This window comes from Lissotriton helveticus, chromosome 9, assembly GCF_964261635.1.
Source record: "Lissotriton helveticus chromosome 9, aLisHel1.1, whole genome shotgun sequence".
Taxonomy (NCBI): domain Eukaryota; kingdom Metazoa; phylum Chordata; class Amphibia; order Caudata; family Salamandridae; genus Lissotriton; species Lissotriton helveticus.
Window position 1 is genome coordinate 155,667,259 of NC_136070.1, and position 144,179 is coordinate 155,811,437.

Below are 144,179 nucleotides of genomic sequence, written 5' to 3' on the forward strand. Positions count from 1 at the left end.
TCTTTCCATTGTAAACAATGAAATTAAGCCCGAGAGCCACGGTTGAAATGTAGGGGGTCGCTAATCAAGCCAGGCGGAAGCAATTCTCATCCGCAATACAGCTGTGGCCAAAAAGAGAAATTGATAAGCCGGATCTTGCAATACACTGCTGCTAACTTGAAGCAAGATCAAAGCAGGGGTTAGTGTAACCTTCAACCCGAGTGACAAATCTAGGAATTTAGTGATGGAATCTAGCAGATTTTCAAAGCGTGGGCAGGATGCGATTATATATGTACAAGGTGAGCAGCCGGTGCACCGCACCGCGGCAGGTAGTCCCTGCTGACCCGCCCCACTGTGCTATTCTTGCCGGCGTATGGTAAAGCGCAAAGACAGTCTTAAAGTGCTGCGCTTGGAGCACAGGACCATCTGACCTAATTCTACAGACTCACAAAACCTCTCTGATATGACACCCACCTGTTCCATCCATTTTTCCGCATGCTTAGCCAGATCATCTTGCTTTAATGCGACCAGTTCGGCATACAATAGCCTGGATAACGCCCTTCGTGCTGCCACTGATAATATCTATAGCTTTAATTCTGGTAAACCCGTTAACCCCCCTCCTTCTTACAAAAATAACTGGGCAACTGCGCAAAAAAATTACCTCTATCCAGTCCGAACTCAGACTGAAAATCCCCAAACTGGCAGAAGCCTTCGTTCTGTATTAGATCCCCAGCCGTCTGGACCCCCTTCTCTGACCAAACTGCCATAATCTCATCTGAAAAAAAATTCAGGAAGCGGAGGTTTTTTATAGAACTGGGTGTAGTGGTTAAGCCTCCCAGACCGCTCTTTTTTTTCATTGCCATCCAGATTTTAAAGGAGGCCGCGAGAGTCTTAAATGATGTCCTTTTATAATAACTGGGCTCCGTAAATTTCATAAAACAATTCTCAGCATGATCCCCCAGCAACAACTTATAATCATCGGGAAGCCATATTTCCCCTTCCATGTCCCCAGAAGGTGAACCAAATAATATGCTCATATATAGAAGCGCTGTAGCCCAATAATAAATTCTAAAATCAGGAACAGTAAACCCCATGAGGGCATTCCTACTTTTTCCATGCGCCCAGATAAATCGGTTTACTATACCCTCTAAAGTTACAAACCAATATTTCTCAAATTCCATCGGTATTGCCCTGAACAAATAAAGAACTAGTATTTTTTTTTCTTAAACTCCTTATTCTTGACTGCACAAAAGAAACATAGCGGTTTCATGATATCATATACATACATCAGTCGTGGTTTTTCCCTTTCTCCTCATCGAATGGCATTGGCAATGACTGTCTGTGCAATTTAGCAACGGATGTCAATATCTGTACAGAATCAGTTCAGTCCTCCGTGATATACTGTGTAGTACCCCGCCATACATGAGATCTACAATGCTCATCCAATGTCGTCGCGAATAACAGAGAAACATAACACCCCCCCCTCCCCAACAACTCCCTCCCTGGACCCTCCCCTCTCCTGGTCGCTGTAATCGCCTACAGAGGACTTCCTCCTATCATATGGTACAAACTATTATACTTTACTGCATGGGGATTATCATGCGCACTATCTCATACCTCTGTATCGCCAGCCCGTGCAGCTCCACTTGCAGCGTATTCATTGTGGTCTTTCTTCCTGCGATGGCAATAGATCCAACCCTTCTAGTTCCAACAACATTACCTCCCAGTACATTGCTATGGGATGCTTTCGTTGAGCTCTCTCCTCCTCCCTTCTGAGAGCTGCAACCTCCGCCCGGCCCCATTTCGCTAAGTCCAACTGCCACACCGTTGTTCTAGGGGGCCTAGGGTATTTCTATCGCATCGTCTATACCCTAACTGCCAAAAGAAGAGCCAGGTCTACAAATTTCAGCTTAGCCTTCATTGTTTTAGGTCATTTACGGGATCCCACTAAACAATATAGAGCCTCCTCAGGTACCGACATGTGTGTAATCGTGTGTAGTGTCCGGCATATCTCCGCCCAATATCCCCGTAGATGTGGGCAAGACCACAGCATGTGGATGAAGCCCGCCTCATCTTCTTTACTGCGCGGGCAACAGTGGGGGGAGTCCAGGAACATTCGGTGTATCTTCCTAGGAGTTAGATATGCCCTATGGAGCACCATGGCCTGTATACATTTAAATGTAGCATTACGTGATACCCATTTGGGATGCCCAAGTATAGTCTGCCAATCTTTATCAGTTAATACTGAATTTGTGTCCTGAACCCAGGTGGCCCTAAGTGTAGTAAGCAAAATGGCTGCATGTTCCCTGACCCTTGTGTATAACCAGCGCACCAAGTGTCCCCCCGTCCCCATATGATAAAGTAGATGAACCAATTTGTGTTGAAAGGTTTGAGTCGTTGCGGTGCCCAAGTGTTTCGAATATAATGAGTCACTATAGCATGTAACAAATATAATGTGGGAGGAGCATCCGTGGCCTGTATGAAGTAGTCGTGGTCTAGCAGGGCCTCATCCCCAAAAAAGGCACCTATCTCCTCTATTCCTGTCTCCGCCCAATGACGTAGTGTATGCCGTGTAAGCCTACCCTGTCGTGTCGGGATACCCAACAAGGGGATATTCTCCGCATACGGTATCACTGATGAGGTATATGACAAAACCTTCCTCCAGCATGGTAAGGCCGTACGCAGAAGTGGGTGACAGTCCTGAGGGAGCCGACTCCTCGGTAACAACAGGTTATGTAGTTCCCCCCGGTCCAGTCGGTCTATTGTAAAGTCAATCTCATGCAGGTTTCTTCCAGCGACCCAGTATGAAAGCCACTGGAGTTGGCTGGCGTAATAGTATCCACGGAAATCCGGGACTCCCAGGCCTCCCGCTCTGGTCCCTAATTGGAGCTTACGGAGACTGATGCGTCTCCGACCGGTACCCCAGATAAGACTAATCAAGATAGTGTTTAGCGTAGTAAAAATATGTTGAGGGATGAGCACTGACAAATGTACAAAAAAATACAATAGACGGGGAGCACAACCATCTTGGAGATTGCAATTCTACCCATGAGGGACAGGGGCAATGAGGTCCAGAATCCTACGCTACAACGGAGTTTATTAATAGCCCGTTTAATATTGCCATCTATTTGATCCTCTGGTGACCTGTATACCTGTATCCCTAGGTATATAAAGGTGGTCTGTGCCACTGGGATCGGGTGTACCCCAAAACGTATGGAAGGGGGGTGTAGTGCCTCCCTAAAATAGAAGCCAGTCGATTTTTCGGGTTGATGGACAAACCAGACACCACTTAAAACCGACAAAATATGTCGTAAAGGACAGTATGGTCCACTTCTAGATCCCGTAAATACAGTAAAATATCATCCGCATAGACGGATATCAAATGGTGTGTCTCCCTAATCGGGATGCCCATCCGATCCCTGTGAGAACGGAGGGCTATAGCCAGGGGTTCCAGGGCTACAACAAATAAAATCGGGGACAGGGGGCAACCATGTCGGGTGCCCCTGTACACTGGGTAATACGATGAAACATAGCGGCCTGTACGCGCCCTAGCCGTAGTCATGTATAGCAATCGGATCCATCTCAGCAAGGGGTCTGGGAAGCCAAAGCGTTTCAGGGCTTCGAACGTGAAGGTCCACGACAGGGAGTCAAATGCTTGCCTCGAGTCCAGCGCTATGCAACCCGCCCAAGTGAGTTCATGCGGCGTGGCTGTCATCAGCGCATGCAGCCTGCGCGTATTCAGGGATGTACTACGCCCCGGAAGGAATCCGCACTGATCCTGATGCTCAAGGGCAGTAAGGTGGGATTGTATGCGTAAGGCTATGGCCTTGCGGAGGATCTTATATTCTGTGGAGAGCATAAACAGGGGCCTATAATTCGCCATCTCCAGTGTGTCCCTGCCGGGCTTAGGTATTGATGTTACCAGGGCCTGCATTGTTGATTCTGGTAATCGCCTTCTTCAAACGCCGTCCTGTATATTTTTTCCAGGACTGGTACTACGGTATCTGCATAGGTCGAATAAAACTCCACGGGGAGCCCATCCCTTCCAGGCGTCTTATTTCGGTTAAGATTCTTGATCGCAGCACGTATCTCATGCTGTGTGATGGGGCCCTCTATCGCCTTCTGTGTGTCAGCCGTCAGGACCGGGAGGGTCACCTGTGCCGGGTCTTACAGGACAAGGGGAGCATATAATGCCCTCAGATGGTCATGGAATGTCAGATTAATCCGGATTGCGTGTGGACCAGGGTACCTGACGTGTCATATATCCGGGTGATAGTCGGCGGGACCGGTCTGTCCTGCACCAGACGGGCCAGCAGGGTGCCAGACCTATCCGCGTCAGTGTGCCCACGACGCAGGTATTCTCTATAATCGATAATCCGCAGTATTTCCAACCCCTCTGCGTGGTCAATATATCATGCCTGTAGTTCCACCTTTTTCCCAGGGTCCACCCTCGCCTCCCTTTCAAGCACCCTCAAACGATCTTCCACCTCACAGAGTTTTTTGTGCATCTCCTGTCTGGCTCCCACGAACTGACCTATTGCCACTTCCCGTACTGCAACCTCATGGCGTCCCATACCACCAAATTGGAGGAAGCAGAGTCCCAATTTTCTTCGAGATAATTTGTTAGAGTGTCGGACAGAGATGCCCAGAAGGGGCCATCCTCCAGGAGGAGTGGGTTAAGCCTCCAGGTGGGCACTGGAGTCAGCACTCTCCCCCAAAGAAGGGTATTCGTCAAGGGTCTGTGATCAGAGAAAGTTTTTGTCAAATACTCCGAGTTCCCTACCTTCGTAATTAGAGCACGGGAGCACATGAACCGGTCAATCCGGGTATGTAAATTATGCAAAGGGGAGTAAAAGGAGTACTCTTTATGTGCGGGATGCAGTTCTCGCCAGGTATCCGCCAGCCCCCAACCTTCTGCCCACGCCGTGAACACATCAGCTAGTTTTACTACTCCCGTCGCCTGAAGGGAGGTGGGTGTGATCTATCCAGGTCCAGGTCCAATACAGCGTTCCAGTCTCCCCCAAGTACCGAGGGGATTCAAGCCCAGTCCGAAAGTGCCAGACCCACTGTGTGTAGGAATTTATCCTGCTCAAAGTTCTGGGCGTAAATACTGCCTAGCACTATCAGTGTTCCGTCTAAGGTGCCTTTTACAAAAATGTATCGACCCTGGTCATCTACCTTCCTCTCTATTTCCACAAATTGTGTCCCATGACGAATCCAAATAGTCGCACCCCAGGAAAAGGCTGAATATGTCGTAGAATAAATAGTGCCCCTCCATTTCTTTCTCAGTTTCTGCGCTTCTGATGTCGTGAGGTGTGACTCTTGAAGGAATACATCCTGCGCATGATGTCTAAGGAGGAATGAGTGGATCCAGTACCGTTTCTGTAGCGCCCCCAGACCACGCACATTCCATGTAATGAATGTATATGACCCAACAGTCTCAGCCATGTTCGTCATCTATCAAGCCTAGGAGTGCCTGTAGTCCTGTAATATACCCCATGAAGCAAGCGACCAGGAGACCTCATACCCCAAAACCCACTTTAAAGATTGAACAAACGTGGCACAGCAGGGCAACAGTGCTGAGCCCAACATAAGAACAATAAACAAATAGGTCCAAAGTCTGGTGCATACGCCAATGGGGGTCGGCCAAGCACTAGTACAGTCATTTTGTTGATGGCACCGGGTGCCGCTGGCTCAACGGCAATCCATCCTGTGATCATTACTTGAGGATATACTCTCAATTGCTAACTGAGGTTGTCATTGCGGGAGGGGCGAGCGGTCCCCCCAGATCAGTGTTAATCAGGATAACTTCTTCTATATCTAGCCCCTGTGAGTAGAAGGGTCCTTAGGAGCCCCACATTGTATCTATGCAATAAAGTACATTTCCCCACCCCGGTATACATACACAGGCATAACAATATATCATATAGAACCAGCCAATTAGCACATCATAAAGGATACTATGAGTTACATCTTTATAGGTCCGTTCCAAGTTGAGCTGTCCACCACCTCAGTCGTCCATCAGCTCGTCCGCAGCTCGGGGAGTGACTGTAGGGAACAGGACCACACTGTGGTTGAGTCAGAGTGAAGGGTACTATCATCTGAGTCTGTTGCGATCTTCTCTGTGTCCTCCCGGAATGTGCCAACCATTGCCAGCGCTCCAAGTTGGTCCTCCTTCTGCTGCTCCCGCGACGGGCCTTGACGGCCCAACCTCCTCCTTGTTTCCGGGGATCTTCCATCTTCACGGCCTGAATCTCCTCTCGAGTCACTGGCAGCAGTCTCCTGGGTGGCATCCTGACTCCCATCTATACCCATCACCTCCAACCATTCTTCAACGTCCGAGGGGCTCTCGAAAAGTGTGTTTTCCTTCCGTGTTTGACCTTTAATCGGGCAGGGAAGAGAAGTGCGTATTTCAGCTTGGCCTTCTGAAGTTTTTTCTTCACCTCCAGGTACGAAGATCGCTGTTTCTGTACCACATTCGTATAATCTGGACACAGGGACATCCTTTGATTCTCGTACTGTATGAGGGACTTCTCTTGGGCCTTCTGCAGTAGGACATCCCTATCCCGGTAGTTCAGTATTCTCACTATCAAAGGGCGGGGAGGATGGCCCGGCCGGGGCCGACCAGTCGGTATTCTATGCGCTCTTTCACGCAAAAATGTGGTGACAGGCCTTCCGTCGTACCCTGGTCTCGGAACCATTGTTCCATAAAGTCCGCAGCACGTGTCCCCTCACAACGTTCCTGTAAACTTATGACGCGGATATTATTGCGGCAGTTACGACCTTCCGCATCCTCCACTCGGTCCATTAGGGAGGTGACCTGCTGCTGCAGTTGTTGGATGGAGGTGGAGTGGTCCGCCATCGTCGGCGTGAGGTCTGTAATGGCAAGGCCTTGGTCTTTCACCTTGTCCACCCGATTATTGTGATCTGCCTTCAGTAGAGATAAGTTTGTGGTTAGAGCCCCCAACTGTTGCTCCATCGCCAACCTAGACTCTCGTATTTCTTTCAGGATTAAATCCCGCTTGTCCACTTGCTGTTCCCTGGCATGGGCTGTCTCTGTGGTTCCCGGCAGGGCCCTTCCGTCTCCGGCCCCCACCGCGTTACGCGTCACCTCCGGGTCCCCTTGACCCTCCGTCACCCTCGCACCTTTTCGCACCATGGTGTCCCGGGGGTGGGTCAAACCGCTCCCAAATATGTGGCAGTATCTCGGTAACAGCACTACTGCAGGGGGTTGTTTTCCCTTAAAATGTTCCGCGGTTCGTGCCCCCGAATTACCTCCAATCTCAGGGCAACTGTCCCCCAATCCAGCGGGCCGCCATAGAATGGCCAATATACAATCCGGCTGACAAGGGGGGGAGTCCGGCAGCGTAGGTGTCTCCTAGTCCGGGACTCCGCCAACCACAGTACCAGGCCGTTGCCCTCTCACCTAGAACAGATCACCACTGGGCTCCACACCCCGAGATCAAGGGCAGACGTGTCAGGTGTTGCTCCGGGGAACAATGCTGCAGAGGCAGGAATCCAGAGCCACACAGTCGTATGCCAACGGCACGGCGGATGCCCGTCCCTGGCCCACGTCGCAATTTCAGGACTACCACAGCCTGTCCTCAGTAGATGCCCCACTATGGGGGGGGACCCTCACCCCAAGCCAACTCCGCCGGCTCACCTTCGTCTCCAATCTGTTTCCACTGCCCCCGGGCAAGCCCTCGGTGTGGTCGTCGCCTCCTCTCTCAAGGCGGGGGTCCCGGTCACGTTCACAGCCCGGGGAGGCTCTCGCCAGCGGCAATCAGTCCCGTGTCGTCAGCTCCCCAGTGCAGTTGTCCACGTATGTCGCAGTCCGGGGGGCCCCAGGGACCCCTGCGTGCCCCCCTCGTGCTATCTGCCTCCCGGCCTTCGTGATCAAACTCATGGCCCACAGCCGCCTCCGGGGATCGGGCAGGCACCGGCCAGGCTCCACCCGCGTGTACAGGGCCAGATGGAGTGAGCCAACCGACTGCGCCAGGCCCTACCCCCGCCACCTCCGCTCCTCTCAGCAAATCAGGGCCCCCACGGAGGGGACGCCCTCTCAACAAGCCCTCGGCCAAGGGGAGCACTGATGCGAGTTCTCTCAGGGGCACCTCCCGCCACTTCCAGTTCGACGCGCCCCGACTGCCTCAGGTGCCGCACATACTTTATCTCCCGGCCACCCAGGCCGAGCGCCACGCCAGGCCCAGATCTTCTCCAGCCGTCCTTCCCACCCTCGCCAAACTCATCGAAGGGGCACAGGATCGCCCCAGGTCTCCGGCGGTGTTTCCCGTCCCTCCTCGCCGTGCTGGGCTCCTGCAGCTCCTTCAAGACATGATCAAGCCCCCAGGTGGACCCGGAGCTCTAGCAGCAGCCAACCGTCATCATGGCTGGCTAGCCACGCCCCCCGTAAAGAACTAGTAGTTGAGGCAAGATGGCCGCTGACTGACCTTAGTGAGGGCAAGTGTAACTTCAACGGGAGTATCCCCTCTCAGCACACTTGCTAAGGAGGCTGCAGACCCCGTGATTGCTGTGGTAGAGTCCGAGACTAGCAGTAGTAACTGTAACGGCAATGGCAGCACTATCTTGGTAGGCATTAATATACGCTCCAATATGGCAGGTGCTCAACCAGTACACAGACAGTTACAGGCACAGGTACAGGCTGATGCTCAGCATGTTACTCTGGAGATTGGTGTGGGGGTAATGCCAGCAGTGCATCTGGGGGCCAGAATAACCATGTTATAACACCATCATGGTCAAGTGCCCCCCTTATCCCAAGAAGGGGATAAGTTCTTCTCTCTAAACAATGATTCTGATTCATCGGAGTTCAGTGAACTTGAGACATCACAGGAGAGTCATCCGCCATGCAGAAAACACAACGCAGCCATTCCTTTAACTCAAAGTGATGGGCCAAGGCTAAAGCCAGATCTTCAGATTCAACCACTTGTAAACTCGAATGGGATTACTCCGCAACAACTCTGACCACGAGCACGGTTGGTGGATCTGATCTGTGAAATGTAGTACAAAGTGGTACTGGTGGTTCTAACAATTCAGAAACTCTGGCTCCCTCTCCACCTTTGGAGTTATTGTATGCTACCCTTAAGCAGATGCAGGGGGAGATGAGACAGGAGAGCAAAAGATCGCTACAGGCCACCAAAAAATTGCAAGGGTTGATCCGTAGGAGGAATATCGTTTGTACGAATTTGTCAGAATGAGTCACGGAAGTGGAAGAAAGAACCGCTGCTGTGGAGGTTGAGGTTGACAAATAACAGGCATTCAAGGCAACGCAGGAAAAGCAGTTGTTAGATGTATGTTGGAAGCTTGATGAATTTGAAAACCAGCAACGTTGCAATAATCTGCGGTTATTTGGTCTGGAAGAAAATGTGGAAGGGGAGAACATTATGGCCTTTGTCATCACATTGCTGAAGGGCGCCTTTCCCGATTTCGCCTACTGGAATTGGGAGATGGAAATACAGCGAGCTCATCGATTCTCAATGTTCAGGAGAGCTCAAGCTAAAAGCCAAGGTTAGCGACCGAGATCTATTTTGATTTTTGTTGGCAATTTTTTATTAAGGCAGGCTATAATAGATCGGGCCAGACCTGATTCTAAGCTGTCTTACGAGGGACATACCATCTTCCCTCGGCCTGACTTTTGCCACAGGACGGTCGAGTGGAGGTGGAGACTTCGGCAGATGATAACTCCATTTCAGAGGGTGGGCTGTGAAGCTTTCCTGTTATTTCCCGCACGGCTAAAGGTTATCTGCAATGGGAGGGTCAGAATGTTTTTTCTGAAGTCAACGCACAGGAATATCTCACCGAGCTAAAGGAAACTCGTGGGCAAAGGGGTATAGGCCATATTGCACATAAGGGTGCAATTTTTTATGTTGACATTTTCTTTGAGATACATATGAAGCATAAAGTTGCCTGTTGGTTGTTTGCTGGTTGTTTTCAAGGGTTTGCACTCATTTGGTTAGATTGATATTTTGGATGAGTCCATATAGGTTATTTGGTGTGGGGGGACCTTCTGGGGGTGGGGGGGCGTTGGCGCTGCCTGAGATGTAAGATCAGCTGCCATAGTAGGTCATGCTTGACCTATCTGCCTGTAAGGGGTGTAGGGGGGTGGGAGTGGAGGTCTGGGGGGGTCTGAGGGTAGGGTTGGGCACGAGATCAGCACAATACAAGTTAGCTCAATATGTGAGGGGAGGGTACGAGATGAGCATTCGGAGGCAAAACATGTGTAGAATGAGCATTGTTAGAGTTAGATTAAGCACTGATGTAGTAAAAGATGGTAGGATGATGCGTGTTTCTGGTAAGAATCGGGGGAATATAACACAATGAGTTTACGAATAGCTACAATTAACATCTGTGGGTTAAATGATCAAAATAAGAGGCAAAGGGCTGCAATTTTGTTTAAATCTTTACGTATAGATATTCTATGTGTTCAAGAGATGCATATAGAAGGTATCAGAGGCCGTATCTTGGAACAGCTAGGTTATGAGCTTATGGTGAATACAACACAGGGCTCCCAGACAAGAGGTGTAGCTATTCTTACCCGTAGGAGTGACGTAAAGAGCATAAGAAAGTCCGCTCAGCAATGGGGCCAGTGGGCGATGGTTGAATGCTCAGTGGGAGGTAAAAAGTGCACATTATGTTCTGTATATGGATCAACATGTGATGACCCTGATATGCTTGAATTTTTGTATTCTGATCTTGCAACGTGGCGTACTCCGGTGATCGTTTGTGGGGATTTTAATATTAATGGGCTGGGGGTGCATTGGGGCATCCCAGGAGGTAGATATCCAGGGAGGAAAAGAAGGGTCTTTGTAGCTTTAACAAATTGAGGAGCATATTAGCAAGGGCAGTGTTGCCGTTTAGCTGCACTTTTTGGCGATATTTCTATCTCCCTATCAGCAAGCTGTCGCTAACAGCAGTTAGCGACAGCTTGCAGGCTATAGCGACCGGTTTGGGGCCCCCTTTGCATGTCAGCGATATTTATCGCTAATGACATGCAAAGTGGGTGTACCCAAACTGGTAGTGACTGAAAGCACTCGCTAACACAGCTACCACCTATTAGCAACGCAGGCGAAGCGTTAAAAAAAGTCACGCTAAGCGCGATTATCGCTAGAAATTACCACCTGCTTGAAACCTGACTTACCTGTATTCCCCAATGTGAGGTGGAAAATCAGGCTAAGTCCACCAGGGCGTTAATGCGTGAATATCGCTTGATTTCCAGTGATATTAAGGCATTTTGCCGCTATATCTGGATATTTTATCGCAGTGGAGATAAACGTTGCTAATAGCATGTTTTCTCTGCTAAAATATCCAGCGATAGGCAGCGATAAAAATAATCTCGCTAAGCGCGTTTTGCGATACATTTCGCAAGTTCTTGCTAATATGCCCCCAAATTAATAATAACGGTTCAATGGACGCATGGGCATATATGAAACCTACAGACCCCAGCAGCACTTTTTTCTCTGCACCACATAAGGCTATTTCCAGACTACATTATTTCTTTATATCTCATCAGTTTATTTCTAATTCTAGGATTGACAAGTATCCTCGGATACTCTCGGATCATAATCCATTAGTTCTTACAGTTATCCTCTCTGGGGGACCAAGCAAAGTTGGGGTAGGACTTTTGAACGGAGGCTTTTACATGATCCCGATTATGTGTCTCAAGGAATCCTGGAATGTAGGGATAGTCTGGGATGTTTTCAAAGTGGGGGTCAGAGGGGAAGCCACTAGCTATGGCTTGCACCGTCAAAAGAAGGAGGCACAGCATGAGGAGGTGGTCAGAGATAAGCTAATTAAGCTAGAAGAGGCGCTTGCCTCGGCTGTTAATATGGGTAGGCCAACGGAAGATATAATGCTTCAGCTGGCCATAAACAAGGCTGAAGCTGGAGAATGTATAGCCTTCAAAGCTGCATAAACTCATTTGGCAAAAAGAGAGCACTGTCAGGAGTACAGCGAGCGGGTGGGGTATACTATGGCTGTGAGATTAAGACAAAAAGCCGCTGTAGGAGAGATATCGGAAATTTTTGATGCTAATAGGAGTGTAATAGCTGACTCCCCAGGGATTTGAGAGATGTTCTGGCAATTCTATCATGGCAATAAAAGAGTATTTAGATAGGATACCCTTGCAGCAGGTTCATTTATCAGACAAGGCGGCACTCGAGATGGTTTTAACACAAGAAGAAATAATGAGTGCTCTGCAAGGCTGCCGGCCCTGATCAGATCCCTTTAGAGTTCTTTAAAACTTTTTTGGATACAATAAGACCTGATTTGATTGAGGTTATTCAGCAAGCTCAAGGAGGGGGACAAGCACCAGAGTCTTGGGCCGGGGCGGATAAAGTGGTCTTCTCAAAAAAGGATAAACCACTGAGGGAGTCAGGCTCTTACCGGCCTATAACGCTGTTAAACAGCGATGTTAACATTTTTTCAAAGTCTATGGCCACAAGGCTAAATAACTTCATGAGGAAAACAATCCACCCCTGCCAACATGGGTTTATAATCAGCCAGGGAACAACGCAGCATGTGCGCCAAGTAATAACACTTTTCGATGCAACAGAGATCTCAGGAGACCCTATGTCCGCTTTGCTATTGGATGCTGAGAAAGCATTTGATAGGGTCTCCTGGGATTTCCTGTGGGTAACAATGAAATGGTTTGGTCTGGGGGAGGATTTTATCAAAGCCATTCAGGTACTATATAAGGCGCCCACAGCTCGTTTAAGGTTAAATGGTGGCTATACATCTCCTTTTATTTTTCAGCGGGGGACATGGCAGGGGTGTTTATGTTGACCTCTGCTATTTGCCTTATACATTGACCATCTAATATGTTTATTCAAGGTTAACAATGGAATTCTCACCATCGTCTGTCAGGGCTTGGAATCCAAAGTTTTGGCCTACGCGGACGATGTTGCTATTGTTACGGCAAATCCTTCTTCTGCACTGACGGTGGTGGAGTCAGTAGCACAAGATTTTGGAAGATTTTCAGGGTACGTTCTAAATAGAGCTAAAACCCAAGTTATAAAGAACAGGCATGCTATTATTGTTGATCCTCGAGTCACAGAATCAGCAGTGTATTTGGAAATAACGATTATGCCAGATTTGGGGAACATCGAGCCAGTAATCAGGAAGGCGAGATCTGATTTTGATAGAATCAATAACTTACATCTATCATTAGTGGGCCGCTGTAATGTGGTGAAGATGATGTTTTTACCCAAAATTCTGTATTGCCTGATTCTGATGTCATCAAGACCGCTGACCTCCTAGTCAGGGAAATTGCTCACCCCTCGCACAGCTCTGTCAGTGCGTCTCATCCAGCAGCAACTTCTGGTTTTCAGGTAAGGTGTTTGAGGCCCTCCTGGTGGTCCAGTGAGAGAGCCTTGCTTTTCTGCTGGCCCGTTCTTCCAGCCTTTCTGTTTGTATTCCTGCTTTTGTCTGTCTGTGCATTGTCTGTCTGCGCCTTGTTGACTGTTTGTACAGTTTGTACCTTTCTGTGTTTTTGTGCCTTTTTGTCTGGTTTCACAATTTTGCCTTATTTGCTGTTTTGCTGCCATTCCTTGTGCTGCTGCACCCGTGCCCCCTCCCCCACATGTTCCCGCTCTCCCTCCCTGACCCCTATTTAATGGCTGCCGATGTGCGGTGGTGCAATGGATGCATGCAGCGGGCATGCCGCCTGCGTGCATAGGCAAGCCCATTTGCACCCATCCACAACCCGACTGTGACCAGCACCAGGAACCCTGGTCCTCCCACCCCCCACCGCTACGACCCAGCAACCATCCATGCACTCAACCCTGGACACAACAACAACTGCCAGCTCTCACAGAACCTAAGGCCCATTCTCCTGCCAACACTGCGTCCGCCACCACACTGAACACCAGCACACCCAAACCCCTGGACTGCATCCTTCTCAATGTACACTCCCTGCACAGACATGCAGTAGAAACCTGGGACCTCCTCAACACCTTATCACCTGACGTCGCCTTTCTAACAGAGACCTGGACCAACGCCAACTCTGCACCGACATCTACAAACTACGTACTGCTCGGAGACCTGAATTTCCACCTAGATAACCTCATCGATCCCATCTCCATCACCCTCCTAGACAACCCCGTCAACATTGGGTAGAGGCAACTCGTCACCATGCCTACCCACAAGGGTGAAAACGCCCTCAACCCCATCTTTGCCGGAGGAATCAACATTCGCTTCATCCACACCACACAACCACACTGGACGGACAACCACTGTGTTCACTTCTCCTTCTCAAAACCCACAGCACACAAGCCAACATCTCGCCCCTGTGCAGAAAACTCGAGCAAGATCACCGAAGAGCACCTCACCTCAGCTGCTCCCCACAATGACCGTCCATCACCACCCCCTTTTGTACCGCTTTGGCTGCCATAAGTGTGGCAGGGTATGCTCAGACATGAGTCCCTTGCTCACTTTGCCACTGGATTCAAGCAATTTGATTGATTATATCAATCAAATTGTATCTTTGTCCTTTGAGGAATGTAAGGTATTAGATGCCTGGAAAATCGCCCAAGTAATCCCCCTGAAAAAAAAGGCCAATATTCACATCTCCCAACTCCAGAATCTCCGCCCCATATCCCTCCTCCCTTTTTGTGCCAAGATTGTGGAGAAAGTAGTGAATATGCAGCTCATGAGTTATCTGAAAGATCACTCGCTCTTACATCCCACTCAATCAGGATTCAGAGCCGGATACTCCACTGAGTCAGCCCTACTTTTCTCTACGGAGAGTCTTAGGCGCATAGTGGATGAGGGCGAGACAGCAGCGTTGGTATTATTAGATCTAAGTGCAGCTTTTGACACCGTGCTGCACTCAACGCTGCTGTCTCGGCTAGCTGGAATGGGAGTAAAGGGGTCAGCCCTTGCGTGGCTGGAGTCTTTTCTGGCCAACAGAAACTTTCAGTTGCACTGCCCCCCCTTTAAGTCCTCTCTTAGAAATGCGAGCCACGGGGTCCCTCAGGGCTCAAGTTTGAGCCCCACCCTGTTCAATATCTATATGGTGCCCCTGGCTCGCATAGTAGAGACTTATGGGGTGGGCATTGTCAGCTATGCTGATGACACCCAACTGATGTTCAAACTTACGCCCGACCACAGAGAGGATGCCACCAATTTCTCCAACTGCCTCTCTGTGGCAGCTTGGATGAACAATATTTGCCTTCGCCTTAATGGCGATAAAACCGAGCTGCTGGTGGTGGGTAAATCCTCCTCCGCATGGTCCCACATGTGGTGGCCAGCGGAACTGGACAGTTTACCTTGCCCTGTGGCTTCGGTGCGGAACTTGGGCATAACGTTGGATTCTAACTTGTCATATAAACCCCATGTGAACAAATTTACAGCAAGATGTTTCAGCATATTGAGGGTCCTTCGGAAGGTACTTGATCTTCTTCCCATAGACTCAAGAAATACCATCGTCCATGCCCTAGTCACCCCCCATTTGGACTATGGGAACGCCTTATTATTGGGTCTGAGCAAGAAGAGCACCCACCAGCTCCAATGTGCTCAGAACGCCGCTGCGCGCCTTGTGCTCAAGTTACCTGGAAGAGCCTCAGGGAGACTGGCCTTGACCAGACTCCATTGGCTCCCCATCAAGGAGCGTATTAAATTTAAGGCCCTGTGCTTTGCCCACCGCATAGCCCATGGAACTGGCCCAGGTTATCTGCATAGTTTACTTACTATACATCGCCCTACCCGGAATCTTAGATCTTCTGGTACGATGATGTTCAAAATCCCTAAGATAACTAGAGCCAAGATGGGTGGCTCCTCGTTCAGATACCTGGCTGCCAGGGGCTGGAATGAACTTCCCATCGAGATACGGATGGAACCTTCTGAAATAGTATTCCGAGGAAAATTGAAAACCTTCCTCTTTCCTCGCATCTGATCCCCCACTCTTCCTCTTGCCCCTGTCAGTTTTCTCCTGTGCTCATTCCTCCAGGCACCTTTGCGGTTTTCAGCGCGGGGACACTCTGTTCTTGAGTAACCAGGCGCTTTATAAATGGCTTCTATTCTATTCTATCTATTCTATTAAGCCGGGCTGAAGACGGCTGTAATGCCAGAAACCGGTCCTCTGAAGCTTGTTTCCGGTCCAGGGGAAGGCATGGCTTGGCAGTTCGGGCTGGACTGTTCCCATGAGGCACAGGGTCAGACTGATTTGCATATAGCCATGTCTGAACTGGGGTGGCAGAGTGGGCTAAAGAACGGTGATGGATCAAACCCAGATCTTTTGACTGGGTGTGAGTGTTTGATTGGTTCAGATGCTCCATCCATCACCCCCCCTTTTGTACCGCATTGTGTTACGTGGCATCTGGGAGGCATTTGGTGGGTGGTGCCTTGGCATTCCCAAGCATCCACTGTTGTTTTTTGGGCAAAGCCGTAGCTACAACGACTTTTAGATATGGATTTCTGCCAAAATCTGACACCTTTGTGAGGCTGGCCTTATATGGAGAAATAATGTATTTCCAAATTGCATGTTTGCTGCGTTTAACTGCACGCATATACAGTGGAAAAAGCCTCAAATGCAGGTTTTATGCCAAAAGGGGCCACTTCCTGCAACAAAATTATCCTGACCACAACGCAGACACATTTGCACTATGGCGCAAGGGTGCCAGTGTAGTTGTTTGACAGCGTACAATACAGTAGTGCATTGAGAGAGCAGAACTGTGCCATTTCTTGGAAATTTTTGGGCAATTCTGTGTCCCCTAGTTCACGCAGCGCAACAACTTTGCTTGCTGCCTTTTCCAATGTGTCCCATGAACATGAAGTATGTTGAGATATTGCGTATATATCAAGTAGAAGTAATACTTAATTTTGTTATTGTTTTTTTTTTGTGTGCTCGGAGAAGTTCATTAGAGGACTTAATGTGATCACAGTATCGATAAGATAAGTGCTGTTTAGCTTTTACACTTTGTCACACACCTTACAAAGGCACATATTCACCCACTGTTGTAGCCCCACATTTCTATCTTCTACTTAGGAAACAGAGTTCCAGGAGGAAGGTTTTGGCATGTTTTAAACAGTCTATTTATTACGTCCATCTCTTTCTGGATGTTGATTTTCTTGTAGAAATTGTGCTCTAAACCAATTTGCAGGCCAAATAGTTTCTGTGGGAGCATAGAGGTACTGTTGGTCCACATTCTAGAGCACACTGGTGGATGCCCACTTCACTTGGGAATTTGATACTTTCAGGGAGGTGGGAGCACACCAGACACGCCCCAACGAAATTACCTTTTGCATGATGCTTCATGTAGTTCATTATTTCTCGTGGAGTAGTGTGGCTCACTGGTTAGAGGCGGCAGGCCTGAGAGCAGAAGTCAGCCTGGGACCAGGGTTCAATTCCCGACGCGGCAGGGTCGTGGACCTTGGTCAGCGGACTCGATAATTCTCGCTTCGGTGCTTACTCTAATTAGGGGTTCCACTCGGCAACTCTGGGCATTAGCTTGCCTAATCTCCACAACGGCCCCACCAATTCCGGGGATGCCTGGCTCCACCTTGGGGACTCCCAGCAAGGGACCATCCCACAGGGAAAGCCAGGACGGGTTCCCCAGAGTTATACAGCGCCGGGACGCCCCGTTGCTGGGGCAGCTGTGCGCTTTACAAGTATACTACATTTACATTTACATTTCAGTTCAAAAGTGTTCATAGCCACTGTTAGGGGGATGGGAGCGCACCAGACACGCCCCAACGTAATTACCATCATGCAAAAGGTAATTTCGTTGGGGCGTGTCTGGTGCGCTCCCACCTCCCTGAAAGTATCAAATTCCTGTGAGCTGACGAGCTCGGGAGCCTGCACCTTCATGCTGTGAGTGGAACTGGTCCTGAGAGATAAGGCAGCATGCCCTGCAACCTATGAACTTTGCTTTTTTTTCCCTACTGAAGATTGAGGAATTATGAAACACGTGTCTAGGGATACGAATTGAAACTAATAATACAGCACTGGCTATGAACACTTTTGAACTGAACTGAGCGAGAAATAATGAACTACATGAACCATCATGCAAAAGGTAATTTCGTTGGGGCGTGTCTGGTGCGCTCCCACCTCCCTGAAAGTATCAAATTCCTGTGAGCTGACGAGCTCGGGAGCCTGCGCCTTCATGCTGTGAGTGGAACTGGTCCTGAGAGATGAGGCAGCATGCCCTGCAACCTATGAACTTTGCTTTTTTCCCTACTGACGATTGAGGAATCTTGAAACACGTGTCTAGGGATACGAATTGAAACTAATAATACAGCACTGGCGATGAACACTTTGAATTGAGCGAGAAATAATGAACTACATGAACCATCATGCAAGAGGTAATTACGTTGGGGCGTGTCTGGTGCGCTCCCACCCCCCTAACAGTATAACATTTTTGTGAGCTGACGAGCTCGGGAGCCTGCGCCTTCATGCTGTGAGTGGAACTGGTCCTGAGAGATGAGGCAGCACGCCCTGCAACCTATGAACTTTGCTTTTTTCCCTACTGACGATTGAGGAATCATGAAACACGTGTCTAGGGATACGAATTGAAACTAATAATACAGCACTGGCTATGAACACTTTGAATTGAGCGAGAAATAATGAACTACATGAACCATCATGCAAGAGGTAATTACGTTGGGGCGTGTCTGGTGCGCTCCCACCCCCCTAACAGTATAACATTTTTGTGAGCTGACGAGCTCGGGAGCCTGCGCCTTCATGCTGTGAGTGGAACTGGTCCTGAGAGATGAGGCAGCACGCCCTGCAACCTAAGAACTTTGCTTTTTTCCCTACTGATGATTGAGGAATCATGAAACACGTGTCTAGGGATACGAATTGAAACTAATAATACAGCACTGGCTATGAACACTTTGAATTGAGCGAGAAATAATGAACTACATGAACCATCATGCAAGAGGTAATTACGTTGGGGCGTGTCTGGTGCGCTCCCACCCCCCTAACAGTACTTCACTTGGGGAGTTGAAGAAATTTCTTGGCCTTAAGCTCAAAGTACGTATAATGCGCAAACCAAGCTTACAGACTTATTGGTCTACTCACATGGCTTGGATAACACCCGGTTTCACAAAGGTCATGAGCAGAGATTGTTTTTTGCTACTGCAGCATATGCTGCATTTCAATGATAATTTTGCTGTATTGCCCTGGGATCATTGATATCATGACAGATTGTTCAAAATTCAACCTGTAGTGTAGCATTTGTCTGCCAGGTTTCCACCAATATGTACCTCTGGCAGAAATATAGCTATTGAGCACTTGATCCTGTAAAAGGGACGGTTGCTGTTCAAGGGCAGTACATAGAGACCAAACAAGCTTGCGATGGCATAAAGATGTGCATGTTATGTAATAGCTCTATTGGTTATGCATACAACATGAGAGTGTATAGAGGACATGACTTCACTCTGAATCCTGTAGATTGCCTTTACACACTAGGTATCATTGTAAACATATTTATAGGAACTTGTCCAACCACTCCTTCAAATACGCTATAACCTTTATGTTGACAACTTCTATATGGGAATAGAGCTGTTCAGCATGCTCCACAGAGCTGGCAATGTGGCATTTGGTACAGTTCAATGTCGCTGCAAAGGATTCCCACACAAGCTATTTTGTAAGAACCTCCAAAAAACCCAGAGCACAGCATTGCATTCCAACTGCGTGCTTACAGTCAAATTCTCAGTTGGTCGGGATGTGTATGTACTCACTACAATCCATGATTAGAGCACTTCCACTGTCATACTTTGGGGTCAGTTGGCCAAAGCTCACAAGAACATTTGTATACCTGATTACAACAAGTACATGGGCAGAATGGATATGAATGACCAGGTTCTTCAGCCATATAATGCAAGTCGTAAAACTTGTATATGGTATAAGAAGCTGATTCACCACCTGATCCAGCTGGCAACATACAATGTGTATATTGTTTACCATCATACTACCACAGGAAGACTGATGTCTTTCTTTGACTTTCAGCTGACTGTCATTGAAAGTCTTACTGTTGCAAAAGAAGAAGCCTCCACTTCATCTGCTGGGGAGGACATGGCAAGGCTGCAAAATCCAAACTTTTACTAGCCACAGTTCTGCAACAGTGAGACAGACTCGACAATGTCATCTTTGCGGAATTTGTGACAAGGAAGAATCAAACCCAGGCCAATGGGAGTTCTCGCCAGGGGACTCCTATCGACCTTTGTTTGAGCCATTCCTGCCGCAGGCACTAATCCCATCCTTTCAAGCTGGGCAGTGTTTTTATTAGGCCTGGGTGGTGAACTTCTCTTTGTTCACTGAGTTTGCAGAGTTTTCTGCACTCCACACTCCGCTGAGTTTGCGGAGTGCAGAAGACTCTGCTTCACGAAATGCAGCAGAGTTATTACCCTGCTCGCGATCGTGAACGGCAAGTTTGTGAGCGCGAGCTGCCGCTCAGGTAAAATTTCTATCCAAGCAGCAGGAATACAGGTACAAACTGCAGTTCGCACTGCACTCCGCCACTCGCGGAACTTCATGAAGTTCTGCGTAGTAAAACTCCGCCACCTACACCCAGGCCTAGTTTTTATCAGGGCAAGAGCGGTAATGATGGGTGATGTAGGAGAGTAGGGTCTGCTTCCTATGGTTACCCCCACTTTTTGCTGTGTTTCACTGGTTTTTTGACTTTAGTATGGCTGTGGCCCTGCTAATCAGGAACACAGCCTAGCTGTTTTCTCTATAAATTGATACCATGTACTTTAGGTACATACCAGATTGGTTACTGGGTCACCCTTATGAGTCCCTGTATATGGTACATTAGGTACCCAGGGCATAGGGACCCCAGAGGTCTACCAGGGGCTGAAGCATGTATTGTGCCACCCCTGGTTAGCCTTCCAAAATGACACCACAGGTCTGCACTTGCAGCCTGGGTAAGGTGGTGTAAGCACCCCTTACTTAGATATAGTATATCTATATCTACCCTTATATAAAGACACATAGTAACCTATAAGTCACTCCTATGGCAGGCCTTGAGAATCCTGAAGGCAGAGTTCTTGGTTTTGTGTGAGAGGGTGCCCTAGCATGAGCTGAGCCCCACTTCAGCTTTTGGAAATATCTCCTTATAGCTGTTCTATGATTTAGCCATACCATATACTCTTAAGTGCATTATGAACCTCGTGGTTACATGCTAACTTTGGTTTGGCTTTATCAAAACATGTCATGCAAGGTTTCAAACAATTTTGAATACTACCCCCCTCCAATTCTGGCGGCGGGGTAGCATTCCACCCTTCTAGGGGGAAAAGACATGTACAGACTGGTATACCTGGTTAAAGTTAAACAGAGCCCTGGCATCACAAAATGGATGCTGCTGCCACAGACACAAGTCTGACCGCCTGATGCTGGATGAAACTCCAGCAAGGGAGGCCTGGACAATAGGTTTCCTGTCCAGGGAGGTGCTGGAACCTACCCAGAAAGGCTTTAGTGTATTGGGGCAGGGTGGGTTGCATTCGGGGAAATCTTTTCAGACACTTCCTGGGGCACACAAGGTGCTCCATGCATTTCCCAGTTCAAACCGGTTGCTGGTGCGAAACTGGTCAAAAGGGAAGGGGTGTAACCCCCCCCCCTCCCCAGGTCCACCCACAGGTGGGACTTTAGAGTTAGCCCAACCCCTAAACTTAGTATAAGTATAGGAACCCAGTCCCTAGGACTTTAGATTACCCTGGATGAAAACTCTGAAGAAGAAATCCTGGACCTACGACATTTCCTTTTGACTGGAAGACTGGAGAATCTCCCTTGGTGTCAAGGAGTGGCCCCCCTGTTCAAACAGCACCAAAGAAGCATCTTTGCCGGTCTGCATTTTCGAGGCCCCCACCAGATCCCAAAGAATCTGTGACACAGGACATAGACTTTCAGACATCTGTGAAGCTGACACAAGTTCCCAGCAGGGCTGAGACCTGTAGCTGACACGAGAGACGTGGGACCGGAACTCCAGGACATCCTGAATTTTTGCAACTGCACCTACTTCCTGAAGTTTCCTGAAGTTGTGCATTGGAGTATTTGAGGCCCCTGCCCCGAGCACCTTTTGCACTGAAGTACAGAGGCCAGCACTCCACGAGTGACCCGTGAGTCTCCTTTCTTCACCGCAGCTTGCGGCTCCTTAATGGTTCCTAGTCCATTGTCTAGTGGGCCCCCACGAAGGACAATTCTTTGTTTAACAAGCTTTCCCGGTTGCTCCAGACAAGCTCTGACTCCCCTCCAAAGGGTGAGTCCCTCAGACCTTGCTGGTCTGCACTGCAGCCAATCCTGTCATCTTGCGTGAGTTGCTGTTGCCAAGACTTGTTGGGTCCAATCCGGATTTCTGACACTGCAGCACTCGACATCCTTTGTGGGACAGTTCGAATCCAGCTCCTGGTCATCGTTGATGCCTCCTAGTCCTCGTGGCTGAAGAGTCAAGCTTCACCTACTTCACCTGAAAACACCCAACATTGGATGGCATCTTCCTGTCGCCATCCTGGTCACTGGCAAGTGACCCAGACTCTGTCCCCTCTGTTTTCAGGTTCTTCACAGCTCTGATCCACACTTGGATCCACCCGGACACTTTTCCTCAGGTCGCCTGCAGCACTTCTTCGCAGCTCTCCATTGGAATCAACGACGAAACCCGACACCAAAAGACACCTGTGCACCAGGCCTCCGTGGGTGAGGTAACATGAGTACTCCGGTGCTCCCGTGGGTCTTGACTCGCGAAGTGTGTAAGTCTAAAAGGGTTCCATTGTAGTTCTCCTCTAAGTGTCCTTAATCTTTAAAATTGTAACTTGTTCGTTCTCCATAGCAAGTCAATGGTGATCTGCGGCTGTGTTTAGACACTGCACGCGTCCCCCGTGGGCCTCCTGCGTCCCTACCTTGGGTGGTTCCTGGTTGCCCCAGCGGTTCTACAGGCCCTAGGCCTGCTTTCTAACCCTCACGTGGTTCTTATACCACTATTTTAGTATATGGTTTGTGAGGCCCCCAGGGCATAACGTATACTGTGCAACTTATCGTATGCTAATTAAGTTCCTTGTATTGTACTTTTACCTTTGACCTCATAAAGAGTCCAGAGGGGTTGTGTTTAGAATGAAAACATATAAATTTGATATATACCTTGTGTGGTGTACTTTCATTTTGTCATTCAAGAGATTATAGGCTGGTAAAACAACTTGCTTAACTCGCCTCTAAGTCTTAGCCTGAAGGCTGCTCTCCACAGCTGCCACTAGGAAAGCTTCCTATAAGGTTGACTTCAAACCTACCATCAATAAGGGTCGTTTGGACTGGTGAACGGTGCGCACTAGAATAGTGGACATCATATGCCAGAGCAACTTCTCACAGGTGGTAGAAATCTTGTAGATTCTTGCTGATTTTGGAAGACTCTATCACAGAAATGTACAACAAATGTGAAGTTTTAGGCAAAGTTTTAGGTTTGCAGAGCAATGTATTTAAGGAAATGTTGTATGATCCATGCAAGGTACACCACGCTGGAATACTCTGGGCATCTACCTTTCAAAAAAGTCTGTGGTTAGTAAGTTTCGATGGTGGCAGCCTAGCCCGCCCCTGCCCCAAAGACTGAATCTACTCCTATCTCTGATTTCTCTATCTAGTGTTTTAGTGCCATTTGGGTCTGGTCACTTGGCCCCCATCAAGTGGGGTACTGTTGTTAGTAGGATACGTTTGGGAATGTTGGGTTGTGGGAAATCTGTGGATCCCCACAGATTCTAGATCTTTCCCACACAGAAATGTGAGGGAAATGTTTGATTTAGCCAAAGTTTGGGGTTTGAAATGGCTTCTGGGTAAGAAAACCTCATGAGACACACAAACCCCAAAATCCACATTTAGCCCTATTGCAAAAGCAAGGTTGGGTTTCTGTGAAAAAATCTGAAGCATCCATATTGCATTTTCTGCCCTTTATATCACAAGCTCTAGACTCCCACACACAATTGAGGTACCATTTTTATCAGGCAATGTGGTTGAGTACTGAGTGATAGTAAATGTATAGATTCCCACAGAGTCAGGAACTTTTTTGCACAGAAATGTGAGGAAATTGTGTGTTTTAAGCCCAAGTTTCAGGTTTGAAAGGGCTTTTTGGTAAGAAAACCTCCTGAGGTCCATGCAAGTCACACCTCTTTGGACTCCACAGGTTTCAAAAGTGCGCAGGTTTCATAGGTTTCCCTTCGTTGCAGTGTAGGCAAGGTCAAAAAATCTGCACCTATCCCCCATTGCAAGAACTGGGTTAGTTTCAGTGGAAAAATATGATGTGTCCATGTTGGGAGTTACACCCTTTCCTATTGCAGGCGCTAGGTCCATCCATACAAGTGAGGTACCAGTTTTATTGCAAGATCTGGGGAAACACTTGGTGGTAGGAAATGTGTAGATCCCTGCTGATTCTTGAACTTTCAGTCACAGAAATATAAGGGAAATGTGTGTTTTAGACACAGTTTGAGGTGTACAACACTTCTGGGTAACAAAACGTAGTCAGTCACACAAGTCATGTCACCCAGTACACCCTCATTTGTCTAGTTTTCAGAAATGTCTGGGTATGGCAGGGTGTCCTGTGTGGCGTCTGAGCTAGGGCCCAAACTCTGAAGCTACCGACGTCGTGAAAAGGCATGGATTCTACTGGGTAAAATATGATGTCTCCAGGTCATATTTTGGGGTGTATTGTGTTGCAAGAGCTAGACCCAACCACACAGGTGGGGTACCATTTTTATTGAAGAGGTGTGAAAACCCAGAATAGTAGAACATTTACTGTTAGCAATAGGATTCCTCTGCATTTGTGTCTTCCAAATATAAGCCAGTGTGAAAACATTTTGCAAAATGCCCTCTAAATCACTTGCTAGTAGGGGTACCCATAGCTTCAGGGATGTACACGCAATCACTGCTCCTAAACTGATTATCTGGTGTATATTTCAGAAATACATAGGTTTCCTTCATACCCATTCTTCACTCTTTTTATTGTACCAAATGAATTGCTGTATTCTCAGTACACAATAAAAACCTGCTGTAAGGTGCTGCTCAGTTGTTGCCTCTGGGTACCTTGGGTGTTAGAAAACCTGCAAACCCTATATATCCTGATGACCAGAAGAGTCTAGCGGATGTAGCAGTATACTGCTCCGGTAAACCGACCATCGTGTCAAGAAGTTGCAGAAATCACTGTCACAAATAACTGCCTCTTCCTTAATTTCAATATTTTTTCCATTAAACAATTAGTTTGTTTCCGAAAACCTTGAGAGATCTATACAAATGTATCCTGCTTGAATTCAGAATACTGTCTACTTTTTGGAAATGTATAGCTATCCAGGGGCACAAATTGGTTTCACACCTGCTTCCATTAGTAGTAGTTTGACAGGACAAAAGTTATGAAAAATGGGCTACTTCTTAGAAAAATGCCACAACTGTGGTAAAAATGTTTATTTTTTATTTTATTAAGCTCTGCTTGTTTCTGTAAGCTGGGAAAAGCCATTATTAGGAGAAAAAACAGACACATTTTGCAGCATTATATTTTCCGTTTCCCATAAAACCTCAATTGTGCTATATCCTTATCTCAGCCACACTGTATGTAGTAACGCCCACAGTATTAATTCTCTCTTGGATCCAACCCCAGAAGCACTTTTAGTTCTGAAACAGTTAAGGATGCTTTCTCAAATAGCTGTTCATTCTTTGCAACACATTCATCCACAAGGTGTAGCCGCCACATCTGCTGCGGTCTGTGAGGAGGGGAAAGTTGTGCCGTAGGAGCCAAGAATCGCTGGAGAACTACATACACCATCTGCCCCTGCTGTGAGGCCCATGCGCTTAAAAGCACGATACTGTCCCGCAGGACGGAATGCACGAGGGGAGTGGCCTGGGCAAAGCCTGGGCCGTCCGTGCCCGTCTGAGCCTGGATGAGGCTGCCCCCCCCCTAACTCCTATGTTCCGGTGGCTAGCTACACGAGACCTTTGGAGAATAGGAAGACATAGCAACCTGAGCCTGGAGAAATTATAAGTACCCTCGACTCATTTCATGTGAGGGCAGCGAATTTCCTATCACAGGAAATTGAACTTATTAAAACGTCGGCTTTTCCTTGAAGAGGTAGACGGCGGTCAACTTATTACTACTGAAAGTCCCCCATTAAGGGGAGGCACAGTTTTGCTATGGCCAGGGTTATGGGCACCGAGGGACTCCCCCACCAGACTGATTAACACCCAGTGTGGACAACAAGGGGGTCTTTCCATTTCCAACACGGAACCCAGAGTAGAAAGAAAACAGGTTGGGTCAAGGCAGCAAAATGCCCCTAAAATTAAAAAGATGCCCGGAGCATAGTGCCAATATCGGCCCAACCCCAGACCTTTCTTCATACAACACACCACTCCACCAATAACCGACACAACACAAGTATGATGGAGAAAGTTGTTGCAGTTTTATTAGCATATACATTATGCCACCATGTTGGGTTATCTTACGGGTCTCGCGACCCGCCCACCTGATGAGCCATAACCCCCCGGGGTGTTAACCGCGGGGGCGTTGTCATTTTCGGGGGAATGTCTAACCCCTCCCCTCGGCGGACCTCTATTCCGCCCCTTGCTCAAGCCCCTCCCCCTCGGGGGCAGAGTGTTGTGGCAACCCCCGGTTGCTCAGGTCTACAACCGCCCGAAGGACTAACGGGGCGCCGTCGGTCCTCCAGGATCCATCACAGCGTGTATCTCCCTCGGGAATAATTCTGCTCTCGCACCCACCGGTGCTCCTGTAGAGGGTACCCCTCTGTACCTTTCTGCATTGGATCGCCCTGTAACTCCGCCTGCAACACAAAGACAGTAATATTAATAGCAAAACAACCCCCCCCACTTACTGCCCGAAAGCAGGGTAAGCGGATGGGAGGGAAAACAGCAACGGGCAGCACCTACTCAGGGTCCAGGCAGGGGAGGGCGAGGGTCAGCGCGATCAGCGGCCGACGAACAAAGAGGGCGCTTGACCCTCGCCCCCTGGACTATATAGTCACTCCCTCCTCCCCCAGACACAGGAAGTGACATCACGGGGGGACCTCCAATCCCCCCAACCACTAGACCGCTCAGGGTCCGTGCCATCCTATGGCACTAAGGGTGGCCGCCCTCGTAGGTGGCCACCTTTGGTGTCCCGGGGCAACCAATCATAGTGCCAATATCGGCCCAACCCCAGACCTTTCTTCATACAACACACCACTCCACCAATAACTGACAAAACACAAGTTTGATGGAGAAAGTTGTTGCAGTTTTATTAGCATATACATTATGCCACCATGTTGGGTTATCTTACGGGTCGATCCAGAGCAGGCCGCCTCTCGCGACCCGCCCACCTGATGAGCCATAACCCCCCGGGGTGTTAACCGCGGGGCGTTGTCAGTTTCGGGGGAAGGTCTAACCTCTCCCCTCGGCGGACCTCTATTCCGCCCCTTGCTCAAGCCCCTCCCCCTCGGGGGGCAGAGCATTGTGGCAACCCCCGGTTGCTCAGGTCTACAACCGCCCGAAGGACTAACGGGGTGCCGTCGGTCCTCCAGGATCCATCACAGCGTGGATCTCCCTGGGGGATAATTCTGATCTCGCACCCACTGGTGCTCCTGTAGAGGGTACCCCTCTGTACTTTTCTGCATTGGATCGCCCTGTAACTCCGCCATGGCTCTGGGTGTGGCCGCCGCCGCCCCAGAGTCCCCCCACCTACTAGCTTCCTATTAGTACTACCTGCTGCTCCTAGTGCTTTTCGCTATATCAACCAAAGATTGTCATATCAACTTAGGGTAAAAGAACCCCGTCTACATCAAAGCACACAGTGCATATGGCAAGTAGCAACCCATGCCTGATGAAACAAGTTCTCCTATGCTTCAGGCTATTCCCAAGTGTCGGGCGACACTATCCGCCTCTCCTTGGCGCCAAGGACCTATTGCACTACAATTGCAGTCACCGGCCTCCCTCGGCTCAGGCAAGGACAAGTCTGCTCTCTTCCTCAGCACCGCCAAGCTGGCACGCAACCAAACTTCCTTCTCACTTCTGCCGCCCTCCGGACAGGGAACTGTGACAGTGATGTCCATGAACTTCACAACTAACTGCCAACTGTGCTTTGCAGGTGTCCATCTAGTGCGCCATCCCCCAGCTTGTTCCTATTGTGTACCGCTGGCTGACCAGCAACCAACAAGCCCTATCAGGTAAACAACACCACTGCCACAGGCATGGTGTCCCCTGTCTAGCATGTGGCCTTACCCCCTTACTTAGACCTACTGGGGACATATTCACCATCAAGGTCACGCCAGGCGGTACACTCCCCTGACGCCGACCCTACTGTAGGCTAACAAACTCCTCGCATGTTTATCCTCACTGGAAAGACACTTAACTTTCAAACCCATGGGAACCTAGTTGTAAGACCATCACCTCTCAACTATGCCTGCCAACTGCATTCTGGTGTCGGCTTAAAACACAGTGTAGAGGATCTCCTCATGTTTGACACTTGTACAAGACGTCCCCCTGTGCCTGGCCTTCGATGGATCCTATGAAGCTTGTGACCAGCCGCCTATACAACTGTATATACAAGTTGTGCAACTAAGTGAACTAATACTTTCTCGCTCTTACTTCCTGGCATGTGCACACTGCCAAAGGAATCCCTACTTTAGTACCTGAAAAACAACTAAGTAGGTACTATCTAGGTGAAAGCTTACCCGAGCACCTAGGCACGGGCCCTCCACTGCGTGTCAACCCCTGTTGTAGATATATAGCTATAAAAATTTGCCTGCCCACTACCGGACCCTTCACGTAAAACAAGCCAAACCAATCGCTTACATGGCCAACTAAGTGCCAACATCCAAAGTGGAGGCAGAGCTGAGAGGTCTTAGTGGGATCAGTCTGGAGGAGGTATGTGAGTGGCTAATGCAGGCCCAAAATTCTGTGCAACCTGATAATGCATTCCCATAATGCCCATGGGCCAGAGTAAAGGAAACTGGTGATGCTGTGGTACAACTGTGTGATTGTCTCAGCGTGGGCCAGGATGCAGCAGTATGTGAGGCTTATGCCGGCCAACTGATCTGCAGGGCTATCCTGCTTGTTCAGGTGATGTGCTGACTATTGCCTGGTATATGGCCGCTATGCCAATTGCCTCCCTGTAAATTACAAAACGAGCACTACACTTACAACCGTCGATGTTGCTTAGTTGCCCAAAATGAAGAAGCCACAGTTAAAGCTTTCTTGCATAGCCAACCACAAACTAGCCACCCCCTTCAGAGCTACATGCGTAAAACTGCTTGTGTGACAGTTCCATATTACAATGCACGATGAATGACATTGAAGGACTAAGAAAGACACTTCTTGCTAGTGCACATCTTTGAAGATGAGGGAGACCCAATGTCAGAATTACACCCATCAGACCCGCAAGCATTCTAGGCAGACCAAGGATATCAGGCTGCTTCTGTCAGACATTCCATAGCTTGGAGTGTGCATGTGTGAGACAGTAACCTATGCATGAAACCTTGGGAGTGAAAGTGCCTGGTCTTGAATGAGACTGCGTAGCTCAAATGGAACAGAGTATCACAAAATTACCCAGTCAGTGAGGACTGCCTGGCCCCGTGAGACCGGAGATTTTAAGAGAAGTCCTCCATTTACTCCACAATGAGGACCCGCCCAGTTGTCTACCATTCTACCCATGAGGTGACTTGTCCAGTCACCTAGGAGCCGTGGCCCGACCGGAAAATGAAACTTTGTTGCTGTTTGGTCATAGCCTAATGTTGTTAAACAATAACTGTGGGTATCGGGGAAGAACACAAAATTCCACCATTCTGAACTGATCAGCCTGTGCCAAGGGAGTAGTCCCAACATGAGTTTTTTCAACGTACTACAGGTATCAGAGCCCCCACCCGTCCGTCAGTGGATGGGGCTTCAAATGTTCAAACTGCTAATGAATTATTAGAGAACAAACGGCACAGCAATCCATTAATGCACGTGAGATGCATTATATGCTCAAATCAACCTGTTGTTGAGCTGAAAACACATTTCCCATTTTCTTTCGCGTTAAATGCATGAATAGCCCCTGATCTGCCGCTGCATCCAGCGCGAACACCCCAATTATTGCACCGTGAGACACATTGTCCAGACTCAAGTAAGAGAGAACATCCAATTCTGCACAGGGCTGCCTAATAAGTCCCAGCTCCCAGTTACTATCCATGTATTACTTCCATGAGTGAAACCAGCACGCGTCCCACACCCCGTATAGTAATGACAACTGGGAAGAGCATGGGAATCCCAGACCCTAACACACTGCCTCCAGTGTGCTATGATCCTTATACCTGTTGATAATTCAGGTGGCCCCCCATGTGGGTGGGGCGGCTCTCGTGTGCGGTTCCTGCATTAGAGACAGAAAACATTGATTAAAATGTCCGCCCCCCGATCCACGATCTACATTCTCTGCAATGAGACATGGCCCGCAATGCCCCCACAAGCTACCCAGGCCAGTAGGTGTTACGCGCACTAATAGTCAGCATTACCTGCACCCCTCCACAATTAAAGTTGTCCTTTCTTAATAATTGAAGGATGTCCATTCATAAACGGAACACTTCCCTCCTTGGCTCTGAAGGTGTCTACCCAAGTGTTCTGATGCCTAGAGAGGCTGCCCATTCTTGCAGTAATATCCCTCTAACTGAGTAGATCCTCTGTTTTCTGAGTAGATCCTCTGATCCTCTATCCACGTGGCTATGTACTGGGAACACCTATGGGAGTATCGGTTCTGTCCCCCTTGAGAAGCGTTCTGACCCCCATCGGGCAAAGTCTGTGCTCCAACGCCAAGCGCATCGAACTGCAGAGACCTGCAACAAGCTTCCTATCACCTCATTCTATGTTTAACGGAGTGAATAAATCTATTCTCGCTCCCCAAGAGTTCGGCTTCAAGTTGTTAAGAGTTCATGCACTAAATCCTCATGCAAGGATCAATTCCCCCGGTAGGCTCGCAATGTTCTTGTTAAACTTTGATTCATAGATAGCATGGTTACCCTCGCACCAGCATATACTGCCAGGAAATATGGATGAAGACACTATTTCCGAAACACCCAGAATACGCTCATAATGACCAATGATGCTAATAGACATCAGTATTAACGATGTAAGTCATGGATATGCTATATACACACCACCTAGACAGTGTTTGTGTGGACCTTACATGGCATGCAGAACATTGACTTTATGTAAATTGCAACTAGGCATGCACCACCATCAATTTATTACTTTGTACACATTCCAAACCACAACACTGGTCGCTTCGAAGGCTGCCATGAAGTGATCCACAACGTCCTCCTCTGACCGATACCTGCATGGATATAACAAAGACATCCAAGCCCGCAGGACGGGCTCGAGAACCCCCATGGTGTTGAGTTACCTTCGGCATGTAATCGTATAATTGATACGACACTTCCCCATAAGCAAGAATCCTAAGGCATGCCTAATGCCTATTCATTTCATATCACCCACTAAAAACCGGTCAAGCATTTCATGTTCTCCTCAAAGCAATACTAATCCCTATGAGCAACAATGACCACTGGAATAATATAAACATTGGGTACAGCGACAGAATGTTGCCCGGTGTAAAGAGCTCTCCCTGGTGGCAATAAACGCTATGTAAAGAAATTACACTTCAATAGAGGCTCCTGCCGTCTTACAGGTGTAGTGGCAGACGCACGTAGAAAAGAGTACTATTGCCCTCTCATGTCGCTAATAAAGAATGCTTAAAATTGTATATTGTCAGTCCCCAAAGTGGTTTCTCTATGCATAGTGCAGCTATAATCTATAGCGGATAAAATTACATGCGTATGAGGTGGGGGAGGTCCCATGTCAACCTGATCTATTTGGTTGATAACTGCAGCTAAAAGTTACACTTGCTGACATACCAGCCGCTGGATTAGGAGCTCCCTGGGTATGTGTTGACCTTGGTTTGAGAAAAAACATAAAGAAAGACTGGGGAAGCAAAAGGGGGATTCAAGATGCTGAGTGTAGTAGGCCGCACTGATCACTGTAGAAATAGCTTGCATGCGTAAATATGGTATGTGTAGTATCACTCCACAGGAGCACATATGTTTACGCCAACTCCACCTTTTTAGATGAGCTACCTAAATTAATCCTGACCTAATACGACTACCTGACCCCTGCCTAACCACTCGCCCCATGGGAATGACGTATGTTAAACTCATCCATAGACTAACTCGACCCTGGGAAGCACACATAGATTACCTGACCAATATAAACAGTGTTGTACCATAATCGCTATCCATAAATAAGTATTGCTACTTGAAGTTGTATCAATACTATTGCCATTCTTTAACCTATTTGTTGTTTAATGTTAAGAGTACTTTCATCATCATGGCTAGACCAAAATTGTCCGGGCACTGAACAATATAAACAGTTACGTTTCAGGATAGAACTGTTAAAGGAATAAACAAACAAAATTGGCATGCCATAAAGTTGAAGCGACACAAGCAGAACTGTCACAGGAATAGAACAACAAAATTAACAGGCCCTAGGGTTGAAGTAACACAGGCCGAAGGCACACAATCTCAAGCACAGCAAGCACAGATTCTACCAGCAAACGTAAGAATAAATATGACAAAATTTCCAGTGGCAAACGCACCTCCTGGCAAACAATCAAGCTGCAACTGTGTCCAATATAGCCGGCTCACCGAATCAGTGGGACAATCAAATCACCCATCACACCTGTACGCATACTTCCCTGGCCGGCACTGGCTCCTATGCTGGCTTCAATCACCGACGTGTTAATGCTCACTCATTCGCGCTGAGCTAAGCAGCTCCCAATCATGTTTACCACAGACCCCCCAGTGTTCTTATTCTGCCGCACCCGCCTTCATGACCTCAGAAAATTCTCTTAACTTCATTCTGCAACTGTTTTGGTTATTGCCGGCCCCTGACCACAGTGATTCCGTTCACGATGTGTGCCCCAACGCTCCTTTGTTGTTAAGGAGAGTGTGCTATCCTAGCGAATGCAGACCTTCTCATGCAACTGTCCTGCAGAAAGACAAAAGAAAAGCGTCAAATCCCCCCTTACCCCCCCACATGGAGTGTGTGCTATCCTAACGAGTGCCGACCTTATCGTACAGCTGTCCTGCAGTAAGACAAAAGAAAATCGTTAAACTCCCCCTTCCCCCCGCATAGCACCGGTGATTAACACCCAAACAAGCAGCCAGATGCTCACCCAATTTTATAAAATTACATAAACATGCACATTAACGACTGCAAGAAAATTGTTCACGTTACAAAATAATCTCGTGTAGACAAAGCTGTTCCTAAAATTGCATGGCGGCTACGTGGCACTTCACGTCGTAAAAGAATGCTCCTGCTGAGCCCAGCCGAACACCCAGACTCGCATCAGGGCTGGAGAGTCGCGCCGCCACGAGGGAGCCGTGAGGAGGAGGGGGAGGGGGTGAGGGGATGAGCACAAGCAAAAACGCGCATGCGCGAGCAGAAATTCGGGCCTCCGGCTAAATTAGTCTTGAAGTGTCCAGCGTGGGCCCCAACCACGAGGACAGCCGGACCAGCGAGGCCGCCGGGCATACAGCGGGCCCAAGACCGGGGAAAAAAAAAAACTCACACAAGGCCCAAAGAAGACGCCGCCCCCCCCTCCCGGCACGGGGGCCAGGGAGGGAGCAGGGTACCCGATGCCCGCCCACCACCACGTCTGGCCAACCCTCCGGCAGCCCCAAGGAGGCGGTCGGAGGCCCCTGCCCTGCGCGTGCACCCTACGAAGACGGTGAGCGAAAGCCGCCCGTTCGCCAAACGCTCAAGCCCCCAGGACCCGCGACAATCATGAGCGTCGCGCAGATGGAGTGGCCCCCAAGCCCCAAAATCAGGCCCCCACCTCCCAAACTCACATAGCGCCCACACCGCGCGGACGCGCCTCACCCCCTCCCCCACCCAAGAAGGCAGAGCACCGGCCCCCGGTAGGGACACACAAGGCAGGAAGGAGACATACGGGCAAGGGAAGACGCAGCTGGGCAAACGGGAGAGAGGAAGGCACCGGGAGGCAGGGCTAAGGAAACCGCTTACGGGACTCGTGTCACGAACCCCCCCCCCGCCCAAGCACCGACGGACACTTCTAGGCCGCGCGAAGACACGCGCCTGACACGACCCCCACTGCCCCCCCAATCAGCGCCCAATGCCACACACCCCGCCGCACTCACCGCAAGACCCAGACAGGAAAACCCGACGCGAGACCAGACGAGCCCGATAAACAGCAACGGGAAGCACCCACTCAGGGTCCAGGCAGGGGAGGGCGAGGGTCAGCGCGATCAGCGGCCGACGAACAAAGAGGGCGCTTGACCCTCGCCCCCTGGACTATATAGTCACTCCCCCCTCCCCCAGACACAGGAAGTGACATCACGGGGGGACCTTCAATCCCCCTAACCACTAGACCGCTCAGGGTCAGTGCCATCCTACGGCACTAAGGGTGGCCGCCCTCGTAGGTGGCCACCTTTGGTGTCCCGGGGCAGCCAATCAGAGATCCTGATCCAGACAACCCCAATTGTAAACATGGATTAACTATGCCATAAACTTGGATTTGTACTGTCTTTTCATTTACAACCCGTTCTAACCCGGTTAAAGTCAATAGACCAGAATTTAATTTACTTGGTTCAACAAAATGGGGTAACACAGAATACTTTGCCTTTCAATGTACCTAATTGTCTAAACCCACATTCTAGATCACTTGTTCCAACTTTAACAGATGGTAGCAAGGCCGGGGGAGGAAACCATGGACTCCAAACATCCAGTTCCACACAAAGGGGCCTTATAGTTCACAACAAACTAGATGGGGTAGAGGGGAGGATCCAATTTACTCAGACTTGTACACCTATACTACGCCCATAATCCCAGTCCATTTGTCTCCCACCTTAGATGTAACCTCTAACCTGGAATCATTAGTGATATGTGCCCCCTTCTGCTAAGTCCCCTATAATTGATTTCAGCTATTGAAAGGGGGACTAAGCCCAGGAATGTGGTGGGTAGAGAAAACTACCCCTCATGTAGGGGACGTGCGAAACAAGTGGGACAGATACTGGATTTGCCAACCGCAGCCTGTCCATAGGTTCTCATTTTGGTTAGCGTCCCAGAGGTAAGGCAGCGACAGACAGAATCTACTGAGAAACGTATGGGGAAAGCCCTGCACCAGTTGTCCATGTTTGCAAGGGTGGATTACTATCTAAGTGGTCATATTCTCATGGCAAGAAGAATCCTGGGGTAGGGTAAACTCCCAAAAATATAGCTGGGGACTGCATTGTGGTAAATTTTGACAGCCCTGGTTTAGAGGGGATTTGTTACGGCAGCTCCCTGTTGCTTCCTCCTTAGGTTCCCATATATTTGCACTCCTCTTAGGTTTCTTTAACAAATCATGTGATGTTCAGAAGCCATTTTAGAGAGAATTAGTAGTTCTGCTCCCCTACATTCCCTTAGTATCGCCCATATGAGAAGTGTCGAGTTCACAGCCAGAAAGAGGTTTCCCCTATTGGAGAGTCTAGAGGAGTGTGGTTGACTAGATATTAGTGGTAGCAAGCCTGTAGAGCCAGGGGGGTTTAGGGAATCTCTGGCAGGGAAGAAGGTTGAGAAAACGGGGCAGATTTGATTAAGTTAGTATCCTGGAACATAGCAGGCTATAGACGGAAAACTGACAATCAGGATTGGATAAGTGAGTTAACTAAATAAGACTCCTATGCTTCCAGGAAACTTGGGAGTTGGGTCCCATTTCCCTGGACGGTTTCCACTACTACCTATCCCCTGCGTTACCATCAAGGGCTGGCAGAGCAAAAGGTGGGATTCTGACACTGATAGCTAACACCACCAAGCTCAGAATTCTCAAGTTCTTCAATGACTCCCACTACTTTCCTTATTTGGTAGGTGAGGGGCAAAGAGACTGGGATATGATAATCATAAATTATTATAATAATTGCTTCAAGGGCAATATGCCACAGGTGGCGGTGTCACTGGAGCATTCCCATCACCCAAAGCCCCTAAAATGAGTTTGGGTGGTAGAGTTGAATGCCTGACGCTGGCAAAAATCAGTTTGCTGGATAATGGATCGTGAAGGTGACATAATTACCCATTTTGACCATAGTGATTATGGGAACATGTTAAATAGGATGATGATTAGATGGAACTTGGAGGTAATTTACGGGATACTTCCCCTTACAGGTTCCATGGATGGGATTTATGGGATCGCAGATAAAGGGTCAGTAATAGATTATATGAGACTCTTTTAATGCCAGGCTGTCTAAAATGCAGGTGACCTTTTGGGGGTTTAGTGATCACGCTTCACTTGCATGTGATCTGAAATGAGAAGGAAACATCAAAAAGAAGATGGGGAAAGCCCCTAAGCTGGAACTACCCAGAAAAAAACAGCTTTTTTAATAAAATGGGATTAAGTGGTTAAAGTAAATCTTCCAATGGTACTCACACAGAAACAGGCAGCTATAACATCTGTTTAGATCCTAGTGCTATACCAAGACAGGCAACTGTAGCCTTCTTGAAGGCATTATCAGAAATCAGAGATCATTTGACACGCTCATACTCAAATAATAAGCCCCAGCCAGAAAGATGGTCTGACACAACATGCAATAAGGCATTGTAAAACATGCATAAGGGGCCTATGCATGGTTCCCAGAGAAATCTCCGTGGTACGGAGCCTACCGGTTAAATACAAGGAGGAGAGAGAGCTCAGGATAAGTAAACTAAGGTAGGAAGCCTGAGCAGTGTTGAGGCGAGCCACTGAGAATTTTGGAAGGTTGTAAAGGCCTTTTAACATTTTTAAATATATTTATTTAAAATATATATATTAAATATAAAATAAAAAATAAAAATATATATTTTTTGCAAGAAGCTATAAACCCCTTGCTAGATGTTCATACAAAGGAAGCGGGTTGGGTGCCATATTTTCAAAGCATTTTTCAAAAGTCTCTAGAGGCCGCTGCCGGTATTGAAAGTTATGCCCTAGAGAAATATAAGCCCCACCTAGAAGTTGAGGTGACAGAGAAAGTGAGCATTAGCTCAGTTTAGCACCCTGATGCACCTGGTCCATATGGAGTTCCTATCGACCTCTTTTTTAAGCTGCAGGATTTATGGGGCTCTCTATTGACAAATATTTTTCATTCTATCTTAAAGACGGGCCCACCTAAAATGTGGAAGCAATCAATAATCATACCTATATATAACAAGCATTGGCATAGCCAATAGGTCTCGCCTTTGGAACCTTATACTGTTTAGCCTGAGCTATTGCCTCTGCCAATGTTCTTAAGCTATGTTGTAGAGCAGTGCTGTCTACTCATTACAGTACATTGTGCATTGTTCACCCATGTGTTGTATTTAAGGAGAAAAGTGAAAAGTTTTCACTTTTAACACTGTCAATGTAAATACTAAGACCACTACAAAACAACATGTAATTATTGGGAAAAATGAAGTTGCACTACCGACTTACATTTCATTTTCGATCTTAGCAGGTCTGGAGTGTGTTTTCCCTGAGTCGGTGCAAGACTTTGCACGTCACCATGCCTGGGTAAAGTAAATGTGGTTATCAGCATTGTTAGCAAGTCAGTGACGAGAAGGGTGCCAGCTTTCAAGACCAATGCAGGCTCTCCTTTGACATGTACTGGAAAGCACCTTTCTTCTCTCTACACTGCCATAAACACATATATACAAATGGCTGTGTGGGCTGGGTTGAGAAGTAGTGACACTGTGCACCCCTCTTGCCGCTTTCCTAATCTCCCCCCCCTCACACTCCCCCCCAGCTCCCTTCCTCCCAGGCTCCCACCCACCCATGGAATAATGATTCGGAAGCATGGCTCAATCAATACTGGGCAGGTCAAACTATATTTTAAAAAGAGCATTGCACGAGTGCATTTAGCACATACAATGTAGAATCTTTGCTTTATATCATCAAGTTTTCGCACGTATTGTTCCCTATTTAATCACAAAACAAGTTAAGGTGGCACAATTCTACTCCCGTGCTTCATGGAAATCATGGGCCTCATTTATGAAAAGTGCCGCATCGCTGCGTGAAAACAGCGATGCGTCACTTTTCACTGCGCACTCCTTGCGACACCAATGATGCGTCATATTTACAGTATGACGCATCATGTCGCAAGGAGTTACAGATACATCAGTATTTCTGACGTATCTGTAAGCACAAAAGTGACGCAACTCCAGCAATGCGCCCTTTCACATGGGGCAAGCCCCATGTGAAAGGGCTTGCGTCAGTCTTACGCCTGCTGTGAGGCAGGCATAAGATTTTGAAGCAACGGAGTCCTAAAAGTGACGCAGTGAAATCTCATAGATTTCACTGCGTCACTTCTACGACCCTTCCTTGCGTCAATACGCCCCCCTTGCATACATTATACCTGGCGCAGGTATAATGTTGCGCAGGGGTTTACAAAGTGACGCATCTACCTAGATGCGTCACTTTGTAAATATGGTGCAACAAGGCACATTATTTACGCTGCTGGTGCGTCACAAAAAGTGACGCACCGGCGGCGTAAAAGTGACGCACGGCCTCATAAATGAGGCCCCATATTTATTGATGACTTGTTTTTCACTGAAGTGTCAGAAATTCATCTGCTGCCTGCTCGGGGGAGTCGCGTGTTAATCCTGCCTGGCAGTTAAATGCCTGCTACCCCCTGAAATGCGGCCCAATGGAATGGCAGAAAACCTGATAACATGGCCGGCAATCCGGGGTTTGCCGGATTACAGTCACTGAGCAAAAGCTCACATTCCCACTTGGAAACCCTCTGGACAGACTGACAACTCCTTCCTTGGAGCTGATATCAAAGTGCAGGGTTACAATCTGGTTTGGAAAAGCATGGGTAAAGGGAGTAAAAATTACTTTTTTTACGCACTAACCTCACTAATCCGCGCCAAAGAGCATAAAGACAGTCAGTCCAGTTCCCCCCTACCACTGAAGAGTGATAATGGAGACGAGGGGACAGTCCCGAGGAAGCAGGCAGCTCACTTCACTGGAGAAAAAAAACAGACGTTGCAGCCAAAAACCCTGACGCTTATGCCCAGCAGAAGAGAGGCTCCCGACTGTGGACCTGGGAAACTGAGTTCGAGTCTCCGCATCGGTAAAAATGGGCCTTAAAAAAGCATTACATGTAAATACCTAACGAAAGTCCCTAAAAGATAAAAATAGAATGCAAATACACGAGGATCCTCATTAAAACGATGGCGAAAGGAAATAAAATGAAGAATGCTCAACAATTCCTTTTTGATTTCAAAGTATTTTATTCATTTTATAAGCAGATACATTAGCATTTCTGTTACAAGGTTACCCAAATGTAGTTTTTAGAGCAGTGATTACAGGTACTTTGAAATATATGTTTAGCTAAACCCCTCTAGCTTAACTTGCTGGGAAATTAGGCAAAGGATGATAGAAAGAAAAAAACAGAAAAGAAAGGGGTGAAAAGAGGATACAAGAGAGGTTTTGTAGCAGTGAGACTATTTGGATTTATAGCCTAACTGAACACAAGCTCACAAGCCGAGGGAAAGCAAAAAAATACAAGCAATAAAACTGGAAAAAGGTTTGAAAAATATGCATTGTCCACCTAAAAATAAGTGTTTGGGGGCGATCAGAATTGATTTGCTCAATTAATGAAACATGCAATTCTGGGACCCGTAGACAGCATTGCCACAGTCCAAAATGACCTGGACACAGATTGTCAGGCCCGTGCCCTTGAACATTCCCACTTTCACTGGGTTTTGTCTCCAATGGCGCGATAGCTCAGCTGGTTCGGCGACACTTTTTGAAACGTGCAGACTAAATACGGGTCAGTCACACGTTCACTTTAGGAAAAATCTATTCAGCCTTTTAAATCTAATGCTTGTGTTCATTTGGGGATCATGTAATCCACGGTTCAATACATGAACAAGGGCGGCCGAGGCGGCCGCACTCCCGGGACCTCACACAGTGCTGCTTTTTCAGGGTGAACAGTGGTGTCTGCTGTCTCTGAAAAGTGAATTAAAAGTTAGAAGAAAAAGGCCACGTGTGCATGCATGGTGACTGACATGTGCAGTCCTACTGTAGTGCAGCAGCAAACAATAATTGCCTTCCAGCCCCCCTTCCTCGGCAAGGATGAGGAAGATGGGGAAATGAGCAGCGTCTTTGAGGGAGGAGCCGCAGTGTGGAGAGTAGTGAAAGTTGAAGGCACATTAAAACAAGCGCGACAGAGGCGGCCAGCGGCGCTCCGAAATAAAGTAAACAAGGCACATTAAAACAAGGGCAGCTGAGGCGGCCCGCGCTCAATAGTAGACAAGCACTCGAAAAACAAGCCACATTAAAACAAGCGCGACCGAGGTGGCCTGTGCTCAAAATGACAAAGAAAGAGTGCTTCCAGACTTATAAAGGAGAGCGTGTAACTCCGCGAGTACACAATCCAGTCATGGTCGGCGGGGCCAAAAGTGGACAGGTGGTAACAAGGAGGGACTAAGAAGCCTCCTTTTCAATCGTAAGCCAGCGTTTAGCATGGAGGATGACGCAAGCAAATGAAAAAGATAGGCGGGGGGTTCAAGGCCGCTTCTGAAAGCTTCTGAAACCGTATTGATTCCAAGAAGCCCTAGCAGAGAGAGTAGTCCATGCATGCTGCAACACCAGGCGAGACCTAAAAAGGGGACAAAGGCAAACCCGAAAAACTGTAGACCAATCTCAGTGATTGACATCACAGGACATATGATCGGACGTTTACCACTCAATAGATTGGGGGAATGGGTAGAGGAACGAAAGCCCTCAACCAAAGTGCAGCATGGCTTTAGAAAAGGCAAAGGCCTCAATTTGACTATGGTGGTTGCCAAATATACTATGGCCAAGAAAGGCCGACTTTTCATGGACTAAATAAATCTTGGTTTAATCCATCATTCTTTTGCTCACCACACCACCCCAGTTTGGACCCACCCATATGCAAATCAGTCATGACTCTGTTCCTTGTGGGAACAGTCCAGCCGGAACTGCCAAGCCAAGTCCTCCCTGGACCAGAAACAAGCATCCTAGGACCGGTTACAAAGGCATCCATACAAATACCACCCCTTAAATGGATCAGAAATCATCATCTGCACTGACAGCACCCACAGCAGCAACATGTAATATTGGAAACAATACAGTTCAGAAAGAGAAACACAGATAGCATGCTTTCTACAGATATACATCCCATAAATTGAACATTACCCTAGTCCAGACCAGAAAGAAACATGTTATCCTCCACTTCCAAAAGCAAATAACATCACTTTTCTTTGCACAGTCTCTTGCCACACTCTAGTGCTTCCTGGCTATCCCTCTGCTTCATTACTTCCCTCACCGCCCATAAACACCCTCAGTTGTCATGGTCACGTATCTTGTAAAAGTTTACCCTTTTTGTGCAGTGCTCCATTGCTTTTTAGTGATGTCAGGGGTTTATGAAAGATAAATATGACATTATTGAAACTATAGCTAAAGGATGGCCACAGGTGGGGGACAGAACAATGTAAAGAAAGACTCCACCCAGAGGGTTGTATGACCCCAAGAAAAACACAGTGTATACTAGAGGAATGAAAGTAAGTAATCAGTCTGCAGTGCTCATTATATTGACTACTGCCAGAGCAGATTTAAAGAAGGGGAAGAGACAGAAGGTGGGAAACAGCCCTTTCTGTTGCTTGGGGATTTTTGGTTATAAATGAAAATCCTTTCCTTGCTTCTAACATCAAATGGTGAGTATAAGAACCCCTTAGGCTACTATGCCCAACTGTGGGGCTTGAAGCCGTTTATTCCTACTATCCTGGGATCCAACTTACCACGGATTCTGACCAACACTGCCTGGTACCCAATCTGCCCTTGACCCTCAGGGTAGGCATGGTCCAAGCAGTCCAAGGGTCCCTTGGGGGAGCGGTAGATAGAGAATAGTGATTACAGGCTCACAACTCAAGGTACATGCAGGAGCAGCAATAAATTATTGTTGAGGCAAATACTCATTTTTATGAAAAAAGAGAAGTATTTTATTTTTTAATGCTATCCACAATTTGACATTGACAAAGAATTACAAAGTCCTCACCAAGGGTCGGGGCTTTAGTGTATCTTTGGTGGATCCCTATCCCACTCCCTCCTTGTGTTAGCAATCAGGGTTATTCCACTTCCACTACTGATAACATCAGGGTGTGCTCCACTGGTAGTCTGAGTCTCAGTAGTCTACTATGATGATAACTTAAAGTCAATAGTGTTCCAGTGCTGCCTCACTAATTATCAACAGGTTCCACCGGGGTCTCCAGGCCCGAAACAAGACTTACCTGCACCAGCAGGTGTAAAACATTTGGAGTTCTTGAACCCAGTCCACGGGTGCTCATAGAGCCTGCATCTGAGGTCAGATGAGTTGGCACACGCAGCTCTGGTACCAACACTAAGTGAGTGCAGAGTTTCTCTCTCACGGTTGTGCTGCCAAAGCAACCATAGGCTATCTGTGGCTTCTCCTGTGGGATTAGTGGATGGTTATTGTCCATATTGGTGGTGCCTATGGCCATCTGGTGTAGGACCCCTCACCTGGGTGATGATGTGCAGGTGCTCCCATGGTGCTCTCACTTTTCTGGTGGAGGCAGAACAAGTCATAGTCCTTGGTGCTCCTGGCTATACTTTCTGGAAAACAGTCACCGCAACCCACAGTCCATGTGCTCTGGCCCAAACAGTATGGTGATATTCTCCATGGTGGCCCCGCCTGGCATGCGGAGTGCGGCCTTGCTACAGCACCAGGCGGCAGTCCTTACCGTATGTCAGTCTTTTCCACAGAGGCCCATCCTGGCATATTAAGTCACCGCCATGCTGTTACACTAAGACACAGCCCTCACAGCACAACAGTTTTTCCAATAGCAGACCCTCCTCGTGTATGGAGTCACATTCTCGTTACTATGCAGGGGTCTGGCCTAATTGGCACAGCACAATACATGTCTAAATTGATGGCGGCCCTCTCCTAGCATACAGGTGTCACATTAGCAATGACCCGATCGGTGCAGCAGCTGCTTCCTCACACCTTGCACAGAGAGTCCACTTGACAGAGCTCCCCTGTGAATCCACTCCCACCAACACTGTCCTCTTCCTCACAGGGCACATTGTTCTTGGCAAGCAGGCAGTCACTGGTGCTCCAGGCTCTAGGGCAGGCATTCTTGGATTCACTAGGTGATGTCCCCTCACCATAAGGGTGATTAACAGGACTTGACTCCTCAGTCCTGGGCACATGCAGAAGTCTTGCAGAGCTTCCCCACTCACAAAGCCATCTGGCTTCTTGGCAGATGATAGTTTTTGTGGTCTCAAATTCCCCTTATTATAGCCCATTTCCAGACACCAAATGTAATTTAGGGTCAGAGTTTTTGAAGATGTATGGCAGGGTTCTGTTTTTTTTCAATTGTCAACTCCTCTTCTCTCTCTACCTTTTGAAAAGCAGCCTGACACAGCAGAAGTGTCTTCAAAGCTGATAGTCCCACAACACAGGCCACAGGAGTGACTAGAGTTCACACTTGGATGTCAGCCACAGTTAAATGTGCATCAAAAGGTTAGCCTAGAGCCCCCAGTCCTATTCATTATGATTCTCCGATCACCCCCATTTCCTTCCTAAGATGTGCCCAGGCCCCTTCCTTGTGAGCTCTCACTGAATCAAAGAGTACCTTTCAAAGTGTACAGTGGTGGCCTGGTCCTCTCCTACCTGGTGTGTGTACCACCCATCTTCCAAGATTGCAGCAATATACAAATCTGTCTGGGGGAACTCTCTACCTCCTCTGCATGTTTCACCATGAAGTCCTGGCTCTCTAAAATGGAACCTAGATCCTTCAATGTATTGTATCATTCACAGGCACACATACTCCCATTTGGCATACACACACTGCACAGTGCTGTATCCTCCATGTACTGTACCACTTAGAGGCACACATATCTCGAGCACTTGTATTTAACACATACATCTAGCATATGCATTTAAATGTGCACACTGCATCCTTCATATATTGTACCACTCACAGGTACACATACACCCAGCACATGCATGTATCCCACATGCACTGCACACAGCTACATCCTTGTTATGTTATTTTATGTAATACTAGCAGCCCGTCCCGACGTTGTCTGGGTATGAAATAGAATGTGTGTAATGTGTGTTTTTGGCAAGGGCAATTTATTTTAAAATCTCGCGGTAGACAACATTTTTTGTTTCATTAGAATAGGGACGGAGAAGGCCCAGCTGCAGCCCTGGTTGATGTTAGCAGGCGCGTGTTATTGGTGTAGTGATCCGCCGCCTGAGCCTGGCTACAGCCCTGGTTGATGTTAGCAGTCGCGTGTAATGTCGTTGAATGAGAGAGTTATCAGCCGCGGGTAAATCCGTTTAATGAGAGAGTTGAGTGACAGCGAGTAGGAGAGGCTGCAGTAATTGTCCCCACAGACACTCTCATTTGCGTGTACCCCCGCTTGAGGCCCAGATGCAGGCCTGTTTGATGTTAGCAGGCGTGTGTTTCCCCGCTTGAGGCCCAGCTGCAGCCCTGGTTGATGTTATCAGGCGCGTGTAATTAGTGTACTGATCCGCCGCCTGAGCCCGGCTAGAGCCCTGGTTGATGGTAGCAGGCGCATGTAATTTCGTTGAATGAGAGAGTTCAGTAACAGCACACAGGAGAGGCTGCAGTAACATTACTTACCAGGCCTCCAGGTGAACGTGTTTGTCACACCCCCCAGCACACAGCCACAGCAGACGATCTTCTGATTAATCTACGACCCACATGGCGTGAAGGGCGGAATGTAGCACACGCCCCCAGCGTGCCCCTTGATGCGGCGCAATTGCGTTCACATGGCATGAAGGCCGGACACATGCCCCCCAGCTTTTCTCTCGCCCCCAGCGTGTCACACCCCCAGGGTGCCCCTTGATGCTGCGCAGCAACGTGATTGGCGCTTGTATGTACGATTCACATGGCATGAAGGGCGGACACACGCCCCCAGCATTTGTCACGCCCCCAGCGTTTGTCACGCCCCCAGCACACGCCCACAGCCCACGATGTGATGGCCATACCACACGCCCCCAGCGTTAGTCACGCCCCCAGCCCACGCCCACAGCACAACGCAGACACGCCCACAAGGGACTACTTTGCTGGCATGGTTCTTTTATCTTTTAAATGTATAGAGGAGTTGGCCTAATGGCTAAGGCGCTCAACCTCGGACCTGGGGATCTTGTTTCGAGTCTTGGTAACGACGCCAAACATCCTGTGATTCTAGGCAAATCACTTAATCTCCCCGTGCCTAACAAAAATGAATGTGTGTCCTCATGTAACGTAACTGGTGCTATGTAAAGCACTCTGATACCTGATTCAGTTCGGGTCAAGTTTGCGCTATATAAAACTCTGCAAAAAAAAATATGGTGGCCATCTGCATAGCCTATGTCCTTCTGCTGCAACTGCCCTTTCCAACACTGTATTGGGTGTTGTGATTGGTGCTGTGGTTACTGAGATTACCCGGCAAGCAAAAGGGGGGCTGCTGAATTGTTCCTGTGGAGAGATTGGAAAGTATTAACTGGCGTGACCAAAGGTGTTCGTGTGACACCCTGGGGCATCCATTATGTCGGATGTATTTGCCTCACACACCCAGAAGGGTGTCATGCTTCATCATTGGCGTATGCTCCTCGTCGGGGAGGCGGTGCAATCCCCGACGGGCTCACCTCAAAGAGGGGCGCTTTGGCGGAGATCTTTTTATCCGACAGCCTTTTGATGAGGTGGGGGTGTGTGGGCAGGATGGTATAGTGATGTGATGGGGAGATTAAAATGTAGCAAGGGGTACCGGAATTCACTTTATTCTGGGGGTCCCCTGGCTGCAATTAAAAGGTGGGGCTAGCTCGCTAGGTGTCAACAGGTCAATGCAAGTGATCCTAGAGGAGACTAGAAGTGAAGGTGGTCGACATGTTTCTCGCACAGTGTCTAGTTACACGCGATTCATCAGGACCTTTACAAAAGTGAGAAAGGGAAAGGAACATCAATAACATGCTAGTGTCATGTATGTGGTGTATGTTATCTCTGTGGATTCTCCTATGCCTATACATAGAGAAAAAAATATATAAGGAAACAATGGTTAAAGCATAATTTCATTAAACCAACATAAGTCACGTTATTGCCAGGACATAGAAAAAGTAGTGGCATGCTGGCGGTGTTGTGAACTGGAGTGCACAACTACTGCATACCTGTATACGTGGAGCTCAGACACCACACTAATTGCAACACACCATATTGCATATACATGCTCACGTGCCCGTGTGGCTTGAAATATATCGGGATGACAACCCGCCCAGTCAAAACCCGCATTATCGAGCACCGCAGCAATTTCCGCTGCAAGAAGATCCACACAAAAATGTGCAAACACTATGTGGACTCTAATCACAATGAAGACTCCATGAAGTGGATAGTGCTAGAATCCAGCCCACACTGCCCGAAAAGTGCCCTCTTCCGGAAGGAACAGAGATGGGTACACCGACTTTCTACAGATAAACAGGGCCTTAACGAAGACATTCCATGGCACTCACTGTAGACCAGCCAGTGCTCATATATATATATATATATATATTTTGAAATACCATCACTTCCCACTGACGGCTGCTGATACACCTGACTGGAGCATACATCGAGAGGAGAGGTGACACCCTACTTCCTCATGCTGCTATCACACCCCTCCTAGATCCTGACCACACTCTGACGGTTGTTCCCTTCTACCCTCACACCAGGGTCCTCCCAACTTGCAGGTCAACAAATGGCCTTTATACCACACATCGCCGTCTTTGTTCTCCCAACAATGAGCCACTTGCCCACTTTAATATGGCCCCCACTTTTGGAACTGACACCGGGGTAATTGGATAAACTAATATCCATAAAATGAAGCAAAGGGCCTTTACACTCCGTTTTCACGTTATTGTCTTCCAAAAGAGCAACTTGCCCACTACAACATGGCCGCCGCTCTTGGAATAGACACCGGGGCAGTCGAAAAATTTGAAGGCCATACATATATGCGTAGGGCACCCCGTTCCTAACACTCACGGGGCCGCTCTCAATCTCCATAGTTCCACGAACTCCCCACATCTTGGCCCTTCACTATTAACCATAGGGGACCACTAACCCCAGTAGCCAGCGCTCCAGCGCGCCCCTTGACTATTACAAGATGGCCGCCATATTACCGGGTGGAATCACGTGACCCTACAGAGTAGGCGGCGTCACGTCCCTGCAGGCGCGTTCAGTCACCGGGATAAAACACACCGACCGCCGAGCTCCCTTATCTACTCGAGCTCGGCGGACATGGGTAGGTCTCCCCACACGGACACTGGCGATTTGAGGTGAGTGGCTTAGCCTGAAGCAGGAGAAGGGACGCGATTACCATGCTCGACAAACACTTCCATGTGTTTGTTCTAGTAACCCTGAGGCGCTACCTTTGTGCTCTCTCTCCCCCTTCTTCCCTTCAGCTACATTTAATGGGCTCATCCCTGTTGTTCGACCCCGCCGATCCCTCATGTGGCAATTAGTCCTTAACCATTAGGTAAGAAGGGGACGTGCGCTGTATCACTACAGCGCCTAACACAGTTACACCGTGAGTGAGTTGGATGGATGTTTGCCTTTCTGGTTGTTGCTTAGCCACAGTAAGCCTTATCTAGTGCCCCCACCAACAGAACTGCTCATTAAATGTTAATAGATGGGAGTCTTATCGCTCCCAGTATGCTGCATTTTAAAAATCCTTGTTTTTAAACATCACTCCTTCACACCACTGTTCTATTCACATATACAGTGGCTATGTGTGCACTCAACAAAGCACCTTGCACGCTCCACGTATACAGGTATGCAGTAGTTGTGCACTCCAGTTCACAACACCGCCAGCATGCCACTACTTTTTCTATGTCCTGGCAATAACGTGACTTATGTTGGTTTAATGAAATTATGCTTTAACCATTGTTTCCTTATATATTTCTTTCTCTATGTATAGGCATAGGAGAATCCACAGAGGTAACATACACCACATACATGACACTAGCATGTTATTGATGTTCCTTTCCCTTTCTCACTTTTGTAAAGGTCCTGATGAATCGCGTGTAACTAGACACTGTGCGAGAAACATGTCGACCACCTTCACTTCTAGTCTCCTCTAGGATCACTTGCATTGACCTGTTGACACCTAGCGAGCTAGCCCCACCTTTTAATTGCAGCCAGGGGACCCCCAGAATAAAGTGAATTCCGGTACCCCTTGCTACATTTTAATCTCCCCATCACATCACTATACCATCCTGCCCACACACCCCCACCTCATCAAAAGGCTGTCGGATAAAAAGATCTCCGCCAAAGCGCCCCTCTTTGAGGTGAGCCCGTCGGGGATTGCACCGCCTCCCCGACGAGGAGCATACGCCAATGATGAAGCATGACACCCTTCTGGGTGTGTGAGGCAAATACATCCGACATAATGGATGCCCCAGGGTGTCACACGAACACCTTTGGTCACGCCAGTTAATACTTTCCAATCTCTCCACAGGAACAGTTCAGCAGCCCCCCTTTTGCTTGCCGAGTACTAGATACGGACACAAGCTGTTACTGGACCTTCCACCCTCCTGAGTGGTAAATAGTGTCTGTTGATCAATTGATCACTTATCTTATCTCCCTCCTTTTTGTTTAATACTGAGATTACCCGCCTCAAAGGTTTGGGCTCTCTCTTTATAATATTAGTATGGATTATGTTATGTTATGTTGATTTGCTTAGTAGTTGAAGTTAAGGGAATTTATAGAGCGCACGTATACCAAAAAGGTTTCATGGTGCTAATTTGGTTCGGCAGCAGATCAAGGCAACATTTAGGCCCTAGTGAATAACCAGGTTTTCAGACATTTACGGAACTACAGGTGTGAGAGGGTGGATCGTAGATTATCGGGAAGGGAGTTCCAGAACCGAGGGGCTTGGAAGGAGGAGCTCAGCCCCCATGTTTCTTCCTAACAAAACGTGGAACAACCAAGAGGTTCTTGGAGGAGGACCGAAGGTTTCCGGAGGGAGTGTAGATTGTTAACCTGGATGCTACATAAGATGGAGCTAAGCACGCTAATGATTTGAAAATAAGACACCCAAGTTTAAATAGGCATCTATGAGCAAGAGGTAACCAATGCAATTGCCTCAGAAGTGGAAGAGAATGATGGTATCTAGACCGTCTATAAATCAGTCTAGCTGCCTGATTTTGAATGAGCTGTAACCGGCGCAGTTCATAAGCGGGAATACCAATGTAGAGGGAGTTAGCGTAGTCTACCCAAGCGATGACTAGGGCTAAAAGGATATATTTGACAGCATCAGTGGTAAAAAAATGGGAAACTTTACGAATAGTCCGGAGGCATAAAAAAACAGGACGAGACGACCATACTAATCTGGGCGTGTGTTAGAACCGGGGTCTCTAGTTGGCAGGGGTATGTACCCTAGTCCAAGTAGGGACCACCACTTCCGACCTGGTAGCTTGGCGCAGAGCAGCAAAGGCGTAACTTCAGAGGCAATGTGTAAAGTATTTGTGCAACACGCAACGGCGATGACACAGTGAAAACACTCACAAAAAGGGACACCACACCAGTTTGTATATAAAAATATAAATATCTTTATCTAAGAATTATGAGAGATCAATCATCAGGTAAATGCAGTTGCAGGCAAGATCAATAATTAGCCAATTCTAGCTTCCAGCCCAAATCAACGGTATAAATGAATCTAGTTGCCAGGCAAGATCAGTATTCAAAAAATGGACCCAGTTTCCAGGTGAGTTCAATAAGAAAGGAAAAGTCACACACAAATCCGGGGTTCTCAAAGGGTTCTCTCTGTTGCCTGTGTCTATGTAAGCTAGCCTTGCAGGTACACCAAGTCTGTTCACAGGGGTTATGACGGCAAGGCTGGGGCAATACCAAGACTTTACATGTGCATCCAGCCGTCCCCTTGAAGGCTGCTTGAGTGGTTTGGCAAATCACAAGTAATGCGGCAACCCAAGTCCGGTCCTCAGGGGCCTCCGTTCAGCTCAGGGGGGCACTTGCACAATCCTTCCCAACGAGCCTCCCCCACGGTACTGCCGCGTGTGAGGGAGGGGAAATGCGGTATCCCTGAAATGCCCCCAATGCAAGTCAATCAATCAATCAATCAATCAATCATTCAATCAATCAATCAATCAATCAATCACAGCATTTATATAGCGCACTACTCACCCGGAGGGTCTCAAGGCGCTAGGGGAGGGGGGGCGCTACTGCTCGTACAGCCAGGTCTTGAGCTGCTTCCTGAAGGCGAGGTGGTCCTGGGTCAGGCGGAGGTGGGTCGGGAGGGAGTTCCAAGTCTTGGCGGCCAGGTAGGAGAAGGACCTTCCTCCTGCGGTGGCTCTCCGGATCCGGGGGACGGCGGCGAGGGCGTGGCTAGTCGATCGAAGCTGGCGTGTGGGAGCGTAGAAGTTGAGGCGGCTGTTGAGGTATGCTGGTCCTTAGTTGGGCAGGGCTTTGTGTGCGTGGGTGAGGAGACGGAAGGTGATTCTCTTGTTGACCGGGAGCCAGTGCAGATCTCTCAGGTGTCCGGAGATGTGGCTGCGACGGGGGATGTCCAGGATGAGTCGTGCTGAGGCGTTCTGGATCCGCTGGAGTCTCTTCTGGAGTTTGGCGGTGGTTCCGGCGTAGAGGGAGTTGCCGTAGTCCAGACGGCTGGTGACGAGGGCCTGGGTGACCGTCTTCCTGGTCTCGGTGGGGATCTACCGGAAGATCTTACGTAGCATGCGCAGGATGCTGAAGCACGCCGAGGAGACGGCGTTGACTTGTCTGGTCATGGAGAGGGAGGAGTCCAGGATGAAGCCTAGGTTGCGTGCGTGGTCCGTCGGTTTGGGTGCGCTGCCCAGGGCGGGGGGCCACCAGGAGTCGTCAACAGTCTGGTCAGCCCGCTGCCCTGAAGACAGCTCCCCGCAGCCCGCTCCCCCAGTGGAACAGTTTCCCAGGAGGCATCCCGCCCAAGACGACAATAGGCGCGGGATGCTCTGCACACACCCGGGCTTTACCTGGGAGCCAGACGGGGGCTGGCAGCATTCGGTTCCTCTCCCGCCGTCGGTGTGACCTTCCCTGTCCCGGCCGAAGCTGGGGAACCCTTGAGGCAGCTACCAATCCTAGCGCGGACCTCCAGTGACGTGAGGGGAATCCCTCGAGGCACATCCAATGAGGAAGCGGCAAGCTGATGACACGACGGGGACTCCTGGCGATTGCAGCCAATCCCAGCACGGCCTGGGGCTAACCTCGCACCAATCCCTGCGAGGCTTCTCGGATGCTGGAGATGGCGCGCCCGGGGCTCCCGGCCACGGCGGTGATTACGGTGCCAGTATCCCGCTACGTTTAAATGCGGGCTCCAGTGAAGTGCGGACACCGTGACCAGCGCCACGGGGTTGATTTAATTAAGGCTCCCAGTCCGGCCCTGTGGCGGTGACTTCAGTGGGCTTCACTTCCACAGCGCTTTCCAGTGCCCCAGGGGCCCGGCGGCAGGGGTGCTCTTCAGGATCACAGCGCTTCAATTCCTTTCACAGCGCTAAGTGGCACAGTTCAGTCCCGGGCAGCGTCGGTGACTTTGGGGGTGCTAGATAAAAGGATTCCACAGCCCCCGGGCGGCAGAGGCAATTTTTAAAAGTCCCAGGGCCAGCGATGCTGTCTGCAGGCACAGAGATGCAGGGACAAGTCCTTATGACAGTTGTTTTCCCCAAAGGCAGTCCTTAAAACGATGTGTCCAAAGAAAGGTAGTTCTCTTTGAGTTAAAAAGGGGAACAGTCCCAAAAAGGCAGTTCTTGTGAATATGGTGGAGACACTCTGGTGGTGTTTTTTTCAGTCTCCTCTTGCAGGGCAGGATCAACAGGCAGTGAGACAGCTCAGTAAATGGGGCAGCAGTTCCTTGGAGCAGTCAGCCTCCTTCAGTCTGGCAGTCCTTCCTGGCGCAGCAGTCCTTACTCCAGCAGGGATTCTTCTTAGTCCAGGGTGTAACAAGAATGTGAGGCCAGGACCCTCCCTTATATATCTTTTTAGTCTAGGGGCTAGAAAGTGGTGGAAGTCTCTGGAAGGGTCTGGGGGTGGGGGCAGGGGCTTCTGGAAGAGTCCAGGGATTTCTGGCATGTTCCCTGCCTTCCCTGACCTAGCTGTCACAGTGACGAGAGACAGGCCGTTAAGGCTACAGTGGGCAGCCCATCACAGCTCATCCCAGGGAAGAAGGTGTGAATCACCACTCCCACCTCCCAACCCAGGCAGGTTATCAGTATGCAGAGGGGAGGGGGGAGTCTGCAGCCTAATCTAAGTGTAGGCAGGAAAAGGTCCCAATGCCCAAACCCTATATATCATTGGAAAGGGTTCCCCGCCCCGAGTCCAACAAGACCAAACATGATAGACTTATTAGGTCCCTGTCAGAAGTTATTCCACAAGGGAAGGTTCCCAATGTTAGCCTATGGAGGGTTAAGCCTTACTGCGTTAGCAGTGGCTTGTGGCAGATATGCCAGCCTCACAAGGTTTTAGGTAAGAGCACCTGCACCTCAGCACTGTTTAGCAGTGGTGAGGCGCCCAGAGTCCTAAGTCCAACAAAATATAGGATAAAAATGGGAGGCAAAAAGGGCAAAAATGTAGGGGAGAGCACCCTAAGGCTGACAGGTCTAACACGTGTCCCCCCCAGCTGAAAGTGGGGAGAACTACCCAACCTCCAGGGAGTTCTCATCACTAAGGCGGAAAAACCGAGAGAGACCGTCAGCATTGGCGTGGTCCACTCCGGGTCTGTGTTCCACCCTGAAGTCCATCCCCTGTAGAGAAATGGACCACCTCAACAATTTGGGATTCTCGCCCCTCATTTGCATGAGCCACCTGAGGGGCCGGTGGTCAGTCTGAATCAGGAAGTGGGAGCCAAACAAGTATGGCCTCAGCTTCTTCACAGCCCAGACCACCGCGAAGGCTTCTCTCTCTATCGCACTCCACCGCTGTTCTCGGGGGAGCAGCCTCCGGGAGATGAAGGCTACTGGTTGGTCCCTTCCCTCCTCATTGAGTTGTGAAAGTACCGCCCCTATGCCATGCTCTGAGGCGTCCGTTTGGACAATGAACTCTTTGGAGAAGTCAGGGGCCCTGAGCACAGGAGCGGTGCACATGGCCTGCTTTAGAGAGTCAAAGGCTTTTTGGCAAGCCTCGGTCCAGATCACTTTCCTAGGGTATTTCTTAGAGGTTAGCTCAGTCAAGGGGGCCACGATGGTGCCATAGCCCTTGACAAATCTGCGGTAGTAACCGGTGAGGCCCAGGAATGCCCTGACCTCAGTCTGTGTTTTGGCTCCCAGGCCAGGATGGTTTCTATCTTGGCCTGTAGGGGCTGCACCTTGCCCCCGCCTACCAAGTGTCCTAGGTAGACTACCGACCCCTGCCCTATATGGCATTTGCTAGCTTTGATAGTCAGGCCTGCCTGCTGCAGAGCCTGAAGCACTTCCTGGAGGTGACCCAGATGGTCCTCCCAGCTGCTACTGAAGACAGCTATGTCGTCCAGGTAGGCAGCAGAGAAGGCCTCTAAACCGGAGAGGACCCGGTTCACCAGCCGCTGGAAGGTGGCAGGAGCGTTTTTCAGTCCAAAGGGCATCACTCTGAACTGGTAGTGGCCCTCTGGGGTGGAAAAGGCGGACCTCTCTCTAGCTCCGTCTGTTAGGGCGATCTGCCAGTACCCTGACGTGAGGTCAAAAGTACTCAGGTATCGGGCAGCCCCTAGTCGGTCAATGAGCTCATCCGCCCTAGGGATAGGATGAGCATCAGTCTTGGTCACAGAGTTCAGTCCCCTGTAATCCACACAGAACCTAAGTTCTGGTGTGGTGCCCGGTGGAGCAGCTTTTGGTACCAGAACCACTGGACTGGACCAAGGGCTGTTGGAGGGCTCTATCACCCCCAACTCCAGCATCTTAGTGACTTCACTCTGGATGCTGGCCTTCACCTTATCTGACAGCCTGTAAGATTTGGACTTGACAGGGGGGCTGTCTCCTGTGTCCACATCATGGGTACACAGGTGGGTAATCCCAGGGATAAGGGAGAACACTGAGGAGAACTGCTCCAGGACCTGGCGGCAGTCCCTCTGTTGCTCAGGAGTCAAGGATGGGGAGAGGACCACTCCCTCCACCGATCCATCCTTCTCTTTGGAAGCAAAGAGGTCCGGGAGAGGTTCACTTTCCTCTTCCTCGGCCCCATCAGTCACCATCAGTAAGGTGAGCTCAGACCTCTCATGGTGGGGTTTGAGGCGGTTGGCGTGTAGCACCCTGTGGGGCTGCCTGGGGGTCTTAAGGTCCACTAGGTAAGTGGCCTTACCCTTCTTTTCCAATATCTCATAAGGGCCAGTCCAGCGATCCTGGAGGGCACTAAGCTCCCCAGGCTCCATGACCCACACCTTCTGTCCAGGTTTTAGCTCCACAGGGTGAGAATTCTGGTTGTATCATTCCTTCATTACCGCCTGGCTGGCCTCTAAGTTGTCAGAAGCTTGTTTCCACAACGGAAGGCCAGCATGTAGCTCACTACATCCTGGGGAAGCCTCCTTGGAGTCTTCTCCCACCCATCCTTCACTAAACTAAGAGGTCCCCTAACAGGGTGACCGTACAAGAGCTCGAAGTAGCTGAAACCCACCCCCTTCTGCGGTACCTCCCTGTAGGAAAACAGCAAACAGGGCAAGAGGATGTCCCACTTTTTCCTCAGGCCCTCAGGCAGACTCCTGATCATGCCCTTTAGGGTCTTGTTAAATCTCTCCAAGAGACCATTGGTCTGTGGGTGGTAAGGGGTGGAGAACTTATAAGTAACCCCACACTCCTTCCACATGGCTTGCATGTAGGCAGACATAAAATTGGTATGCCTGTCGGACACCACCTCTTTGGGAAAACCCACTCTGGTAAAAATCCCCATCAGGGCCCGTGCCACTGCAGGTGCAGTGATGGTTCTCAGAGGAATAGCCTCTGGGTACCGGGTGGCGTGGTCCACCAGTACCAGGATAAACCTGTGGCCAGAAGAAGTCGGTGGATCCATAGGCCCAACAATGTCGATGCCCACCCTCTCAAAGGGGGTGCTAACGACAGGCAGCGGTTCCAGGGGAGCCTTCAGCTTAGTCCCTGTTTTCCCACTAGCTTGGCAGGCCAGACAGGTCCTGCAGAATGTATCCGAGGAGATCCTCATCTGCGGCCAATAAAAATGTGGGACAAGCCTAGCAAAGGTCTTGTCTTGGCCCAAGTGTCCTGCCAAAGGGATCTCATGGGCCAGTTCCAAAAGAAAGGCCCTGTAGCACTGGGGGACCACTAAGGCCCTTGATGACCCATGCACAGGAGCCTTGGGCTCACTGTGAAGGAGCCCATCCTCCCAGTAAATATGATACTTTGCGGAGGCATTGCCTGCTGCTTGGACTTCGGCCTGTCGCCTCATGCCCTCAAGGGTAGGACACTCCTTCTGTGCCCGGCAAAACTCCTCCCTGGTGGGCCCTCCTTCCACCTGCCACTCTGCAGGGGTAGGTAGGTCCCCCAAGGGAGCAACGTCCCCCTCCATGAACTCCGGTGCAACCTCCTCAGGTGCCCCATCCATCTCACGGGGTGACTGCCCCGGGGCGGGCTTCCCACGCCCTCGGGCTCCTCCCTTCTTAGCAGCTGGCTGGGCCATTTTTCCAGGCTCCAGCCCTGGCTGACTCCCTTTCCGGGCAGCCATAGACCGTGTGGTAGCACAAATCCACTCCGGTAACCCTAGCATCTCCACATGCGCTTTGAGCTCTACCGCCTTCCAGGCAGTATGCTCTAGGCCATTCCCTAACAGACAGTCCACTGGCATGGCAGGGCTCACAGCAACTCTTAAAAGGCCTGAAACCCCTCCCCACTCAAATGGAACCTGTGCTATGGGATAGTGACCCCCCCTGTTGTCAGCCATCACAACTGGATGGACTGCATCGGGAATTATTTGCTCTGGGGACACCAGCTGACTCCTTACCATAGTCATGCTGGCACCTGTGTCCCTCAGGGCCTCCACCCCCCGAGCATTGAGGGTGACCCACTGCCTATACTTGGTAGTATTTGAGGGCACATGGACCTTAAGAACCATCTCATTGTCTCCCAGAGACACTAGGACAAGCCCTGCCCCCTCACTCCCATCATCTAGGGACAGCTCCTCCCCAAGCGCTACACTAGCCACCCCGGGGTTTTTACCTCCAGTGGGCTGTGGTGCTCTCTTGCGACACTTGGGATCCCCCTTGTAGTGTCCAAGTTCACCACACTCGTAGCACCGGACAATTCTGGGCTGCTGAACTTTGTCAGGATAAGTGGGCTTCTGGTGGCCAGATTGGGGCTGGGACCCAGACCCTTTCCCTTGTGAATTATTTTGGGGGCCTTTGGAGAACTCTTTCTTTTTGTCTCCCCCCTCTTTCCTCTGGTGGGAACCCTGACCACCCCTTTGGGAGTCCCCCCAGAACCCTTGTTGGACACCCTGGTACTGACCCAGGTGTCCGCCTCCTCCGCAAGCTTCCTAGGATTGGTCAACTTGCGGTCAACCAGGTGTTGGCGCAGCTCTGGAAAACATTTCTCTAGAAGGTGCTCTCTTAAAAACAAGTCATATAACCCTTCATAGTCATGCACATTGTTGCCCCGCACCCAACCATCTAAAGCTTTACTAGCGTAGTCCAGGAAGTCTACCCAGTTCTGTGTGGGAAGTTTGTGGCTATTCCTAAACCTCTGCCTATACCTCGCAGGGTTAAGACCGAACCTCTTAAGCAATGCGGCTTTCATGACAGAATAGTTAGTCTGGTCTTCCTTCTCTAGGTAAAGGAGGTAGTCCCTAACATCTGGAGGTAGGTACTTATACAAACCACCCCCCCAATAACTCTCTGGGACCCCATGGGCTCTTAGAGACACCTCATAGGCGGCTAACCACTTATCAATATTATCCCCCACCTTAAAACTGTCCATCACATCTTTAGGCATAAAGACCCTGGACTCACGTGAAGCTTCCATAGGTACGCTGCCACCATTCTTGTTGCTGTTGGCCCCTACTTCTAGGGCCCGGATTTCCAGTTCCTTCAGGCTGAGCTCATGGGCAAGTTCTTTTTCCCGCATAGCCAGTCGCTTGTTCTCGCGATCCTGCTCCATGGCCCACCTTTCTCTTTCCCGCTCTCTCTCCATCTTGGCAAGCTCCAACTTGAGCTGTCTCTCCTCCCTCCTGTCCTCCAGGTCCTCTGAGGACAGGCTCTTCACTGACACACTACTGCCTGCCCTGGAAGGTACCCCTGTACCTGGTAACAAATTACCATTTCCCGCCAAGTGCAGTAGGTCAAGGTTTCCCGTGGCGTTGTGCTCTGGTCCTTGCCCGTCCCCATCTCCTTCTGGGTGGGCTGTTACCCATGCTCTCAAGGCTTTCTGAAGCTCTGCCTTATTGGCGCTTCGCTTGAAGGGCACCCCTTTCTCCTCGCAGAATTCCTTGAGTTGTGCCACTGTGTAAACTTCCAGATTGGCCAGCTCGAATTCCATCTTGCTAGGTAGGGCCTCAGACGTTTGTAGAGAAAACCAAATGGGACTTAGGCAAAAGGACTTTTAAAAAGAGCAGCCAGTCAGGGAGAATTTAAAAAAAAAATCAAAAATGCCAATTGGAGAGGGTAGACAAAAATTCAGTAGAGTCAGGTGTAGGGTTGCGGTGTACACTGCGTCGCTGCGTGGTGTTACACAAGCACAAGTCCTATCCCACCGCTCGATCACCAATGTTAGAACCGGGGTCTCTAGTTGGCAGGGGTATGTACCCTAGTCCAAGTAGGGACCACCGCTTCCGACCTGGTAGCTTGGCGCAGAGCAGCAAAGGCGTAACTTCAGAGGCAATGTGTAAAGTATTTGTGCAACACGCAACGGCGATGACACAGTGAAAACACTCACCAGTTTGTATATAAAAATATAAATATCTTTATCTAAGAATTATGAGAGATCAATCATCAGGTAAATGCAGTTGCAGGCAAGATCAATAATTAGCCAATTCTAGCTTCCAGCCCAAATCAATGGTATAAATGAATATAGTTGCCAGGCAAGATCAGTATTCAAAAAATGGACCCAGTTTCCAGGTGAGTTCAATAAGAAAGGAAAAGTCACACAGAAATCCGGGGTTCTCAAAGGGTTCTCTCTGTTGCCTGTGTCCATGTAAGCTAGCCTTGCAGGTACACCAAGTCTGTTCACAGGGGTTATGACGGCAAGGCTGGGGCAATACCAAGACTTTACATGTGCATCCAGCCGTCCCCTTGAAGGCTGCTTGAGTGGTTTGGCAAATCACAAGTAATGCGGCAACCCAAGTCCGGTCCTCGGGGGCCTCCATTCAGCTCAGGGGGGGCACTTGCACAATCCTTCCCAACGAGCCTCCCCCACGGTACTGCCGCGTGTGAGGGAGGGGAAATGCGGTATCCCTGAAATGCCCCCAATGCAGGTGCAACAGTCTGGTCGGCCCGCTGCCCTGAAGACAGCTCCCCGCAGCCCGCTCCCCCAGTGGAACAGTTTCCCAGGAGGCCTCCCGCCCAAGACGACAATAGGCGCGGGAGGCTCTGCACACACCCGGGCTTTACCTGGGAGCCAGACGGGGGCTGGCAGCAGTTCGGTTCCTCTCCCGCCTTCGGTGTGACCTTTCCTGTCCCGGCCGAAGCTGGGGAACCCTTGAGGCAGCTACCAATCCTAGCGCGGACCTCCAGTGACGTGAGGGGAATCGCTCGAGGCACATCCAATGAGGAAGCGGCAAGCTGATGACGCGACGGGGACTCCTGGCGATTGCAGCCAATCCCAGCACGGCCTGGGGCTAACGTCGCACCAATCCCTGCGCGGCTTCTCGGACGCTGGAGATGGCGCGCCCGGGGCTCCCGGCCACGGCGGTGATTACGGTGCCAGTATCCCGCTACGTTTAAATGCGGGCTCCAGTGAAGTGCGGACACCGCGACCAGCGCCACGGGGTTGATTTAATTAAGGCTCCCAGTCCGGCCCTGTGGCGGTGACTTCAGTGGGCCCGCGCTTCACTTCCACAGCGCTTCCCAATGCCCCAGGGGCCCGGCGGCAGGGGTGCTCTTCAGGATCACAGCGCTTCAATTCCTTTCACAGCGCTAAGTGGCACAGTTCGGTCCCGGGCAGCGTCTGTGACTTTGGGGGTGCTAGATAAAAGGATTCCACACCCCCTGGGCGGCAGAGGCAATTTTTAAAAGTCCCAGGGCCAGCGATGCTGTCTGCAGGCACAGAGATGCAGGGACAAGTCCTTATGACAGTTGTTTTCCCCAAAGGCAGTCCTTAAAACGATGTGTCCAAAGAAAGGTAGTTCTCTTTAAGTTAAAAAGGGGAACAGCCCCAAAAAGGCAGTTCTTGTGAATATGGTGGAGACACTCTGGTGGTGTTTTCTTCAGTCTCCTCTTGCAGGGCAGGATCAACAGGCAGTGAGACAGCTCAGTAGATGGGGCAGCAGTTCCTAGGAGCAGTCAGCCTCCTTCAGTCTGGCAGTCCTTCCTGGCGCAGCAGTCCTTACTCCAGCAGGGATTCCTCTTAGTCCAGGGTGTAACAAGAATGAGAGGCCAGGACCCTCCCTTATATATCTTTTTAGTCTAGGGGCTGAAAAGTGGTGGAAGTCTCTGGAAGGGTCTGGGGGCAGGGGCTTCTGGAAGAGTTCAGGGAGTTCTGGCATGTTCCCTGCCGTCCCTGACCTAGCTGTCACAGTGACGAGAGACAGGCCGTTAAGGCTACAGTGGGCAGCCCATCACAGCTCATCCCAGGGAAGAAGGTGTGAATCACCACTCCCATCTCCCAACCCAGGCAGGCTATCAGTATGCAGAGGGGAGGGAGGAGTCTGCAGCCTAATCTAAGTGTAGGCAGGAAAAGGTCCCCTTTATAAAAGTGGGATCCCTAGCGAAGGAATGCCCAAACCCTATATATCATTGGAAAGAGTTCCCCGCCCCGAGTCCAACAAGACCAAACATGATAGACTTATTAGGTCCCTGTCAGAAGTTATTCCACAAGGGAAGGTTCCCAATGTTAGCCTATGGAGGGTTAAGCCTTACTGCGTTAGCAGGGGCTTGTGGCAGATATGCCAGCCTCACAAGGTTTTAGGTAAGAGCACCTGCACCTCAGCACTGTTTAGCAGTGGTGAGGCGCCCAGAGTCCTAAGTCCAACAAAATATAGGATAAAAATGGGAGGCAAAAAGGGCAAAAATGTAGGGGAGACCACCCTGACAGGTCTAACAGCGTGCATCGAAAAGGTCATCACTGATTTTAATGGCAAGACTTTTCACGGACTTCGTAGGAGAGGGAGCAGAGCCAAGAGAAGAAGGCCAGAAATTAGAAGTCCAGGGATTGGATGGGCCTCCGATCAAGACTAGTTCCGTCTTGTTGGGATTTAACTTAGGATGGTTTGTACTCATCCAATCCTGGATAAAGATCATAGTGTTCTGAAAATGAGAGATAGAATCAGGAGAAGTAGAAAAGGTGAAGATGAGTTGAAGGTCATCAGCATAATTAAACACTGTGACCTCCCGGTGAAGTAAAGCAAAAATTAGAGGTAAAATATAAAGATTAAAGAGAAGGGGGAAAGAGCAGAGCCTTGGGGAACACCACAAGTTACTGTTCGAGGATAGGAAAAAAAGGAGGAGAGCTGAACCGCCTGTTGACGGTTCTCCAAGAAAGAGGAGACCAAACTCAACGCAACATCCGAGATGCCAGCACGTTGGACACGGTCGACCAAAAGATGATGGTCGACCGTGTCAAAGGCAGCTGTTAAATCAAGAAGTACAAGGGCCTGAGTAGAACCATGGTCAGCACTAACTCTTAGTTCATCCAAAACCGAGAGGATGACTGATTCCGTGGAATGGCTGGGGCGGAAACCAGCCTGATGGGGATCAAAGTAATCAGAGGCCTCAATGAAAGAGCTAAGGCAATGAGTTACATATCTCTCCAATACTTTACCTAAAAACGGGAGTAAGGAGATAGGTCAAAATTAGAGGGGATAGTAGGATCTGCCCCAACCTTTTTCAAAACAGGAATAATTTTTGCTGATTTAAAAAGATTAGGGACAACGCCCAGAGCCAATGATTTGTTAAGGAGAGCAAGGGGGGGGGGTCAAAACAGGAAGAGAAGATCTCACAAAGAATGTGTGAGGGGCAACTATCAGTGGGAGAGCCAGATTTAATTGAACTCACCAGTCTGAAAATTTCTCTATCGAGATGGGTGGGAAATGCATAATAGTATGTGTACTAGGAGGAGGTAGGGGAGGGTCAAAGGAGGGAGAGGGAGGAGATATATGCAATTTAATAGTAGAAATTTTAGCAAAAAAGTAGTCGTGGAGGGAGTCACATAAGCCCTGAGAAGGAGGAGGTTTGGCAGTGACTCGATCAAGTTTAGAGAGACTATTAAGAATGGAGAAGATATCCTTAGGCTTGTTGGACGAAGATAGAATAATTGCAGAAAAATATTCAGTTTTTGCTGCAAGAATGTCATTTTTATATTCCCTAAGTATAGTGGAGTAAATGATTTTGTCGTAGGGGTCATATGATGGTCAAAGCCTGATCGTGAAGGGAAAAGTCTAAGTTAATCGGACTAGAAGCAGAAAGCAAAGAGGAAAGGGACTTAATATTCACTCGCCCCCAATTTCTAACTTTGATGTTAGTAGGTAAGGGACTTCTGCTAGAGGGGGTTAATGAAAAAGAAAACGAGACCAAAAAATGATCAGACCACAAGCAAGGAAGAACCGAGATCAAAGAAATATCCAAATTGGCTGACCAGATTTGGTCTAATATATGACCAAACTTATGGGTAGGTAGATGAACAAGTTGTGTCAGGTTCATATGAGTGAGTAAATCAGTGAACTCCTTGGAGTGAGAATCCTCCAAGGGGTCGCCTGGCCATTAATTGAAATCACCTAAAATCACTATACGTGAATTGTTGACTATCAGATTGGCGGGAATCTCACTCACTAAAGAAGGGAAGGTAGGCATGGGCTGGGGGGGAGGGGGCGGTAAAATAATACACAAACCAACGGGGGAGAAACAGAAGTAGTTTTCATCACCAGGTAGTGAACCGCGGAAATAAACGGGGAGGGCATTAGAGAGAATGACCACCTCGAGTGGATGATGGCAGCCACACCACCCCCACTTTTACCAGTCGCACGATCTGAATGTAATAGATAATAGTTTTCGGGGAGAGCAGCTAGAATATCCGGTGAAGACACTGGGGTCAGCCAAGTTTTAGTGAGGAATAGTCAATCAGGTTGAACTTGGTCAAGGAAGCAAAACGTCTCTAACTGGTGTTTTGCTAATGAGCGAGTATTAAGCAGGCAGGCCGAGAAGACCACGGGGGAGGGGTAGACAGAGGAGGGGACTGTTGATAAATTCCCACTGTCCTTGGGACTCAGGGCTTCCCATGCTTTGGGGACTAAGGTAGAGGGGTCAGGGAGACAAAGAAGACCCAAAGTATCAAGCTTGGCCTGTGTCTGATTAGAAATAGACCACATACCTTGGTGCGCCAATAATTCTGAGGAGGTGTAAATTAATTTTTGAGCAGCATCACGGGCCACTGGCCTCGACCGGACATGGACGGGCGCAGACGGGCTTGCCTTTGGTGCGCCCGTTGCACGCGTCTGCTGCACGACCAGTATGACATGTGGACTTTGTAGTCCACAAACGTGATGCCTCAGGCAAACCTCCGCCCCCCTGGATCCGGTGGGAAAGGTCAGGTGACTCGTTTCCTCACAAGCCCTTGGCTCGAACGGGAAAACCCGGCATCCGATCAGGCTGTGACGAAGAGGCACCACTAGTAGGGAAGAAGCCAAGCCGAGCAAAACAAGTAAGTAAGCAAAGCGTTAAAAACACAAGGGCTGCTGAGCAGGTGGACGAAAGGGCTCAGACTTATGCACTCCAAGTAAAAGCAAGTAAACAGGGGCCGCTGAGTACATAGACAAAAGAGCTCAGACTAATGCACCGCATGAAGACGGAAGTGTGTTAAAAGATATAAAAATCAACCAAACACAGAGATTTCTTTAAAAATACTACCACACAGCTTGACAAAGGGTCGAAATAACGCTGAGTCTTAAGTGTGGTCATTAACGCTGATTTCTCACTAGATAGTCACCAGTGGTCTGCGCGCGTCCGCTGCGCGACCAGTATGACATGTGGACTTTGAAGTCCACAAACGTGACGCCTCAGGCAAACCTCCGCCCCCCTGGATCCGGTGGGAACGGTCATGTGACTCGTTTCCTCACAAGCACTCCGCTCGAACGGAAAACCCGGTGTCGGATCAGGCTGTGATGAAGAGGCACCACTAGTAGGGAAAAAGCCAAGCCGAACAGAACAAGTAAGTAAGCAAAGCGTTAAAAACACAGGGGCTGCTGAGCAGGTGGACGAAAGGGCTCAGACTTATGCACTCCAAGTAAAAGCAAGTAAACAGGGGCCGCTGAGTACATAGACAAAAGGGCCCAGACTTATGCACCGCATGAAGACGGAAGTGTGTTAAAAGATATAAAAATCGACCAAACACAGAGAGTTCTTTAAAAATACTACCACACAGCTTGGCAAAGGGTCGGAATAACGCTGAGTCTTAAGTGTGGTCATTTACGCTGATTGCTCACTAGATAGTCACCAGTGGTCTGCGCGCGTTAGTACACTAATCATCTGTGAGGGTATCCAGGTACTTGAGCAGGTGTGCAGGCATATAGTCCCAGTGGAGTTATTAGACGAGGCAGATCTTCAGCTTCCTGCAAAACTCCTGGAGTGAGGAGGAGGATCAGATGTGCTGTGGAAGGTTGTTCCTTGTTTTGGGTGTGATGTAGGAGAACAAGCAACCTCCTGCTCTGCTTTTATAAATGTGGATGTGTGTGAGTGAGAATGAGAATGAGCATAGGTGTCTGCCAGGCTGGTGAACGTTTATGCAGAATTTTAGGAATGTTGGCCCAGTGTCGTGCAAGGCTTTTTATGTATGCGTGAAGAGTTTGAAATGGCTGCGATTGTGAATGGGAGCGAGTTACGCTCTCTGAGTTATTCTATTCTATTATTCTATTAAAATTATTTGTACCGCGCACTATCACCATAGGTTTCTTGGCGCTCAAAAACAATAAACGGTGACCTAGGAAGAGGAGTTAGTCGAAAGCAGCTTGAAAAAGCAAAGTTTTTAAAGATTTTCGAAACAGATCATATTTAGGGCAGAGACGGAGAAAAGGCGGCAAGGAGTTCCAGGTCGATGGGGCCAGGACCGAGAAACTCAGACCACCATGTTTTTTTCTTTTATATCGGGGGACATCCAGAAGATTGAGTGACGCAGAGCGTAGAGCTCGAGAAGGGATGTGACGAGACAGAGTTGAGGATATGAACAAAGGGGCTGCGTTCGAAAGTGCCTTAAAAGTGGTGCATGCCAGTTTGAAAGTGCAGCGCTTCGAGACAGGAAGCCAGTGAAGAGTGCGGAGAAGGGGAGTGACATGTTCATATTTGGGCAGGCAGAAAATCAGCCGGGCAGCCTGATTCTGCACCAGCTGAAGTCGGTGGAGGTGACAGGCGGGGATTCCAGCGTACAGAATATTGGCATAGTCAAGCCTGGAAGTTATAAGCGCGATGACAACTTGGATTAATGCTTCTTTAGTAAGGAACCGACTGATCTTACGAATTCGCCTAAGGTGAAAAAAACAGGCAGATGTCACCGCGTTAATGTGCGGTTTCATGGACAGATCATCAGAGATGATCACCCCCAGGCTTTTGACAGAGCTCACCGGAGTGGGTGCTAACCCCAAAGTGGTGGGCCAGAAGGTGGCATTCCATGGATGCGAGGGTCCTCCTACCAGGACGGGCTCTGTTTTTGTAGGATTTAACTTTAAATGACTGTGATACATCCACTCCGCAATGGACAGCATAGTGGACTGAAAATCAATACGGGAAGACGGATGAGAGGTGATGGGGAAAATTAACTGAAGATCGTCAGCATAATTGAGAATTGTGACTGGGGCGTTTCGAAGGGAGGCTAAAAGTGGTTGGAGATACAAATTAAACAGGAGAGGGGAAAGTGCAGAGCCCTGGGGTACACCACAGGGAAGGGAAGTGTAAGAAGCAGAAAAAGTGGAAAGATGAACAGATTGAGAACGCTGATGAAGGAAAGATCTGAGCCAGTCAAGGGCCACTCCCTGAATGCCAGCGTTATGGACACGGTCGATCAAGATAGTATGATCGACCGTGTCGAATGCCGCCGAGAGATCCAGTAGGACAAGGGCTTGAGAGATGTTGTTATCAGCACCTTTCCTGAGGGTGTCCATAACCGCTACTATGACCGCCTCGGTGGAGTGGAGGGGTCTAAATCCTGCTTGTTGAGGATCTAAGAAAGAGGATTTCTCTACGAACGAGCTCAAGCAGCGGGTGACATAAGTCTCCAGGATCTTTCCTAAATATGGGAGGAGGGAGATGGGTCTGTAATTACTGAGTAAGGTAGGGTCAGCATTTGTTTTTTTTAGAATAGGTAGGACTGCAGCTTGCTTGAAAGAAGATGGAACCTCCCCAGTAGCAAGAGAGTTGTTTAACAATGCTAGTGGGGGACCTGGGCATGCTAGAAAAGCTTCTTTCAAGACCTGCGGAGGACAGCAGTCACTAGGGGCGCCCGAGCTGACTTTGTGGAGGAGAGAGACAAACTCTTGATGCGATATGGGTGGAAACTCCGTCAAGGTACTAGTGTTGGTAGGGGGAAGAGGAGGAGGAGTGGGAGAGGCCGGAATCGGTATGTTGTTTTTAATTGTTGTTATTTTTTCTGAAAAATAGGCATTGAGCGAGTCACAGAGTGTTTGGGTAGGTAAAGGTTGAGGGGTGACTCTGTCTGGGCGGGAAAGCTCATTCACAATAGAGAAGATATCCTTCGATTTATTATTGGACTTCAAAATTTTTTGAGAGAAGAATGCCGTCTTGGCTGCTAGGATGGATAATTTATAGGATTTTAGAGTCTCCATGTAAACGAGCTTAAGCTGAGGATCATAGTAGCGCCGCCATCGGCGCTCCGATTGCCGAAGCGCAAGTTTGGCTGCTTTAAGTTGGTCAGAAAACCAACATTGAGCGTCATGGGGGCGCTTGGTTTTTATTTTCTTAAAAGGGGCTACTTTATCGCTGGCCTGGCGTAGCCATTCGTTGAGATTATCAGCCTGGTTCTCAAGTGAGGTTTGCAACTCCGGAGCAGTAGAAACCAGTGACTCGTGAAAGTCAAGCAGGTTGGCCCTTTTCCAATTGCGGGCCGAAAGATTTTTAATGCGAGGTGGAAGGCACAAAGTGTGAAGGGGTAGATGAAAAGAAATGAAATAATGGTATGACCAGGAGCAAGGAACAACTGAGGGAGGGGAGATGTCTAAGTTGGAGGTCCAAACTTGGTCAAGGATATGACCCATCCGATGAGTGGGGGTATTGATGTATTGAGAAAGATTCATGGTTTTTAGAAGTTCGGTGAATTCAACTGACGTGTTGCTTTCATGGGCGTCGGATGGCCAATAATTAAAATCACCGATAACCAAGATGTTGGCGTGATTAATTACAAGCGGAGCGATGGCATCGCTGAAAAGTTGGGGAAACAGAGGCATATGATGGGGGGGCCTATAAATGAGAACACAAGTAAAGGACGATTTAGGGGAAATAAATTTTATTGCCAAGTAGTCAATTTTAGGGATAGGGATTACCGTGATCTCGGAAAAAGTATATTCGGAGCGGATGATTGCCGCTACCCCGCCACCTATCTTCCCAGCAGGTCGGTTGGCGTGTATAATGTAATATCCCGTGGGGATAGCTGCCAAGATGTCGGGGGCAGAATCTTCATTGATCCAAGTTTCTGTTAACAGAAGGACATCAATTGAACTCTGGTGCAATAATTGAAAGAGCTCAAGCTGATGACGAATAAGGGAACGGGTTGAGTTGGGATGAGATGTGGACTCCTTGTGGGAGGTTAAGTATGTGTCCTGTAGCGGCGAACTGGATGGTCTGAAATTGTGTAGGAGTTGCTTGGAGATTCTGAAGTGCAGTGCTTGTGATGAATACTTGGATGTATGTCGGTACAACGCGATCTTTTAGATCGCGGTACATGACAACGCTGCCATTACAACGCAAGTCGTTACAACGACTTGCGTTGTAGGGCGTGGATTGTGGAATACTATAATTTTATATTCCAACACCAGTCCACGTAACAGTAGGGAAGGTGTTGGAATATAAAATTGCAATATTCCTTATACAATAGCACCATCAAGTGCAAGTCGTAGTAACGACTTGCGTTGTAATGGCATCGTTGTAAAGGCATCGCGGTGTTTTCACCGCGTTGTAAACGATGTTCCCCTGAATACTTGCATGACGGTGAGTCTGATAATTTGTGGCAGCCACTTGAAGACCTTTCATAGCATATGTAGGATGTGGAAGCAGGCAGCACTCACTGCGTTGACTTGTTCTGTCATGTTGAGCTTCTCATCCAGGATGATCCCCAGATTTCTGGTATGGGAGGTGGGTGTTGGTGTTGGTCCTCTGTCAGCCACCAGGTGGGAGCACTGGGAAGCCCTCTTTCTGAAGACCAGTAATTCCGTCTTGTTGGAGATGAGTTTCAAGCTATTGGTTCTCATCCATTTTGCTACCATGGTCATGAAATTGGTGGTGTTGGCTCCGGTGGTGGTTGTCTTGTCTGTCAGGGGAAAGGATGAGTTGGGTTTTGTTGGCATAGGAGATAAGGGTGATGCCTTTTGGACTGGATTATGTTGGTGAGCTGAGTCATGTCTACAGTTCAACAGGTAGGGCTGGGAGATGATACCTGGGATACTCTGCATATCAGGCTCTTGGTCCCGATTGTGAAGGGTGGCCGTTTGAATATTTTGTATCTTCCAGTGAGAAAGGAGCAGAATCAGCTGAGTGCGGATCCTTGGGTGCCGAGCTTGTGGAATTTTCTGATGAGTGTATTGTGAGAAAAACTCCAACGCATCCAAAACGCCTCAGCCAGACTCATACTAGACATCCCCCGCCAAGCCCACATTTCCGGCCACCTGAAAGACCTCCACTGGCTCCCCGTCAACAAGAGAATAACGTTCCGTCTCCTCACCCACGCACACAAAGCCCTCTACGACCTAGGACCCAAATGCCTCAACACACGCCTGTCCTTCTACACCCCTACCCGCCAACTACGATCGTCCAACCCAGCCCTCGCCGCAATTCCGCGCATCCATAAATTCACCATGGGGGATAGATCCTTCTCCTACTTAGCGGCCAAAACCTGGAACTCTCTCCCCACCCACCTCCGACTTACACAGAACCACCTCTCCTTCAGAAAGCAACTGAAAACTTGGACATTCGATAAGTAAAGTACCCCCCTCCCTCAAGCGCCTTGAGACCCTCTGGGTGAGTAGTGCGCTATACAAATCTCTGAACTTGAACTTGAACTTGAGAGACTGTGTCGAATGTCGCAGAGAAGTTGAGCAGGATGAGTGCCACTGTTTCTCCTCTGTGTGGGATGGTCCAGATGTCATTAGTGGTCGAAATTAGTGCTGTTTTGGTGCTGTGCCTTTTTCTGAATCCAAATTCAGTGTTGTCCAGTAGATGGTGTTGTTTGAGGTGGGTTGAGAGTTGCTTGTTGATGGCCTTCTCTATCACTTTGGTAGGATTGGAGAGCAGCGAGATAGAACAGATGTTCCTCAGTTGTCTTGGGTCAGCTGAAGGCTTCTTGATGAGGGCATTAACCGCAGCATGCTTCCACTGTTCTGGGAATGTGGCGGATGTGATGGAGGTGTTTATTTTGTTGGTGAGTACGGTGCTAATGGGTGATACTCCAAGGTTGTAAATGTGTTGAGGGCTTGGGTCTGCTGGAACTGCTGTGTGGATGGTCTGCATGCTCAACGCTGTATCTTCAGGTACTGTACTACTCATAAGCATTATATATCTAGCACATTGCATTAATAATGCATGCACTGCTCCGTACTACATTATCCCTGTATTTTAGCCTTCCCAGGACCACATACACCTAGTGCAGATACACCCACTACCTCTGCACAACCATTCACACCAATCTGATGTAGGCCAAGGGTGAGTTAAGAGCACAGCAGTTAAACTTTAAAAGTGAGTAAGCCTGTAAGCCTCACTACACAGGTTAAAAAAGACCTGTTCACTCCGACTGATCACTACAAGGTATGCTGCCACCACCGTATTCATACTGCTTCACTCCTGGCGAAGGCAGTAGCCTTCCACTACTATGAGGTTAGTGCTTTGGGTGCCCCTCCTACTTCAACAAGACTGCAATCTGTGAAGCAGGCCAATGTCACGACACACTATAACAATAAAAATCAGCATTAGGGATCCTGACATCATCCTGACATCAGTATAGTTGTGCACTCAGGGTAAAGGTGCACGTCTTTTACCATATAGACGTGCACCTTTACCCATATATAGAGCAGTTTGTCATCCCAACAGTGAGGATGAACCATATACAGTAAACACACTGCAGAGAATCCAGCTACATTCCACTAAAATTACCTCAATGATGACTGCCTGACAGTCAAATTCACACCCAAAAAAACATCTAGAGGGGGCAAACCTTCATTGTAGTGGACATGACAAGAAGTGCACAGAAACACCCACTACAGATGCTAGTTATGATGAAACGCCTTACTATTCCTAATCCAGTGCATATAGAATATGCACTACCAACAGATCATAGAATTTACAAGTCCAGGAAATATCTTGTTATTTATTGGTAATAAGGCTTTGAAACATAAGTAATAATGTTCCTTGAGATGGTTATCGTGTAAGACTTCCTTATACCTTTATAAAGTCATCTGTCCATTAAAGAAAAAGGAACGCAGAATACATCATTGGTCAGTCTCAACAAATAGCTTAGATATAAAACACGGGTTATGCTACTTGAGAATATGATACTCAGAAAGCACTATGCCATGTCTTTGTATGGAGGTGGGTTTCTAATATGAGAGTGTCCTTACAAACAATAAACATTTTGTTTAGAAGGAACAAGTCTGGCTGCTATGCAAAACATTATTCATTAAAGAGTGCTCTTCATCGCTCAGAAGAAATAAACAAGAAATACCTCCTGGCTATTGAACTGAAATGAGTGGCTGGATGTACAAAATTGGATGAATAGCCACCGGGTACACATATTTTGACTTAATAAACTGCAAATCATTCTAAAGCTACACCAACCAGGATATATTAGGTGTTTTCATCATCCTTTCTGGCATTAGGTTTATAAAACTGTAGAACACTATCCTGTAACCTTTACTTATTATTCAGTTTAATAAAGGGATTTCCATACACATTGTACTTCTATAAAATACAATCATCAATCTTTCGGTGAAAATTTGAATTTCAACTTTTGAAATCTACAGAAACCTGGCAAAAACTAAGTTAGTTTTACAGGCACGTTTTCTTGATAAGCCAGCATGACTTTATTTTGTCTCCAGTGTGTGAAATAGAGCTGTGAGTTACAGTTATGCCACGACACAATTGCATGTAATCGGTATGCAGCAGGTTTAAAGAAATAAGGGCCAGATGTACGATGCTCTTTTGAGGTCAAAAGCAGCCTGATTTGCAGAATCGGGACATTTTAAGTGCAAAAAAATTATTTTAATATGTACAAAACCCTATTTTGTGATTTGGTAACCTATTACCATATACCTATTCCTAATAGTGCCTCGCCGTGATATGTGTGAATGTTTTGCAACCGAAATGCGGTCATAAAATAACATTTTACCGCCAACTCTGAGTTGGTGGGTGTCAGGCAGCACAGTAGGGAGCAGTTTTTATTAACAAGGTTACTTGCAGGGGGTTGAGGAGGCACAGCAGTCCCACATTGGGTGGTCTGCGCTGTAACACTATTGGATGCTAGCGAATTAGGGTCACTACAAAGGGACGCAGTGACTGCAATGGGGCTCCGTACAAGTATTCCCCTATCCAGAGTTGTCACCAGCCACGGGTTTGCCTTGGTGTGGAAACCATAAGGGGGCTGTGCTTGTGTTGGGCCACCTCAGCAAAGCAGTGCACATAGGCCCGAGGCCAGGGTACAAGTTGCTTCAGTACTAACACCCCTGCCCTGTTGGCCAGCCTAGCTAGCCCAGTTTCGGAAGGTGAATATATGAGGGGGCTATCCCATGTTTGGGAAACAGGTATTACACACTTAAGGCCACAAGGTATCAAGGGAAGTTGTGAGGCACAAGATGTTTTAGGGGGTGCAGTGTTTGGTACAACTAGGTGCAAGCTGGAGTAATGGATTAAATGGAGTGCAGTGATCATTAAAGGGTGTTAGCAACATGCATTTCTTTACTTTGCCAGGAACTTTGGCATGGGTGAAGGGGCGTCTTGTGAACGGCGCGATGGGTGGAATTCATGAAATGGAAGCTTGAGGTTTTTCCACCACTGAGTTCGTTGGGTGGGAGGCCCATGCATGCCCTGGGGCAGCTTGCTATGGATACTGCAGCACACTACGGAGACAGTGGGTTGGGGGTCCCAGGCATGGGATGGAACAGCTGGCTGTGTAGCTGCGGCACAATAAGTTATGGGGCCATACTCAACTACTTGTAGAGTGTGGTGAGGCATCAGAGGTTTGGAGGGGGCAGTGGGAATGTCCAACTAGGTGCAAGCTGGAGTACTTGCAGAAGTTGGAGTGCAGTGCTCAATAAAAGGTGTTAACAATGTAGCATTTCACTACTTTGCCAAGATCATTGGCCTGGGTGAAGGACGTCCGTGCATCCCGTAGTGGCACGATGGGCGGAATTCATGATGGAGGCATGGGGTTTTTCCAACACTGAGTTTTGATGGGTGGGAAGACCAGGCAGGCGCTGAGATAGCCTGCTAAAGAAGCGGAAACACACAACTGAGAAAGTATGGGTTAGGGATCCCAGGCATACGATGGAACAGCTTGTGGTATAACTGTGACAGTCCAGGGGGGATGTCCACCCACCCAACATTTTGTCCTACACCTGGGAGGCAATTTTAACTTTCTGGGGTAGGAGGGCACTGTGCCAGTAATGAATTCCGCTGGTGTAAGTTATGCAATGTGTTGTGGGCTTGGGGACGTCATGTGGACAAAGATAACCCCACTGGTAGTATGGGGATGGCCTGGCTAGGGACTCCCGGGGGACCCTCACACAGGTGAAATCACATTGCCATGCACTGAGTCATGGAACAATGGGGGTTTCTGTTGTTCAGGCTTGGCCTGCTGCATGCCACAGTTCACAGGGATTCTTTAAGAGGATGGGGTGTAATTATCCAGTGTGGGACTTGCCCTTGCTGGACCTGGAGTTGGCCCTAGCAACAGCAGGATGTAGGTATATATACCGGCCTAGAAGGGGGGGCCCTGGCTGCGACAGTTGCCACTCCCAGACCTGTGGAGGAGTTACAGGGCAAACCAGAGGCAGAAAGGTACTCAGGAGTACCCTCTTCAGGAGCACAAAGGGTGGTCAGGCCTAATACCCCCAGGAAGTCTTCGCAGTGGACCCTGAGGTGCAAATGCGCCCCGTCTGTCCTATGGGCGGTTGGAAACCTGTACAAGCGGGGGCCACTTGTACACTCCGCCTGTCGTAGGGGGGGTGTGAGTAATGGGGTGGACCGACGGTTCACTGGAGGGTGGCGGGGCTATCCCCTCACCATAACCGCTAAGAACCAATAGGCTAAGGCCACGATGCAAGTTGGCTCATCAGGTGGTAGTGCGATCCAGAGGCGGAAAGGTATTCAGGGGTACCCTCTTCAGGAGCTCGAAGGGTGCTATGGCCTAATATCCCCATGGAAGTCTTTGCGGTGGACCCTGAGGTGCGACGGCGCCAAGTCTGTTGTACGGGCGGTTTGAAACCTGTACAACCGGGGGTCGCTTGAACACACCGCCCCTCGTAGGGGGGGCATGAGTAATGGGGTGGACCGACGGTTCACTGGAGGGTGGGGGGGCTATCCCCACACCATAACCGCTAAGCACCGACCATCAGGTGGTAGGCCACGAGGGGCGGCTTGCATTTGGATCGCATGTAAGATAACCCACCATGTTGGCATAGTTGGTACGTTAATAAACCTGCAACAATCTTCTCCCCAAAAAGGTGTTGTGTCTATTTATTTATTCGGTATGATACTGCATGAGGGATGGTGAGTGTTGCTGATATTGGCACTATGTGGGCTGCCCGACATCCACGAAGGGGACCCTCCTAAGAGGGCAGTCCCTTTAGTGCCACATGATGGCACATGGGACAGCTCAGCATCGCGAGATCCCTTCAGGCTCCCGCTCGTCATTTCTGGCCCAGGTGGGGGAGGGGAGAGGTATAAGTTCCTCCCCCGCCCACCCAGCGGCCTCTTTTTCCTCACCCCTGAACCATTCCTTCCCTACCGCTTAACCGGCATATTCAGGTGTGGGGGGTGGGGGAAGGAAGTTCTTATATGTTGTTTGTGTTGCAGGCAGAGTTACAAGGCACTCCAGAGGCAATCCAGAGGCGGAAAGGTACTCAGGGGTACCCTCTTCAGGAGCACAAAGGGTGCTCAGGCCTAATATCCCCAGGAAGTCTTCGCAGTGGACCATGAGATGCGACGGCGCCCCATCTGTTCTATGTGCGGTTGGAAACCTGTACAACCGGGGGTCACTTGAACACTCCGCCCCTCATTAAGGGGGGCGTGAGAAATGGGGTGGACCGACAGTTCACCAGAGGGTGGATGGGCTATCCCCTCACCATAACTTCTAAGCACCAATTGGCTAAGGCCACAATGCAAGTTGGCCCATCAGGTGGTAGGCCGCGAGGGGCGGCTTGCCTTTGGATGCCTGTAAAATAACCCACCATGTTGGTATAGTTGGCATGCTAATAAACCTGCAGCAATTTTCTCAACGAAAAGGGGTTGTGTCGATTTATTTATTCGGTATAATGCTGCATGATGAGTGGTGAGTGTTGCCGATATTGGCACTATTACGGTTGACAGTTTGATAGTTGGTTGCAGGATCGCAGCGCTGGAAGGACGTTGGTGGATTGGCTCCGTTGCTATTGCTCTTGTTGATAAACTTCTTCAAATAGATCTACTGAGAGATGCGATTTATTGGTGACTCATCCACAACATATTGGCGACTAGATGGGTTTGGCTCCTCCCTGAGTATCTCAAAGCCCATCTGCAGCAGAGATTAGCGGCGTTAAACTCGGCAGAGGTCAGCGGCGGCTGACAGGATTCCAGATGATGCATTTGACACAATAATTTGATGTTGCAGTGCTCATTTTCGGATTCCGGTTGCACTTTCAGCATTTGAAAGCACCCCTGGCATCTGCACCACTCAGAGCTCAGCCTCCAAGGGGCGTGTGCAACCCCCTTCACCTTTTTAACTCTCCAGGTAAACTCGATTTGGAGTGGAAGCTTTGAGCTTAAGAACTACTTGTTGGCCATCAATCGAGTTGCTGTTAGTCCATTTAATGTTACTGATAATGTGAGCATACAATGCTGTAAAGAAATTGCATCAGAATATTAAACAGTGGTGGAGTCCATAAGTCAAATGTGTGTGAATCATACAGCCATGTGGGGAACAGTTCCAGTAGTCCCACAAAGGGAAGAGGAGAGGGGTTGGCCTAACGGCTAAGGCGCTCGACCTCGGACCTGGGGATCTGGGTTCGAATCTCGGTAACGACGATAAAAACCTCCTGTGATTCTGGGCAAATCACTTAATCTCCCCATGCCTAAAAGAAAATGAAAGCGTGTCCTCATGTAACGTACCTGATTCGGTTCGGGTCTAGTTCGCGCTATATAAAACTCTGCAAAAAAAAGAAAAAAGTAAATGTAACAAGTTCAAGAAAGTGGGACACTTGATACTTGTTTGCAAAAATACAGATCCTGTGAAAGTCAGTGCTGTTCCTGGTATTGAACAACAGTATTTGTGTTGATGAAAGTGTTTATACTGTAACTATTATAGCTGCTGATCAACCTAAAGTTTGGATGCAAACTGATTGGTAGGACTTGGGTATAATTGCAAAATTGCAACGTTAAAATTGGTTAAGTTAATTTAAAGGTTGTGGTGGCTTCTGGTTCACCAGTTACTGTGCTCTCCGAAGATGCACTGCTTAAAAAACCTGATATCAGAATGGTGAATCAGAAATTGTAACTACAGGTTATTTTGAGGAAGAGTTGGAATTATCGGGATGGTCAATTTGTACTAAAATATATGTAGCGGCTAAATGCTGAAAACATCATGGGCTGGGTTGATCAAGGGAGATTGGACATTGTTTTCAGATCAGGCACCACATTTCTTGTGACGTGAATTAAGAATGGTTTGCCAGGCACCACTGTTCCTGTGATGCCAATTGAGAATGTGCATCACATTTTAGCGAAGTATCCCATTGTGTTCTCTAATGTTATTGGAACAGTCAAGGGATTTCAGCACTAAATAATTTTAAAGTCAGGTTTGGTGCCAGTAAAGCACAAGGTGCGGGATGAAGTGGGCTATCGGCATGTACTGCTAAAGCAGGAGTCTGAGTCGCTTTGCTCATTTATCACTCTTATTGGGACTTATTCATATCTGTGCTTGCCATTTGGTCTTGCATTAGCAGCAAGTGTATTTCAAAAACTTATGTTCAGGTTATTCAGGGATGTGCCTTGTGTACTAGCTTTCCAGCACAATCTCTTATTTAATTATTGCATTTTGGACATGGTACTTGACATGTTGTGTAAGTAGGGTATGACAGTGTCTGAGGACAAATGTATGTTTTAACAGACAACATGGAGTATTTTGGGCATTGTATCCCTTCTCAAGGGACTAAACCAAAGAATGACCTTTTTAAAGCTCTGAGGGAGGTGCTAGCACCTTATAATACAGAAGAGTTAAAATCTTTCCTGGGGGGTTGAGCAATTAGTATTCCAGGTCTGTGTGTGGGTATGCCACCCTTAAGGAAATTCTTAAAATGATGTTACATAAGAAAGAAAATTTTGTCTGTGGCACAGAAGACCAAAAAAGTATTTCTTGATGTAAAAAAAAGTTTGGTCAAAATTCCTGTGTTCAAAACTTACATCAGTGGTCACAAATGCATTTTAACTGTGGATGTGAGTGCTGTGGGTCTGGGTTGGATGGACTCTGAGGTTACAGTAGCTTTTGCTTCCAGGGTCCTGTCAGCTACTGAGAGAAAATCCAGTTCAATCAAAAGGGAAGCAATTGCCTGTCCATGGGCTATAGAGACATTTAGAATGTATTTGTGGGGTACAAAGTTTATTCTGTTCGGATCACAAGCACCAGTGGCGTCACTAGGGGGGTGCGGGGGGTGCGGACCGCACCGGGTGACACCACCCAGATGGGGTGACACCAAGGTTACGCTGTGTAACACAGCTCCTGGAGCCTCGCCTCTGCTCTGTGGGGTTGATGGGTAGATGATGTCACTTTTTGTTACCCCAGGCACGGTACTGTATACTACTGAGTTTTCCTCTGAAAGAGTCTCAAAAACAGATTTATTTTGCTACTACAGATCTACTGATCGGTCACTTCTTCGTTTCTTCTATTGTTTTCTCATTTCTCATTGTGGTTATGTTGCATACAATTATGGCTATTTACATTTGTATGTGGTCGTAAAATGTGTTGAATAAAGTGTTTTTGCGTTTAATGAAGCACTCTTTGTTATTAAAACAGTGTTGTATTTACTTTAGGATTAACGCTCCTCTTCCGATTTCTTTTGGGCCTCGTGATCATAGTCATCATCTGTTATATGCATCTTCTTCCGAATCTGCTCTTTTAAGGTGGTGCCTGTAAAGACGTTGTGTACTAAATGAAATTAAAGTTGCAATATACTCTCACTTTTCAGCTAATAATCTCAATACACGTAGTACTTTTTTTCCCTCGCACGTTTATTCTTTGATTTGCGTGCTAGACACCTTCAGATGTGGCTTGTCTATTTCAAGGTCCTGGGAAATGTAACTGTCAAAGTATTTGTCTTGCCCACTTCATTGACGCTGGATATATCCAGCTTTTAAGTTTACCCCAAACACAGATTGTAAGCCTGCGTCCTCTACAAAAACGATGCTGAGCTTTGAAATGAAGTGCAGTAACTATTTATTTTTAGGCAAGCGGCAAAGACAAACATTTTCCACAAAACTTAGTGGTCATGTATATTGAACCTAAACATACAGAGCTGGGGAGCAAGCTGATGCAGTTATGCCTTGCATTTGGTAGACCGTTTTACTAGTTACCTTTGTTTTAATTTTCACACTACGAAAAAAGTGTTTTGAGGAGAACTTGAGGCTGGGGAGCTTGCTAGATGCCCCCCTCCATTGTCCCAGTCGCTGTGTGAAAAAGAAAGGCATCTGCTTGAGATAGAAACACCTATTGATTCACTAGGTAGCGCTTGAACAAGGCCCCAAAAACTACAGATAGAGGGTTAAGGTACTGCATCCACCACCTGCAAGCAAATCACTTTAAATTGACCAAAAACAAAAATGAAATTAGATGTTGACGTGAAAGGGTGGTGTTCATGCTAACCGGGGTCGGATTGGTAACGCGGGCCCTTGGGCAATGCCCGAGGGGCCGGTGTCCAGTTCCAGCTGTGGGCTGCTTTTTTGAGCAGTCCAGGGGGCGGATTTGGGTGGTTTCTGCTTTGTTCGGATACCGCCAGTGGCCGCCTCAGTGGCCTTTCTGGAGGCAGATGGGCACCCATTACCTCCCTTTTATCAACGACCAGAGGTGTCATTGTCTTTTTTCTTGCTGGGCCTAGTGGCGTCACTAGGGGTGTGCAGGGGGTGCGGACCACATCGGGTGACACCACCCACATGGGGTGACACCAAGGTTACACTGTGTAACACAGCTCTGCAGCCTCGCCTCTGCTCTGTGGGGATGATGGGTAGATTATGTCACTTTTTGCTACCCCAGGCACGGTAGTGCACGGAAGTCCAGCAGGAATTGTATGACGATATCACAGTGGAATAAGGACGTCTGTAGGAAAACATCGGGACCAAGTCAGGTCATATCAGCCTCTGAAACCTTCAAACTGAAACGCATTTTGGCAATTGTTTCGGAGCGGTGATGACTGGGAGAGGGTTGTATAAGTATGACCAGGCAGCAGCGTGCGGGGCCATTTGATGTATGCACGATGATGAAGAGATAAAACAAAATATGGAAATGTGTGTCCTGAGCCACAAGAACAAAGAGAGGGAGCAGTAATTTCGTATCTTGACTTCGTTAGAGGCAAGGAGAACACGTGAATTTTAGATAATATTACTTTTATTATGTATGGAAATGAATATTGATACATAACTTAACAATGACTTTTTCAAAGCACAATAAAAAGCTGCATAATTTTTGACTTCATAGTATTACTATCAAGCCAAAGGACATCCATAATATCTGGTTCATTACAATTGCAGTTTGATTTAGGCTGGGAAGGATTCCGATTTTCGATAGGCAGGTCAAGGGCATATCTTTACAGCAGAGGGACAACCAACTTAATTATTCTCCAGGGTCAGATCTTGTTATCTACCTTTTGCACAAGGCCATACGCAACAGCTGCGTTAACCAACTGAACAATCTTACTACAATTTGTACCAAAAATCTGCAGAACAATGCTGTACAGAATACACTTTAATATTGCTGCTAAACTGCAATGCTCTTATCACAAGATGCATGTAAGTGAAGTTGTGTGTGTACGCACATATGTGTATGTACTACGTGCACACCCAACACGTGCATACATCTATGTAATTTTGTACATGTAATCGGTTACCAAAGCGTTGCAGTTTAGTTCCAATATTAGTATGTCTTTTGCACAGTGTTGTAAAGGGGCCAATTAAAGAAAAGCGCTTAAGAAAGTGTGACAGTGGTACATTAGGCGCTGCAGATTAGGGAATTGCCTTGGAGCACACTGAGTACAGGTGCCTGGGGACAACATCGACTGAGTAGATGAGGGCAGACTGACAGGGGTCTTCATGGGCAGTGAGGGGCTCGGGGTTCTAATGGGCGTGTTTTGTGGGCTTAGAAGCCTAAGGTTATTTTATGAATCAAGAGAGGAATTGAGGGCTAGCAGAGGTACTTTGGAAATATCTGACTGTCAGCCGGGAGGGACGGAAGGCAATCTGAGGTAATCTTTCTATGTGATAGGCTTCAAACACAGGTGGGGCCCCTCAGAGGCTTTGGAGACTGGTACAGTGGGGCTAAAGGTCAGTTAAATCCTGCTGAAAGTAGGGGTGGGTTAAATTGGGAGAAGTGTGGGGCAGCGGCCAGAGCGGCTTACTCCAGAGAGAGAGGCTCGTGGCTCGATACCCAACGCCTGCGGCAGCTCAGCTCAGCATCATGTGATTGTGGACAATAGCTCATTTAATCTACGTGATGACCCCCAGCACCTGGATACCCTTAAGGGTGATACGTTTTACAAAGCTGGAATTAAATGTGAGGGTCAGCAAGGGCATCCAAGAGTTAGTTAGGGGTTGACTGAGGTCTGCTAAGTGTCTCTTTGGGTCGTCTGTTGTCAGTAGAGAGTGAAAAATGATGGTCTGAGACCATGGTGACAGGGTCTGTGAGAAGATGGAGACAGAGTAAATGGATCTGTGTAATGAGCCGTGGTAGAGTGGCTGAACACTGTCTGAGGATCAACTAAGGGTGCTGATAGACACTTGGAAATGTAACAACCAGCTGAGAGTTTGTGATGAGAGTTGAAGGTAGGCTGATGGTGCCTCAGGACAAGCAGAGGGCCTATTAGGGTGGATGAGTGCTAGCATTTAGTTGGCTGAAGTATAGCTTGTGAACTCTTAGTGTTAGATGAGTGTTTATGGTGCCCAGTTGATGGTTTGTGAGAACTTGCTGGGGTGCTGCTGATACCAGCTATGGGCTAGAGAGCCATGACACAATTTGTAATGACAAGTCGGGTACCTTCTTTACAACCAGAAGAAAGGTTCATTAACATGTCCCTGCCCACCAGAGGAGACCAGTATCCTCATGTTTGTCTAGCTTCTTGTTGTGTTCCAACTTCCACCTGTTCGCTCTGTGAGGTTAGCTTGCTTTGCTGCTGCTTTTCCTCTGCCTTGTGTCTGAGCGCATCATGCACAGCTACTTCTCTGTACTTGCTCTGTTTTATGTTTTGTGGAAAGGGTGCACTTAAGCTAACATTCTGTACCTGTTCTGTGGGTATGAGGGAAGCTTCCACTGCTTCTGGCTGTGCTGTGTCTTTTCAGTATGTGTGATGTAAGTTTCCACTGCTGCTGTTGTCTGGTGTATGCACTGTTGGGCACTCATTACATTTAATGTTTAGTGGGCAGGGTGGAGGTGTGTACCACTGAATATTATATTTATTCTGCTTCTTTGAGTTTATCCCAATCCCATTTAATATTTCAACAGAGTAAGCCATTTGGTGCGCCCAGACACTATTTCTTTACTCAATGGGAAATCACCATAAAACATTTTAGTACATTCTTAGTATCATTGGGATGTTACATTTAATTGAATCAGAGATAGAGAAACTGATTCAGATTATTGAATTATTAACGAGGATTTTGAATTACTGTTGTAAATTAGGGTGCATAACCAGAGCTTGCAAGGATATTTGATGGTATTTTATGTCCAGCATAAAAGGATAGTATGTGACATGCTGACAACTGAGGGCCCTATTTACAAAGGCCTGTGACACTTTTTATGCTGCTGTTGCACCACAGTTTGTGACACTGCTGCAGCGTACAAAATGCGCCACATTTACAAAGTGATGCATCTCAGCAGATGCGTCACTTTGTAAAGGCCTACACTACATTATACCTGCGTCAGTTATAATGTATGCAGGGTGTGCATTCCCCCGCAATAAAGGGTTGTAAAAGTGGTGCTGTGAAATCTATGAATTTTCACTGCATCACTTCTAGGACACTACTGCGTCAATATCTTATGCCTGCCTCACAGCAGGCATAAGACTGACACAGGCCCTTTCACATGGGGCTTCCCCCCATGTGAAAGATCACATTGCTAGAGTTGTGTTTGTTTTCGCTGTTTTCATACACACCCCAGCAATGCATCACTTTTGCACCTACAGATACGACAGTAATACTGACATATTTGTAACTACTTGCGATGTGGAGCGGTGTAAATTTAATATGGTGCATCCACGGTGTTGAAAGGAGGGCACGCTGAAAACTGTTGCATCGCTGTTTTCACCCAGCGATGTGACTGTTTTCATTTTCATAAATGAGGCCCTGAGTATTTATCATAATATAAAAGTGCTTGGTACTGACCGACGTCCTTTATCGAGCACACACTGCTTGACTGTGGGGTGAAGGAAATTCCTATTGGGAAGCAGCCTGTCAAGCACAACCGAACTGGACAAATACTAACTAAGCATGAAACACATGTGCAAGAATATCCAGCACTGGCTATACCAACACTAGGCGGCAAATGCTTGAGAGACAGTGAGTATCAACACTATTGAGGACTGCATTTAGCACAATGCCTTGGGAGTTCCGGTGCAGGCAATATGCTTCTCTACCCAACAGTTTAATTTGTTTTAGTTAATGAACCCTGGGGATGTTCCTGTGTGCTTCAATGCGGTAAGTCATGAGGGGGTGACACCATGAGTTACCCGCACCGGGTGACACCAACCCTAGTGACGCCACTGACAAGCACTCAATGTATTGGTTCGTTGACAAGGGCACTTTGTCAGCTTCTTCAAGACTTATCAGGATTCTTTCCAAACTGCAAGAATAAACTTTTGAAATCAGGTATATACCTCGTAGTATATCTGAAAGGAGCGTCCAAGTGCACACATTTATCTTCCAAATGTTTCACTGTCAAATTTGTTTTCCACTGTTTCAACTTTCAAGTGCAGCCTGGAAGCGTGGTCCGCCCAAGTACCACGTGCTGGAAAAACACATGAAAACTGGAGCGAGGTGACACTCCAAAGCCAGGCACACTGCCAGATCTGTGGTTCGTAACAAAGATACCACACACTTTTCCACTTTCAATAAAGTTTTTTTCCTTGCACTCCAAATTTTCATATTGATCATTTCTTTTCTCCTGTCACATGTGAGACACTTCTGTATTCAAAAGTTAGGCCTTTTTCTGAAGCATGAAGCATACATATATCATACAGAGTAGTAGATCTTTCATAATCAATGCATTTCAGGCTTTCCCAACCCTTCTTCAGGGGTTCACTACAAGTTCAAAACATTAACATTAGATTAATGAGTTTAGACCTCTGTACATCCAAATTGTTAAAAATACATCAAAAAGTTCATACCATGTTTTCCCACTAACCCCATAACCAACGTTTTCCCTCCAAATGTGTAACCAAACGCTTCAACAAAGTGCCCAAGCAAACTTCTCCCCAAACTACGTGACCTTCCCGTGTTTATGCCTCCACATTCCCACCTGGATCCCCCTGTAAGAGTTCCCCATTGACTAAACCAGTGCCTGTAAACAAAGCCACGTAACCGTTCTCCCATACTCTCAGCACCTATCAGTGAAAACTCCTTCCTGACATATTCCCTCCTTACTCGAAGCAGTGTTCCCCTCACTACTATCAACTTACCTTCTTGACTACTATAACATTACCCCACCCCCCCCGAGACGACCCATCACATTTACCAAACTGTTCAAATCCGCAATCCTCATTACTCCAAATGCCATAACACACTGCTTCGGACATCTCATTAATCCTGACTAGATGTTTGACCCGTGACCGGTGATCACATTTACCCATATATGTTTTACCTCCCCATACTCATTCGAAACCCCCACTGAACGTTTCCCATCAGCCCGTCCTTAACACTGCTCAGAATAGAACGATGCCCTTAAACAAAACTGCATGACCATTATCGAAGGACCTTCAGCACTTGTTGATACGACCTCCTTCCCAAAACCTTCCTTCCTCACTCAAAGCAGTATTCCACTCTACTCCCTTTGCCCTTATCAACTACTGTGGTGAAACCCCACCACTTCGAGTCGGCCAATCACATTCATCGAACATTTCAAATCACCCAACCTTGTCACTCCAAACCCCATCCTTCAAATTTATAGACAGAAATCAGCAGGAGCTGTGCTCTATGAGGCTGAGCTCAGGTTGAGGTGAATTTACGCACCCAGCAGAAAGCGGAAAACAACTTCCTAAGGGCACCTTCAAGATTGGGGTTAAGTACCCCACAAGTAGCACTATATGTACAACTAGGCTTCACGCTAATAAGAGAAGGAGCAGTATTGGATTAGTTTAATGAGGAACCCAAAGGCAACAATCTATTAAAATTATTTGAAAGAGGGTGCTAGTTCAGGTGGTATGAGCCGGAAGAGTTGGTTGGCCCATCTAAAAAGAACATTGAATGGGTTGCAACTAGGTCACTTTGGGGCCGACCCAAGAATGGTAGGATGAGGCACTGCAGTCCTTGTAAAGGAGCACTTTCGTGCGCACAGGTGGGAGGTGAGGCTCTCCTCAATAAAGACAGGCGCTATATTGGGAGATTATATTTAATACAGGCACTGTCCAGGTAGCAAGCTACAACTCGATTATATTTATCCTGAGCAGAAATGTACGATATACATTTAGTTCAGATTGGGAATCCTGACTATTAGAGAATATCTTGTAAATGTGCAATGCTTGCTAAAGGAAGAGAGGCTTGTGACTGTATTTCTGGGGTAAAAGTACTAACTATTGCACTTATTGTTCTTTTACAGGAAACATGTACAAGCATGCAATGATGGCTACTGCCCGTGTTCAGATTGTGTGAGATCAGATCCACTAGGTCTGTGCTATCATTCTGCCTCGGACCGATGATCGACTTATTTTAAATTCGATAGCCTTGCGTTTATGGTCATATTGGCCATGCATGAACGAGTTGTTAGTCGTTGCTAAAAACGAACTAGGGGATGATGGGTAGACATAAAAGTCTAGACGTTTCAAATAAGGAACTAACGAATTGCCATTTAGGGGCATAACCCAACTTGCATGGTATTGTTTATTCACCCAATCATTTACTGGTCCAGTGGAGATGCTTTTAAATGTGTATATACCCTTGCCAAGCTGTGCTGTCCTTATCTGCTAGAGGCATCTATACTGATGGAGGACATATGTATCAATGGGAAGACAGGGGAGTTATGTTTTTACAATCTTCAAAGGTTAAATTCTGTTGGGATGACTAAATTATATTATATACTACTGCAATATTTATGAAGCAATTGCACTTTGATAGGTCGGTGCTGACACTAACCAAGGGGCATCCTCTTCAATTGATATAAGCCCAATGGTGTAATGAAAGCAGTACAATGTCTAGAAGCTTTTCTCAATTCTATCTGGCGGTAAGTGGATCTCAGATGCAAAGTAGAAAACACAGCAACTCCTTCCAACATACTCACCACCTCATTTATATTGGGAAGTAGATGACTGTCAGCTATTACAATGGAGTTCAAAGTTCTTAAGTCCAAACACAGCCTCAAAGATTGATCCTCTTCTCTCGCCAAAACTATGAGAGAAACACATTCAGAGGATTCTATTTAATTAATTATACTTTCCTTGACCAAATCCTCCAACATTGCTTTCAACTCTTGTCTGATATTAATGGGAACATTCCTTAATTTTTGTCTCACAGGGACAGTACCTCTCTTTATTTTTATCTCATGGGAAAACCCTATTAGTTTACCCAGTTTGTCAGAGAAGACCTTGGGAAATTGCTGAGCAATGGTTTCCTCATCACCTTTGTCTGCTATGATTCGAACCGGTTCACTATTTGTAATGATTGTCCATGGGGACCCTGAATCCACCATGAGTTTGTAGTGTTCTCCTAAAACTGACAATACACTTAGGTGGACCCTTGACCCCTACTTCCTCATCCTTCGCACCTTTAATGGAAATAACAATTCCTTTAGCTAGAACATCCACTTTTCCACACTTAGTGTCATGCCTTTCCAATTCCCTAAGAGAAGATATTTTACCTAGTTGAGTAGCACTAATATTGTTTCTCCTCGCCGACGATACCTTGATACTATCCAAAACACAAGATGGGTTGCAGCGCACATTAATTCATTTTGAGTCATTTTGTAAGGTACACGAGTTGGCAGTAAACGTGGACAAAACTGAATTTATGGTGTTGCACAAACACAAAGTAAACAGGGCTAGAGTTGTAATGAACATAGAGTCGTTGGAGCAAACTGATAGATTTACCTACTTAGGAATCACTATCAGCCATAGACTCGACTGGAAACCACGGATAGCAACTCTGGCGCTAAAGCATTCCCAAATGGCTGGTGCAATACTAATAGAACACAGGCTTTCCCAAACTAAGCCTGTAGGTCCCGTACTCAATATATATAACACCAAGGTTATGGCCTCCACACTTTATGGTGCACAGCAGTGGGGCTTCGAAAATCTGCTTTCCCTAACACTAGCTCAAAACTGATTTGTGAGAGGCCTAACTGGCCTACCCCAAAGTACCCCATTAATCCCTTTATATCTTGATCTGAGATGCACCCCTTTGGCAGAAGTTGCAAAATTTAGACGGTTGGCATATTGGAGGAGAATCTTCGTCCACCCCGGAATTAAAACACTATGCCACAGCCCTTAAAGACATTAGAGATGCCGATACATCCCACAAGATAAGCTGGTTGCCGTGTATAAAAAGCTCCCTTGTGAATATGGGCATGAGGCACTTGTGGGAAGACCCGATGAATACACGTTTCCTCCAAAGAAAGCATATAAAAAAGCATATTGGGCCATGATTAGTATGGGAAATACGGGCTCCTCTAAAGCACACTACCAACAAAAGATTTTACCAGTTCCGGGCTCCATTCCCAAAATATCAAATGTTCATTTTGCCCGACAGAGGATGAAACAATTCCCCATATACTGTTTGTTTGTTCCGCATATAGTTCTCCACTAACCAAATGGCTTAAACAAATTTGCATTAATATGGGAACCAGACTGAGTGCTACCGCAATGCGAATATTAAAGACAAGCACTCAAGAGGCAATAGTGATTGCCCTAGCAAAGTTTTTAGGTTGGATGTGGAGAATTCGATGACAGATTGATAGCAAGTAGACTGCGACAGTGTTTGTTTTTCTCTTTCATGCACAGTCTTCTACTTACCATTTCGCCACAAGGCACTTTATTTTATCATTTTATATAGCTGGTACTAGGATGCACGGGTCCTGTCTCTTAACTGAAATCTTTTTTATCATAAAAAATTTTAAACAAAGTATCCAATGTTAGATAGGATGCATAGCTTATTTTTTAGACATTTACCCTGCTTGCATTGTTCTTTTAAATGTTGATTATCTATTCATGTCATGTAAAGACTTGTGAAGTATTGGGACCCTTGTTTTTTATGAGATTTGTTATTTATTGTCTTTTATGAACAAATTGTTCGAAATAAAGACTGAATGAACTGAACTGAACTGAACTGTTTCTCCTTTTGATGTCACTACAAACACAGACAAAATGCCCAGTACGCCCACACTTCACACATCTATTCCAATGGCAGGACAATGGACAAAGGAGGCAATGTGATTGGTACTTCCACACCTGTAACATATAGCACTTCTGCCTTATTCCCTTTTTTAAACTCACACCCATTGGTTACAGCACACAGATTGCCTTCACTAGTATTAACAGAACATACCTCCTCACTGCCGGGATCCTTCTTAATGACAACATATACCCACTTTTCTGACTGCTCCAAAGCCTTAGCAATAGAAATAGCATCTTGTAATCTAGGATCCCCTACAACCCATAACCTCTTTTGTATTTTCTTACTCTTTACAAGAACTACAATTTGGTCCCGTATCATTTCATCTGTCATTTGTCCAAAATTGCATGACATAGAAAGTCCTTGTAATGCTGTTAAAAACTCATCAAAAGATTCATTATCCTTTTGCACCCTGATGTAAAATTTTAAACTAATGAGCGCTATGCTGGTAGATGGTTTGAACCTGAGTTCCATTCTGAGTAGCACTTCCTTATACACTTCTAAATCTTCTTGTTCAACTTGTGGTAAGCTCCAAAAGACTAATAGACCCTCTGATCCTAGGCAGTGTAATAATATACTTTTTTCCCTCTGAGCTACCATTCTTTGACCATCAATAGCACATATATAGGTTATGAATTCCTATTTCCACCTCACCCAAGGCATAGCTGGCTCTCCTTTGTTAGGTAAAAACTTCCCTGGAGGATCAACCTGCATAGTTCCTAAATTGAGTTATAAATGTAGATATTTGGAAAATAAATTCACCAAGTACACAGCAAAACAAATTTGCAATGCTATTCCAATCTTACTAGGAATCTTTCAAATTGTCACCAGGTATCTTTAGAACTGTCAGCGGTGTGCCTCTAGTCATAATAATTCCTTCCGTTTTTTTTCAAATGATGTTCATTTAGTTGAAATCCCGATAGTAATGTACGATGCCAAAACGAATGAAATTGCTGCTTATACCTTCCAATGCAGATGAAAGTATGGTAGCCAATAGCAAAGCTTGGTAAACTGGCCGATGTGAGTCGACCTCACGCTGTTAGGCATCGTGCGCGCACTTGACTTCGCACTTACTCTTCGGAGAGGTCGCGAGGAAACAATCAGCACTGGACAGGAGAGGCTGTGAGGAAACACACAGCACCAGACAGCTCCGTGCACGGAACACAGCCGCTCGCCAAATGCTGTCACTTGAAAATATGCAGGTATCTGACGCTGTTAAGAACGCGTGACTCCAACAGCAGTAGTAAAAATGTACTCCAATAAAAATATATTGAAATAAAAAAAAAAAAAAAAAAGATTGCTGCGTTAGTACTTGCCTCGACGATAGGCTCCTCCTTTCACGAAGCATTTCAATTTCCATAAGTAGCAGATAATTGCAGTAGTTTCTTTGTAGAATCGCTGTCCAGAAGCAGGTTCTGTTCCTGTGCTGCTTAATAGATGACAGATGTGCCACTGGACTCCAACTCTTTGCCAATTGTAAGAATTACATCCAAGGCACAAATATATACAAAATGAGTGTCATTAATTGCAGCATAGCATCATACATGTTGCCTTCATGTTTAGCAGAAGAAAACTGACCCCAAAAGGCATTCTAAGTTCCAACAGTGCACAGCAACAGTGAAACACATTCAAAACATAATACCTATGGTAATACAAAGAGAATATAACACAAACCCATTAGAATGTTGAGACTTTACCAGTAGGCTGGAGTTGGAGTGAGTAACAGCTGGTATCTTCTCCCAGTAGTGTGAGTCAATGCTGGCTAAAAACCAGACCAAGAAAATACAACCACTGGCAAAGACAATAAGTATGGATTCAGCTGCGGCCGGTAGTGGGAGTACCGGCCGGGCAGTGACGTGGGGAGGGGGAGCGGCAGGGTGGGGTGTAGTAATGTATGGATTACGGACTTTAAAAGGTAAGTAAACATAAACATTTATAAAACGAATTTCGTTGCACACTCTGCATCGCATTTGGTGATGCAATGTGTGCAACGAAATTCGTTTTATTTATTTTTATGTTTACTTACCTTTTAAAGTCTGTAATCCATACATTACTACCCCCCACCATGCCCCTCCCCCTCCCCACGTAACCGCCCGGCCGGTACTCCCACTATCGGCCGCGGCTCTCTGGATTGTATTTTGAGTTATAAGCCAGACCCATTCACATTGGCAACGGTTTTTAGCAGGGCCCCGATAGCAGCACGTAAAGACAGCAGGGTCTCTGTTGGATATCAGATAACATTTCTCCCAAGTTGCATGCTCAAAGTCCCACGAGATCGCATCTTTTTGTTACTGATCATGATAGACTTCATATACCCTAGTGAGGGAATGAAAGAAAATTAAAGTATTCTTGGTGGATGAACCAGATCAACTACAATAACACAATAAGCAAGGCACCGCATTCCCACACTCCTTGAACCAGTGCTTCATTTATTAAAAAGATAGGTACCAGCGGCCACATTAGGTGGTCACCACACCTTGCATAACCCATTGCCACTGCCAGCACTGCCAATGACAGTACCTACACAACTACTAACCAATCATACTGCAACAAGTGTGACAATTCAGACTGTTTGAGGTGCTCAAAGCTAGACAATGGTTTGGGAAGCAGGTATTAGTTGTTTTTAATGAATATTGAATTAATAAACAACTGTTGTTCTGCTCATCTCTAAATTACACAAACAGTGCCACCATGTGACAGCTGTAATAATTGCCGGTGCCTTAAGGAACTTAACGCCAATTGCAGCGGGCCTCCGTCTTTACACTATATAAGTGCTGGTGTTGACATATAAGGGTGGGTGCTGAGCAGCAGAAACCAACTACTCAAATTATGGGGCTCATTAGGATCGCGGACGGACTTGAGTCCGTCCGCGACCCCAGAGTAGGAGGGAACGTTTGCATGGGCAGCGGCGTTCCCTCCGTGAAGATTAGGATGTGACCGCCAGGGTGGCGGTCACATCCTCTATCTTTAACATTGCGGCGGGTGCAGCTTCAAGCTGCACCCTCCGCAATGTTAAAAATGCATACATATTTAACAACAAGGGGTGGTGATGGACAGAGTTTCTGAATTAAGCAGAATACTCTCACCCAGTCAAGAGATCAGGGCTAGATCCAACACCGTTTTTTAGCTCACTGCACCATCCCAGTTCAGAACCTGGCTATATGCAAATTAGTCTGTTCCTGTCCCAGTGCATGATGGGAACAGGGCAAACCAAACTACCAAGCAAATTCTTACACTGGGAAGGAAACAAGCTTCCGGGGACCGGTTTCTGGCATTTCAGCCGTCGTCGGCCCGGCTTGCTTGAATCCTGATGGTGCAATGAGCAAGGGACTCACATCTGAGTATACCCTTCCACGCTTAGGGTGGACAAAATATTTAACAACAAGGGGTGGTGATGAACAGAGTTTCTGAATTAAGCAGAATGCTCTCACCCAGTCAAGAGATCAGGGCTAGATCCAACACCATTTTTTAGCTCACTGCACCATCCCAGTTCAGAACCTGGCTATATGCAAATTAGTCTGTTCCTGTCCCAGTGCATGATGGGAACAGGGCAAACCAAACTACCAAGCCAATTCTTACACTGGGAAGGAAACAAGCTTCCGGGGACCGGTTTCTGGCATTTCAGCCGTCGTCGGCCCGGCTTGCTTGAATCCTGATGGTGCAATGAGCAAGGGACTCACATCTGAGTATACCCTTCCACGCTTAGGGTGGACAAAATATTTAACAACAAGGGGTGGTGATGGACAGAGTTTCTGAATTAAGCAGAATACTCTCACCCAGTCAAGAGATCAGGGCTAGATCCAACACCATTTTTTAGCTCACTGCACCATCCCAGTTCAGAACCTGGCTATATGCAAATTAGTCTGTTCCTGTCCCAGTGCATGATGGGAACAGGGCAAACCAAACTACCAAGCCAATTCTTACACTGGGAAGGAAACAAGCTTCCGGGGACCGGTTTCTGGCATTTCAGCCGTCGTCGGCCCGGCTTGCTTGAATCCTGATGTTGCAATGAGCAAGGGACTCACATCTGAGTATACCCTTCCACGCTTAGGGTAGACAAAGTATTTAACAACAAGGGGTGGTGATGGACAGAGTTTCTGAATTAAGCAGAATACTCTCACCCAGTCAAGAGATCAAGGCTAGATCCAACACCGTTTTTTAGCTCACTGCACCATCCCAGTTCAGAACCTGGCTATATGCAAATTAGTCTGTTCCTGTCCCAGTGCATGATGGGAACAGGGCAAACCAAACTACCAAGCCAATTCTTACACTGGGAAGGAAAGAAGCTTCCGGGGACCGGTTTCTGGCATTTCAGCTGTCGTCGGCCCGTCTTGCTTGAATCCTGATGGTGCAATGAGCAAGGGACTCACATCTGAGTATACCCTTCCACGCTTAGGGTGGACAAAATATTTAACAACAAGGGGTGGTGATGGACAGAGTTTCTGAATTAAGCAGAATACTCTCACCCAGTCAAGAGATCAGGGCTAGATCCAACACCGTTTTTTAGCTCACTGCACCATCCCAGTTCAGAACCTGGCTATATATCTTTGGAATGGGTAAGAGTGGTCTGCTTAATTCAGACACTCTGTTCATCACCACCCCCTTTTCTGAATCGTTTTTGGCCACTATAGGTGTGGCAGGGTATACTCAGACATGAGTCCCTTGCTCACTGCTCCATCAGGATTCAAGCAAGCCGGTCCGACGACGGCTGAAATGCCAGAAACCGGTTCCCGGAAGCTTGTCTCCTTTCTGGTGAAGAATTGGCTTGGTAGTTTGGTCTGCCCTGTTCCCATGATGCACTGGGCCAGGGACAGACTAATTTGCATATAGCCAGGTTCTGAGCTGGGATGGGGCAGTGAGCTAAATAACGGTGATGGATCAAGCCCTGATCTTTGGACTGGGTAAGAGTGGTCTGCTTAATTCAGACACTCTGTTCATCACCACCCCCTTTTCTGAATCGTTTTTGGCCACTATAGGTGTGGCAGGGTATACTCAGACATGAGTCCCTTGCTCACTGCTCCATCAGGATTCAAGCAAGCCGGGCCGACGACGGCTGAAATGCCAGAAACTGGTCCCCGGAAGCTTGTCTCCTTTCTGGTGAAGAATTGGCTCGGTAGTTTGGTCTGCCCTGTTCCCATGATGCACTTGGCCAGGGACAGACTAATTTGCATATAGCCAGGTTCTGAGCTGGGATGGGGCAGTGAGCTACATAACGGTGATGGATCAAGCCCTGATCTTTGGACTGGGTAAGAGTGGTCTGCTTAATTCAGACACTCTGTTCATCACCACTCCCTTTTCAAAAATGCATACATTGCATTTGTATGCAGAAAGCGGCAGGCACCGCGCGGTGCCTGCCGATTTCTGCATACAAATGCAGGGGGGTACCATGGGTACCCCCATGTGCACCCCCCACCCCCCCTTCACCCAGGGGTCCCGCAACGGGCCCCCGAAATCAAAGTCTGCATGCTTTTCCACGGCGGAAAAGCCGCCGTGGAAAAGCATCTCTTTTACACTATCCTAATATGGCTGGCGGTGTCTGATAGACACCGCCAGCCATGTTACAGCTTTTCCGCCGGAAAAGCGGCGGACTGAAACCAGGACCCACCAGCCATCCTAATGTGGCGGTGGGTCTTTGGTGGGTCCGCAGAGGATTTTCCGCATCCTCCGGGCCGGCGGTGGCTTCCGCCGGCCCGGAGGATGCGGAAAATCCTCCATCCTAATGAGCCCCTAAGTACTGTAACGTTTTATAACATTCCAAAAGCAGCCAGTTCCTGCCTCTGCAGCAGGACTGCGACACAGTAAACGAGGAACCCTTCTTAGATTACCAGACGTTTCTGTGCTTCTTTTACTATTTTACACCTACTCTGCACTCATAAGCACCGCTTTTGGGGGCACCTGTGTCATCAGTCTTGATTACTGGAACAGATTATATATTTTATTAGTCAGAACAGATTTGGAGCATTTAGTCCTGTCCTCTGCTTGTATTGGCCTTCGCCATCAAAAGGCTGTTGCTGGATATTGGGCTGTGTATGGCTGTCATCCCCCAACAAGGCCAAAGAACAGCATGCTTCCCTTGTCCATCATCACTGGTGACATAAAACCAGTGCTTAATGAGAGCCAGTGGTTGCCGGTTTTGGGGACTGGCACTTACTTTTTAGCATCAGACAAATTTCCTTGGGCACGAGAGAATAAACACAGAAAACACTTATTTTTCAGCATCAGACGAATTTCCCTGGGCACGAGTGGCAAAACACAGAAAGCAGAAAGATGGAGGAAGAGGAAGACAGAAAAACTGTCATGAAGGGAAAACACAGGGCCCTGCAGGTGTGAGATATATTGGGGCAGGGAGTGTTGGGAAGTAGATTAAAGAGGCAGGAGTTGGATTCAGGTCTACGCAGCCTTGCTATCTGGCACACTGACATTTAGCAGTGCAATGCACAATGCATGCAACCAAAGTATGCGAGGGCCTACTGATGGATGTGCGTCGCCATTTGAGATTAACCACTTGGCTGCTAATGGGTTTTCCCCTCCTGTGCTGCATATTTATCAATCTCATTATACATGACGAGTTGACCTTGTCATGAGCACAGCTCCAGTATGCTCTCATGACGAGTTCACCTTGTCATTAGCATGCAAGTGGTTAATGAGCCACCATTTACGAGCTCTAACAAGAGCAGCATTTTGATTGTCGGTAAAATAGTAGTGAATTACACACCTTTAGGAATTTATGGTGACAGGCCACACCCAGGTTGTGGTTTAATTAGACAACCATCTGCTACAACTTTCTATCTGCAAAGGTGGTAAGCACCCCATTATAAATGATTATCTGACCAGTATTTGCAGCGCACCCCATTATAAATGATAATCTGACCGGTATTGGGAGCGCAGGTCAGTCTGCCAATGTAGCTTGCAGTGCACAACTGAGATTACTATTTTAATCAGTGGAATTCTTACGTTATATGTGTGCTTTCCAATAATGTTTACATTTAGTCACATGGGGCAAGATGTACAAAAATATAGAATCATGATTTCCTAATTGCGATCCTTACTGAATTACAATTAGGTAATCGCAATTTGTGATGTAAGAAAACGTTCCACTTTGAAAAGGTGATTCCTAGTGGGTTACAAATTGACATCCCTCATGAATATTAATGAGGTAGGTCGCAACTAGTGACCCATTAGGAATCGTCACCCTAACAGGGATGGTGGTTTTCTGAAGTCAGCACACCACAATGTCTGTGATTGCTTTTTAATTAAGAAAATACATCCTGTTTTCCTTAATGGGAAATGGGATACGTTTGAAAAGAAAAAAAGGAAACTTTGAGGGCTGATTTTCTAAGAGTAGGCTGTGGTCCGTGGATCCACTGCCTTCTTTTAAAATGGTGGTAAAGTATTACTGTTTTCTGGCTGCAATTTGGTCGCAAACCACAACAATGGGAAATTTGGAAGAGATGCCCAAAACACGCCCATTCCAAATACTGAATCACAAATTGCGATTCGGTAACAAGATACCACATAGTATTTTGCACTTTATACATTTAAAAAATAATGTTTCTGCTCGCAAACAGTCTGATTCTGTAAATTGGGCGACTTGCTACCAGAAACATGCTTTGTACATCTGACCCTTAGCTCTTTAAGCATTGGAATCACGATAACATTATATTGATGCTCACAACTTCCCTCATTTTTATAACATACATAACACATGCTTGTGTGTCCATTGTTAAGTACCAGCGATACATTGTTGTAACACTCCTGTTTGATATGCACAGCGTTGAACCCAACACCGGTTTTGCGTTCGGCTGGGGACCCCACCCTAAAATGGAAACATAGTTTAGAGCATATACCTATTACTTAGGTGCAAAAAGTGGAAATAGATATTGCTAATAACATACAATAGTTTTTGCTACAAAACAATTTATATTTTGAAGGGGAGACAGGGTGAGACAAGACTCAGGCACCAAAATAAAAGTGGCCACCGTTAGCAAACCAGACAGCTGAAAACACAGCCATCATTTGGAAACCAGGGCAGTTTTGAACTTCGCTAATATCGGGGAAATCCACAGTAAAAAAACACCTACTTGGCCAGAAAAGCGTTCCACAAACTGTTAAAAACCGGGCCATGCAGTAATTTGTCAGACCAACCCATTGGGCACGGCCTGATTGCCCTATAGGCTAGTCCGACCCTGAGGGCAGAACATTTTGAACATGTACTGCCTTATGAACTAGTGGAGCGAGAAGACAATTTCGATGAATATCATGAAACTGTAAAAAGATCTGAGCTACTTTTTGATGTACACCCTAGTTTAATTGTACTGCAACATATTTTCTTTCACCAGGGAGCAGAGCCAAGGACTAATGGCTGGTTGAATGTCAAACCATGTTCAATGCATAACATTCCACGTGGAACCCAGGCTGGTAGCAGGTAAGTACAGCCTTTTACAATCTAAAACACCACATTATAATTGTAGCACAATTCTTCCTAAATGTCTCTTTATCAAAGAAAATTCTTTATTGACTAGAATACCCGCAGGTGCCAATTTGGCCCTCAGATATGCAGTCACTGTAGCCCAGTGTAGGCTGGTTCTTATCTTGTCTCTTTACAGGGAGATTAAGGTTTTTTCCTGCTTCTGATTTGCTGTTTTCTGACATGTATTTATGTAAAGGGAATGAGAGGAAATTAAAGTAATCCCAGTGGATCCTTTCAAAGCAACCATAATAACACAAACACCGGTGTGCTGAGGTAAGGTTGGAGTGCTATCTAAAATGTTTGGATGTTGCATAGGGTGTCCCTACTTGTGGTTAAATCCCCAAATAGATTTTCTAGAAGAACAAGGACACAATTGGAAATGGCAGCTCCATACCCACCAAGCCTTTGAGGCCCATATGTGACTGACTCATATCTAGACTGTGGCAGAAGACACATACAGCAGAAAGTAATCTACCTGAACTGAAGGACTAGAGTGGCTAGAGTGGAAACCGAAAGGGCTGGACTGGAGTGATAACCAAAGCAGCCCTAGAAAAAATGTTCAAGACAACCGTGCTCTTCTCTCTGTTCTCTTTCTCTCTCTCTCTCCCTTTTTCCTTCTCAATCCACCTCATTCTCCCTCTCTCCCCTCCCTCCCTCTCACACACTGGATCTGTCGGACAGTGCAACAGAAGGCGTGTAGGGCATATTTACAAGGGCTTAATGCCACAGGAACGTCACTTTTGGTGATGTTCCTGTAGTCCTTCCTCTTAAATACATAGTGGCGTTAAATGCCGCCTTGTAAATAAGGCCCCCTTTCATGCTACACTTTGGGGGTCATTATGATGTCGGATGGAAAGCCTCTCGACAGTCAGCATTTCCTCGACCGCGTCGGATCACTTCGACAGACTCAGTCGGTTTTCATTTTGACTGCCCCATTATGATGATCACGGTTGGAATGTAAACTGCGCGGTTATTCGTAAAATATGCTCTGAGTATTTGTGTTGGTTGGAACCACATGGTACAACCCTATGGACAGCTTTTATGGCCTCTGCAATTTCCAACAGCCCTGGCAGGGCCCCCTAGTTCCTGTGGCCTAAAGTTGATGGCTGAGGGGGTATCTAAGGGACCCCCCTGTAAATCCATGCACTGTGTGGCAGCCACCACGGGGTACCTGTGACAGGGTGCAGGGTTTTCTGCACACTCACCCCATTACTCAATAGGAACCTGTGCTGTCGGGCGTAACACGAGCCCCCATTGGAACTATTGGGAATCTGACCGAACAGTGTTTGGTCACCTTATAATATGGCAGTCGGAACCACTGAACGCAAGTCAGTCGGTCCCGATTCCGAGTCAGTGTCGGGCTGAGGCTTTTCGCCCAACATCGTAATGAGCCCATCGCGTGAAAGAAGCGGGCAATACGTATTACAGTTGGCGCTCCGCCGCAACACCCATTAATTTTTATGCTGCCCCCTATTTACAAGGGTAGCATAAATGTGGGGCAGTGCCAAAATGAAGACCAGGGAAATCGTGGTCTTAACATTGCAAAACAAGGAGAAATGTTGTATTTCTCTTTGTTTTTGCTGTTTCTATGTATGCCGCATTATGCAGCACACATAGAAACAGCAAATCACCATAAATGATTGTTTATGTGCAGGAAAGTGTCCATTTCTGCAAATAAAGAATCAGTAAAAAAAATGACGATTTGCAACTTCTGTGTGTGCTGCACAATGCAGCACAGCTAGGAGTTACAAATCACCATTAGTGATTGTTTATGTGCAGTAAGGGACAGCTTTCTACACATAAACAATCATTCTCCCCATGCAGGGCAAGGGGGCCTGCATTGGCACTAGGGAGCTGAGTTTAGTGCCAGCACTTGGGAAAACGCAGCAATGAGTCTATCACTGTCTCATTTCTCGATATGTGTTGGTTTCTATGACCTGTCTATCGTCTCAGTAAAAAATGTTACCCATCCATCTGAGCCATCCTATTAACCTGGCAATCTCCATCTGAGTCTCCAGTTACTGTATTGTCTACAAGGATCTCATTCAGTACTGGCTTTAGGGCAGTGTGACTGGTGTGGCTGCATTGGTTCTTGACCTGGAGGGGGCACTGACCTCAAGGGGATGTTGTGCTTAGCAATAATTTACAATTCAGTTCTTTATATGTTTCAAAGGTTAAAAAACCATCTTAAAAATACATGTTAATACATCTCCATATAAAAACCTACCGAACACAGAAAATTCTTTTTTTAAAAAGAACGAATTAAGAAGATTTTTTACAGTTAATATGTACAAAAAGTGAGCAGCAAATATCATTTCGTTTCCAACCCTTGCGTCCACCACCAGCCCCTTGACATTTCCTCCCCTTTCTTCGACCATCAACCCCTTGTATTTCTTAATTTAATCACAATTTTTAGAAAACTCATAATAGCACACAAGGTCCGCATTTCAGTTGCTCTTTGCAGAAATAATAAAGCAGATTTGGCATGGACAATTTTTGAGTCCTTTAAAATGTCCACCAGGAATCTCTGGCGCGGAATTTTGAAATAGGGACAAAGTAATACAAAATGAAGGGTGTCCTGCGGAGACCTATTGTCGCAGCCGCAGGCACCCTTCTGCTCAATTGTTTGCGTAAAACCAGGCGGATCAGCTAAAAGATTGTGCAACAAATTGAGCCTAAAACGTGTCATTAAAAACCTCTCATGTTGACTATACATTAAAAAGAGATAAGGTTCCATGCCCATTTCATTATACACAAGCGAATGAGCAACTACCGAGGATTTAATAGAGTCAAGTTCCAACCTCCTACAATCCAATTTTTCCAGTAGTAGCTTTTGTACAAAGTGTCTGCAATGGCTATCCACATTTGAGGGGTCCAAGAATAACCTTTGCTGGTTAATAGCCCTTAGTGTTTCTTTAATATATTTCAACCAGGGAATTTGGAGCCATCTATCTCTCCGTAAGCAATCCTGTATGATCTGTCTGGATAATTCCGCATTAGGGTTTAACCAGATCTTGAGCCAGGTCAGTATTGGTCTCAATCTAATCAAGTCAGATATGTATGGGGTGCCCAGCTCTTTGTGTGTTATTGCTGCTGGGATGCCAGGGGGAAGCTTTAAGAGTTTTTTTAGGAATTTGTCTTCCTCACTTTGTATCTGTTGTGCATCCCTAAAACCCCACACCTCTGCTCCATAGATAGCCTTCGAGGTACTGACCGATCTATACAATGTCATCACCTGCTCAGGGGACCAACGTCCCATTCGCCGGGCAAAGTTTAGTATGGCCCCATTTGCTGAGACTAGTTTCCTGGACCTCTCCTCAATCAATGGGGCAAACTTAATCTTTTGCATCAAATAGGAGACCCAAATACGGGAAAGTGGTCACAGTGTCCAAAACATGTTCCCCTAGTTTAAACACAAATCTCTTATGCGATTTCTTTCCTACTACCATGATGAAGGATTTTGTCAAATTGACAGAAGGTCCAGATTCTTCATAAAAACAGCAAAACCTCTAATTAGGAGCTGGAGACTGACTGCAGTTCGCGCGAGGAGGACCGCGTCATCCGCATACAAAAGTACCGGGATGTGATGCGGACCTACCTTTGGGCAGTCAGTCCCAAGTGCCAATAAGGCACTCTCCAGGCCGTTTATGTAGAGAGAAAACAAAAAAGGCGCCAGGATACACCCCTGCCTCACCCCGCCAGAGCACGGGAAGGGATCTGTACTCACCCCCCCCACGCTATAGCGGACCTTGGCAGTGGTGTTCGAGTGCAGTTCCCTAAGAATATTGATAAGATCCGGGTCAATTCCCAAATTGTACATAAGTGACCATAGTTTGGCTCTATTAACGTTGTCAAATGCCGCTGCTAAGTCCATAAATCCCATGTACATGGTCCCATCAGTCGTCTTAGTATATTTAGCGGCAAGGAGGTATAGATTGAGGCATTGGTCACTAGTTGACCTGCCTGTTCGAAACCCGTACTGGGTGTCCACCAAGATGTTATGAGTATCAGTCCACTCTATTAAGCGGTTAAGAAGTGCCCTCCCGAGTACTTTGGCAGAAACATCAATCAGAGAGATTGGTCTATAACACTGCGGGCTGTCCCTACAGCCTTTCTTATAAATAGGGACAATCACTGCAGTGGACCAAGATCGCGGGAGACCCGTTTTGATTGCTGCATTAAGTACTCTCGTTACTATTGGTGCCCAAAGATCAGTGTTATTTAAAAATAGGTCTGGTGGGGTGCCATCCGGGCCAGGGGCTTTATTTCGTGTCAGCCCTAGGATTGCTTTTAGAACTTCCTCCAGAGATAATTCTAGTTGTTCTGCCCTGGGCCCCTTCCAGATTCCATCACCAATATCTACCTCCTGCTGATTATACAAATATGTAAAATGGTTAATCCACTGTTCTGGTAATATGTTGGAGCTAATAACTGGGGAGCTTGAGTCATGAAAGCAGGGTCTGTTTATAATTCTCCAAAACTGGGCGTAATCCCTGTTTTCTCCTGCTTCCCTAAGGTCTGCCCAAACTTCTTTTTGAAGAGCACTCTTTCTTCTCTTTACCTGGGTTTTATAATTCTGTCTGCAACGGGCAATTTCCATCTTGTCCCTCGGGGCCCTTTTTAGGCTCTAAATTTAGTTTTCTTAATGCCCTTGAGCAATTGGTATCGAACCATCTAGGGGAAGATAGTTGCTTAACAGGCTTCTTAGTTGTCAGTAACCCTTCTATTATTTTAGTTAAAATTTCGAATGCCACAACCACTCCTCTGCCCTCTATTGTGGGGTCTAAACAGGTCTCTATATGCTCTTTCCCATCACCCACTAGCTTAATATAAAAATCTTGTGGGTTGATCATTGTCCACCTTATCCGTCTCCCTTGATCTGTTGCTTGGATTTGGGTTTCAGTGGCACCCCCTAAGTTTTTCCCTGGTGAGACATTATAATTAATTTCTAGGGAAAGGGGATTGTGATCACTGAAGGGGCTCCACTCCGTTCTTGTTCTAATAATCTGCTCCTTAGAGCAGGCAGAAATCATTATGAAATCTATTATCGACCCACCACCTCTCCCTTTAAATGTGGGTATAGGGGTCTCCCCTGCTTCCAGTGCAACTAGATCCATAACATGGGTGAGCGCAAAATTATCTAGGAGCTTCATCAGAGCTGTGCCCTCTTTATTATGTTCAAAATGTGGACCCTTTTCTAGGGGGCAGGATGACCAGTCAACAGAGATAGGAACTAATTTGGGGCACAAGTGACAATTAAAATCCCCCATCAATAGAACAGTTGGTTCAGGTCCCTTCATCCTCAAAACCAGATCCTCATTTAACCTACTCTCCAACTCTAATATTATAGGGAGATTCCCATCAACCGGCCCAGAGTTATAGAAATTTAGAAATAATAGTCTCTGCCCCTGGTATTGTAGGGAAACTGCTTGTAAAGTGTCTGACGCCCAGTCTGACTGTGACCAGGTACCCTTTAGATCTAAATCTACATATATTACTAAACCTCCTTTTGCTCTCCCAGAATTTGTCTCTTGGGCAGGTCTGAAAAAACACTTATAGCCGTCCAATTGGCAGTGGTCAGCATTACGTGCCCATGTTTCTTGGAGAGCTATAACATGAAAGCCCCTTATGAATTCTTCCCACTCCTTGTTTTTAAGTTTAGCTTCCAAGCCTGCTACATTCCAGGATAGCACAGTCAATCCCGTCCTATTCTCTTTCCCTCTGACTATGATAGATTCATTTACTCTAACCTCGCCCGCTACTGATGGATCTATAGTATTTACACTTTTCTCCCCCTGATACGGGAGTTCTTCTGACCTCCAGGTTTGTTCCTTCTCAGCACTCTCACAACTACCCTCTGTTCCTCGACGTGGGCATTCATTGACAGCTGAGGATGTTGCATGATTGTTTTCTATCTGAATAAGTCAATCATTATCCTCCAGTGAGTGCAGAGGGGCAAATCTGTTTCTCCACTGGGAGTAGTCATGTGGGGGCAGAGACTGATCGGGGTGGCCTAGTGGTCTTGATCTTTGTATGCGTTGTGGTCTTCCGGGGTTCCACCCACCATCATCATCAATACGATTGGTGTTCGAGCTCCTTGGATAAAAATACCCGAGTGGGAGTGCGCAAATTGTACTGGTTTGATTCCTGTTGGGATTCTTCAAAATATAATCAACCAGTCTAGTATCTCTAAAATTTGCGACTATACAGTCCCCTCTTATATCTTTTTTCCTCCCCCCCAGCCAATTCACTCGTCTTACATGCACTATCTTGCCTCTATCCCCATTATTTAAGGGTCTATGTATGTTCAGCCATTTAGAGATTTTGGCATGTAATTGATGGTGTGATTCTCTCTCGGTGCGCCTAATTTCTGGCACCCCTGCAAAGACTATTACAAAAGGCTTGGCCTCTGGAGGGAGATCTACGTGTGGGGCGGGGCTGTTTGTAGTATAGAAAGGGTCAGAATCTGTGTAACATGGGTCATAATTCCTGTCTCTCTGGGGGCAGTCATCCTGTCTCCATTTCATTAGTGGTTGTATAGGGGGTTTATCCCTATTTTTGGAGTTCACATTTTGAATGTGTCCCCCTCTTGGATTGTTGTTAGAGCCATCTCTTTGATTTTGGGGAATTTTTGGTGCCTCGTGGATCTGGGCAATTGTGTGTTGGGTATGACTAACACAATTGTTATTTGGCAATCTGTTAATGTTTGCATTGTCATTACAAACCGACTTATTTGGTAGATTAGAGTCAATGGAGGGTTTCGTTAGTACGTGTTCTATTGCCTTACTTTGTTTAGACAATTCACACACAATTTTGTCCACCTTGCTTATAATAGGTTTTAACTGTGCAGTTATAAAGGATTCCAGATGTTTTTGGAGGCCTCCTAAGACTACCTCAACCCATCCTGGTGGAGTTGTTTCTGTTTGGGTATTGCTTTCTACTAGTATAAACTCTTGCCTGCTCTTAGAGCGGCTGCCTCTTGCAGATTCTTTCCTTTTCCTCTGTGGCCCCTTGGTCCTCCCCTGGCACTTCGTTTTTCTCTGACGGTTCCTTTCGCTGTGCCCAGAGATTTCTAACCCCTGGGATTGTGCACAAGGGACATCCTCAGTGTCATTGTTTGATAGGGTCACGTTTCCTATCATGTTTGGGCTATCTGCAATTAGTGAGTCTCTGGAGGGTGAAGGAATAATTACATTAAGGTTAGGTGAGGAGGATAAACTCCGTTCCATTTGTTCAATTTCTCCCGAGACCTTTTTTAACATTAAATCTATTGCAGTAGGTTTATTTCCTTTTGTTAGGGCAGACTCCTTCGGTGTCGCTCGCGTTTGCTTAGAGGACTCTCTAGTATGTGTTTTACTGACAACGGAGCGTGTGTTGGGATGATTAGACATTTTTCCTTTTAAGGCTCAGTCTTAGTCACTCTTGTGTCCACAGAGGCAAGGTTGGGTATAATGCTTTAGTTGTAAGTCCCACAAATAACCGGTGACAGAAACTGGCTTAATTCTCTAGCACCCTTATTCCTACAACCATAACATTTACTACTACTTTTATCAAAAGGGCTTCGTCAACAGTTACTCAGTCCCGCAACTCGATGTTTAGTACCTGAGTCAGTTGTTGGGAGTCAAGTGGGGCCAAGGGGGATGGCCCGTCCCGTCCCTCGTCGTCCCCGGACGGCCACAGACGGCCCGCCCTCTGCCCGGGCTCCGCCCGGCGCCGTCCGCGCGCGTCCGCGACGCGGAGGAAGCTGATGGATTTTGAGCGCCTCCGGTGGCGCCAAACAGGAAGTGGGCGGAGTTCCCCCGAGGCAGGCTGGGAGCTGTAGTCTCGACCCCTCTCCGCGTCCACCAACTCGGCGGCGGGGGAAACCACAGCGTCAGGGACCCAGCGCCGTCGAAGTGCCCAAGTGAACTAGTGAGGCTGGTAAGCTGATTGCCCCTCTCGCAGTGTGCCCTCTCCGTTTGGCGGCGCTCCCCGCTCCTCCGTGGAAGCTGATGGATTTTGAGCGCCTCCGGTGGCGCCAAACAGGAAGTGGGCGGAGTTCCCGCGAGGCAGGCTGGGAGCTGTAGTCTCGACCCCTCTCCGCGTCCACCAACTCGGCGGCGGGGGAAACCACAGCGTCAGGGACCCAGCGCCGTCGAAGTGCCTAAGTGAACTAGTGAGGCTGGTAAGCTGATTGCCCCTCTCGCAGTGTGCCCTCTCCGTTTGGCGGCGCTCCCCGCTCCTCCGTGGAAGCTGATGGATTTTGAGCGCCTCCGGTGGCGCCAAACAGGAAGTGGGCGGAGTTCCCCCGAGGCAGGCTGGGAGCTGTAGTCTCGACCCCTCTCCGCGTCCACCAACTCGGCGGCGGGGGAAACCACAGCGTCAGGGACCCAGCGCCGTCGAAGTGCCCAAGTGAACTAGTGAGGCTGGTAAGCTGCTTGCCCCTCTCGCAGTGTGCCCTCTCCGTTTGGCGGCGCTCCCCGCTCCTCCGTGGAAGCTGATGGATTTTGAGCGCCTCCGGTGGCGCCAAACAGGAAGTGGGCGGAGTTCCCCCGAGGCAGGCTGGGAGCTGTAGTCTCGACCCCTCTCCGCGTCCACCAACTCGGCGGCGGGGGAAACCACAGAGTCAGGGACCCAGCGCCGTCGAAGTGCCCAAGTGAACTAGTGAGGCTGGTAAGCTGATTGCCCCTCTCGCAGTGTGCCCTCTCCGTTTGGCGGCGCTCAATTTAAAAGCACCTGCTGCAGAGTTCTTTATGCATCCAGGTTTCAGGCAGCTTTAACGAAGTCAAAATAACTCTTGCGTTTAATGTTCCTGCTAGAGAGACAGAGACATGAGTTTTGCCTAGAGGCAGTTTTGACTCACCATAAAGTATGCGGACGGTTATTATGCCTGTTGTAAATAACAGATCTGTATTTTATGTGGAAAGACGAGTGGATTAGTAAAGCCGGTCTTTACTAATGCCTTAAAACTATTTAATTGTGAATGAGAGAAGATCTATGGATAGATGAGAGGCACTTTTGCCAGGTGGCAGTGAGGAAATCCAAGGAAGAGGTCATGGGGGGCGCCAAGCCAGGCGCCACAAGCACTAAAGCCGGCCCTGTTCACATTTATGACACCCCCTATTATTTTGCCTGCATTCTGTCCACTCTTACCACTCTGCTTTTAGCTTTTGTAAACGTGGTTCATCATGGGCCCTGGTGCAAGGAAGGAAAGTCACCCCCTGGCTAACTTTGGACTGCAACATGCATCAATAATCAAGGGTCCGTGGGTCTCTGGGCCTTAGTGCACCTGCTGCACCACCGGAAGCTACCTGAACGCCCCTGGCTTTCAGCGATACACACTGCCAGCCCTGATCTACACAACCACTGTCCTCGTTAATGCACTCTGGCTGTGTGTGCTCCTCTCTCTGACATCTTCCAAGTGCTGCTCGCACTGGCCATCAGCTAGCCTGTCTCTGCTCGTCTTTACTGCACTCTACTATCTATCCCTTTTCCTCTATGTTGCTGCAGTTTTACCCTCACGTGCCCAGTGACTCTACCAGCTAATTCCCCTCCCACATTAGATTATCTCTGCTACTCTGACCTTATTCCCTCCTGCCTGTCCAACCTCTACAAAATAGAGATGAAAGCTGCAAAGGATACGTTTCCATGGAACCTATTCCATAGTGCGATTCCTAGGACTGTACTTCTTTCCTTCCATGCTGATTCGATCAAACAGGTCCCCTCAGGTTCCCAATAGGGCACATTTAGAACGTGATAGAGGCCGAGTCACCACATGCTTAGCATCCCAAGGTTGTTTCCTAATGAGAGATACTTTTACACTAGCAGAATACCAATGTACAAGATTGGATTGTGTAAATTGGCCCTCGCAGGAAATGAGAAATCAATATTTATATGAAATATACATATACCTTTTAAGAAATACAGGCCCATTCATTCATGCACTATGAAAAAAGAATTCATGGTGTCATTGAAAAAAGGTACACACACAAAGACACATTAATCAAAGCTTTACAGCAAAATTATGGAGTTTCCGTAATATAAAATCACATGACTCCTCCTATAAAAAGGTGATGGGTAGAATGCTTGAATAAATGTCATGCAGTAATCAGGCACATTTAAGTCGTTCATCATTTTTAATCACTATCAGCCTGATTCATGTAGGTAAATTGCACTCGCAAAGGGCCAGATTCTGAGAATCTGGCCCTTTGCGAGTGCGATTTTTGCATTTGGTATTCATGATACCAAATGCAAAAATCGCTATGTAAGAATTCGCATATTTGCGTGGAATGGCATTTAAGGAATCTCTAATAGAGATTCCTCAAATGCTATTCATGACACAAAAAAAATAGCGATTTTGGACTTTTGGGGCCGCTATTTACCGACAGGTCAGACCTCTCGGTAAATAGCAAAAACTCAGAAAAATGCTTTTAAAAGCATTTTTCAAAGTTGCATGTAGCACACACACATGTCCTTTGGACATGTGTGTGCGCAACACCTGTCCAAAAGTGCATTTTAGGGGTGCTACAGGGCGTCCTTTGGACACCCCTGGCACCCTTAAAATCGCTATCTTAGTTGCGAGTAGCAAATTGCTACTCGCAAATCCCCATTCATTCCTATGGGCCTCTTGGCCCATAGGAATGAATGGGGAGTATTTGCGAGTAGCAAATTGCTACTCGCAAATAAAGAACATGTAGGAATCGCTATTTAAGTAGCAATTCCTACATGAATGCCGTTTTGCGTGTCCTCAATAGCGAATCGCTATGATTCGCTATTAGGGACACGCAAAACGGCATGTACATGAATCAGGCTGTATGTCACTGTAGACAAGAACCACCCAAAAGCAAATAAGCCTTGCTCCTTCCCCAGTAGAAACAGTCAAGGATAGCGGTTCAGTTTAACATGCAGTTAATAACAAGCAACTCACTAAATAAAAAAAAAGATTACATTTCAACTGATTATAGCTCTTGTTAGAAAATGGTCAGTTGGAGTCCTAAAATACATCTCATTCACACACTTTTTTTTCTCTTTCAGTGCAAGTCTATGGAACCTAATTACATGACAGAAACCTGTTGCTTTTAGAAAAACCTGTCTATTGAGAAGGTGACAGGATCTGTGAGAAGCGTGAAACATCCTTGAGGGGATCATTTGAGTCTTGAATACAATACGGCGTTTATTATTCTTTTAAAATTCTGCTACCAACTCTACATGAGGCTAAATGACACTTCAGATCTGAAAGAAATTACATTTATATTTGGTTATAAGAATAGATCAGTACACAGTCAGTAATCAGTAATCAAGTCTATTTGCATGAGTTAATTAGAACCATTGCATACCAATAAAGCCATAAAACCGAACAGAGAAAGGTATTTGAATCCACAAATACATCTAAAATCCAGTTAGTCTAGAATCCATTCAAATCTTTTGTTTAACCCTTTGCGTGCGTTGGACAGCCCCCGGCCGTCCAACGTCACTGTGGGCGTGTGCTGAGGACGCCGGCCGTCCTGACCACTCCCAGTCATAAATCACCCGCACCGCGGCGGAATTCCCGTCGCGGTCAACGGGTTAAAGCAGTACATTTGATCCTAACATTAAAGTTTGTTTGTAAGTAGGGATGCAACAGGGTTAAATGTGGGGGGATGGTCATTGTTGACAGATTCATAACCAGAGGGCATATCACCAGTTGGTATCCCATCCTTCTCCATTACTTATCCCTGTCCTTTTAGCAGCGAGGGATTTGCCCACAGTCCTTTCTCTCTGAAAAAGTGCATGTGCTTTGTGCAATCCTAAAATCTGGAGCTGGTGCGTGTAAGTGTTTAATGGAATAGATAATTTGTAATCTTTCTTGAGACGCTGAGGAGTAGGGTAAAGTGTTGGTCTCATTTTAGAGGTCTTTGAGGTCGGAGGTAAGTAAGGTACAATTGAGGATTCCTATTACTTGTGTTCTTAACTCAGAAATGGTTGTCCATCTGGAGAAATTGCTGTAGACTCCTGCAACAAGCTTGCCTTTAACGATGAAAAGCGCAACCATTACGACATCTCTCCAGAATGTTGATTTATTCTTTTTTTTTTTTTTTTGAGGACCTGAAAAGTTGAATGCTGTGGGGAAGACTGTTTGTCTCTCGATTCCTTTATATAATAATCTGATATCAGTTTCTGGACTTTATAGGGGCGTTGAAAGGGTCCAGGGCAGGGGTGAAGAGCGTCCATGATTGTTTATATAAATATCACGCAACGGTAAAGGTTGAAGGCATCCATTTGTGAAAAGCATATAGCTGATGCCCTTAAAGAAGTGCCTGCTCTTTGTTGTAGAAAAAAATCCCTTAGTAAAGTTCTCCATTTGTGGGCCATGGCGGTAGAGCAACACAGAAGGTGCAGCCATGACTCGTGTTTATAATTGCATAATCTCTATCGTCCAGAGCGGCAACCTTGACGCAATCTCTATATTTCATTTACAATAGGTGCTACACACGCCCTTCACCCTCAATAAGAGGTTTTCCGCCATCCCGGATGTGTGTTGGTTCTGTTATTCCCCGCATGCTACCCTATTTCATATGCTGTTCACTTGCAAGTCTGTACACGAGTTCTGGTTGCAGGTGTGGGCTCAAATTAATGTCATTTTTTGTACTCACATACCCCTCTCCTATGCTCACATCTTCTTGGGAAGCCTCTCACCTTGATGGACTGATGTTGACTTTGATGTTCGTATTGTTGACTTATTGCTAGCTGTAGCGTTTCAGCAGATCACTATTAATTGGAAGGCTGCCTCCGGCATTTCCTTTAAAGCATGGTGGTATAATGTTTGCCATAACCATAGGTTAGACACTACTTTTGTCTTCCATGTTACCATGGCTGCTAAGCGTGCTGAACTATGACTTCCTATTACATTGTACCTAGACAACTGTGCTCTACGTTCTTTTCGTCCAAAAATTACCAGCAAGAAGTCCTCAAACCACCCTGAATACCCTCCGCATACCTTCTTACCTTCGTTTTCACCTGTTATTTGAATCATTCTACTTGATTATATGTATAACCATCATATTATTTATGCTTCATTGTATTGCCCATACTTTGTTTCTTTGCCATTGACTTTATTGTAATATTTTCTCTGAGTGTTTTTAATCTCATAATCTGCAGGCACCTCCATTTTTTTGCTTGGCCCAGGCTCGATTGAAGTCCGAAATTGATGGGGCCAGCATTTGTATGTACATGATCTCTCTTCGAGTTCTAAAGTTGAGGGAAGCTGAAAAGTAAGGCTGGGATTTCGATACCAGATACGAAGAATTTAAGGGGGCCAAGAAAAGTGTTGATTTTAAAGAAGCTTGGTCTTGCTGGAATCAGGCCAATTGCACTTGTCTGTCAATGGTATTTTTCAATGTTGTGTAGGAGATGGAAGTCAGTGCAATTGCTGATTTATTTATCCATGTGGTAGCTAGAGCTCGCTTAAGTTGGGTGTTCCATAGAGAACCTGGTTTTTTGAAAATGTTTCTAAGGCAGCCCTTTAGGGAATTTTCTGGAGATCTTTAAATGTCATATGAAAATCAATAACATGGAAATAAATAATATACAATTATGTTTTCACACAATTTAAAATAATTCGGGTATCATTGGTGAGTACAGCTGCATTAATAATCACATCTCTATAAATGAAAGTCTGCAGGAAATGCATCTTCAGTGAGCCTGTTTTATAGTTTGAATTTGTCGAAGAACCTTCATTGCTTTTATCAGAATGCACCAGTCCCCATGTAGTAAATATATTAAAACCTATACATAGTTACCTTGAAAATATGGTTGCAGTACATATTCTGGCTGGGATGTTTATTGGAAATATCGAAAAGTATTGTGGTAGAAACCATGTCATGAAAAGGTTGACACATGGTTGCATCAGGGACAGGATACAGGTAATAGGCATCTTTGTGTTCAGACTGCTCCATCCAATATTTTTCCCTAGGTCCCAATAAACCATGTGACGTCACTGCTTCACTGCCATGGTTACATTTTGTTAAATGATGGTGTGTTCTCTGCTAGGGCCAGATTTTGATTTTCAATTATTTAAAAATAATCAAATACAATGTTTAAACACTTAGGGGCAGATTTACAAGCCTCCTGCGCACCGCTGCGTCACTTTTCGTGAAGTACTGGTGGCACATTTTACTCCTCCATATTTACAAGGACAGGAAAATCTACCAGGCAGGACTTTTCCTGTCCTTGTAAATATGGCTCCTTTGTACGCAGCACTTTGCGTGAAAGAGCTTTTCCATATATGTTGCTGTGGGTGTTCCCACACAACACCCATGCATTCTGCAGCACACATAGAAAGAGAAAATCACCTCTAATGATTTTTTATGTACAGGAAGGTGTTCCTTCCTGCACATAAACAATCATTGAAACAATGACGTTTTTTCAAGTTTCATGTGTGCTAATGCAGCACCCATTGAAGTTGAAAATGGCCTTTCAGATTGTTTTTGTGCAGGAAGGGAACACCTCCTGGACAAAACCAATCCCCCCATGACGCAGGCATCCTTGCACCATGGAGCAAGTGTGCCTTCACTGGCGCATGGCAGCAGTTTGTGCACCAGCGCAGGGGGAAGCACAGTGATGCAACATATTGTTGTAAATATATTGCATCCCTGTGCTTTGAAAGTGACTCAGTGCGACACAGGTAAATTGATTGCAGCACGCTCTGTTGCTTTCTTATAATGTACAAGTTACAAATGTATGTTGAGTATTTACGGTACTCTATTTGCTAAACTGAAAAATAAAGTGTTGGGAAAAAAACACTTGCTTTCTTCATAAAACATTTCTGTTGACGTTCAAAATGTTGGTGCATCAAAGTTAGTGCACCACTTTTTCACCTTGCCCGATGAAACATGGCGCTGGTTTGGCAACATTTCAAAAAGCTTGTGTTGGTCTCCCACCCCGCATGTACAAAACAGCAACTACTCATTTATTAACTGTGAAAACATCTTGACATGCCCCGTGCAGAGGGAGTCAAACGCCAATTCATCATCTCCATCAAGCACCATCTGGGGTTATTTTAGTAAAGCCTCCCCGACTGACGAGCAAATAAATGTTACCCCTCCTAGAATTAATATTATTAAACTGCATTCATTGGAATATGAATGAGGGAGTTGGAAGATCATTCCGTACAGTGATCATTTATAATCTTCCCATTCTCTCAATATGGCGTCCAGCCTCATCAATCAGTGCCTGCATGTCTTCAGGTGGAGTGGCCTTTTCTGAAGCCTCTACATCTTGCTCATCCATCATTCCTTGGCCTTTGGACACTCTGGATTCAGTTACTCATATTCTCAGATACCGAGGCTCTTTCTCCCTTTCCTTCCACAAGACGCAAGCCAAGTGCGAAGCACAAAGCAAGTCAAAATCGCCCCGTAGTGATGGTTAGCAATCAGTAAACATAGAAAACGGTGCCAACAGCGACTTTGTCATATAACAGAGTCGGAGATATTGGACTAAAAGGTTTTTTGTCTTTGTTTTATTTAGTTAATGGCCATGGAAGGGCGAGATTTTGATCGATACCTTATCTCTATTGATCTAAACCTCGATCTGGTCGACTGAACCTTTGTTGCCTGTCTTGGAGGAAGTAAGTGCCCCTCTCTGCAAGTTAGTTCACCCAATAAAGGACTCTGCTCCCAAAGATCACAAACAACTTCTAGCTTTCAAAAGTTTATTGTAAAGATATGATAAGCTGCAAATACAGGCATCTCAGAATGAGATTCACGAGATACACAGGTCCAATTACATACATGTGCTCTCGGAAAGCCCTCAGACGAGCAACAGAAATCACTAACACAAGTTCTAAGAATAATAAAGCTATCAGCATTGACGCATATCTCTCCTTCATTTAGGTTGGAGGAAAACGCACAGGTTAGGCTGTCCCTACCCTGCTCTAGATGGTATCCCTACTTAACCAAGTCCCAACCTAACAAAGGTGTCAGCAGTGAATGACCCCCAAGGGAAGTCACTCACTCTAAGTCTCTTAGTGAAAACCTATAGTTCTCCAGTCATGACCCCTCTCTGCCTACCCATCAGCTCTCTAAAGGGTCCTCAGGCATCTGCTCTAACTCCACCCAGGGGTGCTGTCCCTAATACAAAACAGTCAACAACATTTGAGACGCCCCTTGCGAGACGCCCCTCACGTGGTGTAGCTTCTGGCTTTTTCCATGATGCTTTGTATTGGGCCTCATACGTTAGAGTTGACCTTGCTTCTCAGACTCTTCTCCGGCCCGCTGATACCCCTCAAACATTCCGGAACCCTCCTCCATGTCTGGGCCGTCTACTGAACAGACCTCTATTCAGTCATTTATAATTGGATCCCCCCTTTCCTCTTGCAGACAGATATCTGCAGCCAAGAACCCAACTCTCATAGACTTCCAAAAAGGCTTGCAACATTTCTCAGCCCAGACATGTAAGTATAAATCAATGTTAAAATAATTCAGGCCTACAATATTTCTCATCATGATTATAGCATTCAACTTCTTCATTAATTAAAGCATGTTAATATTCTTATTCTATTATTCAGTAAACATCTCTATAAATCATGGCCTATTTAATGCAATGACCAAAACATTAATACAATCTGTGTCGTGAAAAGAAACACCTTCCCTTTTAGCTCTGGCCCTGAGGCCTACCACATTCTGCGTTTAACCACATACCATCTTACATTTTAACAGCTACACGACATGGATTCAGAAATAATCACATCTACTAAAATCATATAATGTCACACATTTTCCGTATTAGTTCCACTTCTACTTAAATCTCTACATTAGTTATACATTCAGAATATAATTACGGATACTATTAGCACTCATGGCATTTCTCCTCATGATTTGTGCTTACTACAGATAAGTGTGATGTACTCATACATTTAGGTCAGTTTGCGCTCTCTCAGTTCCCCCCTTTGATGACCTCTCGGGGTCATCACTAACATTTAAACTGCAGTTATTGCTGGCATGAATTGTCTCTGCGCTTCCAGAGCCCTCAGGCTCCTGTACTGATTATCTTGTATGGCAGCCAATCTCTGCAGCTGCCCTCTTTGGGCCTTTTCTGACCTTCTTGCTCTGTACCATTTGAATACCCTCACCAATCCCCACAATATAATCCCACAGATCAATATTATGATGATAGGTTTTAGTATATACCACACAAAGCTTTTGCCTAAGGTGGAAATCCACCCTCCAACTTCACTCATTCCGTGGCCCACCTTTTCCCAGACATTTTCTCTACTCAAGTCTTCGATCTCCTTGTGAATATTAGTTATGTTCCTAATAACTTTCTCAAGGGGCTTCGAATTGTCTGGAATGTAAGTACAACATTCCTGGACCTTCAAAGCCTTACAGACTCCGCCCTCTTTTGCTAGTAGGACATCTAACGCAAGACGGTTCTGAAGAACCATAGCCCTTATCGATTGCATCTCTCCTTCTACCAGCATTAAGGACTGAGCAGTGCTGGCAGACAACCTGTCGACAACTGTTGCCAGTCGTCTAATTTTAACATCATTAAGGATTACTCCCAAAAGAGGGAACATAGCTCCAAAGACATCTCCAACCATTTCTGCATCTCCTATATCTCTCCTTCCCCTCGATGATGTCTTGCCCTCAATGATCACTAAGTCTTGTGCATGATATATTTTGGGGAAGACAATTGCTAGGTAACATGATCCATACCAGTTGTCAGGTAGTCTCACGTAGGCATTTCTTCCACATACAAAATACACATTTGGAATCACTTGCATTCCCTTTAGGAAATCTTTAGTATAGTACTCTATATTGAAAGCATGTTCACAGTCTACTTCTCCCACGTATACATTTTCATAATACGTTTTGGCTCGGTGAAGACATAGCTTTCCTCTCTGCGTCTTATCTAAAGCTATTGGACCACTACTACCCTTTCTCTTGTGTGCCTTCTCTTCCTCGGTCCAATCTGTTTTCCATTGTCCTGATTTTTTCAAAATCTTTTGTCTCCTGTAACGATCATCCACCTGCCCTATGAACTTCTTCTCGACTTCTGACACCTTGCATGTCAGGTTATTTCTACGGGCATGTGAAGTATCTAAGGTAATCCAAGGAATGAAGAACTTGGCCAATCTGTCTTCACTCTTCCAGTAGTCCCATTTGTTCATCTGCTTATAATTTGGGACTTCTGGCAACACTGAATCATAATTGGAGAAATAGTATTCGAAACTATCTCTCTCATAAAATATACTAAGCAATAAGCTACATGTAATGCCATATGTCAGCGGGAGGTGATGGTATCTAATACCTTCATCTACAGACGCCGGCAACTGCATGCAGACGTAACAATCCTTAACCTCCATGGCATCCACGTATTCATATAAGAGTTTAGCATAAGCATTTGACCTAAAGTCTCCTTGGGACTCATCTACGTGTAACCTACGGGCTTCTGCAGCTAATAACGCTTTCTCTTGAGTGTTTTCCCTTTTCTCACCAGCAACAGTAGGTGTAAGCGTTTCTACAGAATTCACATCAGTTACCTTTGCCTCTTCCTCATGTCTCTTTACATAAGAAATTGTTACCACTAAAGCTATTAATATTATCACTCCTACTATTAGTGTACCTATTATACATTTAGCTCTGCGGTTCTGGGTGCCGGCCTCCATTTCGTCAGACAATATGGCTCTCTCTTTTCTTAGCAAAAGTTCTTTTCCTCTCGTTCCTTTACAGTCTCTTTTAATCCTTTTGTCTTTAGAATCCACACAACTGGAAGCTGACAACCTTCTTCGCAAAAGTCCTTTAACAGTTCAATAAAGACAACCCTAGCCCTTCTCCATCAACTCAAGGGAAGTTCCCTAAAATTCTCTGCTTCCTGGGCGCTAGGTAATCTTCTTTTTCTGTTCACTTTATTTACAAAGTCCTTTAACAGTCTACTATCAAGCCTGTGCCTGCAGCTTCAATAGCATAGTTCAGTATTTCCAAACGAAGATTGTGCTCTTCATGTGCTGTTATCGTTGTACCAAAGTCGGGGAATTGCAATTCTGAAAGGAACATGTGTTTTAACTTGCTGAGGCGGGGAGGTCTGGGGAGCATGAATGTTAGTGACCCTTCTTGTTCGACTCCGGGTACCAACAGTCGTATTTCCACGGTGACAATGGGCTCAGAACTGGACACCACCACCGCTCGAATCCTCCCTGTCTCCTGTTTCACAGACATTTGTTGCCAGATATGTCCACTCAGGTGTGGAGTATCTTCTGTTAGGCACACGCACTCTTCTTGACCTTCTTCGGTCGGATGCTTCAGCGCCCTGAGCACCTTCTTCTGGGTCTGAGTCTTCTGATATCGGAGGAAGGGTTACCTCTGGAGTTGACCTCAGGCTAGAGCTCCTTCTTTGCGGCCAATTAGCTTCTCCACGTGCCCTTCTACTCCTTCTTCTTCTTGTCTCTTCTCGCTCTCTGTCAGACCTGTCAGGGTCTGACTCGTACTCCCAGCTACTTTCTCCTTCTGTAGCGTCTTCCGTTTCGCTGTTGTACTGACCGTCCTCAGCTTGGTCAGACTCGTTCCCTGCTTCCGCTGGCACCTCTACAGCTTGGCTAGCCCCCTCTATGGCTTCTCGGTCCTCTTCTGGACGTCTATCCGAGAGAGGAGCTGTTTCTTCCCGAGGTGCTGGAACCCTTCGCGTATGTGACGCGTGGATCCAATTGGGCAGGCCTCCCACCTTCACAGCTGTGTTCGTGATCAGGATGATCTGGAAGGGCCCACGCCAACGAATATCCAAGCAGCTTCTTCTCACATGTTTTTTCACCAGGACCCAGTCCCCAGGGTACAGGTCATGGCATGGGCCCTGGCACGATGGAACCTCGGCAGCCTGCACCTGAAGGGACACAGAACGAATGGCGTCAGACAGCCCCTTACAATAGTCCAGGATCATATCATCTGTGATATTTAACAGTGCAGTAGTTGGGACAGATGGCAGCCTCATTGCTCTCCCCATTAACACCTCATGTGGTGATAACCCCGTTCTTCTGTCTGGGGTACTACGAAGGCTCATGAGAACCAATGGCAAGGCGTCAGGCCAACTCAGGGTCGTTGAGGAACAAACTTTGGCTACTCTGGCCTTGATCGTGCCATTGATCTGCTCCACAATTCCTGAGGCTTCTGGTCGGTAACTGCAATGCAACTTCTGATCAATATTCAGAGCTGCGCAAATCATTTTCACAAGCTCGCTGTTAAAATGTGTTCCCCTATCTGATTCCAAAAAGGCCGGCACCCCGAAGCGCGGAATGAGTTCCCTGAGCAGTAACTTGGCCACTGTGAGGGTGTCGCACCTACGTGTAGGGTATGCCTCAACCCATCTGGAGAACACACAAACAACCACCAGGACATAGCGGAGGCGGTTGCACCTTGGCATTTCAATGAAATCTATCTGCATTCTATTGAACGGACCTCCAGACCTTCCTATGTGGCTCAGTGCAACTGGTGTTCTTTTTCCCACGTTCAGCTGCTGGCAGGTTACACAACGCTGGCACACTGCTTCTGCTGCTATTCTAAACTTAGGATTGTACCAAGTCTGTCTAAACACTCTCAGCATAGCATCTCTCCCTAAGTGTACGGGACCATGTATGAGTCTAGCCATTGGACTCACCATCTCATTGGGCAACACTGCTCTGCCGTCTGCTGAGACCCAAAAATGGGACTCACCCATCACACATCCTGCCTTTTCCCATGTTTCTTTTTCAATATCAGGAGCATTTTCTTGCATGTTTGACAGTTCATCCCAAGTATCAACAGTTTGCAGTATCATGGCTAATTCAGACCTTACATTTATTCCACCCACTTCCACCTCTGTGAAAGAGTACCCTTGTTCCGCGCAATACCGCGCAACTTCATCAGCATATCTATTGCCTTTCGAAACGAAGTCCTCATTTCTGGTATGTGCGGTGCACTTTACAACTGCGATACCTGCTGGGCATTGCAACGCCTCTAACAACAGGCGCACAAACTCTCCATTGCGAATGGGAGAGCCTGAAGAGGTCATGAAGCCTCTTTGAGACCATAACTGCCCGTAATCATGAACCACCCCATAACCATATTGGCTGTCGGTGTATATGGTGACTCGAATTTGATTGCTTGCCAAGCAAGCACGTGTCAGGGCAATAATCTCGGCTACCTGAGCGGAGTGTACTCCTTCCAGGCACCCAGCTTCTACAACTCCAGTAATTGTACAAACAGCATAAGCTGCTCTCAACTGCCCAACTTCGTCTCTTACACATGAGCCATCGACAAAGAAAATTTCATCTGGGTCAGTCAGTGGCTCATCTACGATGTCGGGTCTGGGTTTGGTGCATAGTTCAGTCACATCGAGGCAGTCATGGTCTGTACATTCATCATCATCCTCGATATCATTTGGGAGTGGCATCAAGGTAGCAGGGTTCAAAACAGAGCATCTCTTGAGGGTCACATTCTCTGCAGCAAGAATAACTTGCTCATAGCGCGTGAGCCTGCTGTTGGTCAGATGCTGTGTTTTGGTCCTGGTCATCAACAGTTCAACAGAATGGGGCACGCACACCTCTAACGGGTGCCCCATGACGATATTTTCACATCTCTCAATGCTGACACCCGTTGCAGCAACGGATTTGAGACATCCGGGCAACGCTGCGGCTACTGGGTCTAAAGTAGCCGAGAAATAAGCAACTGGTCTACGGGCATTCCCATGGATTTGGACTAACACAGACAACGCGCAACCTTCTCTCTCACAACAGTAAAGAAAAAATGGTTTATTGTAATCAGGCATTCCCAATGCCGGAGCACGACACAGGTCCTCTCGCAGCTGTAAGAATGCCATCAAACAGTCTTTGTCCCATGGTACCGGATCGCTCACCTCCTTGTGCGTCAGTTTTTGCAAGGGCTTTGCTTTCAGTGAAAAGTTCACGATCCACTGTCGGCAATAACCCACCATCCCTAGGAACATCCTGACCTCTCTCTGTGTCTTAGGCGCATTCATTTTCATGATCGCCTCTATCCTGTCTGGTGACACTTTTCGTTTGCCTTTCTCTATTCTGTGTCCCAAGTACTGCACTTCTGTCAGGCAGTACTGCAATTTTCCCGGGGACACCTTGTGCCCATTGGCAGCTAGGTGATTTAACAAAGCAATGGAGTCTTCCCTGCAAGCTTCTTCGGTTTCTGACGCCACGAGGAGGTCGTCTATGTACTGGACCAGAACTGACTTCTGGGGCAGTACTAGACTCTCAAGATTTTTCTTCAAAAGCTGGTTAAAGATCGATGGGCTCTCTGTATACCCCTGAGGGATACGACACCATGTTAGGACGCGATTTTCCAGCTTAAATGCGAAAAGAAAATGGCTTTCTTCGTCCAGAGGGATCGAAAAGAAAGCCTGACAAAGATCGATCATAGTGAACCACTCAGCTTGGAATGGAATCTGAAACAGTATCACTGATGGATTCGGTACCACTGGACAACACGAAACGACTATGTTATTAATCTTTCGAAGGTCCTGTACTATCCGAAATTTCCCATTTGGTTTCTGCAGACCCATAATCGGGGAGTTGCATGGACTACCCACGATTTCTTTCAGTATTCCCTGTTTAATCATGGACTCGATCACGGGTTTTATGCCTGCAATCGTTTCTGGAGTCAATTTATATTGGGGTGTTCTTGGGAACTCAGCATGCGGTTTCACTACAATTTTCACTGGGTCCACCCCTTTTACCAATCCGATCTCTTCCCCAGTGAAATCCCATACTTCTGGTGCCACTGTCTCTCTCAAGTCCCAGGGGAGCTCATCTACTGTTAAAGTAGGATACAGCTCCACGCATATCCTTGAGTTTGCAACTTTGAAATCTGCATCATCATCATTGGTCAATACCTCCACTCCCTGAGGTGTACAATATATAGTACAATTCAATTTACACAACAGGTCTCTTCCTAGCAGACACACAGGACTTGAATCGCAAACCACAAACTGGTGCTCATCGCTGTACTTCCCTATTTTCACCTGTACCGGTTCTGTCAATTGGCTGGTTATTCTCCTGTTTGCGACCCCCACCACCTGTATGGTCTCTCCAGACATGGGCAGGTCTGGAACTGCAGCTGATCTGATCGTGGATCTAGTGGCTCCTGTGTCCACCAGAAATGTCGTAGGGCACCCTGCTACTTCTGCTTCCACATAGGGTCCCCTCTGATCCACCTCCAATGCTGCCCCGAGGGTGCAGTCTTCTCTTTCCACTCTCTGTCCGGTTAATGGGTCCACATAATAGCACTCTTCCCCTTCTACAAACAGGGGCATTTGTCTATAGGTCTTACCCATAGACCCTACTCGAGGAGGTTGCGGGAACTGGGCTCGGGGAGGAGCCCCCCCCCCCTTTGAGCACCTTTCCTTGGTACGGCGTCACCCCTCTTGTAGGCGCGCTCTGGACCTCTTCCTCCTCTATCTCTTGCTCTCCTATCTCTACATTGTAGGGGCACTCGCGTTTCCAATGCCCCACCTCGTTACACTGGTGGCACCTAGTCGTTTTCTTCAAGGCAGCTATATCTATTCTGGGTCTAAAGGTGGAACTCTCCTCATTGCCCTTGTTCTGACTGTACTGCTTCTTTCCTCCTGTACCTGTTCCTTGCTGCTGTTGCTGCTGTCCCCCCTTTCCTGCTGCCTGCATCTGTACCACCATCAACTTTTCTTTTAGTTTCTTAGCCTTGGAGTCTATCTCATCACAGCAGTACCTGGCATATCTCAGTATTTCGTCTAGGGGTTTACTTTGCCAACAAATCGAGTGTTGCTGTATCATTAAACTAATATCCGGTCTCAGTCCCAGGACGAACTTGGACACAAATTGCCCTATGTCTTTTGGATCCATTACATCCAAGCCGCTATACTGTTTAAACGCCTTCAGCAATCTCTCGTAATATTCGTGGACTGTCTCTTTGGGTTCCTGTCTTGTTCGGTCTATTCTGACCCAATCTATGTCTTGCATTGGCACTTTCTCTTTCAGCCAAGTCATCACTCTCTCGAATTTTTCCATCACAGTCTCGGACGGCCCATTAGTCTTAGCATCTCTCTCTGGCTCCGTTGTGGGCCACTCAGCACTAACCTTGCATGCTGTCCACAGATCTCCTGGTACTACAATGTCAAACAGCGTGTTCAGATCTATCCATAAGACCTTTGAGATTTTTACAAATCTCTCCACTTGCTTGTACCACTCCACTGGGTTTTCCCGTAATTTGGGGAAGGAGGTGGTAAAAGCAGCTAAATCTCCCCTACTCCAAGGGACATGTACATAATTCCCATTTGCGACTTCACGCAAAGGGTAAGCTTCTATTCCCTGCTGTCCTCCTGGTGTCATACCAAGCGTGCTTCTCCTGCCGGTCCCTTTCTTGGACCACCTCTCTTCCCACTTATCTAGTGCTCTCCATGTCCTTATTCCAGCGATCAGTTCCCTTATGTGCGTTTTCAGCCCAATCGTTCTCCTCTCATCTAGGTCTCGATCTGTATAATGTAGCCTGTGGTTACCCTGTAATGCTTTGGTTCTTGACAAGTCCACCATATATTTGCCTGCTAGTTCGACTAACTTCTCATGGACTGCTCTCGCTTTTCGAGTAATGTCCTTTGCCATATACAGTATTTCATCCTGTTCATACATTTCCATTCTTTCTAAAGGCAGGGTACCATCTACCATATCATCCAGGTCTGACCTTAAACTGGCGACATCGAGTCTCTTGGCTTTTATCTCAGCTCGCAATACGTCTTTCGAAGGGGGCTCACTGGTCTCCCTACCATCCCAACTTCGAGCTCTACGTTTGGGCTCGGGAGAGTTAAAGGGTGCCCTCCCTTGCTCCCATCTCTCCAGGTCCCATGCTCGGCCATCCGATCTTGGAAGGTGATGGAACACGGGCCTGTTACCCCTACTCTTGCTCTGCCCACCCTCGTCTTCTTCTCTCCTCTCACCGCACACCTCTCTGTTATCTTCCCTCTGGTCTCTACTCTCTCTTTGCCTAGTATCGCTCAGTATCTGATACGATCCTTCCTGGTTCCCCATATTCCCTGGGCTGCGCTTATTTCCGTCATCACAGGGACTATGGTGCGACCTCTCACAACTCCCATTCAGTTCTCGGGTGCCGGGCACACAGTGTGGACACTTAAAGCTGTTTCTGTACTCTTGCGCTCTCCTCTCCCCTTCACTGAGTATTGGGCGCGCCACCCCTCCACTCCCGGGGCCCCCGTTTTCCAGGTCTGTTCTATCTCCTCTCCGGGCCCAATGGGTGACTCCCCTACTATCTCTCTCTCCACAATCCCACTCCGGGCTGCTCTCCCCAGCCCCGCAGTGAGTCCGAGCTCGGCTGTCCTGACTTTCCCTTTCAGCTTCCGCAGCTATGATGCTCTTTTGAGCCTTCACTGCCTCATCCCACTGCTTCATGTACTCATTTAGCTCTTGAAAGGATTTTCGTCCAGATCCCCTCAGATCCATTGGCCATTTAGGGCCCCCAGGATCTCCTCCTGGGTCCCCTGCTGTGTGCATCGGGGTGCTCCACTCTCTCGGTATCGGCATCTGACTTGGGGAATTGATCGTATCGTTCCTTCTTGCCTTCTCTGCTCTTTCTCTGTCCTTCCGTACCCGTTCTTCCCCTCTTGCTCTCTCTTGGTCATATATCGATATTATAGGACCTATGGTAACAGGTACCTGTAGTGCATCTGGTAATGCGTAGGATGTGGCGCTTTCCGTTTCCGGCGCTCTTTGTACCACAAACCTCCCGACTACCTGTTGCACCTGACTAGGCTGGGACAGCTCTTTCTTTGCCTCAGGATCCCACTCTGAACTGGGAAGCGGTCTATGCTCTCCTGCATTGCCCCCCTTTTCTCCTTCTGTATGCTCGACCTCTCCCCCTGCTCTATTATACGGGGGTGGCCTGTCTGTCAGTAATCTGTTTATCAGGCTGTCCTCTGTTTCGCTCTCATCATCTTCTTCTATGGGGCTTTTATTTACGGGCACCTCTAACACTGGGTACAGTTTATTTATTTCCAGGTTATGCACTCTCCATCTTTTAGCATCCGCATCCCACCTGGCATCCTGCACTGCCCTTACCGATCGTTTCACCCTTTCTTGTCGTCTGTTCATATTCTTTTCATGCGCTGCCCTAATCCATGCTTCAAGGGCTTCAAACTGGGTCGGTCTAGGCAAGGGTCTCATTGAGGTCATGACTGATTTTAATCGATGTAACACCTCTAATCTGAACGTCCCGTACTTCGGGAACGTCAGTTCCTCATTTCCTTCAGTAATCTTACTCCACTCTGATATCCAAAGGATCGTATGCAGCCCAACATTCACTGCCATATAACGAGCTGGCGTACCTTCCGGCGGGGCTTCTTCCCCTTCATACGATCCCCGCTTCTCTTTTTTAAACACCGCTCTCAGCCATTTAAAACACTTCATAATTATGCGCACAATATCCAGCTTCGCTACTCTGTTTACTTCCTGATGACAATCCACCAATCCTGTCGCGGCTTTGCTAGCTTGGCCTATCGCAGCGCGGTCTTTCTCCGGTCGGCCAATCACGTCGCGACCCTTTCTGACGTCTTTTCTAGCTGGCCTATCACGGCGCGGTCTTTCTTCGGTCAGCCAATCACTGCGCGACACTACCTGACGTCACTTTTCTCCGCTTCGCAGCAGCACCCCTCCTTTCTCAACTCGTCTCCCGGTTATGCATGCGTCCCATTCATACACCGAAAAATGACTACTTCCGACCAAGCGGTCACTTCTCTCGACTGTACGTCCACAGTCTATATGTAATTGTCAACACAACTGACGAAATGTCTATCGTCTCTCTGATAGGTTGCTTACACACACAGTAACTTCCGACCAGCGTCCGTTACTCACGCACTCACTCTTACGGTCCCCCTATCTCGGTCTTTCGGGTGATCAATGGTACCTCATGACCCCCTTCACACTAGTTGACAATTACTCTGGGTGTCCGATACACCCGAACCACTTAAGCTCTCCTTGAACTTAAGATTTCCACCGGTTGCGCGCGCTCACAACCTGTTCCACAGTCACTCTACAGACATTCAACTCCGCCAGACATTACAACATAGATACAATACAAAACACCGCAATCTAACACGCATAACCCTTTATACTCACTCTCGACCGATACTGCTGCTTTTTCTGTCTCACGTCATCCGGATCTTCTTCAGCGGGCTGTTCTTCCGATCATCGATCTCTAGGGGCCTTGGGGTAAGCTAACCTGGCCTAGGTCACCGTCCTCAAGAAGGCAACCATCCTCTATAGCTACCAACTGGAAGGGCGAGATTTTGATCGATACCTTATCTCTATTGATCTAAACCTCGATCTGGTCGACTGAACCTTTGTTGCCTGTCTTGGAGGAAGTAAGTGCCCCTCTCTGCAAGTTAGTTCACCCAATAAAGGACTCTGCTCCCAAAGATCACAAACAACTTCTAGCTTTCAAAAGTTTATTGTAAAGATATGATAAGCTGCAAATACAGGCATCTCAGAATGAGATTCACGAGATACACAGGTCCAATTACATACATGTGCTCTCGGAAAGCCCTCAGACGAGCAACAGAAATCACTAACACAAGTTCTAAGAATAATAAAGCTATCAGCATTGACGCATATCTCTCCTTCATTTAGGTTGGAGGAAAACGCACAGGTTAGGCTGTCCCTACCCTGCTCTAGATGGTATCCCTACTTAACCAAGTCCCAACCTAACAAAGGTGTCAGCAGTGAATGACCCCCAAGGGAAGTCACTCACTCTAAGTCTCTTAGTGAAAACCTATAGTTCTCCAGTCATGACCCCTCTCTGCCTACCCATCAGCTCTCTAAAGGGTCCTCAGGCATCTGCTCTAACTCCACCCAGGGGTGCTGTCCCTAATACAAAACAGTCAACAACATTTGAGACGCCCCTTGCGAGACGCCCCTCACGTGGTGTAGCTTCTGGCTTTTTCCATGATGCTTTGTATTGGGCCTCATACGTTAGAGTTGACCTTGCTTCTCAGACTCTTCTCCGGCCCGCTGATACCCCTCAAACATTCCGGAACCCTCCTCCATGTCTGGGCCGTCTACTGAACAGACCTCTATTCAGTCATTTATAATTGGATCCCCCCTTTCCTCTTGCAGACAGATATCTGCAGCCAAGAACCCAACTCTCATAGACTTCCAAAAAGGCTTGCAACATTTCTCAGCCCAGACATGTAAGTATAAATCAATGTTAAAATAATTCAGGCCTACAATATTTCTCATCATGATTATAGCATTCAACTTCTTCATTAATTAAAGCATGTTAATATTCTTATTCTATTATTCAGTAAACATCTCTATAAATCATGGCCTATTTAATGCAATGACCAAAACATTAATACAATCTGTGTCGTGAAAAGAAACACCTTCCCTTTTAGCTCTGGCCCTGAGGCCTACCACATTCTGCGTTTAACCACATACCATCTTACATTTTAACAGCTACACGACATGGATTCAGAAATAATCACATCTACTAAAATCATATAATGTCACACATTTTCCGTATTAGTTCCACTTCTACTTAAATCTCTACATTAGTTATACATTCAGAATATAATTACGGATACTATTAGCACTCATGGCATTTCTCCTCATGATTTGTGCTTACTACAGATAAGTGTGATGTACTCATACATTTAGGTCAGTTTGCGCTCTCTCAGCCACCATACCGCTTAAGGAATTCGTGATCAAAATGTATCTGAAAATACAACATTTGGAGGCCTATGTTTTCCAAGAATGGCCTTAAATGACACTCACATTTTCTACAAACAAAAACAAACTATACTGAACCTTATTATTAACGATTTAACTTCTGCTAAATATCAAAATCAAAGACTATTTCCATCTATCCTTTTTTTTAAAACTTTTTTTTAAATGACTTTTGTAAGTCTGGCGTAAAAAAAGGATCTTCTGTTTTTCCTAAAGTAATCCTAAAATGTACATAAATGCATAGAGGGGCTTGCAGTCATTACTCTTAATCACTGGTGTGCTAAATTGTAGTTCACATTTTGTCTTCCACCCCCCACATGGGACAGTGGTCAGTAGGTCAGCCTACTTCAGCCACCTCAATGTGAGTGATGGCATTTTTTCTGTGGACAATGGGATCATCCCCACATTAAGTAGTGCACTTCAGTGAGACTACTTGGGACAAATATTTTTAGTATTAACAATTTTAAAACTTTTGTATTTGTTTTAATTGTCTATGCCCTGCAGCTCCACCATGCTGTTACAGGCTTCTCTTTTTATTTTATCAATGTGATGGAGCAAGGATTCAAGAAAACGAAACATGCTCGGAGCAATCTCTCATTAAGGTAAAAAAAAAGGTAAAAATAGTATAGAAAACAAAATTAGCATATGGATAACGTTTACATATGGGCAAAGAGCCTAATGCATGCTTAATTAATGAAGAATAAAATGCAAGGCGACTAAAACCCGCTTTAAACTGGAAAATGCTTTTGCCCATGTGCAAACCAGAATGAAGTAGACAACAACGTGACAGGGAAAACTCTCACACATGCGCAGAAATTACTAACTTTAGGTCTTGAGGCACCGCATGCCTCACATATGCTTGCCTGTGTTTAAAGAGAGCAGTTGCTGTTAATGCTTTTGCTTAAAAGAAAGAGAAAATAACATGGGATAGAGTAGAAGTTGGTGGTGAACAGTGAAAATCACATATTTGAGAAATTAGCATCTGTTTATGATTCCTTTATTGATAGTGTACGTTTGGGCCTAATGTGGCATGCAAGAGAAAAAGATGGTGACGAAAATGGAGGCAAGCTAAGCCTGCGCAGTGGAATCATCATGTGACCCGCTGACCATGTTGCTGACAGACTGCCAAGAGTCAAGGACAACAGCTGTGTGAAACCTCTTCTCGACTGTGAAACAGCATACAAGATGTGTCTGATTTGCAACATTAAATTTATGAGAAAGGAAATAAGACAGAATAAATGAATGAGAGAAAGGGGAAGGGTTCTTTAGACAAAAGAGTTTATTAAGAAATTAAATATGCCAACATGAGATGATGACAACTCCCCTGTCCCTGCCCAACCAGAGTTTGTATTTCATCAAGATTTGTAACTTTTGAGGGTGGGACATGCAGAAAAGAAGACTATAACTAGAGTGACTTAAAATTTAAGAGTGGTCATGCATGTAAGCGAGGCTAGGCAAGCACGAGTGCAAGAAAGAGACGAGAACTACTGCTGCTGAGGACGGAGATAAAAGACTGGGAAGATTCACCTCTGAAAGACACCTGATTAGATTGAAGGTTACGGAAGAATATCAAGGAGGGAGAGAGTGTGAGAGAGGGATACACCCTGTTGCGTTGGGTCTATAGGGAAGTTTAGTAAGTATTTCCCTGTCCTGATCCTGTCCTATAGTCTTTGTCTCCTGATTCTCAATCCACGGACCCCCCGCAAGTCCTTTGGGCACAGGGCTGGGTTTCCCATTATCACCCTTGGGTAACTATTATTCTGTCTTTAAATTTGCATATCTTTTGCAAATGAATGATTTATTATGACCTTTTGTCTCTTTATTCATCCACTCTTAAATGCATTGATTTGTTGAATGATTCTGTGAATTGAATGTATTGGTAAATTAATATGCTTTCCCATTAAAGTGATGGAGTTTTCACTGTGAATTTGTACTAAATGAGCGTTCATTTATGACTGAGATTTAGATAAAATTAATTGAATCTTACCCAGAGTCTGTGGTTAGTTCACTAAGGTCTGTAAGTTAGTTAGTTAATTGTTAATATCACCATCACCATCAACTACTCAACTAATGGTCCATCAACCAAAGGAAGAGTGTTGATCTGTGAAGAGTAGTTAGACATTAAATAACATTTCTCAGGAATGAAATTGACTCTCCAGTGAGTTAACTAATCAAGATCAAAGTGAATATCAAAACTTGACCCCCAGCGAAACAGCCAGGAAACTTGATTGTGTATATCGGCCCATTTGAATCTTTGTGGACTATGATATGTTTATCCCTGCCCTCTCACTTGATCAAATGTGCATGGCATCCATTGCTCTAGCTCGCAATAGATTTGTTGAAGTGTGTGCTGACATTGGCCTACATGTACAAGTAAGTAAGCATTAATCTAGCTGAAGAGGACTATATTTGAAGGAGTGCTGAAGAAGCCCCGTTTACCCCGCATCCTGTTGATAACTGCAATTGGCAACCTCAGAAGAAGACACTGCAGCAGTCGCAATTAAGCTACTATTTATTAACAAGGCTGTTACACCTGTCAGCTTTAGGGTGGTCTTCCCCCAAACTATTTGCCTTCCTCCTCCATTTTTGTTGACCTCGGTTTTTGTTGGTCTTATGACTCTAGACACTTTCCCACTGCTAACCAATCTAGACTGCATGTGCTCACTCTTTAAAATATGTTAATATTAGCGTATCCTCATTTAGCATATTTTATTTAGTTAAGTCTATAGTAAAATGGCTCTACAGGTGCCCAGGGCTTGTAAATTAAGTGCTACTAGTGGGCCTGCAGCACTGATTGTGCCACCCACTCAAGTAGCTCACTAAACATGCCTCAGGTCTGCCATTGAAACCTGTGTGTGCAGTTTTAACCTACCACATCGATCTGGCAATAAAACTCTTGCTGGGTCCAAACCCTCCCTTTTCATACATATAGGTTACTTCTACGGTAGGCCCTGGACAGCCCGGATGCCAGGGTGCAGTGTATTTAAAAGGTAGGACATGTATTTTTACAGGTTTTACATGTCCTGTTAGTGAAACAGTCTTATATACATTTTTCACTACTGCAAGGCCTACCTCTCCCAAAGACCAACATCAGAGTTACCTTTTAGCATTTAATAAATGTCTAATTTACAAATGGGACCAGGTAACCAGTTCATGTTTGGTGTCTTTTAAATTGTAATAAAAAATCTTAGCTTACAGTGAAATAAGATTTAAAATAAAAAAAAATGAAAATGCCACTTTTAGAAAGTAGCATGTAGGCTATACCTGGGTCACACAAATGGGTGTAGCTGATAATTGTGCTTTGTGTATCCCTACTAAACAGCCACACACATAGGCAGCATAGGTGTGCCTGGATGGGCCATCACTAGCAGGATGAGATGGAGGAGCTGGGCACAACCTCACTTAAACTTGAATAGGCTGTGTCCTGCCTCCACACTAAGGGTTGCATACCCCTAGTGGTTAGTCTGGAGCAAGGAGAGGGAAGGCAGGATGCCTGAGAACTTCAAAGGGAGACCTCTAGAAGCTTCTCCCTCACTTCAAAGGCACAACTGGGTATAAATACAGGAACTCTGACACCACGAATTCAGTACACTTCTGGACCTGTGGCTACTCTGCCAGGAAAAAGGACTGCTGTGCTTCTGAAGGATTGCCTCTCTGCTGGACTGCACAATGCTGGACTACTGCCTTGCTGTGCTGCTGACTTGCTGTTCTCCTGCCTGGGCGAGAAGGGCTGAGGCTGAATCTCCTTTACCTAGAACCCCAGAGTGACTCCACTCTGGGCTTGCTGGCTAGCCTACTGACTTGTACCTCAGAGACAGAAGGCTCCAAAAACCTTACACCTGCATTGGACTCTGCCATCTGTGAGCCTACCCTGCAAAGTGGTGCCACCCTAGTGGACCCTTGGAAGTGAACCTAAAGTGTGCTGCCAGCGTCTGTGGATCCAGCATAGCAAATGCATTTCCTCTCCTGCTCAGCGCAACCCTGAGAAGAACCAACACATCACTGCTGCATGGATCAGAACCGCCACAAATACCCGTATCGCATTGCAGCACACTGCTGCATTGGAACCACCACTGTACAATGCACCCTCGACCCACGGCCTTACCTCCCTCATCAACAACAGCCTTGACGACGATGATAAAATCTCCATTGTAACCTCACAACTCCTCCAAACTGATGCATTGCTCTGACTGCGTGACGCATCCACAACACATCTCCAACTCCAGCGTTTGCTCCACAAGCCCTCGTTGGGACCATTGGGACCGGTGTCGGTGGGACTGACATCAAAGGCACGTCGGTGTCGGTCTTACCCATATCATAATCAGCCCCATAGATAAGCACATTTTGGTAATCCTAGGAGAGAATGTGTGAACATTTTGTTTAATTACATTTGACCACTATATATTGTATAATTGCATTTTCTATTATCATTTATTTGTTAACTATACAAAATTGGTCAAGAAAATTCATTTCATTATTTTAAGAAAAAACATAACTTTGAGTTGCATAGGATAGAGTTAAAGAGATTATATGTGAGGGTGACTTCCCTGGTCGCACCCTTGATCTGACAACTCAATTTTCTGACTCTAATCACCCAGGCATCGGGCTCCTTGATAAAGACTTCTGCTGATCCTCGAGGGCCATCGGTACTGCCTGCTTATAAGGAACATTTCTGTTTTTTTGTATGAATCACAAACTGTGGAAACATCAGGGGCCTTTTTCATCACTCACTCCCATAAAACAATTCACTCAGCTAGGCGTCTGAAAGAGGAGACAGGTTAGTTAAGTGAATTTAGGCCACAGTTCAATGGCACAAGGCCGTGTGAGCGTATTCACCTCTCTATCACTACTCATTAAATTAACTATTTTGTGTCCCTGTTGCTGGTTCCTGTCACATGTTTAAAGCAAGCAGGACTCTAAAGAATGTGCCTGTATGTGCATGAACTGAGCAAAAAGGAGATGTGAATAAACATTCAAACAGGAAAGCTGATGCTGTACAGCCATCTGTTCTCTAAAAGAGATTGGTATGTTGGAGGTGTGGACGGGTGAGTTTATTAGAAACATATTTGTCAATTCTTCAGCGTCTAAAAAAGTGCACACAAGGCTTGCAAGTGAAGGCAAATTAATCTCTTGCTGGTGAAAGTGTCAATTCCTGTTCCCTTGTCATGGATGAAATCTCACGAACCTAGGCAGATGTTATCAATGACCTATCCAATGTTTTAAATTCAAACCACTTGTTTATCTTTCCAGGACAATTACCACAATTACTATAGTTTAATTAAAAATGACTGGTTCCATTTTTCAGAGAAATACCACATAGAGGTAATGGCATTACTCACGTAATCCTTTTTTAAACCAGAAAAATAAACATACTACAACATTTGAAATGTAATATGCTTTGGAAATGTCATGTTCTTATGAAAGCAGTATGAGTCTTACAGTTAGATGCTGCCTGTAAGAAATTGTGCTATTAGTTAAAGGGGGGGAGGGGGGTGACAACCCACCTTGAGTAGCAACCCCAGTTCTTGTCAGGTGAACCATTAAAGTTGCCCAATTAACTAGAGCTCAACCCCCTAGTAGCTATGGCACGAAACAGACAGGCCTAACTTAGGGCAATGTGTATGCAGTACCAATACAGTAATACATTCAAAACACAAATTAATAAAAATCCCAAACCAAATTCGAAAACTGAAGTCAATTCAATTCATGAAGCTTTATTCGGTACAAAAGAAATGACCATAAAAGCACATGTAAAAAGTACACAATACATAGATCATCGATTTAAAATGAATTTAATGGGAACAGACCAAATACACTAAAATATCATGCTTTTACGCACACTAATGGATTTGTTTAAAAACACAGCAGTATAAAAATAGATGTGAGCAGATTTCATGTTAAAAATAAGACTCATTGCCTCATCAACTGTACGTACCCCATATTTAACAAACAAAGGTTTTAGGTACATGATTCGAAGATTCAAGTACAGTTTGCATATTAATAAAAAGTGCAAGGTGCTCTGTTTTGATATACGTCACACAGACAAGGTCCTTTAGGATGTTGCTTAAGGTTAGGCAGGGCCACCAGATCATGTACAATTCCAAACCTTAGTCTGGTCAGGGGAACTTATGCGATTGCCTGGTGACCAGTGCTAAGTATTGTGGAAAACCTTCTGTGAGGGAATATCTACTAGAAAAAGTGACAGTTAACATGGACCGACTGGCAGAAGCCCTCTTCTTTGCCAAATTATCCAAAAATATTGCTTTCAACTCTGCTTTTGGTATCGTCAAAGCAGCCTTAGGGTCGATCAAAACATTAAGATTAAATATTTGTAAATAACAATCAGAGACATATTTTATCCATGGGATTTTCCTATACAAGTCCAATAAAGACAATCCTCAATTATAGATCTGTTGAGGGTCTTTTCGTCCTGGAGCCATATGGAGCGCCATAACATTAAAGGTCTTAAGGATAAAAGATCATTCAAATAATTGATGTCTAATTCACGATGGATCAATACAGTGGCGGCAGAGGTGGGCAAACATAAAAGTTTTTTCAGGAAAGAATTTTCCTCAAATTGCAATTTATGGTCGCAGCTGTGACCCCATATAGCCGCCCCATACAATGCAAAAGTGGCGCATCTAGCTTGGTAAATTTGCAACATGTCCCTGGTTCGCCTATCCCCAATTTTTGCAGCAAATTTGAAGATACCATGGGCACTTTTTGCCATTTTATTACTGATGTTGTTAAATTCGTTGGTCCATTTTCTGTCATGGGAAAAAGTGATTCCGAGATAACAAAACGAATCAACTGATTGCACCTTGATACCATCAATAAAAAAGGCATTGGATTTATTATTTTTCACCCCATAGGTCATAGTATGCGTCTTTTCCTTGTCGATGAGAAGTTTCCTGTCCTTAATGAACAGAGAAAATCTATCCATCAAACGCTGTAAACCCAGATGGGTTCTGGAGAGGAGCACGGCGTCGTCAGCGTATAATAACACTGGCAGGGATACGCCTTTTAAGCTGGGTGCATCAGCTTGGACACTTTTTAAAATTTCATCAATTTCATTTATAAATAAAATGAATAATAACGGGGCTAAAACACAACCTTGTCTTATGCCGCGTCGAACGCTAAATTTGGAGGTGCATTCTCCCTTAGTTCCAAAGTGCACACAGGTTTGCAGCTTTTGGTACAGCCTGGCAAGGAAGAAAATGATGCCCTCAGGGGCTCCCATCCGCAACAAAATGCGCCATAAGATTGCATGGTCGACCATGTCGAAGGCGCTGCTTAGATCAGCAAAGCATAAATATAATGCGCCACCTTTAGCTTCGACATATTTGCCAATTATAAGGTCAAGATATAAACATTGGTCTAATGTGCCCCTACCTTTCCTAAATCCAAACTGGCTGTCTGCCAGGATTCCCTTTTCATCAACCCACTCCTCCAGCCTGGCTAACGTGACTCAGTTCATAACCTTTACAGAAGAGTCCAGGAGGGAAATGGGGCGATAATTTTTTACTTCAGACCTATTACCTTTCTTGAAGATTGGGATGATAATAGATTCCCCCCATGTATTTGGAGCGTCTGAGCATACAGCTGCATTAAAAACATTGGCAAGGAGGGGGCTCCAGATCTCCGGGACTGCTTTGTAAACATCAATAGGGACCCCATCGGGTCCCTGAGCTTTCCCCCCCTTGCTTGCACGGATTCCTGACTCGGCCTCGGCCACAGTAAAGTTTAAAGGTAGAACGGGCCAGCTGCATGGGATAGTAACTGGGCCGCAATCAGAACCAAAAATTTTAGAAAAATGCGTTACCCAGCAATCACTAGGGACATTAGAGCTTAATACAGGGATGTTATCCTCACTGAGGAAGGGAGAATTAACCGTAGCCCAGAATAATGTATTATTGTGTAGCTCTGCAGCTTGGTTAAGAGAATCCCATGCTTCCAGCTGTAAATCTCTTCTCCTATTTTTCAATGCAAGTTTATATTCAGCTCTTTGTTTAGTTATTAAAATGGTGTCCCTAAGTTTTTTAGCAAGTGCGTTTTTCAGCTCTGTTAATAACTTAGTACACGAATGGTCGAACCATTCATGTCCGTGACTGCGTTTGTCTCTGATTGGTCTGGTAAACCTAGCATCAATGGTTAGGTTTATGTTTTTAAAAGCAGTTAAAACACATTCACAGTCAGTATTATTTTCGAGGATGAGGGTAATATCTATTAAACAATCAGAAACAATAGAGCCTATAAATTAATTTGCTCTATCCCCAACCCATCTGACTCTAACACCGTTCGATCTGTGGGGTTCCACATTAATGATAGTATGACCCACAGGTACAGGACTCTCACTCCATAGCGAACAATCTAGGATAATATAATTGTGGGGCTACACAATGAGAACTAATACTCGAAGACACAATTAAGTGATCAATTACCTAGCTGGTCCTCCAGTTTTTAAAAGTAGGGATGGTCAGCCCGTTTACATCTTTAGCAAAATCCAGGATTTCCAGGTCATAGTTGCTAATAAATTTATACAGCATTTCTCCATAACTATTATGCCTGAAATGGAGATCTTCACATCCAGCATTATTCACAACCCCACAGACTTTCTGTAATGACAGTTCACATAAAGAAATATTAAAATCACCCAACCAAATGAAATCGAAAAAAACGTTAGATTGATCAATTAGGTCATCAATAGTGCTAGCTAGGTTTTTTACAACAGACGTCCGACTATCGTCAAAAATATTATTATAATAGTTGATTAGGAGGACGTTTCGGCCTTGGTCATTGCGAAGCCACAGAATCTGTAAATGTGACCCCACAGTCAAATATTTTATAATCTTAATCTGTCTATTAATCGAAACCAAAATCATAAGGCCCCCTTTAGCTCTCCCCGAAGCGGATCCAACTGCCTGTAAATTCAACAATACAAACCCCGCAAAATGTAACTCCTCCCTACACCAAGGTTCCTTGAAACAGAGTATGTCATAGGTGTTAATAAAATCCTTCCAACCCAAGGCGTCCTCTTTAGATTTTAGTCCAGCGATATTCCAACTGACTATGGAAATGCCTTTAAATGCTTTTAACACTGGGGATATTTGGGGGAATAGAGCCAACTACCTCTTGCCCATTTATAAAATTCCCAGCTGCTCTAAGACTAGTGCCACTTAATAGGTGTTGGTCCTCCACCCTGGTCAGATCCGGGTTGGAAGACTTTTCACAAGGATTAAGCACCTGAACAATTGCTGGCTGGCCTGGAGCAGGATCCCCTTCCTGGGCAAGTCAGTCATTTGAGTCCAACGAGCTTAAAGCTTGGAATCTATTTTGAGTGGGGACCCCAAACGCCGGGTAATGGATAGGCGGGAATTTCTGTTTCCATTGTTATACGGAGGAATTTTTGCTAAATGACTATAAAAATAGCCAAGAGGGCGTACACAGATTCTGTCTTCACCGGGAATTAAGGAGGCTGCCCTTAACAAAACTGTGGCCACGTGCTGGGGTGTTTAAAGATGACAATGACACAGTCACCCCTGCATGTTTTACTAGAAGTACCTATCCAATCAGCCCTTCTGGTGGTCAGAATTTGATCAGAATAAGTAGTTGGGAAACCACAGTCATTGTGCAGCCATGAAACCGTTTTGTTTTTTAATGAATCATGAGATTCCTGCTGGGGCCTGATAGAGTCATTCTTAAAAGGTGGAACATTAGTCAGAACGACCACATATGGTGCACAATCTGGGGGCAGATCAATATGGCGTTTACTTCTAGTTTCGATAACTCTGGCTGGGTTCGATGGGACCACAGCAATAGCAGCTGGCTTGTTCTGACTGATGTTGGACGATGAGTCAGAGGGTAAGGGGGCCGATGTAACAACATCTTTTACTAATCCTCCCCCAGTTAGCTGTTTTGGAGCTACCTTGGTAGGAACTAGACCCTCATTGACGGGCCTATACTTTTCAACCAGAGCAATATGTGAATCAAGAAGACCACCTAATCTAATTACTTCGGTTGAAATCTGATCCAATTTGTCCACCAGGGGTTTGATGATCTTGTCAACCTTGGCATCTATAATTCTTATTAAAAGCTCAAATTGTGTGTTCATAAGAGTTGTAACGTTCGTAGCTATCAACTCCTCGTCCCCTGCAGCGCTTTTGGGTAGGGTTTCACCTCTTCTTTTGTTATGAGTACGATTCCCCCCCTGATTAATAGGTGCTTTTCTGCATGCTCTCAATGCTCTAGGTGCCGGTGAGCACCGAACAGGGGATACAATGGGTGCAGCAGAAATATCCTGAATGTCTACAGATTGGACTTGAGTTTCCAACGAGATATCGAGGTTAACGAGATCAGGGTAGTCATCTGTTTGTTAGGCAGTGTGAGAATCAGGCAGAGTAAGGCATTTGTTTGGGGAATTCTCCTTCCCTAGTGACATCCTTCGTTCCTTATTCATTTTACTGACCACTTTAAACAAATATTTGTCCATTGTGGCCAACACTGCGGGGTTTTTGGTAGCCTTTTGTTTAGACATTATATAGCTTGATGCATGAAGATAACCTACGAAATATGTAAAATCAATTTAAATGACAAAATAAAAACAAAGCTTTCATGAACTCCAAAATGCTGGTAGAATTAGACCAGTAATGTAAGATATTACTTAAAATAACCCTTAACGTTTTAAACAGTCAAAGGTACAATATGAGCATGAAGAGAAAAGTCTCACTTTGGTCCATAGGTCGCCTCTCCAACGACAGCCAAGGGGGGAGGCCCAGCCCAGCCTCGGACGGCCACAGACGGCCCGCCCTTTGCCCGGCGTCACCCGCGCGCGTCCCGCGGGGCGTGAGGCGTTACGTTGTTTATCAACGCCTCCGGGCGCAGCCAGTTCCGTCCCAGGTGCGCCGCTCGACTCTGGGGCACCTGGGAGTTGTAGTTCACCTCGGCGAGGGGGAGAGCTGCGCTGTTCCTGCCGTTGCCCTCACGGCGCTGTTCTAGACTCCGTTGGTGGTCTCAGCTACCACTGAGCACTGCCGTTGCCCTCACGGCGTGTGTGCCTCAAGAAGATTTGACCCCCAGTGAGCGCTCACCGCTCCGTTGTTTATCAACGCCTCCGGGCGCAGCCAGTTCCGTCCCAGGTGCCCAGCTCGACTCTGGGGCACCTGGGAGTTGTAGTTCACCTCGGCGAGGGGGAGAGCTGCGCTGTTCCTGCCATTGCCCTCCCGGTGCTGTTTTAGACTCCGTTGGTGGTCTCAGCTACCACTGAGCACTGCCGTTGCCCTCACGGCGTGTGTGCCTCAAGAAGATTTGACCTCCCTGAAGTCAATTAAAAAAAATAAAATGACATCAAGGAGTCAAAAATGCAACAAGGGAAACTGGCACGATTTGAGACCAACTGAGATGGTGTGTGAGTCGTATATAGGAACAAGATTTTACCCAATTGGAAGATTTACCTTGGTATTAAGGGCCTGATTTAGATCTTGGCAGATCTGATCCCTCCATCACTTTTCCAATGGTTTCTCGGCTCATCTCTGGCAGCATTCGCATCCCAAGTCAATGGCATCATAGGTAAAATCAGCTGGTGGAGGGAGTCCAGCCAAGATTACCGCCTGGACAATTATGATGTGCCTTTCTGTAAAGGAAACTGTGGTGGGGACACCTCCAAACGTGAGTTGGCAGAATCGAAGGAAATGAGGTACAAACGTATCTTTTATTCTGTCTTGCACTTCCATTTCTGCCTTGAACCCCATCGTCCAGGTCCTTCCGTTACTGCTACTACTTGACCCCAACCCTCATCAACTCTATTGTTGCTGGGATCCAAAGTAAGCTTCTTTTTCACTTGTTTTACTATGTATCGTGCGTTAACATTTGTTGTGGTCTGTTACATATTTTACGTTGCTCTTACATGCAATATTTTTCTTATGAGTAATGCCTTAGTGCTAATTTTACAACTTATCAAGGCAATATGAACTTATTGACAAAATATTTGTTGTGGTGGTTGTGGGTGTACATTCAATAGTGTGTGTATATTGTTGGTGTGCTATACTATTTGTAAAACAAAAGGGGCATAACACATTACCTACATATATTTTTTAAGTAACACAACTTATATGTGTGGTGACATATTAAAAGTAGTATTTACCAGTCTCCACTCCACCAGTGACTCAGTCCAAAGGTGTTACCCAGAAACTGGATTCAAGCTAGCCTGGCTGATGAAGGGTGTTACCCAGAAACCTGTCCCAGGATGCTTGTTTCCGGTTCAGGGAAGTCTTTGCCTGGCAGTTCAGGCTTGACTCTTTCCATGAGGCACAGGGTCAAGACTGGTTTGCATATGGCTGGGTCTGAACTGAGGTGGTGAAGTGAGCTAAAGAATGATAATGGATTCAACCCAGATCTGTGACTGGGGGTGAGTGTCTGAAAAGTATCAGCTCTCTGTCCATCATCTCCTTGTGTTTGGTTTGTTCACCCTAAGAGGCCTATTAGGGTCACATCTCGTATATTTGACATTGCGGCGGGTGCTGCTTTAAGCAGCACCCACCGCAAAGTCAAATATGCATGCTGTGCATTTGCATGCACAAAGTGGCAGGCACCGCGCGGTGCCTGCTGCATTGTGCATGCAGAATGCAGGGGGGGTACCATAGGTACCCCCCATGTGCAGCCCCCACCCCCTAACATCCCGGGGGCTCGCAACGGTTCAGAGAAGTCCTGGCTTGGCAGTTTGGGCTGGGCTGTTCCCATGAGGCACAGGGTCAAGTCTAATTTGCATATCGCTGTGTCTGAACTGAGGTTGTGAAGTGAGCTAAATAATGATGATGGATTCAACCCAGATCTGTGACTGGGAGTGAGTGTCTGAAAAGTTCCAGCGCTCCGTCCACCATCTCCTTGAGTTTGCTTTGTTCGCCCGAAGTTGGCAGGGTATGCCCAGACATGTGTCCCTTGCTCACTTTGCCACTGGATTCAAGCTAGCCTGGCTGATGAAGGGTGTTACCCAGAAACCGGCTCCAGGATGCTTGTTTACGGTTCAGAGAAGTCCTGGCTTGGCAGTTTGGGCTGGACTGTTCCCATGGGGCACCGGGTCAAGATTGATTTGCATATGGCTGGGTCTGAATGGAGGTGGCGAAGTGAGCTAAAGAATGTTGATGGATTCAACCCAGATCTATGACTGGGGGTAAGTGTCTGAAAAGTTTCATTGCTCCGTCCATCATCTCCTTGTGTTTGCTTTGTTTGCTCTAAGTTGGCAGGGTATGCCCTGACGTGGGTCTCTTGCTAACTTTGCCGCTAGATTCAAGGTAGCCTGGCTGATGAAGGGTGTTACCCAGAACCTGTTCCCAGGATGCTTGTTTCGGGTTCAGGAAAGTACTGACTTGACATTTTGGGCTGTACTGTTCCCATGAGGCACAGGGTCAAGATTAATTTGCATAAGTCTGGGTCTGAACTGAGGTTGTGAAGTGAGCTAAAGAATGTTGATGGATTCAACTCTGATCCTATGAATGGGGGTGAGTGTCTGAAAAGTTTCAGTGCTCCGTCCATCATCTCCTTGTGTTTGCTATGAAAAAACAAGCACAGCGGGGAAATCTAAATACGCTAGGCGCAAACCTGCAGGCCTGAGGATGACAGAGCACTGCTGTGTCGACAGAGGTGCACCACTTACGTGACGGAAAACAGTCTGTTGATGTGGATGACTTCATCCTTTAATTAGGTTTTCAATAAATATTACCAAGAGTCTAATATTACCATTTCTAGTGGTTTACTAGTTGAACGTACCATTATTAAATTTAATAATTCTTTTCACTGTTTCTCCATGGCAAAGCCAGCCTTGCAACAATGAAAATAGCTTTTGGGTGCTAATGACTATAATGTTTATCATTACATTTCCACATGTTCTCATCTTAAATATGATACATCCTACCTTAGGGGTGACTTGTTAACATTTTTTAGGAAGGTTTAGACTTGGGGGAGAAGCTTGAGTGGTGTCCAGGGTGGCTGCCTAGGCTATGTGGCCGGGGCCCAAACATCCATTCCTGCTCTGGAGACCAACACAGATGCCAAGAGACAGAAGCGGCCTCCCCCACTCAACTAGGGGAGCCACACAACCTAGCCCAATCCTACTGGGGATGCCTCAGCAGAATGGAGATGCAGCCTTTGTAACCAACCAGCAAGATAGAGACCAGCAGTCAAAGGCTTGCAAGTACTACCACAAAGGGCAGAGGACTGACGACCAGCCTCTGACTTCTGCTTGACGTGGACACTTGGAGCATAACCCGCTATGCGATGGCACACCCCAAGTGCACTTACACCAGGATTCGGTGCATACCCCTACAGCAGGAGCGAGGAGAGGCCTCATGTGTCCAGCGGTGAGGAACACACACTGGTGCTCCCGCTATAGCATGTCACCCTAATCACACGGTTTGGAGCACCTGGCACCACAATCACAGCTGCAAATGCAGTGGAAGAGGAGGGGGCGGGGAAGGGGTGAGGCAGGCAGTCTTCTGAGTCCCTGGTGAGCGGCTCCAACTGAATCACAGAGGTGAGTGGCCTATGGACTGCTGGTTCCTCTCCAATCCTACCGAGTGTGATTCGGATCCATACACACGTACAATCAGCTGCACTAAGGCTACCGGTCTGCAACTACACAGAACCCCCTAATCCACCCATTAGTTGCACCTTGTGGACAATAACCTCACCAACCATTGACAAATCAGGGGGCCCAAAGCAATCCAGTCTCCCCTTTGAATCATGCCGGACTGACAAGCAAACAAACCCTGCACAAACGCTGGTCCATTGGGGTAAGGGAACTCCCCAGACCTTGATGACAATGTTGATATAATGATTCTTCTCTGAAATATGCAGTCAAGTCTCACCTCTATTGATAAGAAAAATGACACCCTAGATATTCTCATAGACATGATGGCCTCCAGGCTTTACAAACATGGTGGTCACCTGACTGAGGCTGAGTATAGACTATCCACTGTAGAAGAAAACACTCATAAACACCACGAATACCTCCTCATTGAGTACAAAGTGCTATGCCTCATAAAGGCCAAAAACAAGACTACATACTTGGGGTAGCAGAATCAACCGATGTAGGGAAAATGGAGTCAATCATCAAAGATATGGTGACAGCACTCTTTGGGGCACACTGCTTCTTGACACTAATTTTGGTGGAGTGAACGCATCCTCACTGGCGGCATGGCCTCCATCGGATGTCCTAGTTCTTCCGATTATTGCCCGTCTCCTGAACTTTTGGGATAGATATCTAATTCTGAAGATGGCGCAGGAATCGCCAAACCTGCAATACAAGGAGAATATCATATCATTGTATGCAGACTTTACACTCCACACTTGAGAGGAGGCCTGCCGAACCTTCACTTCCATCAAAAAACAATTCCAACAGCTGGAGATCACCCATGCCACGGTCCTGTGAGACTCTGGATGACACACTGAAAACACACATTTTTACTAATACACAACAACCTACTTTATCTGAAGACGAGTGTTTCCCTCATAACCCATCCGGCTGACCTGGCATGCCTCATGAAGTCATGATGCTGTCACAGTGTATTTTTTTTTTTTTTGGTCCTCAGTTTCCACCTTGGTTTCATGTGTAAAAGGTCTAACGAATCCTTTTCGCTGTCTCAGTATATAACTGGCAAGGGTTATACAACGGTGTATTAACACGTTCTGCCACAATCTATTCAGAACTGACATATTCCACCCCACAACATGAATCACATTGAAAATCCCCGGTTCCGGGGCAGTGGACAGAGCCTGGCACCCCTTCATGATGGCTCCGTTCTCCTTGTTTGATAAACTCTAGGACATTCTTTGGTTGGGAGTGTTTTGGGGATCCAATTGATTGGGTGGCAATGGGATATCCATGAGGTGAGCGGATGGAGGGTGTGTAACAATCACCTCCTAAGTTGTGGTGTTGGTATTTTATAGAGTGCAAAGTACCTTGCCGTGCCCTATGCTACACCCTGCATTAAAATCCTGATTTAATCAGGGGGTTTCTATAGCGCACTACTCACCCGTGTGGGTCTCAAGGCCCTGTTTAGATGAAGCCACCTTTAAGACAGGATCCCATACTCTCTCTTCATCCCGACATCATGCCCCTCCCACAAACACCTGACAATGCAAATTACGAATACTAGACACTACCACTTCCTGACCTGGAATGTTTGTGGCTCACACAAGCATTTGTAAATTAGGCAATTGATGGTTCTGTTAAATCGCAAACACATAGGAATCGCTATGCTACAGGAAATCCACTTGATCCTCTGTAAATATAAAAATAAACTAGGCAACTTGACGTGCTTTGAGGTAATTTCCTCAAATTCATCGTACACCTGAGAGGTAGCCATATTTGTTAAGCGTGGAATACCATGAAAGCTAACACACGCCATCACTGGTAGAGCTTGCCATTATGTCATAGAACAAGGACTAATATTTGGGAAACATATAACCTTACTCAATGTATATGGCTCAAATATTGATGACCCTGAGTTTCTCAACTCGTTATGGAGCACCATCACAGACATCCAACCCAAAACCATTATCTGCGGGGGCAACTTTAACACCACACTCAAACCCTCTAGCGGGCAGTTTAGAGACACACACTAGCACACACCAAATGGTTTTGTAAAGCCATCACACAAAAGACTCAGCAGGAGACCTTACCGCTATTTGGCACCACCAACGTGCACACATTCGAGAGGTGACATGCTCCTCTGCCACACATGATATTTGGTCAGGACTCTACTTTAAGCTGGTCATCTGGGACGTGTGCCTGTGGGTAATGGGGGTGGAGCATATGAACCGCACACTATTGTACCATTCCTCCAGGATCCTGAACATTCATATACCAAAAATAAGAATCACAATTGGGTGTGGCACTTGCCCCCTAGGACACTACTGGACACCATCCAGGGCATAGTGGAGGAAGTCACAACCCTTTGAGAAGCATTTAAGGTGGTGATCAAACGACAATATAGGGCTAAACAACATGGGTTCAGAAGATCATTGCATTGCCAGCTAAAGAAGCTTTAGTTAGAAATTAAACAGCTGAAGGCGGATCTGGGATGCACACCTTGAGACTCGCTATGAGCAGTTTTGAGGGATAAAATTACAGATTATAAGGAAACCAGGGACAGATGAGCAAAATATTTGGGAAGTATGCCAAGTCATGTGCATATATGGAAGGGCAAGGACCAGGAAAACCTTGTCCACTATCATAGCAAAGCCATGTGCTGCAAATTATATTATTACTATCATCCACCCTGATGAGCAACCAAGGCACAACGCCACAGAAATCAAAGTCATCTTTAGCTCATCCTACATATACCTTCACTCCTCACACCCTCTTACCGACCCTACTATGATACAGCAATACCTGGAGGATAATTCTCTGGCCTGGCTTAGATGGAGCCTGAGGGATTTCCTAACACCCCCCCCTGACAGTAGGAAAAAAAAGAAGTAATCCATGGCCTCCCAAGTAGGAAGGCATCAAGGATAGATAGCTTGCCTGCTGAACCATAAAAAAACAATGCCAATCTGTTGGCCCCTCACTTTCTGGCAGTATTCAAAGAGGCAATGAATAAGGGCACGTTATCACCATCAATGTGGGAAGCACTATTGATTGTGCTCTTAAGACCTAACAAAAAGCCCACCAGTTACTCAAAATATTTCCAAATTCCTCGCTAACAGGGTGCAGTTAATGTTGTTCATACTGGTGTTACCAGACCAGGCGTGTCTTATGCCACGGAGGTCAGTGGAATAAAACCTGTTGCACCCAATGCGCTGTACTTCACCAATTGCAGCCTGATTTAGAAGCTATAGCGCCACCCAGGCATTTGACTTCCTTGAGTGGAGATATCTAGCCCACATGGGAATCCCCAGCCCCCTTGGGAGACTCATCACCACTCTCTATGAATCACCTGTAGCCAGGTTGTACCTGAACGTATGACTATCAGCCTCCATTCCCAATTGGCACGGCACCCAACAGGGATGCCCGTTTTCACTATAGCTGGTCACCTTAGCTTTGGTACTCCTGGCGACCAAGCTTTCGCAACATCACTCCTAATAAGCACTGGGGTCCCATGACCACCCTCTACTTGTATTACTTTACGTTGACAATATTACCACATAGCTTAGAGAACCCAGAGAAAGCCTTAAGTGAATCCTGCTTTAAATCAATCGGCTCGGTCTTTTCTCTGGACTCACCATAAATTGCGATAAGTCAGTAGTCTTCCCACTAACATCAGGCTAACAGCAAATCGATCTTGAGGTCTCCCTAATGTGGTGTTTGAACTCTGCCAAATACTTGGGGGTTTGGCTAAGTCAGAGTAGGGAGAAAATGGTCTGATTAAACAATGGATGCGCTGTCACTCACCCTAGTGAAAATGGTGGTGCTACCTAAAGTTGTTATATTACTTCATTAATATCCCTATATTAATACATAAATCCCTCTTCCAATTACTCACATCACTCCAAATCAAGATAGTGTGAGACAATAAAAAGCCAAGGACAACATGTGTGGTCCTTACCCAACCATATTCACGGGGTTTCCACTGTCCCTAACTTTAAGCTGTACTACCTCTGTGCCCAAGCATACTTCATGATCTATTGGCTCAACCCACAATGATACATTGCGTATGAAGCCATGGAAAAAGATATCGCAGACCCCCCAATCCCCCTCACAACTGTACTTTGAACTACTGGCAGAATGAAATAAGTACCAAACACTCATAATAACAGCCTGGGAAAGACTGAAAAATAAGGCATACTTTTCCCTGCTATATTCACTGCTGGTGTCTCTGACCTCTCATCCACTACTCCCTCTGCTACATGATCAAACAGCGGTATACTAATTACATAAAATACATGGGGTGATGTCCACCAAAATGGCCAGTTCATCACTCTTAACTTACTGAAAACGAGAACAGAGCTGACACTGCTCCATATATTCCTCTACCACTGAATCAACGTATGTAGCTAATTAAAACATTTCTCATTCCCAAAGGAATCGGCAAGGGCCCACGAGACCGTCTTATAAATGTTAATCCCCTAAGCAGCTCATAATTACCCTATATCGGGAGGCACAGTCAGCCGTCCCGAATGCTCCCTGCCAAAGTGAAGTGAAGTAGAGTGGAATACGGAACTGAACGCACCTTTTTGGATGAAATCTGGGAATACTGTTGCCTTCAAACTGGAGAATTACTGCTATGTAGTAGGCTGTGGCTCATCCATTTCAGATTCCTTCATAGATTATACTATTACCCCCTAGTGTCGTGTCCTGACCAAAGCCAGCACCCAATGGCGGGCGAGACTGCGGAGGTACCGGTGGGCTGCCTCAGTTCCTAAACATACTCACCTTAGGGTTGCCAGCCCACTGGTGCATGCCTGGGCAGAGTTCCTCTCCTTGGGGGCATGTTAGGAGACAGCCCTGGTGTCTCCATGTTTCTTCTTCTTCTTCTTCCCAGAATCCTCTGGAGAGAATCTCTGGGATAGGATATACTATCCTATCCAAGAAAGTGATACTTCTATTCCTCTCTATAGGATGTTCCCTGTCCAACATGGTGGTCTAACTTCTTATGAGGTAATTCTTGTCCTGGGCCACTTTAATTTTGCTCCTTGTGTCACAATGCTTCCAGGTCTCCTGTGGTGTGTTCCAGCACTCCAGTTCCTCCTTAGGCTTGTCAGGGAATCAACTGACCCCTTCTTGTTCGATCACAGTTTTCTCCTTTTGATTGGTCTCTAGGTCTTGTTGCCTGCCTTGAAGTATTATCTGTGTCCAGAAGACATCTCAGAAGTTTTTGCCCTCAGGCTTTTTCCACCTTCTTGAGGCCAATTCCAGAAGGCACTTTCTACCCTTGTGCTTTCTGTGTCAGCTGCTACATGGCTATGGAAATAGCTTGCCCATACCTCTGGTAGTCACAAACAGTGAAAACCTCGGCTTCCAGTCTAACCCGCAGCCAAAGACTCTCCGCCAGGCATCAGCTTAGTGACACCTGGCCCTGAACAGATGAAAGTAGAGAGAGGACTCCTGCTGTGAACAGTATGTAGAGAAAGGTGCGGACTCCCACCATCAGGACTTGGCCAGTCTGAGCATCTTCCGCTATTGGCTACAAAAAAAATCAAAACTTGGGAACCAGCCACAGCCCGTGGAGGGAGTTTCATTGGGGCGGAGAGGCGGGGCAGGGGAAGGGCAGGGTGGGGGGTGCTAAAAACCGGAGTATGGATAATTGAAGGTAAGTAAACAATTTAATAAATAAAACAAATTTCGTAGCGCACCCTGCATCACATTTTGCGATGCAGGGCACGCTACGAAATTTGTTTTATTAATTAAATTGTTTACTTACCTTCAATTATCCATACTCCGGTTTTTAGCACCCCCACCCCGCCTTTCTGCCCCACCGAAACACCCTCCACGGGCCACAGCTGTTGGGTACATCATTTACTTTCAATTGTAGATCTCCACAGTTATGCTATCCTAGTATGGGAAAATAGCATTCCTATTTAAAAAACAAGTTTACCGCACTAGCGGTCCGGCTAGCTTAAGGGTTGGTGGCAAAGCATTTCTGGGGATGAGAACATTGTCCCACAACCACTCACTGAATAACAGAACTTACCTATTGTTGTTAACAGAGTGTTATGCAAAGTCACAACCTGAAATGTCTAGGCCCAAGGATATATGGACCTGGTGCAACCA